The following is a 115085-nucleotide window of genomic DNA, read 5'->3' on the forward strand; positions in this document are numbered from 1 at the left end:
AAAATAATGGTTTTTACAAGAAAAAGAGTTGGTGTTGACATCAGGGTCAGATTATATTGATAAGAATTAGAAAGGGTAAAACAGTTTAAATTTTGGTGGTTGTGGATTGATGAAAGGGTGATGTGGTAGGACTTGACTTAAGCGGCCAAAGAAGTGCAGGAGGCTGATGCTGTCCAGTGTAGCAAGTGATTTATTCACCATTTTGTGACCCAAATAATATTTACAAAGAAACAAATAAGAAACTCAAATTAACTCAGTTCAAATAAACATAAGTGAACTTAAATCAACGGAAATTAAGGTCAAACTGCACACAGCTACACCTAGTGATGGCCCGCTTGAAGCTGACGCTCCGGAGCGTGTGTCGAAAAAAACAACACACTGGTTCAGAAGCACTGTGTCGAGGCTTGCTTCGTTTGGCAAAAGTCACGTGACCAGTGACGTCCGAAGCTTCATTACGCACGTAACTGCTTCGGTACCTGATTCAAACAGATATAAGGAAGTGAATCATCCACGGGATTCGTGGAGTGTGTTGATGGTGACAGATAGCGACGAGGTGATCATTCCACTGACAGATATGGAGCCAGCGAGGAAGAGAGGACGTTCTGGCGTGTGGGAATATTTTGAGTTGATTTTGCTCAATTCATTTTATCTGCCGAAGTGAAAAACTTGAAATGTCCAAAATCATGTTTTCATAATGTAAATATCATTACAGCATATGACTTTAGGAACACTTCCATGTGAATTAAAGCTAATGAAGACTACAAAAATGTATTTGACACTATACGTACATTACATTGCTACACAGTTTAGAAAATCATTTTGTTTATTGTTTTTAGGTGATAGTCTGCAGGACCCAGGAATACCTGCATATCTACCAGCTTGCAGTGTGTCGATTTGTGAATTAACGTTATTATGCCTGAAACGCCAGCATCTCAGGTTAAACCTCACAACATGTCGTCAAACACCATGCAGCTAAAACAGTAACTGGGAGCAGGTTTACGGATTCTGCATACAAACGTGAACACAGAGCGCGGACCCGACGCGTCAGAGTCAGATTTTGATGTGTCGTCAGGTCCGCGCTGTGTTTGCCTCTTTTTTTCTTCGCTGGCTTCTGCAGCTGCAGGTTTCATAACTCTCTGTTTACATCTCTAATTAAGTCTCACATGTGTCAGCTTTCTTTTAATAGATACGAAATTATGGATATATACTGTTAAATGATCAGAATTGTAATATTTCTGACTGAGGCAAAACTTTCCAGATTCCAATCAAATTGAATCGGATCCTGTATCGAATCAAAAATGATTCTACAAATCAGTAACGATGCAGCCGTACTCAGCTTCCTAAGCATTTTCCCTTTCCAGTTCACAATCAATCCCACCCCTAGGTCAAAAATATGTATAGGACAATTGGCCTTATCTAATATTTTGTATGAACCTGTCAAGCTGTCCAGTGATTAAACGACAAGTAGATGGAGGCAGGACTTCACAGCAGGGGCATACTCCATAATGTGCTGTGCATTATCATATGTATATTATATATATTGCTCACTTATTGTATTTACCAACATCAAGGAGTTATGAGCAAAGAAAGGCCACCATAGTGCATGTTTAAATAGGGAAAGTTTATTGATCAAAATGTATTACGCAAATACGCATTACATTTTTTTCAGCCCCCCAATCGAGTAAACAAAACCAATTACATGTTCAAAGCAACGGAACGGTGGCCCAATATCAGAGAGAACTCCACTCTTGAGTGAGCAGTGATAATTGAGCAGTCCGTTTTATTTTGCAGATTCAAGCTGCTCTTCAAAATTTTCACCACCAGATGTCACCGGAGAGGACTGTGTTGAAAAGCTTCGAGTAATGAACCGTTTTTCAATACAAGCTTCAGTGCTTCGGAAAGCTTCATTTGGCCATCACTAGCTACACCGATTGAACCTTTCTCCTCAAACACCTGAGTTCTGCTTAAATAGTCCACTTAACCAAACAATTTCTCCTCTCGACTATTCCATTCAGTAGGTAGGTAAGATGAACATGATTATATTCAAACCTCTACTGCCACTCTTTACTAGCAACATAAACTCTATGGTGTAATCAATACATATTACATCAATAAATGTATTTATCCATAAACCCTCTAAAATCAACTTTATTAAATTATAAGAGTTCTTCCCCTTCTGCACTTGGTCTCTTCCTGTGACCTCAGATGAACCCAGAAGCTATAAAGCAGGAAGTAAAACTACATTTCCTCCTTTTGTTTCTGGAAGACAGGTAGGTAAGGTAGGTTCTAAACAATACAAATTAACAGTTGAAGTAAATAACATGTTAACTTAACAAACTTGTATGAATTGATTTAAACCAAGATGTTATATTATATAATCTGTAAAAGTGCAAAACATAAACAAACCCGGGATATTAGATGTTTGCCTATTGCAGATTACATGCGAAATATGGTTAAATCAAAACAAGAATGTTAACTAAGAATATGGACAAATCGTACTTTCACCCACTTTGTCACAGGTGACATGGACTGTACATATTCAGAAAATAATAGACCAATGCAAGAAAGTAGTGATGGCCAAATGAAGCTTTCTGAAGCTTGTATTGAAAAACGGTTCATTACTCGAAGCTTTTCAACACAGTCCTCTCTGGTGACATCTGGTGGCCAAAAATATGAAGAGCAGCTTGAATCCACAAAATAAAACCAACTGCTTCATTAAGATTGCCCACTCACTCTACAGAGTGGAATTCTATCTGATATTGGGCTGCCGTTGTGTTGCTTTGAACGTGTATTTTTTTTTTTTTTTTTTTTTTTTGGTGGTTAAAAAAAATGGTTTATTTGTTTAATAAATAATTTTGACCAGTAAACTCTCCTTGTTTAAACATGCACCATTGTGTGGTCTTTCTTTGCTTGAGACTTCTTGATGTTGGTAAATACAATAATTGAAAAATACCACGTTACATATGATAATGTACAACACATCATGGAGTATGCTTCTGCTGTGAGGTCCTGCCTCCATGCACTTATGCAATTAACCGCTAGACGGGTGTATATATAAATAATATTATATTAGGGAAATTTTCCTATACATGTTTTTGACCTGGGGGTAGAATTGATTGTGAAAGGGAAAATGCTTATGAACTTGCAAACTAAAAGCATGATGCATTTAAGGTAACCCTTTTTCATTTTTATTTAAGAAGAGAATTTGTTCCACTGTGCGATGGCCGAAACTGTTCCTTTTCGTGGAGATAATTTCTCCTGCATTAAGGAAAATCCCTTCACATGGCCCAGAGGATGCTGGAGCGCAGAGAAACTGGTGGAGATGCAGTTATACAGTCTACCTGGGCCCCACAAACTATCAGCTAAAGAGAATAAATAGATTAAATTGCTGCACATTTGGCAGACTAACATTTTCAGATTAATTAAACAATAAAATATATCTTTTACAACATTACATGTAAAGAGTCAAGTGGAAGTTTTTCTACGGAAGCAGTTAGGTTCTAAATGAAGCTTCGGACGTCACTGATCACATGGCTCTGGCCAAACGAAGCAAGCTTCGACACAGTGCTTCTGAAGCAGTGTGCTGATTTTTTTGACACACGCACCAGAGCTTCAGCTTCAAGCGGACCATCACTACAAGAAAGTGTTGAATATAATGAGGTGCTTAGTGGGAACTGACTGGGGGGCTGATAGGAAATCTTTAAAAGCTTTATATACTGGGTTGATTAGGTCAGTATTGGATTATGGGTGTGTCGTATATAATTCTGCTGTCAGAACAAGTCTTTGTAAGTTGGATGGTATCCAATATCAAGCGTTAAGACTTTGCTCAGGCGCATTCAAAACAACATCTGCAGCAGCTGTACAGGTAGAAATGGGAGAAATGCCATTACAAATAAGAAGAGAGCAACTGGCATTGAATTACTGGGCAGGTTTACAAGGACGTGGTCAGGATCATCCGACAAAAACAGTTTTCCAACCATGTTTTCCAACCAGTTTCCCAGCAGTTTTCCAACCATGCTGGGAAAAAGAGAAACATGAATAGAAGAGTTTTGGGTGGACAGTGGGACAGAAAGCAGCTGAACTTAATCTGGACAAGATAAACATAAGTCAAACAGCACCGTTGCCTACAATACCACCATGGATGCTCCCTGATGCAGTAGCAGATTTCACATTGTTAAACAAAAAGAACAAGGAGAGGGGTTTATCTTAAATCTACATACAGCGCAGGAATATATTAATCAGTATTAGAGTTATGTCAAAATCTACACAGATGCATCAAAGAATACAGCCAACCAAAGCGGGATAGCATTTATTGTTCCTGAATTTAATATCAAGGTGGGGAAAAGGATCAGTGACGATTTATCAGTGTACACGGGTGAAATGGTTTCATTATTGTTAGCTGTCCAGTGGGTTGAAGAAACAAAACCACTAAGATCTGTGACATTTTCAGACTCGAGCTCTTCACTGGCCAGTCTGCAAGACTGTCACTCAGACTGCAGACCTGACATTCTGATAGAGATCCAGCAAACATTGTTCAGACTTGTTATGATGGGGCTTATGGGCACATTCTTATGGGTACCAGCGCATCGTGGAGGTAAAGGAAATGAAATGGCAGATAGGACAGCAAAAGTCGCAACAAGGAGACCGATGGTAGATATGGTTATTAGTGTGAGTAGGACGGAGCTCAAGAGTACAGTACGATACAAAATGAAGGAAAGGTGGCAAAAGCAATGGGAGGAAGAGAGGAAAGGGCGATGGTTTTATAAAATCTAAAGGAAAGTGGGGAAAATGAGAAGTACAGGCCGAAACATGATAGAGGATACGATTATATCTCGACTGAGATTCGGACACACTGGTTCAAATAGCACCTTGTTTTTAATAGGTAAACACTGTACAGGGGAGTGACTGCAGTAGGGAACAGGAAACAATAGAACATGTTTCTTGAATTGTCAGAGGTTTGATATTGAAAGGAGACAACTGATCAAAAAGCTGGACGGTATGGAAGTGAAGTTGGACTTGATTGATCTGTTTCGCACGACCTCTTTAAGTGAAAGTTATCAGGCTGTATTTTGGTTTTTAAGGCAGACCCATTTGTTCGAGAGGATTTTATTTTTTATTTTTTTATTTTTTTTGACATTCCGGTCCGCACGCCACACCAGTCGGTGGCGGTAATGCACCCTTTTGCTGTTTGCCAACCGCCAGTAAACCCTATACGGCAGAAGAAGAAGAAGAAGAAGAAGAAGAAGGAAAAAGAAGAAGAAGGGGGCGGAGCACAGTGTGTGTGCAGGAGAGGAGCCGAGCAGAGAGAGCTGCTTTTTCATGAAACGGGAGTAAAGTAGTGAACTTAGAGGAGAGAAACAAACTAAAGTATCGATCATATACCGCTACCAACGTCCTGATCGATATCTGCTTCGATCTGCCCACCCTTGTCTCCTGGATCGTAGCTGAGATCAGCGTGAACCACGTGGGTCTCTGCTCCCTGATCTGTTTCCTGTGTTTGGAAAGAGTTGCAGCTTCATCGCGGAGTTTGTGGGCTCATTTAAAGGTAAGCACCGAGCCACATCCAGGGTTAAAAAAGCATTATGTACAGTTCAGTGCGGGCATCGCTATTCAACAGTACCTTTCGGTGCACCTCGTAAATTCAGGAAACTGTACACCTAAACTCACAAGGTTGTTTAAATGATCCTGTAGTTTTCTTCTCCTTTACGAGGATGGCCGGAATATTAGGGGCCTGCTGCATATGTATTCCTTACAGTAGTCACAACCATAGCTAATAGTAATAATTTAATAATAGTAATAAGGTATTTTCAGTACTAGGATCAAATTTGGAGCTTATATTTTGGTCGTTTGTTTTTATTATTATTCTTTTAGTTAAAGTAAAGAAACTAAAATGTTAAATTATTCTTAGTGTTTTTATTATTTTATTATCATCATATTACTTGGTTTTATCCCAAAAGCTAATATAACAAATAAAATACTCTCAAAATTACATATTTCATTAGTTTGGGGTTGTTTTTGGGTTGGGCATAGTCTGATGAGAAGGGGAAGGATTTTGGGAGAACTACATGTGTTTTATTGAATCTATAAACAGACACACACAGTGCAGTGAGGAATTAAATCCACATTTGGCAGCACTGAAAATTATACAGAGATCTTTGACTTTTGAACTTCTCCCTTAATAGAGATGTTATGTTACCAGATGTTACGCTATGAGTAAAAAAAAAATGCTTGGACACTGCCAGCATAATGGGCAAGTTTTTGATGAGGCTCACGTGCAAACCTAAAGCAGAAGATGAAGATCGCCAAATATGCTTCCAAACCAACATCCTTCTAAGCCAAAGAGTAGAAAATATGATGACGTGTATCTTACCTTTTGCTTCACTTGCACAATTGTGGTGTTGGGTGTAATGCGTTACTATAATTAAATTATTTTTCCACTGAAAAAGTAGAGTAACTAATTACTGTTCATTTTTAGGTATTTTAATTACAGTTACTTACAATGTACTTGTGTTACATTGTAAAATAATTAAACTCGCAGAATATCATTATTTAACTTCAATAATTTATCTTCTAAAGGTAGAAGTAAACTCTGCCGCTTTAACATCGCTGTAGTGTAGCTGCGCGTCGTTCCGCGCCAGTTTGCTGCACAGTCGTATTCTAAAGCAGAAGATGTCGGACTCGGCTGAAGCGAGTGGCTGTCTTATGAAATGGACATATTCCCGTCTCTTCACTTTTCTGAAACAAGCAGACCAGAACATTACAGTAATATGTAAGCTATGATCCTTGTTCATCATCCACGGATAACACCGCGGCAACTCCTGCTAAGCAGGCAAAACCTAATTTTACTTCAGCAGCACAGAAAGCGTCTGAAGGTGAGCTTAAAAAATGATTGCAGGCTACATTGTGGAAGAGATGCTACCGCTGCGTACTGTAGAGTCTCCGTCTTTAAAAAAATTTTTTTATTATTTAAAGAGTTTAATTTCTATTGTTTGCCCACTGAAGGTTTACAGGGATTTTAAGAAGTATTTAGTTAAATTACTTATTTAGTAATTAAGTTACTTTTCTGACACAGTAATTAGATAAGTATTTTAAATACAATATTGACTAAGTAATTAGTAATTAATGACTTTTTTAAAGTAGGTTTCAATAATCAATTTTCTGATCGAGGTATTAAATCCTGAATCGATTTTAAATATAAAACGTGTATAACTGAAGACAGTAGTGACATCTTTAACCAGGTCTTCCCATTAACACCTCACCTGTCCAGAGGTTCAGTCAATGAGCTTGTCAAGGTCAAATTTATTGATATGGCACATTTCAAACAGCTGATGCTGCACAAAGTGCTTAACAATATAAAAATGGCATTAAAAAGCAACAATGTAATGCAATAATAACTGTATAAAACAATAATAGGACAGTAAGAGAATTAAAACAATAACTAAAACTAATTCAAATAAGACCAAAATGCTTGGGTCATAGTGTGTTAAAAGCCAGGGCATAGAAATGTGTCTTCAGTAATGATTTAAATTGCTCAAGTGTTTGTGCAGATCTAATATTTAAGGGGAGACTATTTCAAAGTCTGGGACCTGCCACAGAGAAGGATCTATCACCACGAGGTTAGTCCGTGGGATGGACAGCATTAGTTTTGAGCTAGACCTCGTGGTTTTTCCTGGAGCATAGGCAGAGAGGAGCTCAGACAGGTAAGAAGGGGCTCGGGCATTAAGTGACTTAAAAACAAAAGGTAAAAGTTTAAATTTGATCCTGTAGGAGACAGGAAGCCAGTGTAAAGAAGCTAAAACTTGGGTTATATGCGCTCTCCATTTGGTACCAGTTAGGAGTCGAGCAGCTGCATTTTGAACCATCTGAAGACGATGGATGGTGGCCTGATCTAGACCATAATACAATGAATTGCAGTAGTCTAATCTGCCAGTAAGGAAAAGGTGAATAACACGCTCAAAGACGTTAGAATCAGAATCAGAAAGGGTTTTATTGCCAAATGTTGAGCGGGTTTAAAACATTAGGAAATTGCTGCGGTGCTTCAGTGCAAACATACTGTTATAAATACTGTTATAAATTAAGCTTAAATAGACATGAAAATAAAAATAAGAATAAGAATTAAAAGTGCTAAGTGGATAGATATATACATGATATATACATGAGTGCAGGTGGTGATCAGTGCCAAACATGGAATGATGCAGTGAACACAGCGTAGGGTCATGTGTTAGTGGCGGGAACAGTCATACGGTTATTGTTCATGTGTCCAACAGCAGAGGGGAAGAAACTGTTCTTATGGCGAGAGGTTCTGGTGCGAATGGACCGGAGCCTCCTGCCTGAGGGGAGCAGGTCAAACAGACTGTGTCCAGGGTGAGAAGGGTCAGCTGAGATCCGAGCTGCACGCCGCAGTGTCCTGGAGGTGTACAGGTCCTGCAGAGATGGGAGTCTGCAGCCAATCACCTTCTCAGCAGAGCGCACAACACGCTGCAGTCTCTGTTTGTCCCTGATAGTGGCTCCAGCGTACCACACGGTGATGGAGGAGGTGAGGATGGACTCGATGATTGCGGTGTAGAATTGCATCATCGTCCGTGTTGGCAGGTTGAATTTCTTCAGCTGCCTCAGGAAGTACATCCTCTGCTGGGCTTTCTTAATGACGGAGGTGATGGTGGGCTCCCACTTCAGGTCCTGGGTGATGGTGGTACCCAGGAAGTGGAATGAGTCCACAGAGGTGATGGGGGTGTCAGTCAGGATGATGGGGGGGAGTGGAGCTGTGTGCTTCCTGAAGTCCACAATAATTAGCCGGGAGGTATGGCTTTACCTTGGCTAGCTGTCTTAACTGAAAAAAGCAGGACTGAACTACTGCACTCACCTGCTTATTCAATTTAAAAGAACCATCAAGGTTGACTCCGAGGTTTTTTACATGTGTTTTACAATAGAAGGAAAGGGTGCCCAGAGTGCTGTCGATATGATTAAAGTTGCCAAAAATGACAACCTCAGTTTTATTTTCATTTAGCTTTAAAAGAATTTAATGACAACCACTGTTTGACATCATCAAGGCAGCGTAATAAGAGCTGGGGATGGTCTGATCCTGCTTTTAAAGGTAGATAAATCTGGAAATCATCAGCAAAACAGTGAAATTAAATGCTGTAGCACGAGAAGATGGAGCCCAACAACAACAACAACAACAACAACAACAAATAGAGTGCGAACAGGGCAGGATCCAAAAGAGAGCCTTGAGGTACACCGTATTTAAGAGGGGCTATTTTGGAGTTGTGGGGGCCTATATTGACATAAAAAAAGACCTTTCTGACAAATAGGACCGAAACCACTGTGAGGCAGATCCTTTTAGGCCAGCATGAAATTCTAGCCGTGATAACAGGATGTCGTGGTCAACCGTGTCAAAAGCTGCTGACAAGTCCAACAATAAAAGGGCAGCACTCATTTTCGTGATTTTCCACATCATTTTCGCGAAAATGTAGTTTTGTTTTTTTTCATCAGTGTCTTGTAAGCCTATACTGGTGTTTTTAAAAGTTATGTTTGATTTTATGACTTTCTGTGTCGTTTCTGGGATTCTTAAAGTCAAATTGCACCGCTGGAAATCGTTTGTTTTGATGCATATGCTGTTTGTTTTTTTGTTTTTTTTGTTTTTTGCAAATTTGCAGTATAATATTTATTTTTGTTTTTCCTGCAGTATATAAAAATTGGTGTATTTCAAAAATAAAACTATGAAGACACTTAAAATAAATTATCTTTGGTGGGAAACTATTTTGTGCAACTTTTTTGTATTTACAGTTTTGAGGGATAAGCCTCTTAAATTTCTCTAACTAGAAATATATGTTAAAAAAACAAAACGATTTTCAACTTTTTTGTAGTTTATTGCAATTTATGTAATTACTATGCAATTAATGCATATATTCAAATTTGGGCTATAAATGGTAAATGGCCTGCATTTGTATAGCGCTTTACTCAGTCCCTAAGGACCCCAAAGCGCTTCACACTACATTCAGTCATCCACACACTGGTGATGGCAGCTACATTGTAGCCACAGCCACCCTGGGGCGCACTGACAGAGGCGAGGCTGCCGGACACTGGCGCCACCGGGCCCTCTGACCACCACCAGTAGGCAAACATGGGGTTAGAAACTTGCCCAAGGATATTTGGCATGCAGCCAGGAGGCAGCCTGGGATCAAACCACCGACCTTCTGATTAGTGGCTGACCTGCTCTGCCACCTGAGCTACAGCCACCCCGGTTGTATTGTATTGTTGTATTGATGTATAGCAACTTGAAATGCTCCAAAAATGGCACTACAACATGTAAAAATATAATATAAGCTCTGGCGGACTTGGTTCTATGGTAGGTCTTAAAGGGTTAAGGACATTAAAAAGTACCTGATGCCTGTGACTGTTTACTGACACTAAGTTTGAGACAAACCGTGTCTTTGCAGCTTTTACAGCTTCTTGGTAAGCAGAAAAACGAGTCCTTAAAATCTGTAGGGAAACGTGCAATCTGTCCTTTTTCCATCTCCTTTCGGCGCGTCTGTAGTCACGTCTAAGGGAAGCGCGTATGTTCGTTCAACAACGGCTCTGATAAATGCTTAGCGCGCACAGTCCTGAGCGGAGCAATAGAGTCCAAGATATCAGTGCAGGTAGAATGAAGAATGTCCGAAAGGTCCTCAACACCTTTACACCCCTCCGACAGCCAAACCCATCTATTCTCTGATTGGATAGTTAAATTTGTGATTGACATGACATTGGCCAATTAGATGAAAGGAAGAAAAATAGGGTCAAAATTTGTACTTGAAACTTGAGTGCAGAGTTTCACACGTATGCACTTTTTGTTACAGTACAGTATTACAACAGTGTATTTACCTGTTCCGTATTCCATATATGTATTCTGTTATTAGCTAGACAAAGAGAATCAACATATCTCACTGTCATAGACATACCTAGTTTTCTTATCAAGCTTTCTTCAAAACAAATGCTAAAAAGATAAATCCATAAATCCCAAATATTCTGAAAGAATTATGTAATCAGCACCATCTCAATATGTGTGATGAATTTAAGGAAACGCTTTATGGCAGAAAAAGCGACTAAAACAATACATGATGGAGCCGAACAGTAACATTACAGAATGTTGGGGGTGTGCGATCCAAACTAATGTGCTACCCATAGCATGCTGCTAAAGCCGTAAACAAATACTTACAAAAATCTAATGTATTATACTACGCAATGTTGTGCGCTTTCAGTTTCCGACTTTTATAACTAATCTATGAAATATATCGGGTGTGACTGCTTTTACTTTATATTTCTGGCACGATGCTGGCCGGCAAGCAGGACAAACATGATCAGACAGGGAGACGTGGCATGTCGTTCCTGAATACTCCACCATTATGAGAAAACAGTGCGGATCATAGACTTCTGACTGCTAACAACAGGCCAAACCATGGTCTCACACTGCCACCTACTGGTTCAAAAATGAATCATATGCTACAAATATCCCGGACTAGTTACCAGGTCTCCTATTAAAACTAGTTAATTTAGGGCATTTTCAAATGAAAATGTCACTTGCTTAAACATAAACGAATTCACAAAAATGTGATCACACGTTGGTGGGTATCACACAAGGTTCACAAGCAACACCAGTTTGCAAAATACAAGAAACAACCGTCAGGTGCTCAAAATGAACCTTAGACTCAAACATTAGAACCGGCTGTTCCCCACAGTATGCCATGTAATAAATGATGTCTAAAAATATCTAGTTTCATGCATTGGTCAAAACACTCAACTCCATGTACACAATGCTCAGCTGAAAACACTTCACAAAAGTCAAGTTGCCCGACATTTACAGAATTTAAAGAAAATGCACTATTTTGGATATATATTGTTATCAGGATGAGGAATGTCTTATATTGGGATATAAGATTTTGGTCTGCTTCTTTTTGTCAGGGATAAAATACATATCTATACTTTTTTTTTGTGTCCCAGCTGAGTAACGGGAGGAGAAGAGTCTGGTGGAGCAGCTAATTTCAGCCATTTGGACTCAGCTCAGCCACTACAGAGGAAACGATGACTTTAACACAAAAGGTGAGAAAAATATCTCAGTTACGCTGTTATTGAAACTGTGTGCACAGCTGGTTGTTAACAGCAGCTTTATCTTTTCCATCCTGGGCTCCTCCATAAATAGAGAATCTACGTTCACAAACAAAAACCACAGAAGTTACAAGAAAATACAAAGATCATATTTTATCAGCACACATGCACACACATGGCAGTCTGTTACACAGGGGGCAGCTCCTGTATCGAATCTTGCTAACTTGAGGTATGTAATCTGTGTAGGACCATGAATTGAAGGAGCCCATGTCTGGCACATATAGGAGTGTACCCTGTAGAGCAGTGATTCCCAAACTTTTTTGCTGGGCCCCCCTTGTTTTACAAGAAAAATGTTCGCGCCCCCCCTTCTCGCGCGTGAACAAACACCCTCCAACCACACACGCCCATATTTTGCTCCATTGTGGTTTGTTTCACACCTCAAACATTTAGTAAACAATTAAGCAAATACAAGTAATCTGCAATAAATTACAGGTAGTAATAAAATAAACTACTAACTCTTTTACGCTGCGTCCGCACCTACACGGGTATTTTGGAAAACGCAGCTGTTTCGTCCACACGTAAACGGCGTTTCGAATCACCAAAAACTGAGTTGTTTTTTTTTTTAAACGCATGCTCAGTGAGTTCCTCGGGCAGCAGAAATCCAAGGAAGAGGAGGAACCATAATGGGAGGACAGGCCCCTGCACGGTATGTACCACCAGCAGATAGAGGAAGTGGCTGACATCCAGAAGTCCTACCAGTGGCTGGACAAAGCTGGACTGAAAGACAGCACAGAGGCACTAATCATGGCAGCACAGGAGCATGCTCTATGCTCGATAGAGAATGGGGTCTATTATACCAGGCAAGACCCCAGGTGAAGAGGGTGTAAAGTTGACTCCAGCACTTAACAGCAGGGTGCACGATGCTGGCAGGACAAACATGGAACGCCATAACCAAGTTATTGCTCCAAAAGTTGATTCTGTTCATCTGCACGTAGCGTTTTGTGGGAGAAACGTTTCGTCACTCATCCAAGTGACTTCTTCAGTCTCAGCTGACTGCAGGTTTCCCCAACCTTATAAACAGTAAATTGGCATAATGAATCTTGTAGTATTGTCTTTACCTCATTTATTTTTTTTATTTCCTTAGATTATCTCTCTGTTCAACACTTTCGCTGACACTTGATGTCTTTTAAATGTTCTATACAAAGAAATCTGTCTTGACTTGACTGCAGTGTGTTTAGTGACATCTTTGACTCCACTAATGGAGGAAGTTGGAAGGTTGAGTTTGTTCCACGACTGCATTTCACTCACTGCCTCTGTTTGTATCTCTGTCACTGCAGGACCAACATGGAGCGAGAAGTCAGCGCTCTCAGGAGGACGACAAACCTCACAGAAGAAAGGGGGAGAAAAAATACAGCTGTGACGAGTGTGGGAAGGATTTTACCCGTCCTAGAGGCCTAAAAACACACCAATCCATCCACAGTGGAGTTAAATCTTACAGCTGTGAGTTGTGTGAAAAATCTTATACCCAGGCTGGACACTTAAAAACACACCAAATCATCCACAGTGGTGTTAAAGCGTACAGCTGTGATGAGTGTGGGAAAGATTTTTCTCGAAAGGATTCACTAAAAACACATCGGCTTAGACACATTGGGGAGAGACCATTCAGCTGTGACTTGTGTGGAAAATCTTTTATCCTTGCTGAGTATTTGACAAAACATCGACGCATCCACACTGGGGAGAGACCATACAACTGTGACTTGTGTGGAAAGACTTTTACCCAGGCTGGAAACCTAAAAAGACACCAGCTAATCCACAGTGGAGTTAAACCGTACACCTGTGATCAGTGTGGTAAAGATTTTCCTTACAGTAGCTATTTACGGCTTCATCAAGTTACCCACTCTGGAATTAAGGCGTACGGTTGTGGAATTTGTGGAAGACACTTCAGCGGCAAACAGAGCCGAAATAAACACCTACGCATTCACACCAAAAATGACGTGTGCTACTGTGATCAGTGTGGCAAACTGTTTATGACATACAACAGCTTAAAACAACACATGTTTACACACGCTGAGGAGAAACTTTATAAATGTGACCTGTGTGATAAGGCTTTTAAATCTCCACGATCCCTCAGAGTCCACCAACAGCTCCACACCAGAAAGAAACTCTACAAGTGCAGTTACTGTGAGGTATGTATTTATATTTTTATTTTACCCTGGACTGTTTGGATTTATCACACTTGAATTTCAGTTCAGAGGTTTGCTTCCATGATCCTTACAAAAACACTGAATAACTAATTCTCTGTAGACACAGTATCCACTTTGTACCATATACAGGCCCATGTTACATTTGCCATTTCTGCTGGAATTTGGCAAGTGTCAGTAAAGAACATAAGTCATCTATCTAAAAACAATGATCACTGTTACTTTGTATCCATAATCGGATTTAGAGTTGCAATTCATTTGAAGCATTTTTTTGAACTAATTTTAATATCAATGCAATCGCATAGCAGGATGCTATACACGGGCCAAACTTCAGTCAGGAGAACAACTGAGATCATTCATCCACAATACGAGGTTAGTTATTAATATACTGCAACAACATGGGAATAGAGCAGCTGCGAGAGAATTCAACATTAATGAATCAATGTTACGGAAGTGGAGGAAGCGCAGATGAAATAATGATAAATTGCAGATGATGATGATTGTAGCCGCTGCGATGCTTTCGACCAAAACAGGCGCAGCTTGGTGACATCATCAACATGCACTATCGCGATAGAGCGATATAGTCAAAATCTCTATCGTTGGCAAAATTTATATCATTTCTATCGTATATGAGGCATGTTGTAAAAAGCTCTTTGAGTGCTGAGGTAGAGTAGAGCCATTGCGGGTGGGTATAAATTTAAAAAAAAAGGCACTGCTAGCATAGTAGAGAACAGAAGCATCACCAAATATGTTTTCAAACCAATCTCTTTCAAGCCAAAGAGTAGAAATTTGATGAAGCCTATCTTACCTTTGTCTTCACCTTTACAATGGTGGATAATGAGGACAGTTTAAAGCCAAACAAGCTAAATGCCACTTGGAGACAAAACATCCACAGCACAAAGACAAGTCAGTTTACTTTTTTTAAACAAAAATTTGTGAATAGTTGTCCTTAACAGTGTCTTTTTAATAAAGCTGCATCCGTGCCAGCAAATGCTTACCTCTGCTCTTATAAAGTTGCCTACCAAGTGGCACAGTGTAAAAAAGCCACACGCAATTGCGGAGGAATTAATAGCATCAGCATATTTATGATATGGGGGCAGGGAAAGCTCAGTAGGTAGAGCCTAGAGCTGGGCGATATGAGATTTTTTTCATATCACGATATGTTTTTTTCATTTCAGGCGATCACGATATCTATCACGATATAAGCCAAATAACTATATTTGTAAGATTTAAATGTGCCGTTGCTCACAAGTAAAATGTGAAATAATCAGCAGCTTGGTCAAAGGAGCTTGCGTCTGGACTTCTTTAAAGAAGTCCAGACGCTCCTTTGACTACGATGACCTGGATGACTGAGAACCTTCACAGACATAATCAGCAGCTTGTTTTGATTTAAATATTTATTTCCCATAATAAGTTCAACAGGGTAGATGTACTTAAGGAACATGAGACTTTTTCAGATAAATAAAGGCAAATATTGCAAACTACACAAAAGGCAGCCGCTAAAGCGTTTAAGTTTCAAAATAGAACAAACGAAACAGACTAAATTGTCAATTCCACTTAGAAACAAAATATTAATTCTAAAAATAAATCTTAGTTTGTTTTACAGAAGAACAGACAAAACTGACTAACTTTTGTCAGTATCAAATAAACTGAGAACTAAAAGGAAATTCTCAATCTCTCCTTGTTGTATAGCTTAGCTTTTCAAACAGTTGTAACAGTTACTTTAGTCTGACAAAAGCCGAATGACGAATTAGCGCTTCCAGTCAGAGACTGAGCTGCACCGCTTTATTGTATTTCCAGACTTGCTTTCGGCACAATTTACAGTGCACGCTACTCTGTTTTTGTCAGACTTGAAATAGCCGAAATACCTTCACATTACGGAACTTCTATGGCTCTTCCGTTCGACAATCTCTCCGGCATTGGAACCATCATCTGTTTTCTCTTCGGTAACCTTCGGTCACGCTCGGTTGATTTTTCCAGTCGGCACACTCATTTCCTCCATTACCCGGGCGGCACGGCGGCTGGCTGCTTCCCAAACAAATACACGTGTGCGGCTTGGCACTTGTGCTGTACGTAATAAGTCACGTGATGTGACGCTGCAGCTGTGATTGGTTCGGCTCTGCACTACTTAATTTGGATTGGCTGACCTTTTTTTTATTTTTTATTTTTATTTATTTATTTATTTATTTATTTTATTGTTAAGAGGACAAGAGAGATGAGGTCTATCGCAATAGTTTAATTTTTCTATCGAGAAAAAGTTATTTCGCAATACATATCGTTATCGTTCTGTCGCCCAGCTCTAGTAGAACCCCATGATCAGAAGGTCCGACATTCAAATCCCCTGAACAGCTACCCTGAGGTACCCCTGAGCAAGATACCGTCCCTACACACTGCTCCCTGGTGCACCTCCTTAGTGGCTGCCCACGGCTTCACTGAGTGAATGGGTCAAATGCAGAGAGAGTAATTTCCCCACAGGGATCAATAAAGTACACATTTATTATTATTATTATTATTATTATTATTATTATATGTCAGAGGACATAGTGGAACAGCCTAATGATAAGGTGCATGATAAACACTTTTCTCTGCAGATGGATGAAGCCACTGACAGTAACAGAGACTGCTTACTGATAATGTATGTCAGAGCGTCTATTCTTTTAAAAGATTTAATTTGCTTCAGCAGTTGAAATTAAAAGTTACAGTGCTGAACATTGATGTGAAATCAGCGGTCTGTTTTCTCACAAAGGATGCCCTTAGAGGAGGGCCGCGCAGTTTTATGCTAAAAGAAAAATGTATTGTTATGACTATTTTCTTCTGGCTTCTCCTGGCTGGTTCTCCTCTTGCACCTCATTCACATTTGACCTCGTCTTGTATCATCCCTCTTCCTGGAATAAGATGGAGAACGAAAAGTCACCTCCCCAACCTATCTTTGCTGCATTTAAAATTATCTAGCAATTTTCAGCATACCGTTTCTAGTTATTATCTAAGCTCAGGACATGTTCGGTCTCCCTTGGTCAAGCAAAAGTATCTCCCTGACTTTAACCAGTGTGATGTGTAAGCATGTTTGCAGAACCCTCCGCAACTCAGTATGTCAGTCGCAATAATTCATAGTGCTGAATGAAGGTTTTGACCATCACTACATGGAGTGCCAACTCTTTAATGAGCACATAGCAATGTGTACATAAAACACAGCATTGTTTAATCATTTTATTTCTAACTTCGCCCAGTAAGCTGAGTATTATAATGTAAACAGTAAAATGTAATTAGGCTGCTCTTTATTTCAGGCGACGTTCAGAATAAAAATGTTGGAAGGATTCCCTGACTTACACTGTGTTTGTGTCTTTGTTTAGAAGCAGAGCGACACAGATGGATCCAGTTCTCAACCCTGTGAGCACTGTGGTGGTGGGAAAGAGTTTCTTTGTGACCTTTGTGGAAGAACTTTCAGTAATCGTGGGAGCCTAAGAAAACATCAACTTAGACACACTGGAGGCAAAATGAACTACTGCAACGAATGTGGGAGAGGCTTCGCTACTGCAGGTGACCTAAACCTGCATAAACGAGTCCACACAAGAGAGAAACCATACAAGTGCAGACACTGTGACAAAAGCTTCTCACAATCAGCTCATTGTAAAACACATGAACGTACACACGTTAAAGGGAACTTCAGCTGTGACCAGTGTGACAAGACCTTCAGAAATCTCAGTTCATACACCAGACACAAACGATCCCACGCTGCAAATAAACTGTTTCACTGTTACCAATGTGCAAAAACATTCACTTCATTATCTGCTCTGTGCAAACATCAGCGTGGTCATGAAATTATTCCCATCGCTGGATCACAATGAATCTGCAGAGACAGAAAGATCCTCTTCTGGTTTCAGGGTCAGACTTAAACACCTTGAGATCAGGCTCCACAGAGTTCAGGTGGAGTCTCCTGTAAAGAGTGCAGCTGATGTCACACTTGGATCTGATGAGGTAGCTCTGATTTCTGGACCTGCAGTAAACACACTGAATGTTAAATTTAGGTAGTATGTAGTGCTTTTTATCCCTGTCACATTTTAATCTTTGTTCCCTTAGTACACAGTAGTGTGTAGTAGTTGTACTTTTTATTGTATTATAAAAGTTATAGGAATGTGTTTTTTACCAAACTGATATTGCATGAAAACTGCAGATGTGGATAATAATAACTTCATAAAGCATTTTCAAACAAAATACCAAGCAGCAATTTTACATACAGTGGTCATTTATCGCAGGAGTTATGTTCTAAAAATAACCCACGATAGGTGAAATCCGCAAAGTATCCAACTTTATTTTTTACAATTATTATAGATTATAGATGTTTTAAGACTGTAAAACACCCCACTACACACTTCATACATTTTTGTCAGACAGACATGGACAATTTTCACACTTCTCTTGTGAAAGTTCAAACCTTCGTAGAAAAAGACGTCCAGTATTATAGAATGAAACCACAGGCACTCACAGATGCCTTTGATGGTGCAAAACATTTCGTCAACATTGTGTTTTTTGGGAAGAAAACTGTCACGAGGCGGGATGGACTCATGCGCAGACAAGGGAAGCTAAATGCAGTTCCTTTTATTAACACACAACACCAGGTGCAACTATATATAGGTGAGAGAGGGGGGGGGATCCAGAGGGGCACAGGGGACGTCCAGAAATAGGGGCTCTTTACACATGAGGAAATCGTCACACAGTTCCAAAACACAACACACCAGCAACTCCACTCGCCCAGGGTTTTAAGGGAAAGAGAATCCTGCGCACAGGAACAAGCGGTTAATCCAGAAAGATAAAACAAAGAGACAACTTGAAACTAGGGTACGGAAGCTTACAACCGAGGTTACTCAATAGTCCAACCATGAGATGTTTCCAGCCACTGCCTTAAGTAGTGGACGCTGGTGAAGTGATGAGCCACAGGTGCGAAGGGCAGGATCGGAAGCCTGCAATGAGCTCCGCCCAGGCGACACATGGTGAGCGTGAGGGAGAACCAGAAACATATGTAGCCAACCTGGGTCCGCCGGGCAGACATGGGGACCATGACAAAAACTTACAAACAGACAGTACAGCATCTCACAGTCGCACTACTAGCGATCGAAGATTTATGTAAATTTGACAGGAGACACGGCAGACCACTGTGACTCAAGGTCTGATTATTTAAGACCTTGAGTCACAGTGGTCTACAATCAGTACCCAGAACATAATCCGCTGTTAAAAAAAATTAAATAAATAAAAAAACATGCAAATTTGCACACAAAAAAATCAGACCAGGAAAAGTGAACCATGTTATAGCGCCAGGCAACTGTATATACATGTGTATATATTTTTTTCATTATAACTTTCTTGCTTTTTTCCAAATCTAACTTCTTTCTATGTATTTGTATGTACAGTGGAACCACAACTTACGAAATTAATTTGTTCCCAAGGGTCTTTTGTAAGTCGAAAATTTTCGTAAGTCGAAGCACCCATTGCGCATTTTGAGTGAGGCGATGCTGAACGATAGGCTATAGGCTAATTGCTAACTAGAACAACAATACGTCGTTCAAGTGGAACAGCGAAGCGCAAGTACGGAACCCAAGGGGTTGTCACATGATTCGGAAGGCATTGTGGGCATTGTAGGCTCAGCCAATCAGAGCCAGTGGATTTCGTTACCCGGGCATTTTGCCGTAACACGGGCAGAAATATTGTCGTTCAGTGCCTTCATAACTTGAATTTTTCGTTAAACGGGGTATTCGTGAGTCGGGGTTCCACTGTATTTATTTTATCTGTTACCTCAGTAAAATTTTAATTGTTTTTCTATTTAATCTTCTTATGCTGTGGTAATCTGTGCTCTTAAAAGTGTTTCTTCCCAAACTCCAAATAATGTCACACGAGTTGCTCTTAAAGCTTCCAGTATGAACTAAATCTGTCAACTGGTTTGTACCAGAAGATACAGCAGTGAGTCAGTGTAACCTTTAGTTTATTTACTGTATCTTTGACGTCCACATGTTGTTTGTTATTGGATGCATTTTGATCCACGTTCTGCAGCTGTTTTCTTGTTGATTTTAAGTTTGTATTGTCAAATCCTCATTCTGTTAAACCATTAGTTATATTTGATGAACTCTCTGTAAAGTTTGTTTTATAAAACACTTTGGTGTGAAAAATAAAGAGATGGTCTCACAACAAGTAGTTTGAGATTTGAGTTAAGATTCAGATTGATTGTTTGAAGGTTAGGGTTAGGAAAGTATGAGTAAAGATCATGTTTCTTTTAGCATTGTTAATGGCCAAAAATGTTATTCTAGTTAGAGTCCATGAACACTAAACTGTTTCAGACCAGTTGACGTTCAATTCAATTTTATTTTTATAGCACCAAATCACAACAAGAGTCGCCTCAAGGCGCTTTATATTTTATGGTAGGCCCTACAATAATACATCCAGAGAAAAACCCAACAATCATATGACCCCCTATGAGCAAGCACTTTGGCGACAGTGGGAAGGAAAAACTCCCTTTTAACAGGAAGAAACCTCTGGCAGAACCAGGCTCAGGGAGGCCATCTGCTGTGATTGGTTGGGTTGAGAGAAGGAAGACAGGACATAGACATGCTGTGGAAGAGAGACAGAGGTTAATAACAGATATGATTCAATACAGAGAGGTCTATTAATACATAGTGAGTGAGAAAGGTGACTGAAAAGGAAAAACTCAATGCATCACGGGAATCCCCAGCAGCCTACATCTATTGCACCATAACTAAGGGAGGATTCGGGGTTACCTGATCGAGCCCTAACTATATGCTTTAGCAAAAAGGAAAGTTTGAAGCCTTATCTTAAAATCCAAGCGGGAAGCTGGTTCCAGAGAAGAGGGGCCTGAAAACTGAAAGCTCTCCCCCCCCCCTTCTACTTTTAAATACTCTAGGAACAACAAGTAAGCCTGCAGTGCGAGAGCAATTATATAGGGTGATATGGTACTACGAGGTCATTAAGATAAGATGGGGCCTGATTATTTAAGACCTTGTATTTGAGAAACAGGATTTCGATGTTCAATTCTGGATTTAACAGGAAGCCAATGAAGGGAAGCCAAAACAGGAGAAATCTGCTCTCTCTTTCTAGTCCCTGTCAGGACTCTTGCTGCAGCATTTTGGATTAGCTGAAGGCTTTTCATGGAGTTTTTAGGACTTCCTGATAATAATGAATTACAGTCGTCCAGCCTGGAAGTAATAAATGCATGAACTAGTTTTTCAGCATCACTCTGAGGCAGGATGTGTATATATAGCTTTTGAGCTCGAGACATACCAAGGGCTCAGAGAAGAGCTCGAGAAGATGTGGAGGGTGAAGGTAACGGTGGTCCCCGTGGTAATCGGAGCACTAGGTGCGGTGACTCCCAAGCTAAGCGAGTGGCTCCAGCAGATCCCGGGAACAACATCGGAGATCTCTGTCCAGAAAAGCGCAGTCCTGGGAACAGCTAAGATACTGCGCAGGACCCTCAAGCTCCCAGGCCTCTGGTAGAGGACCCGAGCTTGAAGGATTGACCGCCCACAGGGGCAAGCAGGGAATTTTTATATATATATATATATATATATGCCACTGAAAACGTTACATCCAGATGAACAGACTCAACCTTTTGGGATGTATGGAACATTGTATTTGTTTTAATTACATTATTATTTGGTGCACGTGTTTTTTGCTGCCATGATGCCTGGTCTCTATTGGAAACGACATTTTTAATAAATCTCATTCCCATTCATTTTATAATAAAAGAATTAATAAAAAGTTATCCTGTGGAAAAATGGTAAATGGACTGGTTCTTATGTTGTGCTTTTCTACTCTTCTGAGCACTCAACGCACTTTATACAACTTGTACATTCACCCATTCACACCAGCACATTTCTTTCCTAGGTGCTTTCTAACTGACATTCACACACATTCATACTCCGATGGATGCATTGGAGAGCAATTTGGGGTTAGTATCTTGCCCAAGAATATTTGGCATGCAGACTAGGGGAAGCCAGGAATTGAACCACCAACCTTCTGATCAGTAGCTGACCTGCTCTACTACCTGAGCTACAACCAACCAAGGAGGGGAATTTTTGATTCCTGTGCGCATTACCTCCTGGTACCCTGCTTCCTAGCAATGTATTCCCCCTTAGACTTACCTAAAGAAGCGCTTACACCTGAGTTGATTTGTTGTTGTTGTCTTCAAACATTCTTTATTTTCAGACCACTGCACATTGTTCATTTAACCTTCTGAACTATTCCATTTGAGTCCTCCAAGTGACTGTTTTGCTAGTTTAAGTCTTCTTCCTGTTTCCACTACTTAGTCAAAACCAGCAATAACAACCTGTATAACACGTAACACTGTGGCTTAGCTGGTCAAAGTTACCTGCCTTATAAACAAAAATCTCAGTAGTGCCTATAACCTACATCCATACATGCTCTTTCTCCTTAGAGAATGTTGACTGTAGGGCAAAACGGTGTCTAACCCTGCTGCTTGATGAACACCTTCCTAAATCAGTGAGCCAATGAATAAAAGCCATTTTAGGAGAAATATACTATGTGAAATTTTGTGTAAATCACATTTGTGTGGCTCATTTAAATCTTCTTCTGAAAGTGAAACACTTAAAAATACATATGCCATAACCTTTGAGTCACAAGCTGACCCTGAGCCTCCCCAGTAAATCCAGCAGCTTTTTAACACCAGAAGTCTTTCATTTGCTGCAGACGTTAGTAAATCTGACCCTAAATTATAACAAGCTGTTCTTGTTTATTTGGTTGTGGACTTTGGGAGGTCCAGAGCAGGTCCACAGGTCCAGTTCAGATAGAGGGGGAGGAGGTGGAGGTGGTCACCACATACAAGTACCTCAGGCTGTGGGTGGACAACAAACTGGACTGGTCATGCAACACAGAGCACCTGTATAAAAAAGCCCAAAGCCGACTGTACTTCCTCAGGAGGCTGAGGTCTTTTAACATCTGCAGGAAGCTCCTGAGGATGTTTTACCAGTCGGTGGTTGCTGGAGTACTTTTCTATGCTGTGGTGTGCTGGGGGAGCAGCACAGCAAAGAAGGACTCATCCAGGCTGGAGAAACTGATCAGGAGGGCTAGCTCTGTGGTCGGCATGAAGCTGGACACTCTGGTGACAGTGGCAGAGAAAAGGACATTAAAGAAACTGCTGGACATTATGGACAATGCTGGGCATCCTCTGCACACGGCCATAAACAACCAGAAGAGTCTGTTCAGTGACAGGTTGCTTCTCCCCAAGACAAGAACTAACAGACTTAAAAACTCCTTTGTCCCACACGCCATCAGACTGTTTAACTCCTCTCTGGAGGGGAGAGGGAGGGGAAACAGGAGGACAAAGGAGGGGGGAACAACTAAGCTGTAGTGCCTCTTCACCTCACTGTGCAATACGTTTTGTTAATATACAACAGTAGACTTCAATACTTGGAATGCGCAATTCCCTTGTATTCATATTCCTATTTAATCTATTTATCCATTTTGAATACTCTGTGTATATATGTTAGATTTCTGCTCACAGTCTGTAACTTCTATTGGTGCTGTACTATTGGAAACCGAATTTCCATCTAATCTATCTAATTAAAAAAAAGCTGGGCTAGAACACATTGTGACAAAGTGAAATGTTTTTTTTTAGTGCATCTTCTGCACATTGTAGTTTCAATGTAGTTTTCAGTTCTTCTCTTTTCCTGAGTCTCTTTTCCACGACGTTTTTATAGAGGCTAAGGAAAAGAAGCTAGGAAAAGGAGATAGGAGATGGAACGCACCCCACGTGTGCGCAGTGACCGCACAGCAACGAACCACAGCAGAGAAGGAAGAGGGGGCGGAGCACACTGTGCGCGCAGGAGAGGAGTTGAGCAGAGAGAGCTGCTTTGTCGTGAAACGGAAGTAAAGTAGTGAACTTAGAGGAGAGAAACGAACTAAAGTATCGATCATAAACCACTACCAACGTCCTGATCGATATCTGCATCGATCTGCCCACCCTTGTCTCCTGGATCGTAGCTGAGATCAGCGTGAACCACGTGGGTCTCTGCTCCCTGATCTGTTTCCTGTGTTTGGAAAGAGTTGCAGCTTCATCGCGGAGTTTCTCTCGGTTTGTGGGCTCATCTAAAGGTAAGCACCGAGCTAACTTTACTGTGAGTTCAGTTCATGTTGAGTTTAGCTCCTGAATGAGGTCTTCTGCTGCTCTCCTCGGTGTCTGTTCACAGTTTATTGTGAACACGTTGAGAGAAGAGTGAGAGAGTGTTTGGAGAAAAACACCAACTAATCATTAGCTCAGCATGCTGGGAGAAGTTGGAGCAGAAAAGTCTTTTCATTGTCCCTGCAGCTGTTTTTCTGCCTGCACCAAACCTCTACAGCCTCGTTTGTGTTTACCACGGTCACCACATCCACGGTTTAAAAACGACATCCACGGTTAGTTAAAAGGCTGTTTTGTTTCGGTTCTTCTTTGCTGGGATCAGCATATCTGTAATCACGTCGTTGGTGTTTTTCATGCAGTGCTTTATATAATTCAGTCATAACTGTCTGTAGTTATTATATTAATTTCTTTCTCCTACAGTTAAAATAACCACACTACGGACGGATAAGCGTCGGTTCGTCAGCAAAGACAGTAAAACCATCGTGTGGCTCAGCCGACCGCTTATTTATTTTTCATATAACCCTTTCACAATAAAGTTAAAGATCCTGTTGAGACTTTTCAAAATAAACCAAAAATAATGACAATATACAGTATTATCAAACATCAAATTTCAGAATATGCATCAAACAAGTTACCTCACATAGAACATGAAGTCCCTGTAAATGACTCTTACACTGTATATATGAGAGGTGAAACATTTGCAGAGATTTGCACAAGATTTTCAGTCACTTTTTTCTAACCTTCTTAGACTCAGAACTAAAGATGTCCAGCTTTGTGTGTCTGTCGAAATACTTTTAATAGAACAAAAGACAGTCAGCATCCAAAGAGGACCGAAAGCAATGATCAGAGTATTTCTCCACCTGCTGTATATGTATCCCTTAAATTTGCAACATCTATAGCTAACAATAATTATGATATTATAGTATTTTCAATTATAGGATCAAATTTGAGCCTCTATTCTCAAGACTTGTGTTTTCTGAGCATTTGTTTTGATTCTTGTGCTTTTAGTTAAGGAAAATTAAAGAGACTAAAATGACACATAATTCTTAGCGTTTTTATTATAATTTATTATCATCTGTCTTCTCAGATGAGAGGTAAAACGTCTTCAAGAAGTCCAGTCGCTTTCTTTCTAAGCTCCTTCGATTACGATGACCTGAATGACTGAGAACCTTCACAGACATTGTTGATTAGCATGACACTAACATTACATTTTCCATTAGCATTGGTGTGAGCCTTGTATACTGATAAGATACATGGAGAAGAGGAGGACAAAAACAGTGATGCTGTCACATTTTGGGAGAGCTGCATGTGTTTTACTGAATCAGGAAACAGACACACACAGTGCAGTGAGGACTTACATCCAGATTTGGCAGCGCTGAAAGTACGAGAGAGACCTTTGACCCCTTAATAGAGATGCTTAACCAGATGTAAAATAATCAGAAATGTACCCAGTGACTGAGCCGAACAATACTGGTTGGGAGTGTAAAGAATATAAATGAATAAAAAAATGCCTGTCTCTACACAGGGGAATGGGCTGATACTGTGACTTTGGGAGAAAATGTCACATTTTTACAGCCATACAATTTGAAAATGATCTCAAGTGTACAAGAGAACATGTTTAAGGTTTGCAGGAAACATTTTATTTGAATTCAATTTCAATTATACAGCAACAAGTCACAACAACAGTCACCTCAAGGTGATTTTAATTATGAATCTTTGAATATATGCTGCTACAGCCGTGAATGTGGGAATTCTTGTAATTTCTGGATGTAATAATTTCACATTTCTGAAGACAGCTTTGAGAAAAATACAGGCTTAATTGTTGGTAACAGCTTGGTTATGATACTGTATTAACTAACTTATAATTTATTCCAGCAAATCAAAATTAACCCAAAATGTTCTTTTAAACAACTTTATGTCTTTAAGAGTATGGATTGCTGAAATTATGAGGTGCACCTAAAGGCACCATGAATAGCCATAGCATGTCCGTGGTTCCTGTTTGAATTGATAACAGGAAATGGATTAGAGCAATCTGCTGTAGTGTTAGAATTTTAGATAACTTCACTAATGAGCAGCAAGCTCCAATGCATTTATTTAGTTGCAAGGAAGCAATGGCATACACAATATTATCCTGGGAACAGATATGTGTGAGATGCTCTTACAGAAAGAGTTCAGTTACATGGTCTACCTGTACATGATTCTCTCCGTGCTTTGGATAATGGATGGCAGAGGAGTCACAACAAGGCCGGAGGAAAAAGACTGATTCGAGGGACATGAAGACAGAGAGATGCATTCCTTCAGTTTTCTGAAAAGAGTGTTGCCTAGCTTTACTACATTTTTCTGTCATTTCACTCCTGTTTATGCTACACTCCTTTATAATATTTACTCAAGATGCAGTGAATAGTGTTTTTCTGCTAATACATCAGTGTTACTTTAGGGAAGACAACTCCCAGTTTCTAGTTTCTATGCCCCACTCCTTTACGATTTGGGGCAACTGCTTAAAGTCTTTTAGTGTGAACAAGTTGAAAGGCATGAGCAGAGAAACTAATGCACAGGTTCCTTTCCCTTCAAAGGGTAGTCTAGCTCTCAGCTTGCCATCCCAGCATAGCTACCACACATCAACCCTTTCTGTGGTATGGTTAACAAACCAATCCTTGAGGTAAGGGCCAGGGGCTTGGGTCACATCATAGATGATGTTGCACCAGCTGAAGTCCTGCATATCCCAAACTTGAACATGCCTGTAAAAACAGGTGTAATTTTCATGTTAACTTTTAGCATTTGGAGGCAAAGATTTACAGGCCTCACTTGGAGGGTCAGTGAAGTGCTCGTAAACAACTGAAAGCCTGAAGTGGGGGAGTTGTTGGTGGAGTGGAGTCTTCAGGCTTGTGGTTGGTTCACTGTCGGAGTGTTTTCCAGACTGAAGCAGAGTCATTAGCTGAAAACAGTTTTTGGACCTGAAAGTCTTTCAAACTGTCTCTGTCCCCACTCTGAAACACTTCCTGCTGTAAACCAGAGCTCGTCATTATTCTAACTCACCCTGGTGTTTGATGCTGTGCAGCTGTCCTCACAGAAGCTGACGTCACAGGTTATCACAGCATCTCTATAATAATTATTAAATCTGGTTCTTGTCATTCTCTTACTGAATAGAGAGAACACGACTCAGTTAATCAAAATATTTATAATTTTTATTTAATTATCTCCCAGAAGAGAGAGACCTGCACAGCCCAAAAAGCCAGTTGCAAAATCTCTAGCATTAGAAGCCAAAAATGTCAATCATATAGGTGTTATTTTAGTCCTTTACACGTCACACATAGTTTCAATCAAAAAAAACCTCCTTCTGTGTTACTAGTTCCACTTTTTCTGTCTGGTTTCCTGTATTTTATTAATATGTCTGTGCAGCTCTGCACTAAACTTCCTGTTTTTTAAACTTCCACTAACTTAAGCTTCTGTTGCTAAGGCGACCTGTCACCCTCTGACCTAGTTCTCTCTCACAGCTGGCCTTGCTTTATAGAGGCCTTTATTATTAACATACATAAAAGAATATAATCAGAAAATAAGCATTAAGAATATATGTTTATTCCGTAACATAATCCAAACTGTTGGTAACAATCCTGAAAACCTGCCAGTCGGTGCAGTCCAGACACACCTGCAGATTCTCCACAGCCTCATCAGTCCACTGCTTCAGTGTCTTTACAAAAGCCTTAGAGAGTTTCAGTTTGTGCCTGTTTGCAGGCATCAAGTAAACCATGACTTAGGTCTGCATTAGGTCTGAGAATCCTATGTATTGTGAGATGATGACCCTCTTACTATCAGCTCACCTTCAGTGTTTTTGCGTTTGTTCGTAACGCAAGAACAAACGTGTGGAAAAAGCGTGAGTCGTTATCACCAGAGATTTTGAGTGAAACCATTTTCAAACCTTGATTCACCCTATCATGTGGTTAGCTGCTGTCCCTATTAAAGAGCAAAGAGCCTTTCTTTCCACTTATTCCATGTAAAGGATGGCTACAATGAGTAAAAACATGGGAGCTAATTGCATATCCCTGTTTCTGTCTGTAGAAACCGTTGTTGTATTTAAAACTCTGGTTTCATCTGGATCAAGTGTAAGTTTGTGGACCTTGTTGGTGAAGTCAGCAGAGTTTTTGATGTGATGGTGTGTGTTCTCCACAAGGGGAGCTAGGATGGTGATGAGGTGCTTGGAAATGTTGTAGGTGGCTGAGTTTATGCTGCTGCCAATCCAATCCTTTGTGTATCTATGGAAGTCCATATATACAGGGTGCAGCATCCACCGGGTAAAGGTGGTGGTATGCAGGGAGCTCAGTGGCTTTTTCCCTTTCAAGTTCTTGTAGACAGCTGATGACTTTCTTTTTGCTTCTGGGGTTTCACCTTGAAGCTTCATAGGTATTGTTGTCACTGAGTGTAGTAATGTTTATTTGCTCTGCTTCTTCTTGTCAGGGATAAAATACATATCTATACTTTTTATGTCCCAGCTGAGTAACAGGAGGAGAAGAGTCTGGTGGAGCAGCAGAGGAACAGTTTCAGCCATTTGGGCTCAGCTCAGCCACTACAGAGGAAACAATGACTTCAACACAGGAGGTGAGAAAAATATCTCAGTTACTGTTATTGAAACTGTGCACAGCTGGTTGTTTTGTTGTTTTTTGTTTTTTTAAAAGCTCTGTTTGTATCTCTGTCACTGCAGGACCAACATGGAGCGAGAAGTCAGCGCTTCCAGGAGGCCGACAAACCTCACAGAAAAAAGAGAGAGAAAAAATACAGCTGTGAGGAGTGTGGGAAGGATTTTAGCCATCCTAAAAACTTGAAACCCCACCAACTCATCCACAGAGGAATTAAATCGTACAGCTGTGCTGAGTGTGGAAAATCTTTTACCCAGGCTGGACACTTAAAAACACACCAAATCACCCACAGTGGAGTTAAACCGTACATCTGTGACTTATGTGGAAATTCTTTTACTCAGGCTGGAAGTTTAAAAACACACAAATTCATTCACAGTGGAGTTAAACCGTTCAGGTGTGATTTGTGTGGAAAGTCTTTTACCCATCTCGGAAGCTTGAAAACACACCAGCTTATCCACAGTGGCGTTAAAGCATACAGCTGTGACTTGTGTGGAAAATCTTTTAGCCAACCTGGACACTTAAAAACACACCAACTCATCCACAGTGGAGTTAAAGCACACAGCTGTGACTTGTGTGGTAAAGCTTTTACACGCAGTAGCCACTTAAGAAGCCATCAAGTTACCCACTCTGGAATCAAGCCGTACAGCTGCGACATTTGTGGAAAAAATTTTGCCCAGCCAGGGCACCGAAATATACACGTACGGATTCACACCAAAAATGATTTTTGCTTCTGTGATCAGTGTGGCAAACTGTTTGTGACACACAAAGACTTACAGCAGCACATGTTTACCCACACTGAGGAGAGACCTTATAAATGTGACCTATGTGTAAAGGCTTTTAAAGAGCCACGTTCCCTAAGAGTCCACCAACAGATTCACATCAGAAAGAAACTCTACAAGTGCAGTTACTGTGAGGTATGTATTTATATTTCTTTCTTTTTACAGTTGCAGTTATTTTGAAGTACAATGTGCATTTAGTTTAATTTCGAAACGAAATGAGACATGAAAACTCAGTGAATTCTGACACAAATCTCCTGAAACTTTACTGATGTTGGAAAAAAGTAAAGTTTTAAACCTTGTCTCATTTCTATGTATCTAACATTCAAAGTCCAATGGATCCATTAGAGAGTACCTTTGGGTTATTATCTTGTGGCATGCAGAGTAGAGCATCCAGGGGTTTAACATCCAATCTTCCCATTAAGTAGATTTCCAACGAATTAAGAGACATTTTCGGCCAGTAAGCTGAGTGTTATAATGTAAACAGTAAAATGTAATTGGACACTGGCAAAGATGCTCTTTATTTCAGGCAATGTTCAGGATAAAAATGTTGAAGGAATTCTCTGACTTACACTGTCTTTATTTAGAAGCAGAGCGACACAGATGGATCCAGTTCTCAACCCTGTCGTCAATGTGGTGGTGGGAAAGTGTGTCGTTGCGTTGTTTGTGCATAACATTTCAAACATCAAGAGAGCCTAAAACCACATCAGTGTAGACACACTGGGTACAAAATGAACTACTTCAACGAATGTGGAAGAGGCTTCCCCACATCAAGTCAATTAATAAAAAAGCAATTAACCATAAAGCACTATCTCCTTCACACTGGTATTCAAAAGCACCTTTGTGACCATTGTCAGTCATCCTTCATTACTGCACGTGACCTTAAAGTGCATAAATGAGTCCACACGAGAGAAACCATACAAGTGCAGACACTCTGACAGAAGCCTCCTACATCGGCTCATTGTAAACGTCATGAGATTACACACATTGAAGGGAACCTGCTAAGGAAGAATTTCATGGCTCTGAGTACCGTTTGGTTTTTTGTGATGTATATGAACAATAAACTTCCTGAATCTTGAATGTAGAGTCCATCAGAACACAGAATTATATTTCAAATATATTTACGACTTAATTTAAACAGAATGTGGGAGAGGCTTCCCCAAACCAAGTGAATTAAAAAAACATGATCTGATCTCAAGTGGGGTTAAAAATCGCCTCTGTTCTCTGGGCTTTACTTTCATGTAATACCAGTTTGTACCAGAAGATGGAGCAGTGAGTTAGTGTAACCTCTTATTCACAGTGGCAACAAAGTAGTGATGGGAATTCCGGCTCTTTTTAGAGAACTGGCTCTTTTGGCTCAGCTCACTAAAAAGATTGCCAGCTTACCGGCTCCCAACTGGCTCTTCAGGTTGTTTTGTTGCTTTAATTAATTTATCATTAACAATGATATAACATTATGTACAAAAGGAATTACTAATGTTTAAAATAAAACGTGGTTTTATTTATATATGTTTATATAGAAATATATACGGTGGCCTCTAGAGACAAAGCACGTACAAACTCCAAAATACATGTCTAGCATTAACTGAACTTCCAAAACAGAGCTACCTAGATCACTTAAATTACACAATTGAAAGCATATGTGTATTGTTTGTATATTTATACACAAGCACTCTTATATATTCAAATAATTATGATTAAAAATGTTCACCTGTTACTACCACACACCAAATTAGGTCATTGGTACACCCTGACTTGTGTAGCCACTAGGTAACAAAAGCTCAACACTGCGCCTAGCATCCTGGAGCACTTCTGTTTGGAGTTTGTATGTGCTTTGTCTCTAGGGGCCACTGTAAATATGCTTTTATTTATTCACTCCACATAAAATGTAATAAAATACAAAAAACAACTATTTACATTTCAACTTTTAACTATTTAAATTTTCAACCTTTTCCATTTAAACACATTTAAAGTGAAACAACACAAAACACTGCAAACCACAATACAATTAAATATAAATTAAAATATGCAAAAGAAAAGAAGATGCACATTTTCTGTCATATACGCCTGCATGAATAAACTTTCTGAATCCTTTATCATCCGCAACTGTAAATAGTTGATTTGATAATTACTATACCTTTCTAATGTGACGTTGTTGTCCCTGGCTCACTTTCTTTCTGGCTGTATCCCAATTCAGGTTCTGCAGCCTTAACCTACGCAGCCTTAACGGTCCACAAGGGCCGCGTACTCAAAGACCACTAAGACCGGAAGTGCGAGGCTTGTGAAATGGGACGGTCTAGCCTCCGTCGTGCTGCCCAGGTTGCCTAGCAACAGCTGGAAACGTTTCATACAGCTTTATTTGACAGAAATGAAGAAGAACATATTTTGTTCATTTGTTTATTTGTTGCTACAAGAGCTTTGTGTGATTTGAGGAGTATCTGAGGCTGAGACCACGGAACTGCAAAACATGATTGTTGGGCTTCATTTCTGTACTGAACAGTCATTTTAAGATTAGCTATTAAATAACAATTAGCTAACGTTGTTCTTGAGACTAAAGTCAGTGTAAATATAATATGACCAATATTATAGTTAATCATTATTAGTTATTACAGCAGTGAACTTGTTTCTGCCTTTCATAGTGTGTAACTTGAAGGCCCTGAGTACTCTGAGTACTTTCTCCCACACTGGAAACACTGGGATGATCACATTATGTGAACATTACCTAATAAGACTGATTCAGCACAGACAGTTATGTTAAACTTTCCTAGCAGTCCTTCACAAACAGGGAACAGTCTGTCTATTCTCTCCATCTGTCAGCTGCTGCTGGCTCTTCCTCCTCCTCTTCCTCACACACTGCTGAGTTTGTCCTGGTGGATCATCAGGGCTGCAAAGCCTCACAGATGATGTGCAGCAGTGGGTCCCTCAGTCTGTCCTCACTTTGGACACTTGCAGTCGTCACACATGGAAATCAAATGTGTGATAAGCTGCAGGATTCAAACACAAGTGTAACTTATAAACACATGTTCATACTTTTATTCCACAATCAGAGAGAAAGAAACAGAGAGAGAGTGCAGGACAGACAGACAGGTGACAGTCTCAGGTGTACACACTGCTACACAACAGCACCAGAGAAGCAGGATTTAGTGTTTGTGTTATTACGAAACAAGAAGAGTCCCAGATGGTACAGTGGACACATGTGTGACTCCTGTGATTAAAGCATCTTTCTTTCAGCTTAACGAGTGAACCGTCAGCTCGTTCAAACACACGTTAAAGTCCGTTTGGCTCGACACCACCGAACAGAGGCAGCAATATAACATAGCTAACATTAACAATGCAGTGAATCCTGCTTGTGCCGTGATATTCAGGACTGCAAACCGAGCAGCATCACTGACTTTCAGCTTGTTGTGTTTGTGGATATATGACTGACTTTAATTATCCATAAAATCATCACATTCTCTGTAAGATTAAGGTCAGCTATTGAACGGCGTATATTTTAAAGTAAAGGCTTTAAAACCAAGTTAGTACAAACATCACTAATGTCACATAACTTTGCCGACATGTGGCCAACAGGAATGTTTTAATGTTCTTCATTATTAAACATTCGCGCATAAATAAGTTACATAATATTCAGTACTTACTTTTAAAAGTTTACTCTTCGGCCGCTCCTCTTGCACCGTTTTTTTCGGCAAAATTATCCACACCCACCTCCGCGCTATGAAGTCTGGGATATGTTGGGCCACGAAGTCTACACCGCCACATCCTTAAAATTCAGGGAAATGAAGGACGCATTTGAGGCCTTTGAATTGGGACAGCCTTGGTCGCGTCGCTGTGACGTAATCGGCCTTAAAATGCGGCCTTTAAGGCTGCAGACCCTGAATTGGGATACGGCCTCTCTCTCCCTTCCGCTCTGTTCCTGTGCTACTGCGAGTGTAACTACTGCCCCTCCCCCCTCTGCCCTGTGCAAGCACAAGGCTTACATGCGGAGTGAAGCAGAAAACAAGTGCGAGAGAGAGGGTGAGAGAAAGAAAGAAAAAAAAAACACGAGCCGGCTCTCAACTCAAAGAGTCGGCTCTAAGAGCCGTTTCGTTCGCGACCGTCACATCACTACAGCAGCACACATCAGGACCATTTTAAACATCACATTTTAGGTAATTAAAATTCCATCAAACCTCTACTTTTGGCTCCTCCTTTCACTTTAGTGTGTTTACCGTATCCACAAATTGGCCACATTTTGTTATTTTTAGTGAATGCGTTTTGATCCAGATGTTCTGAAGCTGTTTTCTTGTTGATTTGATGTTTGTATTATGAAATCCTTATGCTGTTAAAGCATTAGTTGTATTTGATTAACTCTGTGTAAAGTGTGTCTAAATAAGCAGTTTAGTGTGTAAAATTAAGAAATTGTCTCACAACAAATAGCTTGAGCCAGGATTTCAGATTCAAACTAATTTAACTGTTTTCAGTGGCACATGTGGAGGTTTATCAAAGGAGGAGACTTGGCTGTTCTCCACTCACAGTGAACAGGGTTTTTTGCAAAAACCTGCTGTGGGTATGAAGTTTGCAGAGGGCGTGTTTGAGATGCTAAAAAGATGATTTTTCCTTCCAAAGTCCAAACACAAAACTGTGTGATTGTTAATACCTGAAGTGAGATTACAGGAAGATAAGCTGAAAAAAAATATTAGTGCAGTGTGCACTCCTGTGTTTCTAAAGAGCAGCTTTTACAGTGACTAATGAAATAAAGGCTAACCATTCCAAAACCACCTTTGCGCATGTTACCATTAGTGGAGGTCCAGTTTGTGTGCACTGGCATGGATCTCATCGGGTTGTTTTCAGTGTTGGGCAAGTTATTTTGAAGAAGTAATTAGTTATAGTTACTTCTTCAAAAAAGTAACTGAGTTAACAATTGATTTACACTATTATAAAAGTAACTAAATACTACAAAATATTTTTTTAAGTAATAATGTTTATAATGTTACAGTTTGATACTCTGATGATTTCTTGTGAGCATTCCTTTAGTTTGAACCCGGTGACAGTATGAAGTTATTATGAAGTTCACTGCTCTGTCACAATCACCATGGTTCATCAACATTTCATGATGTGTGTGAATTTTTCTTTCCACTGTTGGTGTGTTTTGTTGTGTTGATTAAAACAACCAAATGCAGCTTTCATAGTTTATCATGTGTTGTGAAACTGTGATCTTTGGAGACATGGAATGTGAATGTGTTGTCTGAAAAACACTTTAGGTTAACTTCTGCTGTTTTTAAATGTGCTACATAAATAAGAATGATTTGACTCGAAAAATAAAAACTGTTTTTATGTTCAGACGTCTTTATTCTTGAAGTTTAAAGTTGGATTGTTAAATTCTAATAAAAGTGGTAATTTAACACATTCTAATAATAGTAATAATGATGATTATGATAATAATAATAATACATTTTATATATAGGCGCCTTTAAGACCCTCAAGGTCACCTTACAATGGCACAGAAGGAAGAACAGCACCTTAGCATGACGTTATACTATAACCATAACCTTAAGAAGTATTCCGGATGGGTGAGAGAAAAAAGTTAATTCGTTGTTGGATTTGTGCGCATGCGCCACGTCTGCGCGGAAACATTGGGTAGGATGTTTTTCCAGGTAGGATCGATTCCCAGAACACCAGCTATCCGAAAACAGCCCAGTGGCTAACAGCTGGTGCTAATATCTGACAGTAAATATGTCCAAAAGTACTTTTTTTTGCCTTTTCGTCAAGTCTGTCTTTGTACAGACCTGCCGTGTTCGCCGTCGTTTTGTACATCACTGTTTTTGGGGCAAATAAAATGCAAGTAGGGATTAAAACCGCAGAATTAATTATTACCGGTGCTGGAAATACTAGCGCTTGATGCAGTGTTTTGATTTTTTTGCCACTTGTACCCACAATGCAATGCGCGAAAGTCACGTGGTCTGTCAGCAGCGGCAGCATCCACTCCCCCTTCTACCCTGTGAAAGGGTAGATTTGATTGGGATTAATATAATATATAAAAAATATATTATTTTTAATGTCAGCTTTTAGTTTACAGGTATGACTGAAACTTCATTTCAGCACTAAATGAGCGACCTGGATATTCTTTCCCTCTCTGACTGCGTTGCTGTTTGCAAGATTAATAACGGGAAAGCAGGAAGAAGGGGGCGGAGCAAAGTGTGTGCGCAGGAGAGGAGCAGAGAGAGCTGCTTTTTCACGAAACGGAAGTAAAGTAGTGAAGTTAGAGGAGAGAAACAAACTAAAGCATCGATCATAAACCACTACCAACGTCCTGATATCTGCATCGATCTGCCCACCCTTGTCTCCTGGATCGTAGCTGAGATCAGCGTGAACCACGTGGGTCTCTGCTCCCTGATCTGTTTCCTGTGTTTGGAAAGAGTTGCAGCTTCATCGCGGAGTTTCTCTCGGTTTGTGGGCTCATCTAAAGGTAAGCACCGAGCTAACTTTACTGTGAGTTCAGTTCATGTTGAGTTTAGCTCCTGAATGAGGTCTTCTGCTGCTCTCCTCGGTGTCTGTTCACAGTTTATTGTGAACACGTTGAGAGAAGAGTGAGAGAGTGTTTGGAGAAAAACACCAACTAATCATTAGCTCAGCATGCTGGGAGAAGTTGGAGCAGAAAAGTCTTTTCATTGTCCCTGCAGCTGTTTTTCTGCCTGCACCAAACCTCTACAGCCTCGTTTCTATTTGAAGTGATAATCAATTTTGAATTGATTTTCTAAACCCACCCCAACTCACCCTGGTGTGTGAGGTGGGGTGGGTTTAGAAAATCGATTCAAAACTGATTCAAATTGATTTTAGCATGAACAATGCGATATCTATTTATTAAATCGTAAATGGATTTTGAAATATAAATATATTTTGCCAGAAATGCCAGAATCTCAGGTTAAAACTCACAAAACTACTTCAACAACCACAAAACAGCTAAAACGGGTTATCTGCTGTAAAAAGCCAGGCCAGGGAAATGTCCTTCATGTTTTCCTGTGTTTTATCCTCAAATACTTTGACTGCCATAATGCTTACACCTCTGATGAAGTCTGACAAATGTCGATACTGATAAATTACTAGAATTATAATATTTCTGACTGTGTGAGTCAAAATTGAATTGAATCAAGTCCAGACCTGCTGAATCAGAATCAAATGGATTATAGAAATCTAGGCCGAGGCTCGAAAGAACGGGATGTAGCTGTGGGTGATGAGGAAAGATGAAAAGAACAATTGATAACTTTTTCATTAAGTTAAGGCCTGATCTGTCTGAAATTCATAGCCAGTGCTCTGACACGGAGCCATCAACCTTTCAGCTTATTTTTAACACTGGTTCAGAGACCGCATCAAATAATGAGCCACATATGATTGACTCCGAGCCACAGCCCACTGACAGTAAAAGGGGGAACGTGAATACATTTCGAATAGAGTAGCTTGACCAATTTCCCTGGCTGTGATACAGTAAAGCTGACAACATAATGCACTGCGTTTACTAGTGGTGCAACAGATCAAAAATCTCACGGTACGGATCGGATCACGGTTTTAAATCACGGATCAGATCGATTTTTGGATCATCAAAAATAGAAAAAAAGACAAAAATTCGACTCGCCATTTACTTATTTAATCAACTGAAGACTCATTCCACGCACTTATATAAAAACAAATTAAGGTGCAATATGGACATTATGGACCAGGCTGGGCAGCCTCTGCAGCCTCTGCACACGGCCATAAACAACCAGAGGAGTCTGTTCAGTGACAGGTTGCTTCTCCCAAAGGCAAGGACCAGCAGACTTAAAAAGTCCCACACGCCATCAAACTGTTTAACTCCTCGCTGGAGGGGAGAGGGAGGGGAAACGGGGACAAAGAAGGGGGGAACAAGTAGCTGTAGTGCCTTTTCACTGTGCAATAGTTTTTGTTAATATCCAACGGTGTAATAGACTCACAATACTTGAAATGTGCCGTTCCCTTGTATTCTTATTCCTATTTATTCTATTTATCCCTTTTGTATTCTCTGTATTTATATATGTGTAAATATGGTATATTTCTGCTCACATTCTGCGACTTCTGTCGGTGCTGTGCTACTGGAAACTGAATTTCCCGGAGGAACCCACCCGAGGGATAAATAAAGTTCCATCTAATCTAATGTAATCTATAGGGCAGTGCAGGGCTTTGTATCTACCACTCCGCTGTGATATAACGAGCGGTCACGGTCACGTGGCTTTCCGTTGCCCTGGAGCTTCACCCATTTGTAGTTAGAGCAACAGAAGATGCCTGGGACAGTTCAGCCATGACTTTAAACTTCTCCTGCTCATACATGCTTGGAACCATCTTGTCACACTGAAGTGGACGCACAACGAGATATCATAGCGTGGCTCAAGCACGTTCATCACAGTTTAAACCACTTGTTTTGCACAACGGAATATGGCCTCCCGTCTGCAGCTAAACACCCCAATAGCTTTAGTAATAGCTTTAGCTCGGTCGGATCGGGCAGCAAAAGGCTGCTTAAATGCCGCAAACTCCTCTGCTCCTTCACTTGGACCGCTAGCGCTGACCATAACTACTGCTTGACAGACTGATCAAGCGCACCAAACACATACTTTTTTTTCTTTTCTTTTTCGAATCTTCGGATCACGTGCGTACCGAACCGTGGAGAGGGATCGGTTTGGATTTCGGATCAACCGTGATCCGTTGCACCACTAGCGTTTACTGTCGTGAGTGTGGAAAGACCATGCCCGGCAATTCTGTATTCATGACTCTTAATTGAAACGCTGAAAAAGCACAGTGTATCCAGAAAACAATTACCGTATATGTTGTGATAAATGCATTGTCCAAGTGCCCCAACTCCCCACTGCTTTCAGTGGCAGGCAGCAGCAAACAGGTCGACGGAGGAGGCCGATGTGATGACTAAGTTTAACATTGTCTACAATATTACCTAAAACTGCCAAAGCACTTTAAGCACAAGCACTTTTTCAGTAACATATCTTTCTTGTAGAGCAGTGTTCCAAATAAAGAACTTTGTGTTGACAAGATTGTTAGTTAATCATTTACAAATCAATATTGTCTGTAAGCACAGCAATTTAAAGAAAAAGTCACAGTTAAAACTGCGGTGTTCAACGATGTGGTTGAAAAATTGTGGTGCACCTAAGAAAAAAAGTTAGGCACACCAGGGCAATCTTGGCAAAAAGTTAGTCTAGAGTCTTCCTGTTAAAGAGCCAAGAGCCTTTCTTTCCACTTCCTCCATGTAAATATGTCTGTGAAGGTTCTCAGTCATCCAGGTCATCGTAGTCTAAGGAGCTTGCAAAGAAAAGCGTCTGGACTTCTTTAAGTTACTTGAAGACGTTTCACCTCTCATCCGAGAAGCTTCTTCAGTTCTAAGGTCAAATGGTGGAGAGTCCCAGATATAAACCTAGTGGGAGTTTCCCCCCACAGAGGGACAAAAGGACCCCCTGATGATCCTCTAATCGCCTGAGCCAAGGTGGGAAACTGGGCGTGGGTCCCAATCAGCCAGAGTTTCGGGTGTGTTCATTGTGAAACCTGGCCCCACCTTATCATGCGAATTCCTGAGGTCAGATGGCCCAGGATGTGAGTGGGCGTTAAGGCGTCTGGGAAGGGATCTCAAAACTGGATTATAGATGGCAGAGAGTTGGTGTCGTAAACCCCCGCCTCTGTTCAAAGATGGTCACTCACAGTGGACATAGATGACTTCTTTCATCTATAATCTTTAATCATCTATAATCTTTCATCTATAATCCAGTTTTGAGATCCCTTCCCAGACGCCTTAACGTCTGGGAAGGGATCCCTCTGTGGGGGGAAACTGCCACTAGGTTTATATCTGGGACTCTCCACCATTTGACCTTAGAACTGAAGAAGCTTCTCGGATGAGAGGTGAAACGTCTTCAAGCAACTTAAAGAAGTCCAGACGCTTTTCTTTGCAAGCTCCTTTGACTCCTCCATGTAAAGTTTGGCTACAATGGGACACACTGGGGAGCTCACAGCACATCCATGTTTGTGTCTGTAGAAACCCTCGTTGTATTTAAAATATGTGGTGGTAAGGCAGAGGTCTAACAGTGTGCAGACCTGATCAGGGTGAAGCTGGTTCTGGTTTTAAGGAGCTGTCTTGATGTAGTTGTTTCCTGACAGTCTCCACTGCCTCGGTTGGAGGTGTACAAGTGAAAAGTGAGACCACATCAAAGGACACTCTGGTTTCATCTGGATCAAGTGTAAGTTTGTGGACCTTGTTGGTGAAGTCAGCAGAGTTTTTGATGTGATGGGCTGTGTTCCCCACAAGGGGAGCTAGGATGGTGATGAGGTGCTTGGAAATGTTGTAGGTGGCTCAGTTTATGCTGCTACCAATGAGCCTGAGTGGGACTCCTTCTTTGTGTATATATGGAAGTTCATATATACAGGGTGCAGCATCCACCGGGTAAAGGTGGTGGTATGCAGGGAGCTCAGTGGCTTTTTCCCTTTCAAGTTCTTGTAGACAGCTGATGACTTTCTTTTTGCTTCTGGGGTTTCACCTTGAAGCTTCATAGGTATTGTTGTCACTGAGTGTAGTAATGTTTATTTGCTCTGCTTCTTCTTGTCAGGGATAAAATACATATCTATACTTTTTGTGTCCCAGCTGAGTAACAGGAGGAGAAGAGTCTGGTGGAGCAGCAGAGGAACAGTTTCAGCCATTTGGACTCAGCTCAGCCACTACAGAGGAAACAATGACTTCAACACAGGAGGTGAGAAAAATATGACAGTTACACTGTTATTGAAACTGTGTGCACAGCTGGTGTTTGTTGACATCTTTGATTCCACTAATGGAGTTTCAGTTTGTTCCACGACTGCATTTCACTCACTGCCTCTGTTTGTATCTCTGTCACTGCAGGACCAACATGGAGCGAGAAGTCAGCGCTCTCAGGAGGCCGACAAACCTCACAGAAGAACGGGAGAGAAAATATACAGCTGTGAAGAGTGTGGGAAGGATTTTACCCAGTCTGGGAGCTTAAAAACACACCAAAACATCCACAGTGGAGTTAAACCGTACAGGTGTGACTTGTGTGGAAAATGTTTTACCCAGAAAGGACACTTAAAAGCACACCAACTCATCCACAGCGGAGTTAAACCATATAGCTGTGAGTTGTGTGAAAAGTCTTTTAACCAGCCTGGAAGCCTAAAAAGACACCAACTCATGCACCGTGGAGTTAAAGCATACAATTGTGAGTTGTGTGGAAAATATTTTAGTCAGAAAGGATATCTAAAAACACACAAACTAATTCACAGTGGAGTTAAAGCGTACAACTGTGAGTTGTGTGGAAAGTCTTTTACCTATCCTAGAAGCTTAAAAACACACAAACTAATTCACAGTGGAGTTAAACCATACAGCTGTGAGTTGTGTGGAAAGTCTTTTACCCAAGCTGAAAGCTTAAAAACACACAAACTCATCCACAGTGGAATTAAAGCATACAGCTGTGAGTTGTGTGGAAAGTCTTTTACCCAAGCTGGAAGCTTAAAAACACACCGAATCATCCACAGTGCAGTTAAAGCACACAGATGTGACTTGTGTGGAAAGTCTTTTACCCATTCTCAAAGCTTAAAAACACACAAACTCATCCACAGTGGAGTTAAAGCATACAGCTGTGAGTTGTGTGGAAAGTCTTTTACGTATCCTAGAAGCTTAAAAACACACAAAAACATCCACAGTGGAGTTAAACCATACAGCTGTAATCAGTGTGGTAAAACTTTTGCTCAAATTAGTAACTTACAATGTCATCTAGTTACCCACTCTGGAGTTAAGGCGTACAGCTGTGACATTTGTGGGAAATCCTTCAGCACGCCAGGGTACCGCAATGTTCACTTACGGATTCATACCGGACAGGATGGTTTCTGCTGTGATCAGTGTGGGAAACTGTTTACAACAGCCACACACTTACAAAGCCACATGCTTACCCACACTGAGGAGAGACCTTATAAATGTGACCTGTGCAATAAGGCTTTTAAATCTCCACGTCACCTGAAACTCCACCAAGAGATCCACACCAGAAAGAAACTCTACAAGTGCAGTTACTGTGAGGTATGTATTTATTAGGGGTGCAACGATACACAAAATTCACGGTTCGATATTTTTTCGATACAAAAAAAAATGTTCATGCCTTTTTAATTTGTCATTTATTAAAATTATAAATATATATTTTAACTCAAAAGTACAGTTTTTAAATTTAACCCTAACCCTTGTGCGTGTTTTTTATTTTGACAGCGAATGCGCACCTGCGGACCACTTATGTGCAGCCCTGGTTATTTAGCTCGTCATATTGCAGCCACAGAAATTCTTTTGTCCATGAAACCATAAAGCTGCACTTTCTTTTTGCCTTATAGTCTGATTTGTCATAATTTCTCCGTTTTGCGGTAAGCTTTTCTTTGGCTGTCACTTCTTCACCCTGACCTGTCTTATTTGGCTCAGCAGAACTATAATATATCTGTGTCTGTGAAGGTTCTCAGTCATCCAGGTCATCGTAGTCAAATATATATCCTGCTGCTTTTACACACGCACTCACATAAGCTCAGCGATTCTCTGCGCGATCAACCTCTCACATGTTTAAGCTGCGGGAGATTTCACTCGTCATGTTTGCGTAGTAAGCTAACAATTAATAAGACGATGTCAGAGGAATTGGTGCACAAATTATCATCACTCACAGATCAGTGCTGTCGCTCTCTATACACAGTTCGCACGATTGCAAAGTGAAAGCAAAAAAACAAGCGCAAATTCAAACGCGACTTCAATATGTCACATATTGACAGTGGCTCACCAATGCCAATGACATAATTACCCAGCTACATTTCCGAAAGAATGCAAAAGCATTGACATATATTTTTCCTTCCTACAATAGCCCGACGGGCAGGGCAGAGATAGATTTTGGTAGCCCGACTGAAAAAAATCGCTAGCCCCGGGACGTCGGGCTAGCGATATTGCGAGCCCTTTATCTGATTGAGGAATCACTCATCTTTGGAAAAGAGAGTTTATTACAGAGAAATGTCTCTTTCCAAAATAAAAGCTATACTATCCGCTTCTTCCGGGCTATATTCTCAGCAGCATAAGGAGAATCATGTGCTAACAGCTGTCTAAATGACTCGGCTAAAGTTAGTAGCATGCTTGCTTGTTTTTTTTTCTGCTTCCACTTGTCTTTGCACTAGGATGATGTCGGCGTAAATGTGCAGTCATATTCGTTGTGTTCCCACTAGTGCTTTCAGGTTAATCTCGTTGAAATGACCTTAACGCCACAACACGGCAAATCTCCGTTAACGAGCTACCGCCGATCGCCCGTTCATGGGGCTAGACGGCCAACACGTTAACGAGCTAACTGCGCTAACACACTAGTTCCCACCCATGTAATTGAGCATTGCATGGCACATCCAACATACTGTTTTACTTTAGTTCATGACTGCTTACCTTCAGGGTCATACGTCACATGAAAACCAAAATAATTCCAAACGCCAGATCTGAATGAGGGTGGGGGAGGTCCATGTTGTAAGGAGAGCTTAACTTCTGTCTCGCTAGCTTGCCCTGCGCTCTTCCTTCTGACGATGGTGTCTGTGTTGAGCGCTCAGTGAATCTGCGTTCGACTACTCCGCCTAGGCTGCACTGTCGAGCCTAGGCGGAGTAGTCGAACGCAGATTCACTGAGCGCTCAACACAGACAGCATCGTCAGAAGGAAAGTTGATAAAATAAATTACAAATGTTGTATTGTTCGATACATATGCGTACCGAACCGAAAGCACTGTATCGAACGGTTCAATATCGATACGAATATCGTTGCACCCCTAGTATTTATCTTTTAATTTTAGCCTGACTGTTTGGAACTACTCTGCTCATTCAATTTGTTAACTTTCTGTAATAACTCCTTAGTAATTCTACTGCATATAAAAGCAGTGCTTATTGTATTTTAGTCTCAGCTATTATTTATTTCTTCCATAGTCATAAAACCAGTAAGTAATAACTCTTCTGTAGTCACAATCTCCCCATTCTCCCATAGTTAAGACTGCTACAATTTGGCCAGTGTTAGATGACTTATTATCTTCTTTACTAACTAAAATCAGTTATTGTTGCTTTAAATTGGGAGCGAGACCGATTTGGTTGCAACTTTTCATGTGTATTTATGAAGAACATGATATAACTTTTTGCTTAGATACAGTTGTTTTTGTTTTAAATAAACTGGATGCAAAAATGAAGAATTATTTTAACCTGCATGTCCTGAACCAGAAGCTGGTATTGAGTCTCTCTGTTCTTGACAGGATGGCGTGGAGCAACGGTTTGTTGTTGGGATGGACTGGGTCCTTCAGTGTCTGAGCTGCTCTGGACCAGCATCTCCTGGTGTAAATGTCCTGTAGGGAGAGGAGAGGAGTCCTTCAGCAGCAATCTAATATATAAATCTGCCATCCTTAGTACAGCCGTTCCCATACCAGGATGAGATGTTCTGTGTGAGGATGCTCTCCACAGGGGCTGAATCGAAAGTTCTGAGGATCCCTGGACAGACACCGAACTTCCTCAGTTGTCAGAAGTTGTACAGGTGCTGGCTAGCCTTTTTGTATGTGGGCAGACCATGTCATACCTGAGGAGATGTGGACACTGGGATACTTACACCAACCTCCTTGGTGTTGCAGACGTTCAGCTGGAGGTGGTTATCCTGGCACCACAATGACAGATTCTTCATTTCCTCCATGTAGGCCGCCTCATCGTTGTTGGAGATGGCACCCAACACCACTGTGTCGTCAGTAGATCACAATGGTATTAGAGCTATGAGAGGCCACGCAGTCTGAAGTATAGACAGAGTAGAGCAGTGGCGAGAGAACACACCCCTGTGTTCTCTCGCCACTGCTCTACTCACATAGTTACCCTGTTTCCTGTCCACATGGCTGAGAGTGGTGTGCAGGATATGGACGATGACGTCCTCTGTGGATCTGTTGGGTTGGTAAGCAAAGTGGAGTGGATCTGTGGTATTTGTGGTGGAGAAGGAGATGATGTTTTTCCACAGCCTCTCAAACACCTTCATTACCACCAAAGTCAGTGCAACTGGCCGGTAGTCATTCAGGCATGAGGGCTTGTTGTTCTTGGGCGCAGGGATGATTGTGGATCTCTTGAAGCATGTGGGGGCCACAGACTTTGCCAGATACTCACTGAAAATGGAAGTGAGCTTACTTGCTAGCTGGTCCACAGAACAGACGCAGCAGATGGCCGGTGATGCTATCTGGCTTAGCCGCTTTCCTTGTGTTCACTCTCAGCGACGCATGGACGGCGTGCTTTACGATACGGATCACCGGTCCCTTGCCGTTGACATCACCGTCCTCTGTTGTAAGGCAGTAGTTAGCATTAGCCACCTGGCTAACCTCGAAACTGGTGTAGAACGCGTTCAGCTCATTGGTAAATGCAGAGTCTGCATTGATCGGCGCAGTGTCTCTGGCTTTGTAATCTGTGATGGTGCTTAATCCCTTCCACATGCTACCCAATTTCGCTGTGCAAGAAACTGCACAATGACAATAAAAGTTCTAAAAATGTTGAAGGAATTCCCTGACTTACACTGTCTTTGTGTCTTTGTTTAGAAGCAGAGCGACACAGATGGATCCAGTAGTCAACCCTGTCGTCACTGTGGTGGTGGGAAAGACTTTCGTTGTGACCTTTGTGGAAAAACTTTCACTCGGCAACAAAGCCTAAAATTACATCAGCGTAGACACACTGGAGACAAAATGAACTACTGCAAAGAATGTGGGAGAGGCTTCCCCACATCAAGTGCATTAAAAAAGCATGTACTCATTCACAGTGGAGTCAAAAAGTACGTGTGTGACCAGTGTGGGTCATCCTTCACCACTGCAGGTGAGCTTAAAGTGCATAAACGAGTCCACACAGGAGAGAAACCATACAAGTGCAGACACTGTGACAAAAGCTTTTCACGATCGAGCAGTCATAACCTTCATGAACGTACACACATGGAAGAGAACTTCAGCTGTGACCAAAGGCATCAGCGTGATCATGCAGGACTGAAATCACTGGATCACAATGATTCTGCAGAGACAGAAAGATCCTCTTCTGGTTTCAGGGTCAGACTTAAAAACTTTGAGATCAGGCTCCACAGAGTTCATCTTGAGTCTCCTGTAAAGAGTGCAGCTGATGTCACACTTGGATGTTATGAGGTAGCTCTGATTTCTGAACCGGCAGTGAATAATCCTGGATCTTAAATTTGGGAATCTGCAAGCATAGACCTGAAAATCAAGGTTTTCTCCCCTGAGGGATTTAATGCTCTAAATTTCTATCCCTGTTAAATGTTAATCTTTGTTCAATTAGAACACAATAGTGTTTAGTAGTTGTACTTTTTAAAGTAATATAAACGCTATGTGAATATGTTTTTTTTTTTTTTTTTTTTTAACCAAACTTATATTGTACCAAATATCAGTGTATGGCTATATGCATCAATTTCTTTCATTTCAACTTTCTTTTTTTTTCTTTTTTTTTTAATAAACTTGTTTTTCATCTATTTATCTTGTGTTACCTCAGTTAAATTTGAATGTTTTTTTTATATTTAAACTTGTGCTTTGGTAATCCCTGTTCTTAAATCCATTTCTTTCAAAACTCCAAATCATTTCACACTAGTTTTTGCAGTAACTGGTACAGGATTTTACATTTAAAAGCTGCAAAGTATTTTCTCCCTTCCTGATTTTTATGTGTGTTACAATTAAGTGCTTTAGTTCATTAAACAGACTTTGAAAAACAAAATGTTTGTATGTATTAAGGGAAATAAATAAAGCCAAGCAGTCTGAATAAATCATAAATGCCAAAGCCTATCTTAGGGGTAGTATTAGTTCATATACCACAATGCAGAAAAAGGCATCAACTTGATTATGAAGCAGTTCTAAGTGAATGTGTACTCATCAGAGTGTAGTAATACAGATAGGAAGATGGCAGGATTTTTAGATAAGCACTTTTTGTATCGTTATCAGAGAATCCAAGGGAAGCATTAAATACCCCAGTGACTGAGGAGGAAGTGCCACTTGCTATCAGTTCTTTTAAAGGAGGAAAAGCATCAGCACTTGTTGGTTTCTGCTCAGAATTTTATTAAAAAACTACATCATCTTCTTGCCAGATCATTGACGGATATTTTTTTAGACTCTTTTAAGAATGAATGTCTTTCCCCAACACTTAGACAGGCTAATATTTCGTTAATTTTAAATAAAAATTAATCACCAGATAGGTTTGGATCATATAGGCGGATCAGCCTCATCAATGTCGATTCTAAATTACTCTCTAAGCTATTAGCGATGAGACTGGGGGGCATTCTCCCATTGCTTATAAACCCTGATCAAACAGCTTTGTCCACAATCATTTCTCATTTATAAATATTAGACGATTGTTAAATATTATACAATATTCGAATCAGACAAATTATATGGCTTATGTTATATCTTTAGATTCTGAAAAGGCATTTGCCAGAATCGAGTGGACATGCTTTTTTTTACCGTATTACAAAGATTTGGCTTAGGCAAGGGTTTTATTGGATGGATTAAAACTATCTACAAACCTCAACAAGCCTATGTTATAACAAATGGTGTACAATCATCAGTCTTCCCGATCGTTGGGGCGATCGGGAAGGTGAACTCCCAACTCTCGTGGCTCAAGAGTTGGGAGTTCGCCTTGTAATCGGAAGGTTGCTGGTTCGAGCCCCGGCTTGGACAGTCTCGGTCGTTGTGTCCTTGGGCAAGACACTTCACCCGTTGCCTACTGGTGGTGGTCAGAGGGCCAGTGTCCGGCAGCCTCGCCTCTGTCGGTGCGCTGTGGCTGTGGCTACAATGTAGCTGCCATCACCAGTGTGTTAATGGGTGGATGACTGAATGAATGAAATAAAGCGCTTTGGGGTCCTTAGGAACTAGTAAAGCTCTATACAAATACAGGCCATTTACCATTTCACACTACAAAAGAGATATGAGGCATCTTTGCATTAGCACTTGAACCTCTCCTGAGGCCATCTGCCAAGATATGCATGGCATATGTTGTCGATATTTTGTTCTTATTAAAACCAGAACTATCAATATCAGACATTATGTCTATTATATGTAAGTTCAGCTGGTTCTCTGATTCCAGAATTCATTTAGGGAATTCAGAGGTTATGCCGCTGGGTGATCAGGTTAACTCTCTGACAGATATTTGCAATTTTCAATGGTCCTCTTGCGGTCTCACATACCTTGGGCTAAAAATTCTTAAAGACCGATGGAAACTGAACTTGTCCCCAGTTCTCATTGGAAAAACAAAAAAGAGAGAAAAGATTTGGACAGATGGCAAAGTTTGCTGCTTTCTCTTTAGGAGCCATGTGAGCCTAATTAAAATCAATATTCTCCCTTGTTTGTTATAACCAGTACAAATGTATGGGCTCAAATTGTGGTCACAAGTATTTTGTACTTGTAAATCAGTTTTGTACTTGTAAAAAGAATTTGTGTGTGTGTAAAAAAGATTTTTGTGTGGACTGGCAGTTCCAAAGAGCGCCCCTCCGACAGCCAAACCCATCCATTCTCTGATTGGATAGTTACATTTGTGATTGACATGACATTGGCCAATCAGATGAACGGAAGAAAATTAGGGTCAAAATTTGTACTTTTAACTTGAAACTTGAGTGCAGAGTTTCACACGTATTTTTTTTGGCTAAGTCGACACTATTAAACCCGGTTCTTTGATCCCCATGATAGAACGGAGAAAACCCGACTCAGGAGTGGTCAAAACATTTATGATCCTTTATTCAATCATCTTCCGGAAGAGAGAGCCCTGCACAGCCCAAAGCCAGCTCTAGCATTTAGAAGCTAAAATGTGTCTCATATAGGTGTTATTTTGGTCCTTTACACGCCACACATAGTTTCGATAAAAACAACTGCTTGTATGTTACTAGTTCCGCTTTGTCTGGTTTCCTGTATTTTATTAATATGCCTCTGCAGCTCCACACTAAACTTCCTGTTTTTCAGTCTGGCTGAGCACTTGGTTTATGAGTCAAAACTGGCCTTGCTTTACAAGCCTTTATTATTAAAATGCATAAAACAATATAATCATAAAATAAGTGCTAAAAATATATATTTAACAACACACAAATATCTTTTTTACACACAAATTCCTTTTACACATACAAATCCTGATTTACAAGTACAAAATATTTCTGACCACAATTTGAGCCCATACAAATGCTACCTCTATGGATAACCCCGAATGTTTCTCGGGATATAGAAAAGGTTTTTTCAAAATATATCTGACATGGAAGAAACCTGGATTAGAAATTAGACTCTTACAATTGCCTACACATAGGAGAGGCATAGGTTGTCAAATTTAATTTTCTATAAATGGTCAGGCCATACCCGTTTTTTTTTATGGAAGTGGTTACATGGTTATCTCAATTTTGATTCCCTCCTAGACTCTTGGTCTGCTTCACCTTTTTAACTTTGGAGCCTAGTTGTAACAAAAAGAAACTTTTTCCAGCTAATCAATCTAATCTTGTTCATTCCAAAGTTTCACAATCTGCAGAAACAGCTACGTATGATGATTTGGAGACATTTCTTATAAAGCAAAAAGACAACTAATTTTATTTCTGCCTTTTATTCTTTACTATATGCTCATAGTAGCAGCACACTGAGTGTTATGGGAGGGGGATCTTAATAATGAGTATACAGAGGAGGCTTGGAAAGGAGCCATTCCCATAGCTACATCTACTTTTACTTGCAACCGCTTACGAGAAACCCAATACAAAAATTTACACCGCCTATATATAGCTCCTAATGTTTTGCATAAGATTACACCTCAGGTTTCCCCCTTCAGTATCAAATGTCAAAATGAAACTTGCATCCTTGTCCATTACCTTTGGGAATGCAAATTAATCGAACAATTTGGAGTTCTATATCTCAAGTACTGAGTAATATTTTTAAGAATGTGATCCAAAAGGACCGTGGATATTTTCTTCTTGGTTCACTTTCAAAAGAATGAACATTAACTTACTTGCAGCATAAACTATGTGATAAACTGTTACTGTTAGCTGTTTTCAGGTGCATCCAGGTAATTAGGAAGTGAGCACCAAGGATGAGAGTTCACTCTTGTAGTTTGTTTTTTAAATCTGTGGGTGAATAGGTAGTTTTTTCTTTTTCCTCATAGTTTCTTTTTCTCCTCTTTTCCCCATATGTGTAATTGTAAATGTAAGGACTTTAACTGTATGCGATTCCCTTTCTTTTGCTTCTTTGTTATGTTTTTGTGTTTGTTCGGATGATAAATAAAAACTGTTGAATCACAAACTCACCTGAACTGGATCCTATCATTTTTATTTTTGTGTCATTTCTTGTAGATTGGTTTACCCGAATGTAGAATCTCTCTGTCATGGTTTGATCAGTAAACCTCATCCAGCTGGCTGCACTGAGAGGGAACCTGCTATACTGTGCATGTATTGAATTTTCCATTTGATGTTGTTGAATTCTTCCTTATTTTGTTGTATCCCTTTATGGACATGTAAAGAAAATCATTGTTGAGCTAATGCACGGTTTACTTCTGATCTATCTAAACTTCTCCATGAGCAGAACATGGCGTGGGCCAAAGCCCGGAGAACTAACCTCCACACTGATCGGCTGTTTTTCAAGCAGCTGTGTGACACGTGCACAGTTGTCATTAGAAAAGTCAAAGGTGATCATTTTCTTACAGAGACAACAATCTCAATCACACAATCTCTATAACCGCTTAAAGATTCGGGAGACATTAAAATGATCTGGTAATAAAACTGTTGGTCGGCTTAATGAACATTTTATGATGTTATAAGAAATAAATGTAAAATTACATAAAAGGTTCTGACTGTATAGTTTCTTTGTTTTTTACTGTAGTTGTAAAAATTTAAGTTTTTATATTGGAAACTTTTGTGTCATCTAATTGTTTACGACATTTAGCCTGATCACTAGTGATGTGTCCTGTGTGTCGAAGCTTTGAAGAGTGTCGGGTAATCTTGGGGGAGTTTATGTGAAGCGCGTATCGAGGCTCGCTTTGATTACGTATGTAGTGACGTTCGAGGCCTCGTGGGCAGTCAGTAACATGTGATGGAACCAGCAAGGAAGAGATTTTTTAAAATCTCATCTCTCCTAATAAAGTATGCACACAGTAATAAATATAACAAATGATAAGCACCATAATATAAATAAACAACACCACAGATCCTATAATCTGATTTCTGTCTTTTAGTTTACTAAAACGTGAAGCGCCACACGCTAGTTTGTGTCATTATCCAGATGTACATAAGCATGATGGCACAGTTACACAATCACACTAAAACTCGGTGCTGATAGTTTCCACTTTCTCTTTTGTATTAGACATATGGAGACAATATTTGGGATAAATAACCATGAAAACTATTTATTTATTCAGTTTAGAGGTTTACAAATCACATTATTATGATTAAAGAGCCTGTTTCACTTGAATCGTCCACTTGATGGCGCAGTAGAGTCGACCAGTTGGATGGAAAGCTTCAGTTCATCACTTCCCCAATACTTGCATTACCTATGTGACCAAACATCTGACATTTATAGCGCCTGAGTGGAGGAGGCACATAAACACAGACACTAAAACTCACGTATCCCACCATGACTTTATCTAGCAAAGTATTACCTTGAATCTCAAGCAGTACTGACAGACTATCCACATTTTCTCCATTTCTAACAGCTTTTAGTCTTTTTTATTCCAGTGATCTCTCCTCCTTTGATCATTTTCCTCAATGGAGAATAACTGAAATCCCTCCTCCTTTCTACTCACCCACTATTTTCCTTTCCATGACTTCCTTTTAACAAACCATTTGCAATTTAAGTGTTTTATTCTTTTGTTCTGCATTTTTAAATTTTATACACAAACTCCCGTCTCGGAGCACCTTAGCTAGCTCCACATCAGATTATGCCAAAACACCCACCTAAATTCAAACTGCTTGTCTCACAAAAACTCCACCTATTGTCCCGCTCAAACCATCTATCCTCCCTAGAGCAGCCCAACAAGTCTTCACAGGTCCCAGTTTATAGCCAGCCCAATTCAGTCTCGAGTATATGTTGAAAATACGTCATAACTTTGAGTCACAAACTGACACTGAGCCTCTTCAGTAAATCCAGCAGCTTTTTAACATCATTAGAAGTGTTTGAGCTGCTGCAGATGTTTGTAAATCTGACCCTAAATGTTCCTTCTTCTTTAAAATTCAAACTAATGAATTGATATTCATTAGTTTGAATTAAGGGATTTAACAGGTTGTTATTGTTTATATGAGCTCCATAAAACAACAGGGTTAGAACACATTGTGAAGAAGTAAGATGTTTGTTTTGTAGTCCATCTTCTGCACATTGTAGTTTCACCAGGCGGACATGCGGCGTCACATTAAAGAGAGATGAGTGTAAAGCTGTTCATATTCTCAGCACCGCTCTTCCCTCTGAGTCATTAGCAATTCTCCTTTCCACAATGACGTTTTCATCGAGGCCAAGGAAGAGGAGTTAGGAAAAGGAGATAGGAAGTACTTTTGAATAGCACCTCACGTAGTTACATGTGTACAGCTGTGTCACGTGACCGCACAGCAACAAACAACGTCAAAGCAGGAAGAAGGGGGCGGAGCAAAGTGTGTGTGCGGGAGAGGAGTCGAGCAGAGAGAGCTGCTTTTTCACGAAACGGGAGTAAAGCAGTGAACTTAGAGGAGAGAAACAAAATGAAGTATCGATCATAAACCACTACCAACGTCCTGATCGATATCTGCATCGATCTGCCCACCCTTGTCTCCTGGATCGTAGCTGAGATCAGCGTGAACCACGTGGGTCTCTGCTCCCTGATCTGTTTCCTGTGTTTGGAAAGAGTTGCAGCTTCATCGCGGAGTTTCTCTCGGTTTGTGGGCTCATCTAAAGGTAAGCACCGAGCTAACTTTACTGTGAGTTCAGTTCATGTTGAGTTTAGCTCCTGAATGAGGTCTTCTGCTGCTCTCCTCGGTGTCTGTTCACAGTTTATTGTGAACACGTTGAGAGAAGAGTGAGAGAGTGTTTGGAGAAAAACACCTGCTAACCATTAGCTCAGCATGCTGGGAGAAGTTGAGCGTTTGCTGGCAGAAAGTTGGAACCTTTAGCTGCACTGCGTAAATTCTTTACGCTCAACGAGATAGGGTTGTTTAAAGGCTGCTTTGCTTTATTTTTAATTTGTTAGGTTAGGTTAATCATATCTGTAACCACCTTGTTGTTCTTTGTTTTTAAAGTGTTCCTGCAACTGCAGCATACATGCTAAGCTAGCGGTACCACGTTACTTCCGCGCATTGCATTGTGGGTACGAGTGGCAACAAAATTAAAACATCAACAAATCATTAATTCCGCGGTTTTAATCCCTACTTGCATTTTATTTGCCCCAAAAACAGTTATGTACAAAGTCCGTACGAAGATAGTTTCCAAAAAGGCAAAAAATCAAGTATGAGGAAAAATCAAAGGAGTGAAAGGGTCAGACCCATACAAGCATACAGAGTGGAGTAAGGGCGTTAGCCTGCTGCCCGACTTTTATCACGCACATATTTACTATTATATGGTCCTAAGTGTGAGTTCATACACTCACAAAATGTTTAGTAACTTCAGATCCCTGCAACAAGCCCAGGTCCAGTTTACTTTGGTGATTTGGACTATTCCATTTCACAGCTGTTGTTAAAATGTTTTCTTTATCTCCTGTACAGGCCAACGCAATCTAATTTTTGTTTCAGGTTGTAGTGTTACACAACTTTTTCAGATCCAATAAAAATAAAATAGGTGTTTCGTAATTCGGTCAATTTATTGTCTTTATATGTAACTGGCATTATTGTTTCATTCTATTATAGAATCGTATAAGAAAGATGCAAAATTGTAAAAATCCATTGTGCTTTATTAGCTGCTTCGGTGAAGAACAAATCAACAATGCAACAAAAAAAACATATCAAAACAACTTACTGGAAAACGGTTATTCATCACTTGATTGCTTCAATACAACACTTGGGCACATATATGCAGGACTTTTCGTGGCTGTATTGATATCGCTCTCTCTCTTAACCGATCAAATCTGGCTGTGGTAGCAGCTTTAACCTGTATGACCAGGTTGATAGAGGGCGCCAGTCTGGATCACATTCCAGCATTTTGTAGGCTGGTTTTCCTACAAAATACAACAAACATTAGCCCGCAAAGCTATAGTGAACAAAGCAGCATAGCGCAACGAATTCAATTCCAAATAAATATAAGACTTAACCTAGACGTAACCTACATCAACGATTATGTTATGATAAATTACGTAATAACTACAACTAGAGCTGGGCGATATGAGATTTTTTCATATCACGATATGTTTTTTTCATTTCAGGCGATAACGATATCTATCACGATATAAGCCAAATAACTATATTTGTAAGATTTAAATGTGCCGTTGCTCACAAGTAAAATGTGAAATAATCAGCAGCTTGTTTTTATTTAAATATTTATTTCCCATAATAAGTTCAACAGGGTAGATGTACTTAAGGAACATGAGACTTTTTCAGATAAATAAAGGCAAATATTGCAAACTACACAAAAGGCAGCCGCTAAAGCGTTTAAGTTTCAAAATAGAACAAACGAAACAGACTAAATTGTCAATTCCACTTAGAAACAAAATATTAATTCTAAAAATAAATCTTAGTTTGTTTTACAGAAGAACAGACAAAACTGACTAACTTTTGTCAATATCAAATAAACTGAGAACTAAAAGGAAATTCTCAATCTCTCCTTGTTGTATAGCTGAGCTTTTCAAACAGTTTTAACAGTTACTTTAGTCTGACAAAAGCCGAATGACGAATTAGCGCTTCCAGCCAGAGACTGAGGCTACGTCCACACGTACACGGGTATTTTTGAAAACGGAGATTTTCCGTTTTCGTTTTAAAAAATAATCTCGTCCACACATAAAGGCAGAAATGAAGGAAAACGCTGCTATGAACATGCCAAAGCAGCAGGTGGCGCTAGATTCCTAACCGTGCAGAAATGTTGGCCAATCAGAAGTCTAGAAGCCTCGGTGGGAAAAAGTAAACAAAGCTGGGGCATAGAAGCAGAACCGAGTCGTATGTGTGGAGGGACAGTAACTGTGTGTATATGTAAGCATTTAAACACTGCAGAGAGTAGAATTAACAGTAACAGTATTGTAGAAATTCATTTCACCGAAACAATAACGTGGCGCACAGTGTGACGCATGCACCAGTTTATTGTATTTCCAGACTTGCTTTCGGCACAATTTACAGTGCGCGCTACTCTGTTTTTTGTCAGACTTGAAATAGCCGAAATACCTTCACACTACGGAACTTCTATGGCTCTTCCGTTCGACAATCTCTCCGGCATTGGAACCATCATCTGTTTTCTCTTCGGTCACGCTCGGTTGATTTTTCTAGTCGGCACACTCATTTCCTCCATTACGCGCTGGCTGCTTCCCAAACAAACACATGTGCGGCTTGGCACGTGTGCTGTACGTAACAAGTCACGCGACGTGACGCTGCGGCTGTGATTGGTTCGGCTCTGCGCTACTTAATTTGGATTGGCTGACCTTTTTTTTTTTATTTTTTTAAGAGGACAAGAGCGGCAAGGTCTATTGCGATAGCTTAATTTCTCTATCGAGTAAAAGTTATATCGCGATACATATCGTTATCGTTCTATCGCCCAGCTCTAACTACAACAGAAGACTGACCTTTGTGGAAATTCTTGGAGCAGACTAACACGTGAGCTTGAGTGTTCTGAAAAGTTATATTTGGTCTTCGAGTGGCTGCAATCCAGGCCATCCGTCGCCTCTTTGTTACTTCGGAAACATGGCTTGAACAATTTCTCTTCCACGACGTAATCCGATAAAAACCAATCACTTTACCCGTCGGCTTCCTGTGGCTGTCATGCGACCGGCTATTGCAGTTAATAATACAACAGCTTCTTGTCATTATTTGTTTCTTTTTATCGCTGTGTGACTGTTTTCATATGAAAAATTTAAATCTCTATTAGATTATGATAGAAAAAATGGTGATTTGGCCTAGCACATGCACACCCCACATACCTTGAAACATTAGTTTTAGAGGCCCAAAACACCCAACCGAACCATTTAATTTTTGTTAAATTAAAGACTAATTATGTCTTGGGTTTTAACTATTTAATAATAAAGAAGGAAACATCACAAAAAGCACTTAAGGTCATGAAAATTATTTTAAATCTTTGACACATCCACCTTATTTATTGAAAGTATCGGTATCAGCGATACTGGCCCATATCTACTTGTTATCGAATCGATACCAAAATATGCATCTTATTGCTAGCCGTGGGGATTAGTCAGGGCTCTAGAAACTAATTGGTTGGATATTCGATCTAATTTCTCAATGGTGTGACTAATCCTAGGTCGTCCAAGTAAAAAGGTCGCCTGTGGTCAATGACAGACAACGTACTGCCCATATATTGTGATCTAAACCAATCAGAGATAGTCAAGGGCGGAACCTCTAAGATGTCCATGCCCAAGGTATGGATATTGAGATGATCAATTCCAAGCCTTTATGGCATTTTTAATTTATTCTTCCTTTTTATTTTATATATCTTGAGATGTTTAAATTTCAGCTCAGTGAAGCACTTTAAGCACAAGAACTTCTTCAATGGTGTATTTTTTGGACTATAAGGCAGACTTAAAATCCTTTAATTTTCTCAAAAGTGTGCCTTATGTATGAATTCTGGTTGATAAGTGAAACTTTTTTCAACTTATTCTTCTTGCTTCCTCCACTTCCATACCATTGATTCATTAATGTTCAATTCTCTTGCAGCTGCTCTATTTCCATGTTCTCCTGGGTGACTGATAGAGTTTGCTTCATAAATTCAAATTCAAATTCAAATTTTATTTGTCACGTACACAGTCATACACAGTACGATATGTAGTGAAATGCTTGGACAACTGCTCGTGACCTAAAGAAAACAAAAAAGGAAAAGGCTATGAATAAGATAGGAAATAAATATGAAAAATTAAAAAGGGTAAATTTAACTAGGAAGGAATAAAATATAAATTAAGGTTAAAAATGAAATAACTGTACAACACAAATTAGAATGAAGGGTAAATTTAACTGGGAGAATAAGATAAAATATATAAATTAAAGTTGAAAATAAAATAACTGTACAACAAAATACACAATATAGAACTATAAAAGAATGTATGAGAGTCATAAGCAGAGTCTCTTAAAAGATGCCATTTTGGGGGCCTTACACACACAACAGAGTATTATTATGTTGAAGCACAATACGTATCACTCCGCGAGGATCCTGACTGTGGTAGCCTTAATGCTCTGACAATCCATCAAGCGGTGCAGCTTTGTGGACACTGTTTTTCAACAGTGTCCACTGCCTCACTGTGGTTTGATCTGAATCAAGTGTAAGTTTGTGGACCTTGTTGTTAAAGTCAGTGGAGCTTTTTATGTGGGTGTGGGGTGTGTTCCCCACAAAGGGTACTAGGATGGTAGTAATGTGCTGGACAATGTTGTAGGTGGCTGAGTTTATGCTGCTACCAATGAGCCTGAGTGGGACTCCTTCTTTGTGTATCTATGGAAGTTCATATATACAGGGTGCAGCATCCACCGGGTAAAGGTGGTGGTATGCAGGGAGCTCAGTGGCTTTTTCCCTTTCAACTTCTTGTAGGCAGCTGATGACTTTCTTTTTGTAGCTGCTTCTGGGGTTTCACCTTGAAGCTTCATAGGTATTGTTGTCACTGAGTGTAGTAATGTTTATTTGCTCTGCTTCTTCTTGTCAGGGATAAAATACATATCTATACGTTTTGTGTCCCAGCTGAGTAACAGGAGGAGAAGAGTCTGGTGGAGCAGCAGAGGAACAGTTTCAGCCATTTGGGCTCAGCTCAGCCACTACAGAGGAAACAATGACTTCAACACAAAAGGTGAGAAAAATATCTCAGTTACTGTTATTGAAACTGTGTGCACAGTAGAGCAGGGCGATATGGCCAAAAAAATATGTCACACTATGTATTTGAAAATTTGAGATAACGATATAACTGACGATATAATTTTTGCGAGACAAAATACAACTCCACAACTTTACTAGCGCAAAAAAAACCCCATCCATTTATTTTCACTTAAACAAGCGGCTGTTTTTTTTATGTGCATTAAAGCTTTATAAATATTTAACAGTGCAAATGCAAATTTCTTGCTGAAAGCTTAACCAAAGTGCATTTCCAGTAGAAATGTGCTGACATATCCTGAGCATAACCATGTATAATATCCACTGAAGTTAAAAAGAGGTGCTTTGCTACATTAAACTGCAGTGTGGCAAATAAAAAAAGTCAAATTTGTATTTTTCGGATCATAAGGTGCATGGGATTATAAGGCACATTAAGCGAAACAAAGCAGTCAGATAAATTAAACTTTATTAAACTCATTCTTCTTGCTTCCTCCACTTCTGTACCATTGATTCATTAATGTTGAATTCTCTGGCAGCTGCTCTATTCCTATGTTGTTGCAGTATATTAATGACTAACCTCGTATTGTGGATGGATTATCTCAGTTGTTCTCCTGACTGAAGTTTGGTCCGTTTACAGCATCCTGCCATGCGATTGCATTTGTCTCTAACCATGAAGAACCTTCACGTTAACTTTTATCGAGTGGAAAAGTGTTAGTGTTCGTCCTCCAGCTTCACTGTTTATGTTATGCTAACATAGCTGTGTCGCTAGCGATCAACTATCCCAACTTCAGTAACCCTACAAACGTCACTGCTGTTTAGTTTCCTGTCTTCATTTATGTTGGAAGTGATAGCAGAGCTGTACGTTTGAATTTTTTCAGAAATCTCTCAGTCAGAACATGCTATATCATGCTGAGGTAACTAGCGAAACTAGCGAGCTAACTTCCGCTAGCTTCCTGCTAACTTCTAACTCCGTTAAATGTAATAAATTTTGTTTTCATGGATGCCTGGAAGTTAAACATCATAGTTACACCTGGTAAAGCAGCAATGCTGATCGTTTTATTAAAGATGAAAGAATTTGGACAGTTTTTAACTCTCAGTGATGCTGCAGTGTTCGTTTGACTTTGGGATCTTACAGGACAGAGTTTAGGACCCAGATTACTCCCAGATTTACGAGCACCTTAGTCCGACAAATACGGCAATGACGACGGCCCGCTTGTATGTTCTACAATAAATGTGCTTTGTTGTATATCTGACGGACAAACACCAAACCAGTGAAGTTGCACCATTTTTAAAAACCAATTCTGGTTCATCCGTTTCACTCAACAATCCGCTTTCTCCCCTCTCATTCTCCGTTGCCGCCGTGGTTTTTCGGCTATGTGCGTATGAAAACAAAGGCACTGCGCATGCGCGCTTTACCCATATTCTGTCGGGTTTTTTATTTTCTTATCGTTGCCCAACATTTTACCGGTATTACCTTGAACGGTATAATATGGCCCAGCCCTAGTGCACAGCTGGTTGTTTTTTCAAGTTAAAGTCAGCTTTATTGTCAAAGACCATACATACAGGCCCTAAGTGTACACTAAAATAATATAAAGATAAAAAATAAAATAGGAGCGTTATGTACAATAAAATACTGTACAATTATTTATTTATTTATTTATTTTTGTCCCGTTTGGATCTTTAGCCATCAGAATTGTTGTCTTAAGGCCAAGAAAGATGCCAAGCGGATTTATTTTACCAAGTGGATCATCATGGCCTTGCCATATTGGTCCATTTGATTGACCTTTATTATAATTATGAATTTATTTTATTTTCAGTTGCTACAAACGGGACAGACTGTACAATTATTTAAACAGCAGTGTCCAACACAATCATGGTGCAGGAGCCATACCACACAGTGATGCAGCTGGTGAGGATACTCTCGGCGGTGCCTCTGTAGAAGGTGCTCATAATTGGGGTTGAGGCTCTTGCTCTCCTCACTTTTGCAGAGGCTGTAGAGTCGTTATTAAGCTTTGCTGACATGTGACGCAGTGTTTTTTGACCAGGAGAGATCTGAGATTTGCACACCCAGGAACTTGGTGCTGCTTACCTCTATAATGGGGCGATATGGCCAAAAATATTTATCACGATATACATTTGAAAATGTGCGATAACGATATAACTGACGATATAATTAACACGAGACAAAATACTTTACAACCAATGTTCCCTCTAATTTTTCATGTGTCTGAGCGAACACACAAACTCCCTGAGCGGACACTTGGACCACTGTGAGCAACAGCAGACGTGTGCACTGTGGTCGCGCTAGTCCATTGAAGTCACATGGTTTATTAAAATAATAAAATTACAGCATTTACATTTATGTTAGACTACTTTTAATTAACTGCTTTAGCCCACTTACAATGAAAATTTAAAAAAAATCTTGTTCATGACCTGTGTAGCATGTTAACACTATTGAAAGTAAAAATAAGAGAGTCCTGTAACTCTCTCTCTGCAAAATACAGTATATAATGACCAATGTTGGGCAATTAATTATGCAGTTACAAAAAAGTAACTGCGTTTTGCAAACAACAAAGCTTTTTGCAGCTATTTACATAAAAATGCAGCCAAGGTGATTTTAAATAAAAATTTCAAACTATTTACAGAACAATCAGCTGTTCTGCATCAAATCTGATGCCACACAAATTATTTGTGTCACTCCAAAAATATTTCTGTCAACTATGAGATAAAGGAGAACAACAGCCTGATACCTGCAGGCCTGACAGCAGCAGATGTATCACTGCTGTAACACCTGTAACATTCAGCAGTCGCCTCATTGTTCTGACACACACAACAACACTATTGGCTACACTACAAACTAACTACACACTAACTACACAAGATTATCTCTCACATCTCAACCCACCGCCGTCACTCCTAAAACTTCCTAAACCACTAAATGCCATGTTGCCATCATTTTTTTGATTGGTCGACATGGTACATTTTCCGAGCAATAGGAAAGGGTGGGGGTGTTTTTGGTTTTGTCTTTGCTCACAGGCGGAGAGCGTTTTCCTTATAAAACGCCGTTATGACCATTTTTTCCCCCCCGCAGTAAACAACGACAGTATTCAGGAAGAAAACCAAACATTGCAGATATTTTTATCATAACTCTGGTTTTACGTGGCCGATCAACACAATTTAAAAACTGGTATAAAGTCCACACTTTTTCAATCAACTGTTCCGTCTGTCCTGCTCACATCTCCAATGGTTGTACATGTTGTCATTTACTTGACTTCACTGCACATCAGCTGCTTTGCCAGCTAAAACACTGGTGTCGGCACATAAGGACGCTGTGATAGTGTCCTTATGTGCAGGCAGGCTATAGACAGGCTATATATGAATGTGAATCGCATTATTGGCTGGACTATGGGATAATGTGGCATTGTTCTAATCCCATACGGGAGCAGCCAGTCACTTACTGACTAACACTGCACAGGGCTTGCAAAATCGCTAGCCCGACGTCCCGGAGCTAGCGGTATCTCCGGTCGGGCGACCAAAATCTATCTCAGCCCCGCCCGCTGGGTTATCATATAGCCCGACGGGGCTCCTCCATACATAAAGAATCCACATTCACAAACAAAAACCACAAAGTTATAAGAAAACACAACGATCATATTTTCAGCACACATTGAAACAACAACATCATCAGTTGGACTCCCCATTTTTCATGAAATGAAAGATTTTCTCCAGCGATCAATATTTCTTCAGTTATGTTATTTTCATTCCAATTCTCATTGTAGCACGTCATTGTAATGTGAAACTACCAACAAAATGTGGTGGCAACACACCTAGAACTTGTTCGTTGACATCTTTGATTCCACTAATGGAGTTTCAGTTTGTTCCACGACTGCATTTCACTCACTGCCTCTGTTTGTATCTCTGTCACTGCAGGACCAACATGGAGCGAGAAGTCAGCGCTCTCAGGAGGCCGACAAACCTCACAGAAGAAAGGGAGAGAAAACATACAGCTGTGATGAGTGTGGGAAGAATTTTAGTGGGGCTGGACACTTAAAAGCACACAAACTCATCCACAGTGGAATTAAAGCATACAGCTGTGAGCTGTGTGGAAAGTCTTTTACTCAGGCTGGAAGTTTAAAAACACACAAACTCCTCCACAGTGGAATTAAAGCATACAGCTGTGAGCTGTGTGGAAAGTCTTTTACCCAACCTCAAGGCTTAAAATCACATCAGCTCAGCCACAGTGGAATTAAAGCACACAGCTGTGAGCTGTGTGGAAAGTCTTTTAAGACGGTTGGACACTTATATAGACACCAACGCATCCACAGTGGCTTTAAACCATACAGCTGTGATCAGTGTGGCAAAACTTTTTCTTGCAGTGAAAACTTACAACTTCATCAAGCTGTCCACACTGGAATTAAGCCGTACAGCTGCGACATTTGTGGAAAAACCTTCCGCTGGCTACTCAGCCGAAATAATCACGTACGCATTCACACCAAAAATGATGTTTACTGCTGTGATCAGTGTGGCAAACTGTTTGTGAGATATAAAGACTTAGAACGCCACATGTTTACCCACACTGAGGAGAGACCTTATAAATGTGACCTCTGTGATAAGGCTTTTAAAGATCCACATTCCCTGAAATCACACCAACAGCTCCACACCAGAAAGAAACTCTACAAGTGCAGTTACTGTGAGGTATGTATTTATATTTTTACAGTTGCAGTTATTTTGAAGTATTATGTGAATTAAGTTTAATTTCAAAGCTAAATGAGACATGAAAACGTCATGTACAGAATATTCAATCAAGTTTGAGACAAATCAGAATCTTTCCTGATGTTGGAAAAACGTAAAGTTTTAAAAGCTTCTCCCCTTGCTGTCTATCTAACATTCACACTTGGGAAAGCTTGGGGTTAGTATCTTGTGACATGCAGAGTAGAGCATCCATCGATTTAACCAACAATCTTCACATGAAGTCGTTTACCTACAAATGAAGAGTCATTTTCGCCCAGTACGCTGAGTGTTACAATATGTAATTGGATGTTGGCAGAGCTGATCTTTATTTCAAGCGAGATTCAGGATAAAAATGTTGAAGGAATTCCCTGACTTCCACTGTCTTTGTGTCTTTGTTTAGAAGCAGAGCGACACAGATGGATCCAGTTCTCAACCCTGCCGTCACTGTGGTGATGGGAAAGCGTTTCACTGTGACCTTTGTGGAAAAACTTTCAGTCAGCAGTGGTGCCTAACATTACATCAACGTAGACACACTGGAAACAAAATGAACTACTGCAAAGAATGTGGTAGAGGCTTCCCCACACCAAGTACATTAAAAATACATGAGCTTATTCACAGTGGGGTTAAAAAGCACGTCTGTGATCAGTGCGGGTCATCCTTCACCACTGCAGGTCACCTCAAACAGCATAAACGCGTGCACACAGGAGAGAAACCATACAAGTGCAGACACTGTGACAGAAGCTTCTCACAATCAAGTAATCGTAACCTTCATGAACGTAGACACATGGAAGAGAACATCAGCTGTGACCAGTGTGACAAGACCTTCAAGAGTCTCAGTTCATACTCCGAACACAAACAATCCCACACTGTCCCCACAGTTTTACAGTTACCAATGTGCCAAAACATTCACTTCATTATTTGCTCTGTGCAAACATCAACATCAAGCGGACCTGAAGTCACTGGATCACAATGAATCTGAAGAGACAGAAAGATCCTCTTCTGGTTTCAGGATCAGACTTTAAAAACCTTGAGATCAGGCTCCACAGAGTTCAGGTGGAGTCTCCTGTAAAGAGTGTCAGCTGATGTCACACTTGGATCTGATGAGGTAGCTCTGATTTCTGGATTTACAGTGAATAATCCTGAATGGTACATTCAGGAAGATAGAAGTATAGATATCTACATCTAATTCTTGTTTTTCTTTGGCTACCTTTGATATTCCATTTCAAAATGAATGTGTTTTTTCATGTATTTAGTTTTACTTTAGTTTATTTCCTGTCCTGTTGATCCACATGTTCTGTAGCTGTTTTCTGTTTGTCGTTTGTGTTGTGAAATCCTGATACTACTAAAGATTTGGTTATATTTGATTAACTCTAACGTTTGTTTTATTAAACACTTATTAAATAGTTTGGTGTAAAAAAATAAAATAAAGAAATTGTCTCACAACAAGTATTTTGAGCCATGATTTCAGGTTCAGATTAACTGTTTTTAATGGCACATGTGGAGTGCCATCAGGGGACACTTGGTTGTTCTCCACTCACACTGAACAGGGTTCCTGCAACTCAGTAAAAAATTATCTTCAATGAAAATAAATTCGTAATTTTCATCCCAGAACTTTGCTGTGGATAGGTAGTTTGCAGAGGGTGTGTTTAAGATACTGAAAGGATGAGTTTACCCTTCCAAACTGTAAACAAACTGTGTGCTTATTAATAACTGAAGTTAGATTACAGGAGGGTAAATTGAGTTTAAGAGTTTTTAGTGTCATTAAGATGGCTCTTCTTTTACCTGACTTATATCCCCATGAAAGCTTTCCATGTAGGGGATGTTGACTGAGGTAATGCAGTCGGACAAGGGAGGATCCACACAGATACATGACCTCAACCTCTTTAAAGCTTGGTGAGAGGTTCTAGTGAGCCTGGTTAAGGGAACAGATGAGTTGGGGCCGGAGGTGCCAAGTTCTACCATTCCCGCCTCCCTCCTTTTTGATAACCATCTCACACAGGACCAGAGGACGAATTGCAACAGTGTTTTGCAGATGTGTTCTCCCCCCTGCCTAACTGTATGACTCATCATCGAGCACCATGTAGTCTGGCGTGATGGTGCATTCACAGCCCTATGTGATGCCTGAACATAAAAGGCAATTGTTCAGAGAGAATTTTCCAAAATGCTGAAAATGGGAGTAATAGAAGAATCGCAACCCCATAGTTGTAGTTGTAGCCTCAGTTGGGCGGCGGGGGGTGTGTGGCAGAGGTGTGGTCTGGCCTGCTGCATTGGTTAGTTAGTTAGTTAGTTAGTTAGTTTTGACCTGGACCTCACGGTTCTTTCTGGAGCATAAAGAAATAGGAGTTCAGACAGGTAAGAATGGGCTTGGCATTTAAGGGATTAAAAAAAAAGTAAAATTTTAAATTGGATCCTGTAAGTAAAAGGAAGCAAGAGGGGCCAAAACTGGCCTAATATGCTTTTTCCATTTTGTGCCAGTTAGCAGATGAGCAGCTGCATTTTGGACCAACTGAAGATGATAAAGAGAGCAATGGTTCGAACCAAACTACAGTGAGCTGCAGTAGTCGAGTCTGCAAATAATTGCTGTATGAATAACACGTTCAAAGACATTACAGTTTTTCTGAATTGCTAAAACACTAACTCCCATTGCAAAAACTAAACTGTCAACTAAGAAAACTCTTTCATCAAATCAATCCCACAGTTGCCAAAATCTTAAACACTATTCATCTGGCTAAGACACCATTTGCAAATCTGAATCTCCAATTTACCAAAACTCTAAACACATTCTCAAACACAAAACACATTTAGAAATGTGGTGCACTTGTACCCAGAATGGTGCACACAGGCTACTAACACACTTTCTTCATCATTAACACACTACCACTCAAAATTGAAAAGACATGTTGAAACCTCTTCTTCTGCTTTTGCTAGACTGAATCCACAGGGATGTATTCATGAGGTCTAACCATTGAGTCAAGCTCAAAGATTCTCTGTACACAACAAACTAATTTTAGTTCTGTAAATGAAATAGAATCATGTATAAATGTGCTATGTATACAAGTATACTTATAACTAAATCTAATGTAAATAAATGGGGGCGATCGCTGCTCAAGAGTTGGGAGTTTACCTTGTAATCGGAAGGTTGCTGGTTCGAGCCCCGGCTCGGACAGTCTCGGTCGTTGCGATGGAGTTCTCCACAGTCATCTTACTGTTGGGCCACACAACAACGAACCTCTAGCAACATTCCGTTGTGTTTTGTGTGCTTTTGCAGCATTTTTCTTTTTGCAGCATTTTTCTTTTTGCAGGCGTTTTTCTTTTTGCAGGTGTTTTTCTTTTTGCAGGCGTTTTTCTTTTTGCAGGTGTTTTTCTTTTTGCAGGCGTTTTTCTTTTTGCAAGTGTTTTCTGAAGTTGCAGTCCATTTGGCCTCTCAGCGCCACCGTATATGTCTGGAGGCTCACATCCGCCAAGGACTGGGTACAAGACTTGGCTATTTTAAAGCCTCCACGTTGTCAATTCTCCATCATTATAACAAAGGTAAGTCAGCTTGAGTACTGCAAGTAAAATGCCTTTGATTTTGCCCGGAACATTCAGATTAGTGCAAACATAAATTCATTCATGAGGGGGAAATTACAGTGAGAACATTTGGAGGCTCTGTTAGATGGATAAAATAGTGAGTTCAGTGCATTGATGTGACATTGGCCTAAAGGATTTAGTCATTCTTTGTGGTTAAAGAAATTGCACTAATTAATTTATATGTATTATGAATAATCCTAATTATACATCTTGCTTCTGTGTTTATGTCCTGTGTAACTTAAAATACATTCTATTTTGGTTTTATACATTGATTAATGACCTGCAGAATCTCTTTATCATGTTAAGTGATTTATAATTCTCACTTAAAGTCGATATTCTCCCTCTCCCTCTTGAAAGTGATTACATCCTTGCATTACATAGTTTAGTTTCATTTTTTGCAGTTGGGTTTCTGAAAAAAACAAACAGGCAGACTTAGAATATAACATGCAGCATTCTATAGATAGATACATTAAAAAAAAATTTTTTATTACATGCATGTGCTAACTTTCTAAACACTTTGTTACATTTGTTATAAATGGATTTGAAAGTAGATAAAAATTGTGTCAGCCTTGGCTCATTAAATTTCTTGTCTTTAAATTAACTTTGTCTGTGTGTTTCAGGTACTGCACTCTCAAAGACTGAATGAACTACCATAAATAATAATAATAATAATGTGTATGTGTTAGTCCATATTGGGAAATTACTCCTCTGCATTTAACCCATTCACCCAGTGAAGCAGTTGGCAGCCACCAATGCAGCGCCCGGGGAGCAGTGTGTAGGGACGGTACCTTGCTCAGGGGTACCTCAGGGAAAATGCAGATAAGAATGGACCATCTCTAGTGGAAAGTTACTGAGTCACTGATGTTTAGACTAGAATGAGAGAGCTTCTGTAATATAACTGTTAGGGACACTCCACCATTTTGAGATCCGTGTCAACGTGTCTTGCAGGACGCATCTCCCTTCTAGAAGTATTGTGAAATTAAGTGTTAAATGGTTTACTGAGTAGTGTTTTGTCTTTTATTGGATGCCTCTGAGGAATCAGAAGAACTCGGTGAAGTGTTGATATTTAATAATAGATACATAAAAAGATAAATAAAAAAATTACATGTATGTGCTAACGTTCTAAACACTTTATTTGTTACATTTGTGATAAATGAATTTGAAAGTAGATAAAAAACATTTGTGTCAGCCTTGGCTCTATGATTGCCATAATGAATGAATTAAATACACCATTAAATAATTAATTAAATGTGGCAATAATTAATTACATAAATATTTACGACACTTGTAATTAATTATTGACATATTTAATTAATTAATGACACGTTTAATTAATTATTGACACATTTAAATAATTATTGACACATTTAAATAATTATTGACATATTTAATTAATTATTGACATATTTAATTAATTATTGACACATTTAATTAATTATTGACACATTTAAATAATTATTTAATGGTGTATTTAATTCATTCATTTTGGCACAGTTGACTCCTTCAGGTCTCACCATGAAATAAATGTATCTGTCAGCCTCACCCATTAAACTCAGGGGGCGGGGTTAACGCTGATCGAGTCAAAACCATTGCTTTGGCCTGGTGGCCATTGTTTTTAGCACACAACAACCGGCACGTGGAAGCTAACAGAACTGCACTTTGAAAAACCCAGTTTGTGTGTCTCCAAATACCATTGTAATATTTTTTTAGCTGACAATGTAGTGGTTTAATCTTCATATGTCTGGTCGGTTTGTCAAGATACAGCCTCTTTACAAAAGTGCTTCGATGATTTCGGAGATGTCTGCCCAGTCTCACGGCAAAGCGTGGGATAGACCCGCTCGCCTCGCAAGCATTCGAGCTTTTATTACCACCGACAAAGCGCAGGCACAGCCGACACAGCTGTAGTAGCCCCCGCTGACTTCTTTTACTGAGGTTATATTTATCGGGGTTTTATTTCCTGATGTTCTTATGTGTCCTACGTGTTTCAGTCGCCAATTCTGAATTAGAATCAGAATCAGAATCAGAATGGGGTTTATTGCCAAATGTTGAGCAGGTTTACAACATTAGGAAATTGCTGCGGTGCTTCAGTGCAAACATGGTGTCATAAATAACACTTAAATAGACATGGAAAAAATAAAAGTAGGGATAAGAATTAAAAGTGCTACGTGGAAAGATATGTGCATGAGATATACATGAGATATATACATGAGAGTAAGAATTAAGAGTGCTACGTTGAAAGATATATACATGAGTGCAGGTGGTGATCAGTGCCAAACATGGAATGATACAGTGAACACAGCGTAGGGTCATGTGTTAGTGGTGGGAACAGTCATATGGTTATTGTTCATGTGTCCAACAGCAGAGGGGAAGAAACTGTTCTTATGGCGAGAGGTTCTGGTGCGGATGGACCGGAGCCTCCTGCCTGAGGGGAGCAGGTCAAACAGACTGTGTCCAGGGTGAGAAGGGTCAGCTGAGATCCGAGCTGCACGCCGCAATGTCCTGGAGGTGTACAGGTCCTGCAAAGATGGGAGTCTGCAGCCAATCACCTTCTCAGCAGAGCGCACAACACGCTGCAGTCTCTGTTTGTCCCTGATAGTGGCTCCAGCGTACCACACGGTGATGGAGGAGGTGAGGATGGACTCGATGATTGCAGTGTAGAACTGCATCATCGTCCGTGTTGGCAGGTTGAATTTCTTCAGCTGCCTCAGGAAGTACATCCTCTGCTGGGCTTTCTTGATGACGGAGGTGATGGTGGGCTCCCACTTCAGGTCCTGGGTGATGGTGGTACCCAGGAAGCGGAATGAGTCCACAGAGGTGATGGGGGTGTCAGTCAGGATGATGGGGGGGAGTGGGGCTGTGTGCTTCCTGAAGTCCACAATAATCTCCACTGTCTTCTGGGCATTCAGCACCAGGTTGTTGTGGCTGCACCAGGACACCAGACGTTCAACCTCCCTCCTGTAGGCAGACTCGTCCCCGTCCGAGATGAGTCCAATAACGGTGGTGTCATCTGCAAACTTGATTAGCTTGACAGACTGGTGGGTGGAGGTGCAGCAGTTGGTGTACAGGGAGAAGAGCAGAGGAGAAAGAACACAGCCCTGAGGGGAGCCGGTGCTGATGGTCCGGGAGTCCGAGACATTCTTTCCCAGCCTCACATGCTGCTTCCTGTCCGTCAGGAAGTCAGTGATCCACCGGCAGATGGGATCAGGCACATTCATCTGGGAAAGCTTGTCTCGGAGATGGTCTGGAAGGATGGTGTTGAAGGCAGAGCTGAAGTCCACAAACAGGATCCTGGCGTAGGTTCCTGGGGAGTCCAGATGCTGCAGGATGAAGTGTAGGGCCATGTTGATGGCGTCGTCTACAGACCTGTTGGCTCTATATGCAAACTGCAGGGGGTCCAGGAGGGGGGCCGTGAGGGTCCTGAGATGGGAGAGAACTAGGCGCTCAAATGACTTCATGACCACAGATGTCAGAGCCACGGGTCTGTAGTCATTTAGTCCAGTGATCCTAGGTTTCTTGGGGACAGGGATTATGGTGGAGGACTTGAAGCAGGCAGGCACATGACATGCCTGCAGTGAGGAGTTGAAAATGCCAGAAAACACTGGGGCCAGCTCGTTTGCACAGTGTCTGAGGGTGGCAGGAGACACGCCGTCTGGGCCGGGAGCTTTCCGAGCATTCAGGTTCTTAAACTGCTTCCTCACATCTGCTTCATGAATATGAAGAGTTGTGGTGGGAGGAGGTGGTGTGAAATCCTCTTTTGTGTGGGGTGAGGAGGGGGGTGTTGTAGGTGAACGGTTTGAAGGTGGTGATGGCTCTATGGAGGGGGGAGAGGTGGGGGAATGAGTGTCCAAAGTGCCTCTATTGTTGGGGTCGTTGGAGGTGTGAAGGCTGCCTGATGGCTCGTCAAAACGGCAGTAGAAGTCGTTGAGGGTGTTGGCCAAGAGGAAGTCGTCAGTGGAGTGGGGGGTTTTAGGCTTGTAGTTTGTGATATTCCTAAAACCTTTCCACACAGAGGCCGAGTCATTCTCTGAGATCTGCTGCTGCATCTTCTCAGAGTGCTGATGTTTGGCAATGTCCACTTCTTTAGTGAACCTGTACTTGGCCTCTCTGTAGCAGTCCCTGTCTCCGCTTCTGAACGCCTTTCTCTTTTCCAGCCACAGCTTTTTGAGTTTAGGAGTAAACCAGGGTTTGTCATTGTTATAACTCACCCTGGTGCGTGATGGCACAATGCTGTCCTCACAGAAGTGGATATAGGAGGTGACAGTGTCCGTAAACTCGTCCAAGCTGTTAGAAGCAGCCTTCATTGTGTCCCAGTCTGTGGTCTCCAAACACGTGCGAAGCTCCTCCACAGCCTCGTTGCTCCACAGTTTTTTAGTCCTCACGACAGGTTTGGAGAGCTTCAGCCTCGGTCTGTACGCGGGGATTAGGTGGATCATGACGTGGTCAGAAAGTCCGAGTGAAGCGCGGGGCACCGCGCGATAGGCCCCGCTGATCGTGCTGTAACAGTGGTCCAATGTCCTCTCCTCTCTGGTCGGGCATTTAATATACTGCTTGTATTTTGGAAGCTCATGGCTCAGATTGGCTTTGTTAAAGTCCCCAAGAGCAATGATGAGAGAGTCCGGGAATGTCCGCTCCATGTGCAGTATCTGCTCCGCGAGTGCGCACTGAGCTGCCTGCGCATCTGCGTCTGGCGGGATGTAAACAGCGGCCAGGATGAATGAAGCAAACTCCCGCGGAGAATAAAACGGTTTGCAGTGAATAAAAAGGTATTCCAGAGAGGAAGAGCAGTGCTGAGCAATCACTGTCACATCTGTGCACCAGCCACTATTGATGTAGAAGCAGAGACCTCCACCTTTGGACTTACCGGAGAGAGCGGCCTGCCGGTCCGCGCGCAGCAGATGGAAGCCCTCCAGTTTGAGCGCGCAGTCTGGGATGTTCTCACTGAGCCACGACTCCGTAAAACATAAGACACAGGAGGAGGCAAAGTCTCTGTTCATGCTTCTCATCAGGGCCAGTTCGTCAATCTTATTCCCGAGTGAGCGAACATTAGAAAGGAAGATCCCAGGAAGAGCGGTTCGCAGTCCGCGTCTCCTCAAACACACGAGTGCGCCGGCTCGCTTCCCTCTCTTTCGGCGTCTCGCTTTCCTGGTCAGAGTCAGCAGTAAATCTGCCGCAGATGCGACAAATATTGGAAATAAATCCACAGGCGTTGTAGTCCTGTAGTTAAGGAGCTCTTCTCTGGTGTACGAATATCCAGAGGAGTGCCCAGACACAGAAGAAATGCACAAAAACAAAACAAAAGTAACGCACTGAAGCACCAGGGCGACCATCCGCGGCGCCATCTTGGTTATATATATCTAACTATCTAACGAATTATAACTAACATTAAAAACATGTTTAAGGAGGAGAGAGAGAAAATAAATTCGATTAACATCTGATGTTTGGGTTTTTGTTCAGTAATCAGCGTGACCTGTGTATAAACGCATAAAAGAGATAACGTTGGTGTTTCCGTCATGTAGTAACTGCTGGCTTTAACTGTACAAAGGTTGTTCGACACTATGAAACACATACAGACTTCATGATGTTCGGCTAATATTTTTATTGTGAATATTAATCATGAGGGTAAACGGACCTGTACACCACAGAGTGAAGTCAGCATATCCACGATATCTTCAGCTCTATGAGTTAACACAGTTTCCCAGCTGACTAATCTAACGGCCATCTACGAATATGTCACGGGTCATATCAATATGATTTTACAGAAAATCATCCTTATTACTGCCAACTATTCCAGAGACGTGAAAATCTACACCATAAAGAACAAAAAAATATAGCAGTCTAACGCAACACTGTAACAAAGATGAACCGTCAGTTTGTCACAGATCAAAGTGTGAATGAAAGTGATTGGTTGAACAGGTGTCCGTGATGTGTGTTTTCTGCATTTTCATCAGCATAAGAGACTCAGCAGCAGATTAGAATAACATTTATACATTTAATAAATCACCAAATGAATACACGATCTAACCTGTTCCGACAATTTGAGTTTGTGTTCTCTCAGCTGCAGACTCGCTGCTGTTTAAATGTTTGAGAGGAAGATTAGATATAATGCAAACATCAAGCTGTGTGCCGGTGATTGAACATGAGCACTTTTGCAAACATGTTCTATGTTGACAACCTGACCAGACATGTGAAGATTACGTTGCGACATTCGCAGCTAAAACACTATTAAAAGTGTAGTTGGTGACAGAAAAACGGGGTATTTTAAAACTACACCACCACCATTGCTGCCTGTGATTTGAAATGCATTCTGGGATACCTGGCTGCCCCAAGTCTACACAAGCAATCGATTATCTAGGATCGACCTGTCTTGACTTACTTTGCACGGCAACCAATCAAATGTTAGAGAAGCTGCATGGCAGCGTTAACCCCGCCCACTTGGTTTGATGGGTGAGGCTGACAGATAAAATTATTTCAAGGAGCGAGATAAAGGGGACTAAAGTGCCAAAATGAATTAAATAAATAAATCATTAAATAATTAATTAATTAAAACTGTCAATAATTATTAATTAATTAACTACATGTGTCGTAAATATTTATGTAATTAATTATTGCCACATTTAAATATTATTTAATGGTGTATTAAATTAATTCATTTTGGCAGTCCTGGCGTTCCATATTGGCTCATTAAAGTTCTTGTCTTTAGATTAACTTTGTCTGCGTGTAATCGTGATACAGCCAGCGACGCTGTGCAACTAAGTCACGTGACCAGAAACCAACAAGTCACGACAGAGCAGGAAGAAGGGGGCGGAGCAAAGTGTGCGTGCAGGAGAGGAGTCGAGCAGAGAGAGCTGCTTTTTCATGAAACGGGAGTAAAGTAGTGAACTTAGAGGAGAGAAACGAACTAAAGTATCGATCATAAACCACTACCAACGTCCTGATCGATATCTGCATCGATCTGCCCACCCTTGTCTCCTGGATCGTAGCTGAGATCAGCGTGAACCACGTGGGTCTCTGCTCCCTGATCTGTTTCCTGTGTTTGGAAAGAGTTGCAGCTTCATCGCGGAGTTTCTCTCGGTTTGTGGGCTCATCTAAAGGTAAGCACCGAGCTAACTTTACTGTGAGTTCAGTTCATGTTGAGTTTAGCTCCTGAATGAGGTCTTCTGCTGCTCTCCTCGGTGTCTGTTCACAGTTTATTGTGAACACGTTGAGAGAAGAGTGAGAGAGTGTTTGGAGAAAAACACCAACTAACCATTAGCTCAGCATGCTGGGAGAAGTTGGAGCAGAAAAGTCTTTTCATTGTCCCTGCAGCTGTTTTTCTGCCTGCACCAAACCTCTACAGCCTCGTTTCTATTTGAAGTGATAACAGGAAGTCAGAGCGATCTGCTGCAGTATCAGGGTCACTATAACTTTATTGTCCAGCTGCTGTGGATGAACACATGAGAGGAAGTGAACTCCTACAAAGTCTCATTTCAATGACTGTGGCTGCTGTAAAGTGATGCACAGGAAGATGTTAACAAAAACTAATGAAACAGATGAAAGTAAACAGTGTTCATATTTGAAAGCACAGAGAATAAAATATATTGTGGTGGTTAATGTGCAGCTCTTTTTGATTTGGGAGAAGAAGAATGTTTTTATCGTGTTGTGGATTGAATGTTGGATTTTATTTTTATTTGTTGTTTACAGAAAACAGAAGTTTTGTCCACTTGTGGTTTACGATGGAGACTTTGAGTCTGGTCCAGCTGCCTTTTGGGGGTTCTGTCTCTTAAAGAATATTTACATCTCTCATGTAGGGAGGGAGGACCCATGGAGGGTGCAGACACTGTGAAGTAGTGATGAGGTCCAGGACATGTTTTATAATCACGGGGGTTGCTGAAGGTGTTGAAAGTCTTGGGTGGGGGGTAACAGGTCATTGTTGGTAGAATCCACAGCAGGAGCTGTTCAGGCTGTTGGTGTGCATTGTTGGTGCGGTGGGGTCTTTAGGTTTGTGGTTGGTTCACGTTCTGAGTGTTTTTCAGACAGAAGCAGAGTCGTTAGATGAAAACAGGTTTGGGAAAGTCTGAGGAACTTGGAAAGAAAAGCGTCTGGACTTCTTTAAGTTGCTTGAAGACATTTCACCTCTCACCCGAGAAGCTTCTTCAGTTCTAAGGTCAGATGGCGGAGATTCTCAGATTTAAACCCTAAAAGGACCCCCTGATGATCCTCTACCTAATCACATGAGCCAAGGTGTGAAAATGGGTGTGGGTCACAATCAGCCAGGTCATTGTGAAACCTGGCCCCACCCTATCATGTGATTTCCTGAGGTCAGATGGCCCAGGATGTGAGTGGGCGTTAAGGCGTCTTATAAAGAAAGTGACTGGACTTCTTGTGTGGCTCGGTGCTGTCCCTGTTAAAGAGCCAAGAGCCTTTCTTTCCACTTCCTCCGTGTAAAGTTTGGCTACAATGGGACACACTGGGGAGCTCACAGCACATCCATGTTTGTGTCTGTAGAAACCTTCGTTGTATTTAAAATATGTGGTGGTAAGGCAGAGGTCTAACAGTGTGCAGACCTGATCAGGGTGAAGCTGGTTCTGGTTTTAAGGAGCTGTCTTGATGTAGTTGTTTCCTGACAGTCTCCACTGCCTCGGTTGGAGGTGTACAAGTGAAAAGTGAGACCACATCAAAGGACACTCTGGTTTCATCTGGATCAAGTGTAAGTTTGTGGACCCACAAGTGGAGCTAGGATGGTGATATGTTTTTGCTGCTACCAATGAGTCTGAGTGGGACTCCATCTTTGTGTATCTATGGAAGTCCATATATACAGGGTGCAGCATCCACCGGGTAAAGGTGGTGGTATGCAGGGAGCTCAGTGGCTTTTTTCAAGTTCTTGTAGGCAGCTGATGACTTTCTTTTTGCTTCTGGGGTTTCACCTTGAAGCTTCATAGGTATTGTTGTCACTGAGTGTAGTAATGTTTATTTGCTCTGCTTCTTCTTGTCAGGGATAAAATACATATCTATACTTTTGTGTCCCAGCTGAGTAACAGGAGGAGAAGAGTCTGGTGGAGCAGCAGAGGAACAGTTTCAGCCATTTGGACTCAGCTCAGCCACTACAGAGGAAACAATGACTTCAACACAGGAGGTGAGAAAAATATGACAGTTACACTGTTATTGAAACTGTGCACAGCTGGTTGTTAACAGCAGCTTTATCTTTTCCATCCTGGGCTCCTCCACACATACAGAATGTACGTCACAAACAGAAACCACAGAATCCCCAAAAGTTGACTCTGTTCATTTTGATGTAGCGTTTCCAGTTGCAGATGATCCGTCACCACCAAGTCATTGGTTCAGGTATGTGGATGACACCTGGGTGAAAATCAAACTCAGCACGTACCACATTTCAGGCATCACATTAACTCGGTGCACCGACACATCAAATTCACCAGGGAGGATATGAAAAGTGGCAGGTTAGCCTTCTTAGCCTGTGAGATTTCTATCAGTAATGGGGGACATCTAAAAGCTGATGTTTACCCTAAACCTACGCATACAGATCAGTATTTAAGGTTTGACTCTCATCATCCACTGGAGCATGAACACAGAGCAAACACCATCCCTACTGACACAACGGCCAGGAAGTAGAAGAATATGCCATCAAGAAGCCCCTGAGTAAATGTGGTTATTCTAGCTGGACATTTGTCAAAACTGGGAAGGCACCTAAAGAAAGTTCCAGCTGATCCAGGTGAGAAGGACAACCGCTGCCTATGTAAAAACTCGATGTGATCCCATTTGTGTCAGGAGTATTGGAACCGCAGAGACTCGTTTTTTCAAAACATCTTGGTGGCTTTTAAACCCCAAAACACGCTGCTCCAAAAATTGGTCCACCCCAAGGATCGGGTCCCCAGACACAAACAGAGTAAAACAACCTCTGGCTAAGAGGATGGCACAACACAGAAGAGCTGCTTCGTCAGGTCAGGACTCTGAAGTCTATTTAAACCTACAGGCAGGACAGGGAGGAACTCTGGTTTGAGTCAAGGAGGCCATTTACGTGAAAAGGGAAAGACCATCTCTGAATCGAGGAGGGGACCTAAGTATTACGCTGAAAAAAACCACAGAAGTTACAAGAAAATATAAAGATCATATTTAATCAGCACACATTGAAACAATAGCATCAGTTGAACTCACAATTTTTCATCAAGTAAAAGATTTTTTTCCCGTGATCAATATTTCTTCAATAATGTCATTTTAATTCCAACTCTCATTGTAGCACATCATTGTAATGTGATAGTATTACCAGAAGGTGGTGGCAACACACCTACGACGTGTTTGTTGACATCTTTGATTCCACTAATGGAGTTTCAGTTTGTTCCACGACTGCGTTTCACTCACTGCCTCTGTTTGTATCTCTGTCACTGCAGGACCAACATGGAGCGAGAAGTCAGCGCTCTCAGGAGGCCGACAAACCTCACAGAATAAAGGGAGAGAAAAAATACAGCTGTGATGACTGTGGGAAGGGTTTTATCCGGGCCGACAGCTTAAAAAGACACAAACTCATCCACAGTGGAGTAAAAGCACACAGCTGTGACTTGTGTGGAACATCTTTTGCCCTGCCTGAAAATTTAAAAACACACCAAGTCATCCACAGTGGAGTTAAAGCACACAGCTGTGACTTGTGTGGAAAATCTTTTAACCTAGCTGGAAACTTAAAAACACATCAACTTACCCACAGTGGAGTTAAAGCACACAGCTGTGAGTTGTGTGGAAAATCTTTTAACCTAGCTGCAAACTTAAAAAGACACCAACTCATCCACAGTGGAGTTAAAGCACACAGCTGTGACTTGTGTGGAAAGTCTTTTAGCCTGGCTGAAAGCTTAAAAACACATCAACTCATCCACAGTGAATTTAAAGCATACTGCTGTGACTTGTGTGGAAAGTCTTTTACCCTGGCTATAAGCTTAAAAAGACACCAACTCACCCACTCTGGAATTAAGGCATACAGCTGTGACATTTGTGGAAAAAATTTCAGCCAGCCAGGCAGCCGAAATATTCACCTACGGATTCACACTGGAAATGATGTTTACTGCTGTGATCAGTGTGGGAAACACTTTACAACAGCCACACAGTTACAGCGCCACATGTTTACCCACACTGAAGAAAGACCTTATAAATGTGACCTGTGTGATAAGACTTTTAAGTCTCCACGTCACCTGGAAAAACACCAACACGTCCACACCAGAAAATAACTCTACAAGTGCAGTTACTGTGAGGTATGTATTTATATTTTATTCCTGAATTTTAGCCTGAGTGTAACAAGTCTGATTAGGCGACGTTCAGGATCAAAATGTTGAAGGACTGACTTACACTGTCTTTGTGTCTTTGTTTTGAAGCAGAGCGACACAGATGGATCCAGTTCTCAACCCTGTCGTCACTGTGGTGGTGGGAAAGAGTTTCACTGTGACCTTTGTGGAAAAACCCTCAGTGATCAAGAGAGACTAATAAGACATCAACGTAGACACACTGGAGACAAAATGAACTACTGCAAAGAATGTGGGAGAGGTTTCACCACATCAAGTGCATTAAAAAACATGAACTCTGTCATAGTGGGGTCAAAAAGCACGTGTGTGACCAGTGTGGGTCAACCTTCATTACTGCAGTGCAGATAACATTAAAGTGCATAAACGCGTCCACACAGGAGACACCATACAAGTGCAGACACTGTGACATAAGCTTCTCGTGTTCAGGTAATCGTAACGTTCATGAACGTACACACATTGAACTTCAGCTGTGACCAGTGTGACAAGAACTTCAGACTCCACACACAAATGATCCCAAGCTGTAAATAAATGTGCAAAAACATTCACTTCATTATCTGCTCTGTGCAAACATCATCTGAACTTTACTGTTTTGGAGGGGGCAAACACAGTGTACAGATGACTGTTAACATGTGCTTGTCAGGCACTCTTTTTGGCTGTCGTGGTTTACACTTTACACTCTTTCATCTTCCTTCGTTTCTCACCTGTACCAACCATTGACTCTCATGGTCATTTTCCCCTCTCTCACGCTCACACACAACAGGAGGGGCAGCCCCACACATTCTCCCTGCAACACGGACTGTACGACCCACGAGGCTACATTGTTAAAGGTCTGTGCCTGTAACACTCTGCTCATATTGTCTTCATATTACTTTTTTTTTTTTTAAATAATAATTAAAAAAAAAAATTCTTCACGTCGATATGCGGGCCCTGAGTTTGAGACCCGTTTTAATCTTTGTTCCCTTAGAACATTAGTAGTTGTACTTTTTACTGTATTATAAAAGTTATAGGAATGTGTTTTTACCAAACTAATATTGTATCAAAACTGTCGAGATGTGTGTGTGTGTGTGTGTGTATATATATATATATATATATATATATATATATATATATATATATATATATATATATATATATATATTAATTAATATTAATTAATTAATATATATATATATATATATATTAATTAATATTAATTAATTAATATTAGGGGTGCAACGATATTCGTATCGATATTGAACCGTTCGATACAGTGCTTTCGGTTCGGTACGCATATGTATCGAACAATACAACATTTGTAATTTATTTTATCAACTTTACTTCTGACGATGCTGTCTGTGTTGAGCGCTCAGTGAATCTGTGTTCGACTACTCCGCCTAGGCTGCACTGTCCAGTGCAGATCCACTGAGCGCTCAACACAGACAGCATAGTCAGAAGGAAGAGCGCAGGGCAAGCTAGCGAGACAGAAGTGGACCTCCCCACCCTCATTCAGATCTGGCGTTTGGAATTATTTTGGTTTTCATGTGACGTATGACCCTGAAGGTAAGCGAGTCATGGACTAAAGTAAAACAGTATGTTGGATGTGCCACGCAATGCTCAATTACATGGGTGGGAACTAGTGTGTTAGCGCAGTTAGCTCGTTAACGTGTTGGCCGTCTAGCCCCTCTGTATAGGGTAGCTCGTTAACGGAGATTTGCCGTGTTGTGGTGTTAAGGTTATTTCAACGAGATTAACCTGAAAGCACTAGTGGGAACACAACGAATATGACTGCACATTTACACCGACATCATCCTAGTGCAAAGACAAAAACAACAAGCATGCTACTAACTTTAGCCGAGTCATTTAGACAGCTGTTAGCACATGATTCTCCTTATGGAGACCTGATATGTTTAATATGCTGCTGAGAATATAGCCCAGAAGAAGCGGATAGTATAGCTTTTATTTTGGAAAGAGACATTTCTCTGTAATAAACTCTCTTTTCCAAAGATGAGTGATTCCTCAATCAGATACAGGGCTTGCAATATCGCTAGCCCGACGTCCCGGAGCTAGCGATTTTTTCAGTCGGGCTACCAAAATCTATCTCTGCCCTGCCCGTCGGGCTATTGTAGGAAGGAAAAATATATGTCAATGCTTTTGCATTCTTTCAGAAATGTAGCTGGGTAATTATGTCATTGGCATCGGTGAGCCACTGTCAATATGTGACATATTGAAATCGCGTTTGAATTTGCGCTTGTTTTTTTGCTTTCACTTTGCAATCGTGCGAACTGTGTATAGAGAGCGACAGCACTGATCTGTGAGTGATGATAATTTGTGCACCAATTCCTCTGACGTCGTCTTATTAATCGTTAGCTTACTATGCAAACATGACAAGTGAAATCTCCCGCAGCTTAAACATGTGAGAGGTTGATCGCGCAGAGAATCACTGAGCTTATGTGAGTGCGGCAGGATATATATTTCACTACGATGACCTGGATGACTGAGAACCTTCACAGACAGATATATATTTTAGTTCTGCTGAGCCAAATAAGACAGGTCAGGGTGAAGAAGTGACAGCCAAAGAAAAGCTTACCACAAAACGGAGAAGTTATGACAAATCAGACTATAAGGCAAAAAGAAAGTGCAGCTTTATGGTTTCATGGACAAAAGAATTTCTGTGGCTGCAATATGACGAGCTAAATAACCAGGGCTGCACATAAGTGGTCCGCAGGTGCGCATTCGCTGTCAAAATAAAAAACACGCACAAGGGTTAGGGTTAAATTTAAAAACTGTACTTTTGAGTTAAAATATATATTTATAATTTTAATAAATGACAAATTAAAAATGCATGAACATTTTTTTGTATCGAAAAAATATCGAACCGTGAATTTTGTGTATCGTTGCACCCCTAATATATATATATATACACATACACACACATCAATGTCTTTCATTTGACGTTTCTCAGTTTTTAAACTGTACTTGTTTTTCATGTATTCATTTTATGTGTTACCTCAGTTACACTTTAATCCTTTTTCATATTTAATATTCTACTGTGGTAATCCTTGTTCTTAGATTCCTTCCTCCCAGAACTCCAAATAATTTCACACCAGTTGCCCTTAAAGCTTCCAATATGAATTAAATCCGTCAGCTGTCTTTGAAACAACAACTGCTGTGACTTTATGTCCAGAAAAAAGAATCTCAAGCTAAACTGGTGTTGGGCTGTACTTCCATGTAATACCAGGTTGTACCAGAAGGTGGAGCAGTGCTCCAAGAGCACGTTCTTATTCACAATGGCAGCAAAGAAATGTTAAAAGCAGCACACATCAGGGTCGTTTTAAAGATAGCAGATGACTCCTTTTAGTTCATTCAAATTCTATCAAACCTCTACTTTTGGCTGCTCCTTTCACTTTAGTGTATTTACAATATCCTTGAAGTCTACGTGTTGTTTTTTAATGAATTCATTTTGATCCACATGTTCTGTAGCTGTTTTCTTGTTGATTTGAAGTTTGGATTATGAAATCCTGATACTGTTAAATCATTAGTTATATCTGATGAACTGTGCAAAGTTTGTAGGGTGTGAAAAATAAAGAAATGGTCTCACAACAAGTAGTTTGAGCCATGATTTCAGATTCAAACTAATTTAACTGTTCTCAGTATCACAGATGGAGGTTTATCAGAGGAGGAGACTTAGCTGTTTTCCACTCACACTGACCAGGCAGCTCATTAAAAACTCTGGATCGATCTTCCAGGACAAAAAGGTCATAAAATGTTACATTTTTCTCAAACACTTGCTGTGAGTATGAAGTTCGCTGGGGGTGTGTTTAAGATGCTTAAAGGATGAGTTTTCCTTCCAAAGTGCAAACAAACTGTGTGCTTGTTAAAACCTGAAGTGAGATTACAGGAGAGTAAGTTGAGAAACAAAAGTATCTGGGGTGCGGTGTGGCAAGAAGATACTCTGAAACAGAAAATCAAAGTATTGGAGCAGGTTTTACCGTGACCAATCAAAGAAAGCCCGGCAATTCCAAAAGCATCTTTGCCCCTTTTACCATTAATAGATGTAAAGTTTGAGTGCATATGCATGAACCTCATCCAGCTATTACACAGAGGGCACATGGATATCGCTTTGTATTAGTTCTGGTCAATTATGCACCACAATATCCCAAAGCAGTGCCACTGTGCAGGATTTCTGCAAAAAGTGTGGCATAGGCTTTCATTTCATGCCCAGAGTTGGTATCCCCAAAGAGATACTTACTGAGAGTGATGGGTTGGTGGAGCAGCTGAATAAGACTTTAAATTCCATGATTCACAAGAGGAATAGACTCTAATACAGACAGCACTCAGAGACACAGGGACTGAGAGCAAAAAAGACTTTTATTACAGAGTGCGTGCAAGGGGCACTCAGCAAGTTAACCATAAACTGAAGTAGAGTAACAAAGCAAACTATGAATCTACACTAAAAATACTCTTATGGAACACTATGAACTTATAGTATACTGTGAGTAATCGAGCTGGATGAGACAAGGGAAGCAAAACTAGAAACACTGACATGAGACACGGACCTTCAAAATAAAGCCGGAAACACACTGACTGAACTCTAGACATGTAAACTTAACAGCAACTGGGGAGACAGAACATGGGAACATGAAACATGGTACAAAAAGTCACAGTAGACACAACATGGAACACAGGGAAGCCATATTACAAAACCTAAGAACTAAACCAGAATCGTGACACACGGTAACTTCCAGTGCAGGACCCCTGAGGAGTGGGGCGGAATTTTTACGATCACTGTAAATGAGGGGAACGGGTGTAAGCTGTGATTTTGGAAGCTGATCCAAAGTGTATGTAGCAAATTGCAAACAGTCTTACTTTTATTCAGGTGGAGGCAAAGCACAGAGGAGTAGGTGGTCCGGGTGTGGAGAAGAGGTAATCCTGAGGAGTGAGTTTGTTAAAGTCAGAGTGTTGGGCAGGGAGGCAGGCGAACATGAGTGGGAAGCTGCAAGTAGACCAGCAATTGAACCAAAGAAGGTTATGACAGTGACTCAGCAACATCCAGAGGTTTTCTGTGAGCAGAAAGTACAGAGGTCAAACACACGAAAAACTGTTGTTTGCAGTGCAGGAGGCCTCCACGGGATTTTGTGCCTTTGCGTTGCATCATCTGGCCATCAGCGGCAGCAGCACCTGCACAACAGTGGGGCTAGACTCAGATTATTTTCACTGGGAGACAAAGTTCTTGTAGTTTACTCCCTTCTGCTAACTTGAAAGAGGTGAGGCAGTTCTTGGAACTGACTGGTTACAACCACCAGTTCGTGGCCGGCTTTCTAGAGCTGACCAGTCCCTTAATTTAATTAATTCTTATGGAGATTTACTGCAATTGGCTATAAGTGCTATCAGATTCATTTACAGCTTACTGTAACTCACTAAATTTCTTTGAGATTGTTGACAGTCCCATCAGATTGAATTCAAAATTTCCAGAAATCCATCTTTGTTTGATTTCAATATCACAGACATCCTGCATAAACAAACAGCTGCTTCAGTGTTTGCAGATGACATTAGTGACCATTGCAACAGTCAAAAGCAGAATTCATGATCCATTTCATCTTGATTGGAAAAGAATTTATCTCATACCAGATATGGAATCTGCCTGGAAATTATTTTATGAAGAACAGGATATTTTAGTGATATTACACAAATGGAAGAAAGCAGTCTTACATATTTGTTTAATATGTGCATTGAAGGACATGTCCTGGTCAGAATTACTGAAGGAAGATATGTGAGGAACCTCACAGTGTTGCTGGAGGCCAAGGTAATGCCATCCAGAAAACAAGTAAATCCTTATTTGGTTCAGTGGAAAGACAAGCTGTTCCAATTGCTTTCCAATGGTGAAAGTCTTGATGGATGGCTGCTCTGAGGAAAGGCAGCTCAGAAACTTTACCAGCGGGACACATTATTGTGTGCCTCAACTTCACTGGGTTTTTCAGTCTTTTATCACAAGCTACTCTGCCTTTTTTTTACTTTCATTGGTTAGGTTTATGGATTAGAGATCTGATGTAGATTATGATATTAACATTTTGGGACACATCGTCAGCAGTGGACCTTGGATTAATTGGGTGTTTCGGCCATTATGACTAGACACCCTCATCCAGGGAGGCCCTGCCAGGGTTGATCAGGCCAAGGAGTGTCTCACATATTAAATTGTTATTTCTCTTCTACTTTCTTCTGTTTAGTTTTCTACAATTTTTCTATCAATTCACTGCAAAATGAGAAGTAATACTTACCTTATTGATATTTAGGAGCCTCACTTCTTTGAAGGGATAGAAAAGGTGATAGAGAGAAGTAAGACAAAAGAGACAAGATAGGAGAGAGCAGACCCAGATCTGGCATCCCACATCTCCGTGCCAGATCGGGCTGTACGCTTTATCTCCCCGCTGCTTCATTCAGCAGGGCAACTTGCACGTGAGAAATAAATAAAATAAAGTTGAGCCACAGCCAGTGAGTGGTCCTCTCAGCAGTGTTAGCTAATTCTCTTATAGCCTGCTGTTGCACCTGTCCTCTGATTCCAATCTCTCTAAGCAGTTTTGCTGTTGTACTGCTGATAAAACTGGCACAGAGCTTCCTCCAAGCATTACAAAAGATTCACATCAAACTTATTACAAAGTGCTCGTGAGCACTCCTTTAGTTTGAACCCAGTGACAGTATGAAGTTATTATGAAGTTTGCTGCCCTGTCACAATCACCATGCTTCATCAACATTGTATGATGTTTGTGAATTTTGCTTTCCACCGTTGTTTTGTTTGTTTTGTTGATTAAATCAACCAAATGCAGCTTTCACAGTTTTTCACGTGTTGTGAAACTGTGATCTTTGGAGATGTGGAACGTAAATGTGTTTGTCTGAAAAAAACACTTTGGGTCAACTTCTGCTGTTTTAAATGTGCTACATAAATAAGAATAATTTGACTAGAAAAACAAAAAGTGTTTTTATGTTCAGACATCTTTATTCTTAACGTATTTGTAACGTTAAAAGTTTGATTTATTCCATTCCATTAAAATAATTCATTTCACATCTTTTATTGGGATTAATATAGTTTTAATATGAGCTTTCAGTTTATAGGTAATCAGCCTACTGAAGTAACAACTATGATGACCAGTAACATTTTGAAATGAACATGAACTAATGCTGAAGATCCAACTCAAGTCGTGACTGAAACTTTAGTTTCAGCACTAAATGAGTGACTTAGATTGAAAATGTGACGTCATTTCCGGGGTAAAACTGCAAAAGATTGTGGGCACGAGTGGCAAGGGGTACTGGCGCATGCAGGCTTTCACATGAAAACAGTCACACAGCGATAAAAAGAAACACAAAGAATGGCAAGAAGCTGTTGTATTATTAACTGCAATAGCCGGTCGCATGACAGCCACGGGAAGCTGACGGGTAAAGTGATCGGTTTTTTATCGTTTACATCGTGGAAGAGAAATTGTTTAAGCCACGTTTCCGAAGTAACAAAGAGCCGACGGATGGGCTGGATTGCAGACCAAATATAACTTCCCAGAACACTCCAGCTCACAGGTTACTCTGCTCCAAGCATTTCCACAAAGGTCAGTCTGCTGTTGTAGTTATCATAACATAATTGTTGATGTGGTTACAAATAAGTCTTTATTTGAATTGAATTTGTTGGGCTATGCTGCTTTGTTCACGGTGGCTTTGCGGCCTAATGTTTGTTGTGTTTTGTAAGAAAACCAGCCTACAAAATGCAGGAATGTGATCCAGACTGGCGCCCTCTATCAACCTGGTCATGCACAGTTTAAAGCTGCTACTACAGCCAGATTTGATCAGTTAAGAGAGAGAGCAAGATCAAAACAGCCACGAAAAGTCCCGCATATATGTGCCCAAGTGTTGCTCTGACATCACCAGGGTGGCGTCCTTCATAGGCTTGAGTGCCCTGACAACTTCTTTTGCACATGTGATGTCAGACTCACTTAATGTGAAGATTTCTTTTTCACTCTTCCTAACTTCTGCAGAAAGCAGAGCTGCACAGATGGCTGGTTGCTGTTCTAAAAATCGTTCTATCATATCATAGGAGCTGTTCCATCTTGTTATTACATCCGAGATCAATCTGTGAGCAGGTAGCTGAAGGAGGCGCTGTTTCTGCTTCAACTGATTGCTGGCTGTGGTGCTGCGCCAAAAAAAAGGCTGTTACACGTCGGATCCTCCCGAGAAGTCGCACCACGGATTGTATTTTCAGTGCTTTCTGTGAGGCGAGATTCAGACTGTGTGCAAAACATTGTATGTGCGTTATGCCTGCAAGTCTAGCCGCGAGAACCATGTTTGGTGCATTATCGGTAACAACAACAAGGTCCTTTGCGTTCAATCCCCATTCAGCCACAGCATCAGTTAGTAACGCTGCAATGTGCTCACCTGTGTGACTGTCATGCATGGCTCGGGTTTGTAGTACATGAGACTGAAGGTTCCACTGGTCCGTTATGTGATGTGCTGTAACAGTTACGTACGATTCAGTGGCTCTCGAAGTCCAAGCGTCGCATGTCAAAGCAACTGTCTCTGCCGAGCTGAGAGAGTCCAGCACTGTCGCTTTGACTTCTTGGTACAACTTTAATAGAGCGATGTCCGTGATGTGTTGTCGGGAAGGAACGGTGTAACGGGGCTCCAGCGTTTTAATCATATTACAAAATCCTTTATTCTCCACAACACTCAGAGGGCGCATGTCTTTGCAAATAAAAACAAGTACTGACTGCGTTATTTTTGTTGCACGAGTTGAAGTTGCTGGTAGTTTCGAAAAGTTAACTTCTTCAATTGTCCGTTGAGCGGGATCACCTCGTTTCATTTTAAAATTAGCATTTGGCGCTACATCTACACACGTGTGTTCGTAAATTCGTGGTGTTACCCGAATATTTGACTCTGGCGGTGCAGATTTTACAGACTGCATAGCTCTTGTCATAGTCTTTACTGCCTTCTTTTGTCCTAAATCCAAAATAAGTCCACACATCAGCTTTGAAAGCTGCTGGGGCCGGCTGTATCCTCTCCTCTTCGGTCATCAGTTAGCTAGCACAATTGGCCACACATCCACTGTTCTACTTCGTTGGTTTTTGGCAAACTAGACGCTTCTACAGTTATCGCGAGACCTCGTTTTTCCGTAACGTAAAGGCGGTAAAAACTGCCATCTCCAAACTCCCAGACCCACTCGGCGAAGTTGTCATGCTCCCAAACACTCCCCTGTCCACCAGTCTCTCCACCAAACATTGTTTAATTTCCACCTTCTTAGAATGCAACGGAACATCCACATTGAATAAATTAGCCACTACTAACAAATCTGCTTTATTGCACCGCTCCAACTTTTCAATGGAGGGCTGTTGCGTAAAATCATCCATGTCAAACGACATCATGAGCAAAGCAAAAAAGAAAAACACAACTCTGCAGACAACTAACCACATCCAATCACTCTAGGTCCGCAAAACTCGCGCCCAATGCATAGATGGATGACACTCTCCCATTTTCCTCAACTCCCACATTGACGGTCCACCCACCGTAAACATCAAAAGGAAACAAATTACACGAACAAAAAAGGGACGAGCCCCTAGGTTAGTATCTTGTAGCATCCAGAGGTTTAAACATCAATCTTCCCATTAAGTAGATTACCTAGAAATGAAGAGTTGTTTTCGCCCAGTAAGCTGAGCGTTATAATGTAAACAGTAAAATGTAATTGGACGTTGGCAGAGATGCTCTTTATTTAAGGCAATGTTCAGGATTAAAATGTTGAAGCAATTCCCTGACTCTCCCTGTCTTTGTGTCTTTGTTTAGAAACACAGCGACACAGATGGATCCAGTTCTCGACCCTGTCATCACTGTGGTGGTGGGAAAGACTTTCGCTGTGACCTTTGTGGAAAAACCTTTAATCGGCAGTGGAACCTAAAATGGCACCAACGTAGACACACTGGAGACAAAATGAACTACTGCAAAGAATGTGGGAGAGGCTTCCCCACATGGAGTCAATTAAAAATACATGAACTCATTCACAGTGGAGTCAAAAAGCACGTGTGTGACCAGTGTGGGTCATCCTTCACCACTGCAAGTGAGATTAAAGTGCATAAACGAGTCCACACAGGAGAGAAACCATAAAAGTGCAGACACTGTGACGGAAGCTTTTCACGGTCAGGTAGTCGTAACCTTCATGAACTTACACACATTGAAGGGAACTTCAGCTGTGACCAGTGTGACAAGAGCTTCAGGAATCTCAGTTCATACTCCGAACATAAACGATCCCACGCTGTAAATAAACAGTTTCACTGTTACCAATGTGCAAAAACATTCACTTCATTATCTGCTCTGTGCAAACATCAGCGTGATCATGCAGGACTGAAATCACTGGATCACAATGAATCTGATGGGACAGAAAGATCCTCTTCTGGTTTCAGGGTCGGACTTAAAAACCTTGAGATCAGGCTCCACAGAGTTCAGATGGAGTCTCCTGTAGAGAGTGTCAGCTGATGTCACACTTGGATCTGATGAGGTAGCTCTGCTTTCTGGACCTGCAATTAATAATCCTGCCTCTTAAATTTATGAAGTTGCAAAGTATTGTCCTCCTTCCTTTTTCTTTTAGTTTTCTGTCATTTCTTAAAGATTGTTTTGCCTGAATGTTGAATCTCTCTCTCGTGGTTTGATCAGTAAATCTCATGTGGCTGGCTGCACTTAGAGGGAACCTGCTATACTGCACATGAATTCAATTTTGCATTAGATATTGTTGAATTCTTCTTTATTTTGTTGTATCCCTTTATGGATGTGTAAAGGAAATAAATGCAGACATAATGGTTTACTACTGATCTAGCTAACCTATTCCACGAGCACAACATGGCATGGGCCAAAGTCAGGAGAACTAAGCTACACACTGATTGGTTGCTTTTCAAGCAGCTGTGTGATGCATACACAGTTGTCATTAGAAAGGTCAAAGCTGATCATTTTGTTGTGGAGACTTATAGGGGCTATTTCAAACAAATAGCCCCTATAAGATTTGGGTGACGATAAAATTACCTTGTAATGAAACTGTTGTTTGGCTTAATGAACATTTTATGATGTCCCTGAAACTCTAAATCAGGGGAGTCAAACTCATTTTACATCACAGCTTCTGTGACCTTTAGTGGGCCAGCCCAGTGAAACTCCCCTTTCTGTCAGTAATGAAATTACATATTTAACAAATGAGAAAGAAAGAAATCTGTCAGCATAATTGTTTGGACTTGAATTGTGAGAAATAAATTTAGAATTCCAGAAAAAGTTCTGACTGTACAGTTGTTGTTTTTTTTAACCCTATAAGATAAGATAAGATGACCTTTATTAGTCTCACAGGTGGGAAATTTGTGTTGTTACAGCAAAAGTGCAAAGTTATGTAGCAGAAATTAGAAAACACTGGAATGCAATAAAATAAAACAGAAATACAAATACTATATACAACTGAGTAGGAAAATACAACTTCGTCAGAAGAAGAATTGCACATATAGCAGTCTTATTGCACATGTGTGTGTTTGATCAGCTGCAAAAGTCTTTGTTGTGGAGTCTGACAGCAGTGGGGAGGAAAGACCTGCGAAATCTCTCCGTCCCACACCGTGGGTGCCGCAGTCTCCCACTGAAGGAGCTGCTCAGTGCTGTCACAGTCTGCTGCATGGGGTGGGAGATGTTGTCCAGGGATGACAGCTTAGCCACCGTTCTCCTGTCACTCACCACCTCCACTGGGTCCAGAGGGCAGAACAGAGCTGGCCCTTCGGATCAGCCTGTTCAGTCTCTTCCTGTCCCCGGCAGAGATGTTGCCGCCCCAGCAGACCACACCATAGAAGATGGCTGAGGCCACCACAGAGTCATAGGTCGTTTGGAGTGGGCCCTCCACTCCAAACGACCTGAGTCTCCGCAGCAGGGAGATCCTCTATTACTCCCATTGTAGGCAATCCATCTTTTAAACCATCTATTCTACACAGTACATTTAGACTTTGGAAACCGGTAGGACTTTGCACAATCGGTAATCTATACTAGGAGGATGTTTTTGCCTCTTTCAAGCAGTTACAAGAGCTATACAAGCTACAAGGGAGCAACTTTTTTCTCAGATACCTCCAGATAGGAGACTATGTCAGGAAATGCATTTCGAGTCATTGTGAGTTTAGTTTAGTGTAGTTTTCTCTGGTCCCCTCCCCAATCAGACCAGGAGGGACATGTTTACCTGCATATTCTCCTTAACTTGCTGGTTGTCTGTGTGGTTTCCAAAAAATGATGTGGGCTTCATAGATAACTGGGAAGCTTTCTGGAGGAAACCTGGTCTTGTTATGAGAGACAGCATCCATCCCACTTTGGATGGAGCAGCTCTCATTTCTGGAAATTGATCAAATTGATCAAACCCCCCAAAATGTGACTATCCAGAGTTGGGACCAGGAAGCAGAGTTGCAGTCTTACACGCCTCTCTGTAGTTTCTCTCCTGTCACCCCCACAAAACCCCATCTCCATAGAGACTGTCAGCTCCCAAACTGTCACGTCTGGCGTGGCAGGCGTGTGGAGTAGGAGAATAGGACTCAAGATGCAACTTTTGATGTAAGTGAGCTTTATTTTATAAGGTGGGTGAAAACAAACAGAAACAGCAAAAGCGAAGATGAAAACTAAGCAAAACCTAAACTGGGAAAAACTAACGAAACAAACCTGAAACCAAAAACAGAGATGCTGCTTCAGAACATGCCCAGAAATTGCAAGTTGGTAGAGATGCAGGTATAAGGCCTTCCTTGGTCCCACAGACTATCGCCTAAAAAGAATAAACCAATTAAATTGCTGCACATTTTAGAATAACATTTTAAGTTTACATTTTTTATAATATTAAATTCAAGTCAAATGGAAGTGTTTCTAAAGTTATATACTGTAATAATATTTACATTATGAAAAGCTGTTTTCTGACATTTTCAAGTTTTTCACGTTTTCAGATAAAACACTCCCACACATGACAAAAAACCAGAAGAAGGACAAAGGGGAAAGCAAGTCTTCCCAGAACGATAAAATACAAGATTTGGCTTCAGCTGCGGATGATCACAACTACTGCCTCTCAGACATGGAGTTTGAAAGTGGCGACGGGAAAAAAAGAAATCTGGAGGAAATTAATGACTTGCTTCTCTCGACTCTGTCTAAAGGTGACCATCCGAGAAAGATTGCTAATCCCAGTCCCACAGCGAGCGACATACTGGCAGCTATTCAAGCTCTCCACATGCGATTTGATAAACAAGATGACAAAATGGCGGACATTAACAACAAATTATCGGAGAATGCCTCGTTGATTGCCAGTCGTGCTGAGTCCATTGAATTCAATGCAACTGAAGTCCGTGAAGTCCGTCCCTAAACAGGAAAGTAAACTAAGTTTTTATTTTTTTATATATATTCAAGTTTGATATTTTTAATATTTTGAACTCTATTTTTATTTATCTTTAATGCTACGCACGTGTTTATCCTTTGTGTCGTTGAATGTTAGAGGTTTCAGGGAAAAGGTTAAAAGAAAAGCAATGTTTATGTTTATCAAAGGGCTAAAAGCAAATTGCGCCTTACTACAAGAAACTCATTCAAGTGACGCTGATGCCACCTTCTGGTCAAAACAGTGGGGTGAAAAAATCCTCTTCAGCCACGATCCAACCACTCTGCTGGAGTAGCCTCATGTTGTCCAGGTGTGAGAGGACAGAGTGCAGTGCGATGGAGACTGCATCCTCTGTGCTCCTGTTCTGGCGGTATGCGAATTGGTGGGGGTCCAGGGTGGGGGGGAGACAGGATTTGTGAAGTGGTGTTGGAATCTCCAAGTAAGAAATGCATTCCTGCCCATGCACTGCTGGCTCTGTTCTGCTGGCTCCGGGTCCATTACGCTTGCATTAGAGCCTCTTATTGTGTGTTTTGTTTGGGTTTCCAGCAATGCGTGGAATTACCAAAACTGGAGAGGGGATAGCCTAACACAGTGGTTCCCAAACTTTTTTTGCTAGACCCCCCCTTTGTTTTACAAGAAAATCTTTGTGCTCCTCCCCTGACGTACACATCACTCATTTTTCAAACTCCATTGCAGTTTATTTTACACCTCAGACCTTTTGTAAACAATGAAACAAAAGTTAACTAAAATAAATTACAGGTTGCAATAAAATAAACCACTAAACAAACCATCTTTATGGTGTAATTATTTCATGTATAGTTGTTTGTTTGTTTGTTTGTTTGTTTGTTTTACTGTGTAATAATATTCAACACTGCTATCAATACATTTTTCAAAAAACATCTGTGCAAAATGGGTTTAAAAACAAAAACAACTGTGGGATACTGTTCTTCCGTGATTTGAACCAGGGAAACAAATTGTGGCAGGATCAGCCTGATATTATTTGTATCCCACTGTAACTTAACTGTATAAAGAGCTAATATCACCAAAATGTCATTATAAGAAGTGTTTGTGAAATAAAAATCAAGAATGTGGGATACTGTTTGTCCCACAATTGGACAGCCAGTGCGTGCTCCCTACACAGGGGAAATAAATTCTGTTAGTGATACATACTATGGCACCACCATGGTATGTATAACTTATAGTCAGACTAAAGCCAGACTTTCAGATCCTCCCTGTCTGGAGGTAACGCTCCCTGATTCCTAAATGTACTCTTTTTCCAGTGGATTAAGGTTTGTTGCAGGTTACACAGGGATAAGGGTATCCAGGTTTTTCTTTCAGCAACTTCAACTGGGTGACCATGGCTCAGGGGGTTTGGGAAGCGTATCTGTAACCAGAAGGTCGCCAGTTTGAACCCGGGCTCTCTGTCCTGGTACTTTACCCTACCGCCTACTGGTGTTGGCCAGAGGGGCTGATGGCGCGATATGGCAGCCTCGCTTCTGTCAGTCTGCCCCAGGCTACAACCGATGTTTTTCTGGGTTTGGCGCATGTTGCTGTATGCCTCACAAAATCTCTAAGTCTAAGTCTTGTGTGTGATTGTTCTAACATAAACAGCTCCATCAGTTTCCCTGACTCTGTGGTTGCCTTCGGTGTGCAGCACTGCTACAAATTGCTAACTGTTTTGGCAACTACAGGTTGTCCACTGTTGCCGAGTATTATATGGCCATGGAGGTAGCTACAACTGCTTGGAGGTTGAGGTTGCTCTAGAAATTGTATCGATACAGTGGCATTTATAAATGCACACTAGCTCCTACTATGCTTCCATCAGTCTGAAAGAATATTTGTCATTTAGAACAACTCAAGAGTCAACCTGCTCCCCAGTTGGTTGTATTCTGGTTATAAATCTATAGAACAGGAAGGTTACTGAGTGCAAATGTAATAGTTAATTAGTTAAGGAATTTCTTTTAAGTATGACTTTCTCTCTATGTAGACAGCAACAGATATGTGATTTGAATAATTAGAAACATATTGCATGTAATTACCAACCTGAAGGAATGAGGATGAGGATATAGATGTATTGGCAAGACAGTCATTCAAATCATAATCTCTTGATTTGCAGATACATTAAACAAAGCTGAAGTTAAGTATTATAATTATACAGAGTCCCAAGAATGTGGCAGGATAACTGGAATATCAGCATTCATAAAACATTCAGAAATATGGTCACTGGAAGAGAGTGGGTAGGTACCAGAGAGAAGAAACAGACAAGTACCAAACGGCAATGTGTGCTAACTAGAGGTCAGCGATCTGTCGGCTTCAGCCCCGACGGCGGGTCCGTGTCCATGTGAGAAAGGGGACATTTTACTGATTCTGATGCATCGGCGGGTCCGCGCTTTATGTTTACGTCTTTGTGCAGAATCCGTGTTCCTGCTCTCATTTACTGTTTTAGCTGTTTGGTGGTTGTTGAAATTTTGTGAGGTTTAAACTGAGATTCTGGCTTTTCGGGCAAAATAAATTTATATTTAAAAAATCAATTCAGGATTTTAATGAATCGATATGACATTATCCAAGCAAGAATCGATTTCAATCGATAAATCGATAATCAAAACCTACCCTTAGTGCTTACTGCAAAGAAATTGAATCTGTTAAGCATGCACTGTTAGAATGCCAGGCACATGTCCAGGAGAGGAAGACGTTAATGGCAAATTTTGAGAAGCTAAAGATATTTTACATTAGAAAAACAGCCAGAAAAACTGTCTCAGGTCTGTGGTCAGCTGTTGAAATTTGTGATTAGAATGGATGCGTTTTTTTCCAGTTCCTGATCCACATTCCAGTCCAGTAGGTGGCGGTAATGCACTTTTGCAAAATGCCATTACACTTAAAAGAAGACTAAGAAGAAGAGTAAGGCTATCCCACTAGCATTGTTTTTATCGATAGTTGTGTCAGTCTGCTGACTTCGGCTCCATCACGGAGGTTCTCTCTGTTTGTGGGCTCATCTAAAGGTAAGTGTTTAGTAGGGATGGAAACTGAGATCATTTAGTCTAATTCCTTGGAATTGTTAGTCTGCCCGTCTACCCCCTGTCTTTTCTTACACTCGCGCTGTATTCAGCTGTTTTCAGTTCGTGTGTTGAAAAATGGTGGCGCAGTCTACAGCGTGGACATTGGCATTACTAGTTGTTATTGAACTAAAGAACGAGAGCGCGATGGTAGACGGGAAACGTCCTCCAGGATAGAAACAACACATAACGCTGCTAACACAACTTTAGCTCTTTGCAAGCATTTGCACAGACGGCATGCTAACGCTCAGCTAGCATAGAACTCACAGCGAAAGCTGAGTGAATAGAGATTGACAGACCACGTGACTTTCGTGCATTGCATTGTAGTTACGAGTGGTATTGCATTTCCAGCACCAGTAATCATTAATTCTGCGGTTTTAATGTCTACTTGGATTTTATTTGCCCCAAAATCAGTCATCTACAACACGACGGAGAACACGGCAGGTCCGTACAAAGGCAGACTTGACGAAAAGGCAAAACAAAGAACGAGGAAAAATCAAAGGAGTGAAAGGGTCAGACCCATACAAGCATACAGAGTGGAGTAAGGACGTTAGCGTGCTGCCCAGCTTTCATCACGCACATATTTATTATTATATGGTCCTAAGTGTGAGTGCATACACTCACAAAATGTTTAGTGACTTCAGATCCCTGCAACAAGCCCAGGTCCAGTTTACTTTGGTGATTTGGACTATTCCATTTCACAGCTGTTGTTACATTTTTGTCCTTTATCTCCTGTACAGGCCAACGCAATCTAATTGTTGTTTCAGGTTGTAGTGTTACACAACATTTTCAGATCTAATAGAAATAAAATTTAATCGTAATTCATTCAGTTATTATCTTTGTTTATAACTGGCATTATTGTTTCATTCTATTATAGAATCTTATAAGAAAGAGGCAAAATTGTATTCAATGGTGCTTTATTAGCTGCTTCGGTGAAAAACAAATCAACAATGCAACAAAAAAAACAACTTACTGGAAAACAGTTATTCATCACTTGCTTGCTTCAGTACAACACTTGGGCACATATATGCAGGACTTTTCATGGCTGTTTTGATATCGCTCTCTCTCTTAACCGATCAAATCTGGCTATGGTAGCAGCTTTAAACTCGGTCTGACCCAGGTTGATAGAGGGCGCCAGTCTGGATCGCATTCCTGCATTTTGTAGGCTGGTTTTCCTACAAAACACAACAAACATTAGCCCGCAAAGCCACAGTGAAAGCAGCATAGCCCAACAAATTCAATTCAAATGAAGACTTATTTGTAACCTACATCAACAATTATGTTATGATAAATTACGTAATAACTACAACAGAAGACTTACCTTTGTGGAAATGCTTGGAGTGTTCTGGGACGTTATATTTGGTCTTCGAATGGCTGCAATCCAGGCCATCCGTCGGCTCTTTGTTACTTCGGAAACATGGCTTGAACAATCTCTTCCACGACCGAATCCGATAAAAAACGATCACTTTACCCGTTTCTACCTGTTCATATTTCTACAGTATAATCTATGTAACTTTGAAGTCTCCTTGAGCGGATTTTCATCTTTGCTATCTGCCTATCGCCTTTGTGTTCATACCTAAATACTAGGAGAAATATCAAATGTGTCTTCAGCAGTGTTGGGGAGTAACGGAATACATGTACTGCCGTTATGTATTTAAAATACAAAATATGAGTAACTGTATTCCGTTACAGTTACCGTTTAAAAAGGTGGTATTTAGAATACAGTTACTTTGTTGAAATAAATGGATTACACGGCGGTACTTTCCTGTTTCATATTGTCGCGGGTCAGGCCTGTTTGGGTTTTGTTTGACAGCTACGTGCTGTTGTTCCAGGCGGCAGCGTTACGGTTGCCATGGTTACAGGGCGACGCTCTCTCTCTCTCTGCGACTGTGTGTTTCCTGGGTGAGAGAGCGCCTTTTTGTTGTTGTTGTTATGCTAAGCTAATAGGCAGAATGCTACAGGCAGAGGCAAAGGATGTAGCATCATAGGCAGTGTAGTCCGTGCTGCAGGGAGAATGGACTGCCATACACGTTATGGGTCTGTGAGCAAGAGGAGGGAGAAAAAGGAAAGTCATAAAGTACAAGCTGTCATCGAGCAGAAACGGGAGCTGGAAGCATGTAAATATAATAATAACCACTGCAGCCAAAAAGAGAGTCTGATGAGCCCAGTTGTAAGTAAGCTATTAAGACTCGACTGTACGCTGTGTTCGTGTTTTCCTCTGAAAACAATAAGTTCCATTGGAGCCTTTCAACGCCTCTCTCTGTCTCTCGCAAGAAAAGTTGACCCACACAACAAAGTAAAGCTATTTTTCGGCTACGAGCCCGACACGAACCCGACGTATTAGCCAGAGGTCCCTTTACTACAGTTCGGAGCCGCGGACCTTCAGTAACAGTAATAAATCACACAGCAATAGTACATTCACCTAGTTGTAAAAAGCATGATAATATATTAAGCAATCCAAAGTATTCAGAATATGTTTCTGTCATTGAGTAACGTAATGGAATACATTTTAAGAGTAACCTTCCCAACACTGGTCTTCACACACAGTTAACACACACAGTTTTTTGACAAGTAATGTGTTGCGTGGCATATTCACATATATGTATGACTGCTGAAAATGCTCACCATTGAAAATAGATATAACTTAAATAAATGTAATTATTAATCCCTGAGGAAACACATAATATCCTTAGAATAGGGCACTGGAGGTCGTGACCTAATTTCTCAATGGTGCAACCAAAAAAAATCTTGCGTCACGCTGGTGCGATTAGCCGTTCAAGAAAGAAAAAAAACCCAGTCTGAAAGTCTCTGTGTGGTTAACAACAGACACACATTATGCCCATATCATGGTCTAAACCAATCAGAGATAGTCAAGGGTGGGACCTCTTTTATTGACTGTGTTCCAGATATTCCTGTAGGTGCAGGCGGAGAGAGGGAGGTGAGTGGCCTAGGCCTGATAGAAGTAGATGTAGCTGTGGGTAATGAGAAAATCTTTTAAGAAAGATTAATAAATTTGTCATGAAGTTGAGGCCTGATCCATCCGAAATTCATAGCCAGTGCTCTGACAGTGAGCCATCAACCTCTGAGGTTATGTTTAACACTGTTTCGGAGACAGCATTAGATAATGAGCCACATATGATCGACTCCGAGCCAGAGCCCGCTGACAGTAAAAGTGGGGCAAGTGTATACAATTCAAAGAGAGTGGCTTGACCAGTTTCACTGGCTAAGATACAGTAAAGCCAGTCAGTCTGCCCCAGGGCAGCTGTGGCTACAACTGTAGCTCGCCTTCACCAGTGTATGAATGTGGGAGTAAATGAATAGTGGTATTGTAAAGCGCTTTGAGGGGTCCCGAAATGCGCTATATAAATGCAATCCATTATTATTATTATTATTATTATTATTATTATTAAAGCTGACAACATGATGCGCAGCATTTACTGTGGTGCAATGGTGGTTTTTGATACGGGAGACATGGGCCATACCACAGAGTGGCATCGTGGGCATCAGCAGAAAAAGATGCTTGCACCCATGCTGCCCCGACATCATAACAGCTCAAATGTGCAGTTGATGTGATAGTGACGGGCTGCTGAACCAATCAACTGGAATTCTTTTGGAACACCAAAAATACTTTGGCTCACGTGGTTTCATGGAATTATGTAAAATAGTGTCGTGGAGTGTCATAATGCTATTAAAATCCTCACATATTTGAAACTGTAAAAGACAGACATAGCTTTGATTCAAGAGATACATCTTGATGAGGTGGAATCATTAAAGTTGAAAAGAGACTGGGTGTCCCAAGTTTACCTTAGTGCATTTTCCAGTAGGAAAAGAGGCGTGGTTATATTGATTAGAAGAAATTTGGATTTTCAAGTACTCAATCATTATACGGATCTGGAGAGTAGATGGGTGGTCTTGGATGCATGTCTACAGGGGCAGAAAGTGACATTGGTCAACATATATGCCCCCAATTCTCCTCAACCACAATTTTTTCATGAAGTGTGTAGCACAGTGCGGAATATTGGAAATATAAATATTGTAATTGGTGGGGATTTTAACCAGGTCAGGGATGTGTTTTTTGATTAATCCTCTCGTCTTAGACCAAATAAGCACCCTGTAGATGCTGCTTTGGACGTTGTGTCAGAGGAGCTGAGCCTGGCGGATATACGAAGACTTCTGTATCCTCAAGAAAGAGACTATACTTTCTTTTCCCATCCTCACTTTACTTTCTGGTGTCTCGCTCTCTGGTGAGTCAAATTGTCGGGTCCTCCATTGGTAATATTTCAGTAACTGATCATGCTCCCATTGAAAGTTTTGTCCTTGGGATAAACTAGTCTGTTTTGTTTCGCTTAATGCATCTTATTCCCGAAAAGTAGGATAGTTGTTTCTGGGGTTTCACCTTAAAGCTTCATAATTATTGTTGTCACTGAGCAGTGTACTGTTTATTTGCTCTGCTTTTATTTGTCAGGGATAAATTACATATCTATACATTTTATGTCCCAGCTAAATAACAAGTCTGGTGGAGAAGCAGAGGAACAATTTCAGCCCTTTGGATTCAGCTCAGCCACTAGAGAGGAAACAATGACTTCAACACAAAAGGTGAGAAAAATGATCACAGTTACACTGTTGCTGAAGTTGTGTGCACAGCTGGTTGTTAACAGCAGCTTTATCTTTTCCATCCTGGGCTCCTCTATACACACAGAATCTACATTCACAAACAAAAACCTTAGAAGTTACAAGAAAATACAAAGACCATATTTTATCAGCACTTGCTTACTTAGCACTTAGGCCGAGCAATAAGGCGGTAGACGATGAATAAGGCCCCCAAAGTGGAAGCGCCTTTCACCAACAACATCAGCTAGAGGGTGGGTGCCTGCTCTTTGTGAGACCTCTTCGTTCATCTTCTGGTCCCAATAGGAAATTCTCATGATTCACCGCAGACCACGTTGTTGAAGCATATTCAGGCTTCGAGTGATCGCATTTGTTGAGTGCCAGTCGGAAGATGATAGAGTTAAATAGTTTGATCTTGAGCCTAGCATTCAGGGAGGTCAATTTCCAAATAGGTTGGAGACATCAGAGAACACCGGCCGCCTTCTCTGCTTTGATGTTGACATCTCGATCAGAGATCCCGTCATTTGAGATGATGCTGACCAGATACATGAAATTCTCCACCTCTTCAGCACGTTGTTGGTTGATCATGACAGGAACTAGTGCATGTGCATAGCCAACTCGGAGTACCTTGGTCTTCTTGGCACTGATTCTTAAACCTACTTTCATGGTCTCCCTCTGCAGAGCTGCAGTTGACTCTTGGAGGTCTTACTGAGCCGAGCCCAACAGGGTGATGTTGCCTGGAAAAAAGTCCAAGTCGATGAGATTACGCCCTTTTTTCCAGGGGACACCGATACTAGCTTGGTCAGCTGATCGTCGCATGATGAAGTCACTTGATAAAAGGAAGAGGAAAGGTGATAGTACGCATGCCAGTATTAATAATAATAATAATAATGGATTGGATTTATATAGCGCTTTTCAAGGCACCCAAAGCACTTTACCATGCCACTATTCATCTCAAAGAAATCTTCTCAGCCATCAGCCGTCTGGATGCAGCAGCGGGAGTTGGCATAGAGACCATGAAGGGCATATACAAACTGCTGGGGGACTCCATAGTGACGTAGGATAGCCTTCTTGAAATCGATGGAATTGATAGAACTCTTCCTTTGGTATTCCAATGTTTGTTCAATGATCGTGCGGAGAGTGAAGATTTGCTCGACACAGGACCGGCCACTCCAGCCTGCTCATCGTCCACTGCGCATCATGAAATTTCCCCTTGTGGGACTACTAAAGGTATATCAATCCCAATTCGAAAGAACGAGGCAAAGCAACTTCCCGGGTACTGACAGTAGCGTGATGCCCCACCAGTTGTTACATTCTCCCAAATCGCCTTTCTTCGGAAGTTTGATGACGCCTTTGGTTTCATCAGGTACACGCGATGTTGACCAGCTGGCGTTTAGGAGTCATGTAAGAGCGAATTCCAGCTGGGGTCCACCGTGCTTCAACATTTTGGGGAGGGCCTCATCCAAGCCAGGGGCCTTTCCACTCTTGAGGACTCAGATCATTGTCTTGACTTCGGTAACACAGATTTGTCCGATATCGACTGGAAAAAGCTCCATGGAGGGTGCCAGGTCTTCGTCCACCTGGTCCTGAACCGACTTCGCCAAACTACATTCATCAATGGGGTCCCATGAATGGTGGGAGGTACGAGTCGTATTCATGTTAAAGCTGGGCCAATTTACCAGTTTGTAACGGAGTCTGTACATTCCATATTCCATAACGGGTAGTTTCTTCTGGGTCGAAATTTGATCGACCATCGAGCAGGTAACGACCTGAGGGCTTTCCTCCACTGCTGTCATCAAGGGTTGCCGATCATCTTCGCCCTGGTTCAATCGATGATGAGATTTGTTTGCTCTTTCCGTAGCAATCGAGGTTTTAAAAGGCGGGGTTGCTAACCCCATGCCCAACCCTCCTCCTTTCTCATATGGCCTTGGGACCGGCAATGGCAGAGTTTTTATCAGCACACAATATCATCAGCTAACTCACAATTTTTCATACAGTCATTTTCTCCAGTGATCAGTACTTCTTTTATTATGTCATTTTCCTTACAACTCCCATTGTAGCACTTCTTTGTAATGTGATATTATCTCCAGAATGTGGTGATAACAGACCTACAACGTGTTTGTTGACGTCTTTGATTCCACTAATGGAGTCAGTTTCAGTTTGTTCCACGACTGCATTTTAATCACTGCCTCTGTTTGTATCTCTGTCACTGCAGGACCAACATGGAGCGAGAAGTCAGCGCTCTCAGGAGGCTGACAAACCTCACCGAAAAAAGGGGCAGAAAAAATACACCTGTGATGAGTGTGGGAAGTATTTTACCCGTCTTGGAAACTTTAAAACACACCAACTCGTCCACAGTGGAGTTAAAGCATACAGCTGTGACTTGTGTGGAAAGTCTTTTGCCCAGGCTGGAACCTTGAAAAAACACAAAGTCATCCACAGTGGAGTTAAAGCATACTGCTGTGATGAGTGTGGAAAGTCTTTTACCCAGCCTAGTCACTTAAATGCACACCAACTCATCCACAGTGGAGTTAAAGCACACAGATGTAACTTGTGTGGAAAGTATTTTACCCGGGCTGGAACCTTAAGAATACACCAACTCATCCACAGTGGAGTTAAAGCACACAGATGTAACTTGTGTGGAAAATCTTTTACCGAAGCTGGAAGCTTAAAAACACACCAACTCGTCCACAGTGGATTTAAAGCACACTACTGTGACTTGTGTGGAAAATCTTTTTCTCGGGCTGACAACTTAAAAACACACCAACTGATCCACAGTGGAGTTAAACCATACATTTGTGACTTGTGTGGAAAATCTTTTGCCCATCCTAGAAGCTTAAAAATGCATCAACTGATCCACACTGGAGTTAAAGCACACAGCTGTGATCAGTGTGGTAAAACGTTTGCTCGCAGTTGCAACTTACGATGTCATCAAGATACCCACTCTGGAATTAAGGCGAATAGCTGTGACAAGTGTGGTAAAACCTTTAGTAGTATAAGTTACCTAAAAAGACACCTGCGGATTCACACTGGACAGGATGTTTACTGCTGTGATCAGTGTGAGAAAGTCTTTACAACAGCCACACAGTTACATCACCACACATTTACCCACACTGAAGAGAGACCTTATAAATGTGACCTGTGTGAGAAGACTTTTAAAGCACCACATTCTCTGAAAGGGCACCAGCAGATCCACACCAGAAGGAAACTCTATAAGTGCAGTTACTGTGAGGTATGTATTTATATTTTTATCTTGTATTTTAAGCCTGACTGTTTGGAACAACTCTGCTCTTTAAATTTGTTTTAGCATGTTAGTTATTCTACTGCAGTTAAAGTTAGTGTTGTGAGGTTCATCAGATTTTAGTTTCAGTTATTATTTTTTTCTTCCATGATCATAAAAACACTAAATAATTACTTTTCTACCCTTTCTTCCAAATTTATGACTGCTACAATCTGGTCAGTGTTAGATGACTTATTATGTTCTTTACTAACTAAAAACAATTATTTTTGCTTCAAATTGGGAGTGAGACCGATTGGATTGGAACTTTTCATATGTACTTGTGAAGAATATGATGTAACTTGTTGTTTAGATATGATTGTTTGTATATTAAATGAACTACCGTATTTTCACGACCATAAGACGCACTGTACTAAAAGGCGCAGTCTCAGTTATGTGTGCCATTACTGTATTTAACACACACATAAGGCGCACTGGATCATAGGGCGCATACAGTGGGGCAAAAAAGTATTTAGTCAGCCACTGATTGTGCAAGTTCCCCCACCTAAAATGATGACAGAGGTCAGTAATTTGCACCAGAGGTACACTTCAACTGTGACAGACGGAATGTGAAAAAAAAATCCATGAATCCACATGGTAGGATTTGTAAAGAATTTATTCGTAAATCAGGGTGGAAAATAAGTATTTGGTCAATAACAAAAATACAACTCAATACTTTGTAACATAACCTTTGTTGGCAATAACAGAGGTCAAACGTTTACTATAGGTCTTTACCAGGTTTGCACACACAGTAGCTGGTATTTTGGCCCATTCCTCCATGCAGATCTTCTCGAGAGCAGTGATGTTTTGGGGCTGTCGCCGAGCAACACGGACTTTCAACTCCCGCCACAGATTTTCTATGGGGTTGAGGTCTGGAGACTGGCTAGGCCACTCCAGGACTTTCAAATGCTTCTTACGGAGCCACTCCTTTGTTGCCCGGGCGGTGTGTTTTGGATCATTGTCATGTTGGAAGACCCAGCCTCGTTTCATCTTCAAAGTTCTCACTGATGGAAGGAGGTTTTGGCTCAAAATCTCACGATACATGGCCCCATTCATTCTGTCCTTAACACGGATCAGTCGTCCTGTCCCCTTGGCAGAAAAACAGCCCCATAGCATGATGTTTCCACCCCCATGCTTCACAGTAGGTATGGTGTTCTTGGGATGCAACTCAGTATTCTTCTTCCTCCAAACACGACGAGTTGAGTTTATACCAAAAAGTTCTACTTTGGTTTCATCTGACCACATGACATTCTCCCAATCCTCTGCTGTATCATCCATGTGCTCTCTGGCAAACTTCAGACGGGCCTGGACATGCACTGGCTTCAGCAGCGGAACACGTCTGGCACTGCGGGATTTGATTCCCTGCCGTTGTAGTGTGTTACTGATGGTGACCTTTGTTACTTTGGTCCCAGCTCTCTGCAGGTCATTCACCAGGTCCCCCCGTGTGGTTCTGGGATCTTTGCTCACCGTTCTCATGATCATTTTGACCCCACGGGATGAGATCTTGCGTGGAGCCCCAGATCGAGGGAGATTATCGGTGGTCTTGTATGTCTTCCAGTTTCTGATGATTGCTCCCACAGTTGATTTTTTTTCACACCAAGCTGCTTGCCTATTGTAGATTCACTCTTCCCAGTCTGGTGCAGGTCTACAATACTTTTCCTGGTGTCCTTCGAAAGCTCTTTGGTCTTGGCCATGGCGGAGTTTGGAGTCTGACTGTTTGAGGCTGTGGACAGGTGTCTTTTATACAGATGATGAGTTCAAACAGGTGCCATTCATACAGGTAACGAGTGGGGGACAGAAAAGCTTCTTACAGAAGACGTTACAGGTCTGTGAGAGCCAGAGATTTTCCTTGTTTGAGGTGACCAAATACTTATTTTCCACCCTAATTTACAAATAAATTCTTTACAAATCCTACCATGTGAATTCATGGATTTTTTTTTTTCACATTCTGTCTCTCACAGTTGAAGTGTACCTCTGGTGCAAATTAAATTACTGACCTCTGTCATCATTTTAGGTGGGGGACTTGCACAATCGGTGGCTGACTAAATACTTTTTTGCCCCACTGTACAAGTACCGTATGCGTATTTAAAAATAAAGCAGGAGCAAACCTGAGTTCGGTACCTTACTCACATTTCTATTACCGGTAATCGTCATCATCAACAACACACAAGCATACAAGTGTGCGTATTTAAAATAAAGCGGGAGCAAAACTGAGTTTGGTACTCACATTTTTATCATCAATCAAACCCATCGAAGTCCTCATCTGTGTCTGAATTGAACAGCTGCGCTAAATCTACATCAAACATGCCAGGTTCACTTTCTTCACTGTCAGAGTCACTTTCCGTGCCGTGCGGCTCCTCGGAAATGATGCGAAAGCTCGAACAACAGTGCCAGCAGACATGTTAGCCCAAGCATCTACAATCCATTGGCAAATTGTGGCGTAACTCGCCTGGCGCTGCCTTCCACTCTTGGTGAAACTGTGGTCTCCATCGGTCATCCATCGCTCCCAGGCCGCTCGCAGCCTTACTTTGAACGGGCGATTCACACCGATGCCCAGCGGTTGGAGTTCCTTTGTCAGGCCTCCCGGAATGACAGCAAGCTCACAGTTCATTTGTTTCACTAGTTTTTTCACATCGGCTGTGAGATGGGTACGCATGGAGTCACAGATTAAGAGCGATGGTGATGCGTGGAAAAAACCACCTGGTCTCCTTACATACACCTCCCTCAGCCAGTCTTTCATCATTTCCTCATCCATCCAGCCCTTTTCATTTGCCTTAATGATGATTCCTGCTGGAAACTTCTCTTTAGGCAAAGTCTTTCTCTTAAAAATCACCATAGGCGGCAGTTTCTGTCCATTAGCATGGCAGCCAAGCACAACAGTAAAAGAAGACTTTTCATACCCCGTTGTGCGTATCGCTACCGTGCTGGTCCCCTTCTTCTCCACAGTGTGACTCACCGGGATGTCAAAAGTGAGCGGGACCTCGTCCATGTTTGTGATGTGGCTGGGCTGGATGTTTTTGTCGCCGATGTGTTTGCTGCAGTAGGAGCGGAAGATGGCCAGCTTTTCCTTATAATCTGCTGGAAGTTGCTGCGCTACCGTAGTCCCGGTCCTGATGGAAAAATGGCACAGTTTCATAAAAAGTGAAAGTGAAACTGCTTTTAGCCGAATGGTGACCGTCGAAACGCTTCTCCCGCTCGTTCTTTGCTCAATGATCCAACTCGGCCACACTTCACCCTTTAGCGTTCTCATGGTGTTCTCTACTACGTCCTCATTACAACACACAGGGCGCACTGCGCTATAGGGCGCGCCGTACTTTTTGAAGAAAATCTAAGACTTTTAAGTGCGCCTTATGGTTGTGAAAATACGGTAGATGGAAAAATGGAGAGTCATTTTCGCCTATTAAGTTGAGTGTTATAATGTAAACAGTAAAATGTAACTGGATGTTGGCAGAGATGCTCTTTATTTCAGGCAATGTTCAGGATAAAAATGTTAAAGGAGTTCCCCGACTTACACTGTGTTTGTGTCTTTGTTTAGAAGCAGAGCGGCACAGATGGATCCAGTTCTCAACCCTGTCGTCACTGTGGTGGTGGGAAAGACTTTCGCTGTGACCTTTGTGGAAATACTTTCAGTAATCGACAGAATCTAAATCGACATCGACGTAGACACACTGGAGACAAAATGAACTACTGCAAAGAATGCGGGAGAGGCTTCACCACATTAAGTGATTTAAAATGCCATGAACTCTTCCATAGTGGGGTTAAAAAGCATGTCTGTGACCAGTGTGGGTCATCCTTCACCACTGCAAGTGACCTTAAAAAGCATAAACGAATCCACACAGGAGAGACACCATACAAGTGCAGACACTGTGACAGAAGCTTTTCATATTCAGCTAGTCGTAACCAACATGAACGTACACACATGAAAGAGATATTTAGCTGTGACCAGTGTGACAAGAGCTTCAAGAATTTCACTTCATACTCCAAACACAAACGATCCCACGCTGCAAATAAACTGTTTCACTGTTACCAATGTGCAAAATCATTCACTTCATTATCTGCTCTGCGCAAACATCAGCGTGATCATGCAGGACTGAAATCACTGGATCACAATGAATCTGACGAGACAGAAAGATTCTCTTCTGGTTTCAGGGTCAGACTTAAACACCTTGAGATCAGGCTCCACAGAGTTCAGCTGGAGTCTCCTGTAGAGAGTGTCAGCTGATGTCACACTTGGATCTGATGAGGTAGCTCTGCTTTCTGGACCTGCAATTAATAATCCTGCCTCTTAAATTTATGAAGTTGCAAAGTATTGTCCTCCTTCCTTTTTCTTTTAGTTTTCTGTCATTTCTTAAAGATTGTTTTGCCTGAATGTTGAATCTCTCTCTCGTGGTTTGATCAGTAAATCTCATGTGGCTGGCTGCACTTAGAGGGAACCTGCTATACTGCACATGAATTCAATTTTGCATTAGATATTGTTGAATTCTTCTTTATTTTGTTGTATCCCTTTATGGATGTGTAAAGGAAATAAATGCAGACATAATGCATGGTTTACTACTGATCTAGCTAACCTATTCCACGAGCACAACATGGCATGGGCCAAAGTCAGGAGAACTAAGCTACACACTGATTGGTTGCTTTTCAAGCAGCTGTGTGATGCATACACAGTTGTCATTAGAAAGGTCAAAGCTGATCATTTTGTTGTGGAGACTTATAGGGGCTATTTCAAACAAATAGCCCCTATAAGATTTGGGTGACGATAAAATTACCTTGTACATTGTGAATGGGTTAAATGCAGAGGAACTATTTCCCTATGGGGACTAACACGCACACTTGTAATGAAACTGTTGTTTGGCTTAATGAACATTTTATGATGTCCCTGAAACTCTAAATCAGGGGAGTCAAACTCATTTTACATCACAGCTTCTGTGACCTTTAGTGGGCCAGCCCAGTGAAACTCCCCTTTCTGTCAGTAATGAAATTACATATTTAACAAATGAGAAAGAAAGAAATCTGTAAGCATGATTGTTTGGACTTGAATTGTGAGAAATAAATTTAGAATTGCAGAAAAAGTTCTGACTGTACAGTTGTTGTTGTATTTTTAACCCTATAAGATAAGATAAGATGACCTTTATTAGTCTCACAGGTGGGAAATTTGTGTTGTTACAGCAAAAGTGCAAAGTTATGTAGCAGAAATTAGAAAACACTGGAATGCAATAAAATAAAACAGAAATACAAATACTATATACAACTGAGTAGGAAAATACAACTTCGTCAGAAGAAGAATTGCACATATAGCAGTCTTATTGCACATGTGTGTGTTTGATCAGCTGCAAAAGTCTTTGTTGTGGAGTCTGACAGCAGTGGGGAGGAAAGACCTGCGAAATCTCTCCGTCCCACACCGTGGGTGCCGCAGTCTCCCACTGAAGGAGCTGCTCAGTGCTGTCAGAGTCTCCTGCATGGGGTGGGAGATGTTGTCCAGGGATGACAGCTTAGCCACCGTTCTCCTGTCACTCACCACCTCCACTGGGTCCAGAGGGCAGAACAGAGCTGGCCCTTCGGATCAGCCTGTTCAGTCTCTTCCTGTCCCCAGCAGAGATGTTGCCGCCCCAGCAGACCACACCATAGAAGATGGCTGAGGCCACCACAGAGTCATAGGTCTTCAGGAGTGGGCCCTCCACTCCAAACGACCTGAGTCTCCGCAGCAGGGAGATCCTCTATTACTCCCATTGTAGGCAATCCATCTTTTAAACCATCTATTCTACACAGTACATTTAGACTTTGGAAACCGGTAGGACTTTGCACAATCGGTAATCTATACTAGGAGGATGTTTTTGCCTCTTTCAAGCAGTTACAAGAGCTATACAAGCTACAAGGGAGCAACTTTTTTCTCAGATACCTCCAGATAGGAGACTATGTCAGGAAATGCATTTCGAGTCATTGTGAGTTTAGTTTAGTGTAGTTTTCTCTGGTCCCCTCCCCAATCAGACCAGGAGGGACATGTTTACCTGCATATTCTCCTTAACTTGCTGGTTGTCTGTGTGGTTTCCAAAAAATGATGTGGGCTTCATAGATAACTGGGAAGCTTTCTGGAGGAAACCTGGTCTTGTTATGAGAGACAGCATCCATCCCACTTTGGATGGAGCAGCTCTCATTTCTGGAAATTGATCAAATTGATCAAACCCCCCAAAATGTGACTATCCAGAGTTGGGACCAGGAAGCAGAGTTGCAGTCTTACACGCCTCTCTGTAGTTTCTCTCCTGTCACCCCCACAAAACCCATCTCCATAGAGACTGTCAGCTCCCAAACTGTCACGTCTGGCGTGGCAGGCGTGTGGAGTAGGAGAATAGGACTCAAGATGCAACTTTTGATGTAAGTGAGCTTTATTTTATAAGGTGGGTGAAAACAAACAGAAACAGCAAAAGCGAGGATGAAAACTAAGCAAAACCTAAACTGGGAAAAACTAACGAAACAAACCTGAAACCAAAAACAGAGATGCTGCTTCAGAACATGCCCAGAAATTGCAAGTTGGTAGAGATGCAGGTATAAGGCCTTCCTTGGTCCCACAGACTATCGCCTAAAAAGAATAAACCAATTAAATTGCTGCACATTTTAGAATAACATTTTAAGTTTACATTTTTTATAATATTAAATTCAAGTCAAATGGAAGTGTTTCTAAAGTTATATACTGTAATAATATTTACATTATGAAAAGCTGTTTTCTGACATTTTCAAGTTTTTCACGTTTTCAGATAAAACACTCCCACACATGACAAAAAACCAGAAGAAGGACAAAGGGGAAAGCAAGTCTTCCCAGAACGATAAAATACAAGATTTGGCTTCAGCTGCGGATGATCACAACTACTGCCTCTCAGACATGGAGTTTGAAAGTGGCGACGGGAAAAAAAGAAATCTGGAGGAAATTAATGACTTGCTTCTCTCGACTCTGTCTAAAGGTGACCATCCGAGAAAGATTGCTAATCCCAGTCCCACAGCGAGCGACATACTGGCAGCTATTCAAGCTCTCCACATGCGATTTGATAAACAAGATGACAAAATGGCGGACATTAACAACAAATTATCGGAGAATGCCTCGTTGATTGCCAGTCGTGCTGAGTCCATTGAATTCAATGCAACTGAAGTCCGTGAAGTCCGTCCCTAAACAGGAAAGTAAACTAAGTTTTTATTTTTTTATATATATTCAAGTTTGATATTTTTAATATTTTGAACTCTATTTTTATTTATCTTTAATGCTACGCACGTGTTTATCCTTTGTGTCGTTGAATGTTAGAGGTTTCAGGGAAAAGGTTAAAAGAAAAGCAATGTTTATGTTTATCAAAGGGCTAAAAGCAAATTGCGCCTTACTACAAGAAACTCATTCAAGTGACGCTGATGCCACCTTCTGGTCAAAACAGTGGGGTGAAAAAATCCTCTTCAGCCACGGATCCAACCACTCTGCTGGAGTAGCCTCATCGTTGTCACTGATGAGGCCAATCACCGTGGTGTCATCTGCAAACTTAATGATGGTGTTGGAACCATCAGCAGGTCTGCAGTCGTGGGTGAAGAGGGAGTAGAGGAAAGGGCTCATCACACAGCCTTGTGGTACATCGGTGTTCATTGTGATGGTAGATGAGCAGCGGTTATCCAGCCGGACATGTTGGGGGCGGTTGGTCAGGAAGTCCAGTAACCATTTGCAGATGAGGGAGCTGATGCCCAGGTCTGTCAGTTTCCTGATGAGTTGTGAGGGGTGGATTGTATTGAATGCTGAACTGAAGTCTATAAACAGCATTCTGGCGTAGGTGTTGTTGTTGTCCAGGTGTGAGAGGACAGAGTGCAGTGCGATGGAGACTGCATCCTCTGTGCTCCTGTTCTGGCGGTATGCGAATTGGTGGGGGTCCAGGGTGGGGGGGAGACAGGATTTGTGAAGTGGTGTTGGAATCTCCAAGTAAGAAATGCATTCCTGCCCATGCACTGCTGGCTCTGTTCTGCTGGCTCCGGGTCCATTACGCTTGCATTAGAGCCTCTTATTGTGTGTTTTGTTTGGGTTTCCAGCAATGCGTGGAATTACCAAAACTGGAGAGGGGATAGCCTAACACAGTGGTTCCCAAACTTTTTTTGCTAGACCCCCCCTTTGTTTTACAAGAAAATCTTTGTGCTCCTCCCCTGACGTACACATCACTCATTTTTCAAACTCCATTGCAGTTTATTTTACACCTCAGACCTTTTGTAAACAATGAAACAAAAGTTAACTAAAATAAATTACAGGTTGCAATAAAATAAACCACTAAACAAACCATCTTTATGGTGTAATTATTTCATGTATAGTTGTTTGTTTGTTTGTTTGTTTGTTTGTTTTACTGTGTAATAATATTCAACACTGCTATCAATAAATTTTTCAAAAAACATCTGTGCAAAATGGGTTTAAAAACAAAAACAACTGTGGGATACTGTTCTTCCGTGATTTGAACCAGGGAAACAAATTGTGGCAGGATCAGCCTGATATTATTTGTATCCCACTGTAACTTAACTGTATAAAGAGCTAATATCACCAAAATGTCATTATAAGAAGTGTTTGTGAAATAAAAATAAAGAATGTGGGATACTGTTTGTCCCAGATTTGGACAGCCAGTGCGTGCTCCCTACACAGGGGAAATAAATTCTGTTAGTGATACATACTATGGCACCACCATGGTATGTATAACTTATAGTCAGACTAAAGCCAGACTTTCAGATCCTCCCTGTCTGGAGGTAACGCTCCCTGATTCCTAAATGTACTCTTTTTCCAGTGGATTAAGGTTTGTTGCAGGTTACACAGGGATAAGGGTATCCAGGTTTTCCTTTCAGCAACTTCAACTGGGCGACCGTGGCTCAGGGGGTTTGGGAAGCGTATCTGTAACCGGAAGGTCGCCAGTTCGAACCCGGGCTCTCTGTCCTGGTACTTTACCCTACCGCCTACTGGTGTTGGCCAGAGGGGCTGATGGCGCGATATGGCAGCCTCGCTTCCCACTCTGCCTGAAGTCCTCCACCATAGTCCCCTAAGAAGCCCCACATCACCGGCCTGAATGACTACAGACCGGTGGCACTCACCCCAGTGGTAATGAAATGCTTTGAGAAGCTGGTCCGCAGACACATCACAGCAGCCCTGCCCCGCAGCCTGGATCCACACCAGTTTGCCTACAGAGCAAACCGATCCACGGAAGACGCTGTAGCCACAGCACTCCATGCTGCATTAACACACCTGGAAGAGCATGGTAGCTATGTGCGGATGCTCTTCGTGGATTACTGCTCAGCTTTTAACACCATCCTTCCACACAAACTGGTGGCCAAGCTACAAGACCTGGGGCTTCCATACAGCACCTGCATGTGGATCAACAGCTTCCTCTCGGGCCGTAGACAGAGAGTCAGAGTTGGCCATCACACATCCTCAGCCCTGAGTCTCAGCACTGGCTCACCCCAGGGCTGTGTGCTCAGTCCACTGCTCTACTCTCTCTACACACACGACTGCACTCCTCGCCACCACAGCAACATCTTTGTGAAATTTGCAGATGACACCACAGTGGTGGGGCTCATTTCCAAGGGAGACGAGTCTACGTACAGAGACGAGGTGGAGCAGCTGACGTCATGGTGTAAGGCCAATAACCTCCTCCTCAACACTTCAAAAACCAAAGAACTCATAATAGACTTCAGAAGGAAAAAGGCAGAGATCCAACCACTATTCATAAATGGGGACTGTGTAGAAAGGGTGGCAAGCTTCCGCTTCCTGGGAGTCAATATAGAGGAGAACCTTTCCTGGAGTGCGAACACCTCCGAGCTGCTGGAAAAGGCCCAACAGAGACTGTACTTCCTGAGAATTCTCAGGAGGAATAACATCACACAGAGACTGCTGGTGTCCTTCTACAGAGCCACCATTGAGAGTGTTCTAACTTACTGCATATGCATCTGGTACACTAGCTGCACAGGGGCTCAGAGGAAAGCACTCCAAGGGATCATTAACACCGCCCAAAAGATCACTGGCTGCCCTCTCCCCACACTGGAAGTTCTACACAATGCCCACTGTTTTGAAAAGGCCCAAAACATCATAAAAGACACCTCACATCCTGGCCACTCCCTGTTCGAACTGTTGCCCTCAGGCAAACGGTACAGGGCAATCAGAGCAAGGACTAATAGACTCAAACACAGCTGTTATCCAACTGCAATAACACATCTGAATACTACAAAAAAATGTCCATCACGCCACTCTTGTGTTAATCTATGCACGGTCTGAAGCATGTGTGTGGGAACGTATGTGAATGTTTTACTGTTACATCTTATCAGAATCAGAAAGGGTTTATTGCCAAATGTTGAGCAGGTTTACAACATTAGGAAATTGCTGCGGTGCTTCAGTGCAAACATAATGTCATAAAAATATAAAAATAAGAATAAGAATTAAAAGTGCTAAGTGGATAGATATATACATGATATATACATGAGGTGCAGGTGGTGATCAGTGCCAAACATGGAATGATGCAGTGAACACAGCGTAGGGTCATGTGTTAGTGGCGGGAACAGTCATATGGTTATTGTTCATGTGTCCAACAGCAGAGGGGAAGAAACTGTTCTTATGGCGAGAGGTTCTGGTGCGAGTGGACCGGAGCCTCCTGCCTGAGGGGAGCAGGTCAAACAGACTGTGTCCAGGGTGAGAAGGGTCAGCTGAGATCCGAGCTGCACGCCGCAGTGTCCTGGAGGTGTACAGGTCCTGCAGAGATGGGAGTCTGCAGCCAATCACCTTCTCAGCAGAGCGCACAACACGCTGCAGTCTCTGTTTGTCCCTGATAGTGGCTCCAGCGTACCACACGGTGATGGAGGAGGTGAGGATGGACTCGATGATTGCAGTGTAGAATTGCATCATCGTCCGTGTTGGCAGGTTGAATTTCTTCAGCTGCCTCAGGAAGTACATCCTCTGCTGGGCTTTCTTAATGACGGAGGTGATGGTGGGCTCCCACTTCAGGTCCTGGGTGATGGTGGTACCCAGGAAGCGGAATGAGTCCACAGAGGTGATGGGGGTGTCAGTCAGGATGATGGGGGGGAGTGGAGCTGTGTGCTTCCTGAAGTCCACAATAATCTCCACTGTCTTCTGGGCATTCAGCACCAGGTTGTTGTGGCTGCACCAGGTCACCAGACGTTCAACCTCCCTCCTGTAGGCAGACTCATCCCCGTCCGAGATGAGTCCGATAACGGTGGTGTCATCTGCAAACTTGATTAGCTTGACAGACTGGTGGGTGGAGGTGCAGCAGTTGGTGTACAATTATTAGTATTTTAAGTATTCTATCTATTTTATTTATTGAATTTTATTGTTTTATTTATATTTTGATATTGCTAGGGATGATGCAATGATCGGGGACCATTCTTCATTTCGTTGTTCTCGTGACAATGACAATAAAGTTTCTGATTCTGATTCTGATTCTGTCAGTCTGCCCCAGGCTACAACCGTAGCTTGCCTCCACCAGTGAGTGAATGAATAGTGGCATTGTAAAGCGGTTTGGGTGCCTTGAAAAGCGCTATATAAATCCAATCCATTATTATAACTGCTTTGGGTTTTGTCTTTTTTTGTTGTTGTTTTGTTGTTTGTGTTTAGCAATACCTGATACGGTCCCTACCACCTGGGGCTCGACCATGTCTTGCTTTTTATGGCCTTGATGCTTACCCAATCTTCAGGCTTCACTGGATTAGTGGAGTCCCCTAGGTCCTGTAGGGGGATTACATGAGATAATTACAGATATCTTTAACTACATCTTTTTTTAAACTGGACTAAATTTGCTTCTTCATCCTCGCCATCCCTAGAGAATGGTCTCAGTTTAGTTCAGGTAGTCTATATGGTCAACTATACACAATCTCAAATGTAGTTATTCTCATGTAAAAGTAGGCACTCAAACCAGTTCCTTCCTGTCTCCAAATGATTTTGTCCTATACTTGGATTTTAAACCTATTCCATACCGTCACTGTCATTATATTATGCTGCTATTCATACTGTCATCATATTAATGCTGCTATCCTGTATATATTGTACATACTATTGTTTGAGTACTTACGATTGTTTTTTTTTGTACTTTTTATATTTTACATTTATATTTATTATTGAAACTTGCACCAAGGGAGTGGCACTCCAATTTCGTTGTACTCTGTACAATGACAATAAAGGCTATTCTATTCTATTCTAAAGTGCCATTGTGTCTTTCTACTATGCCTGCTGATTGTAGGTTATAAGAACAGCTGCGTTTCACATTTATTCCCAGATGTTTTGTTAGGTGTTAGATGACCTGATTCATAAATAGACCCCCATTTATGTGTACTTTTTACAAAAATCCATGTTTAAATGTTTGAACGGTTCTTTTGATCGGGGTATCGTTCCCCTTTTGGGTCTGTCCTGACTCTGAGGGTTGTTCTTTATGTACATTTCACATCTAGCACATTTTTTTAGTAGTTAATAAATCCATAGGTGTTAAATGTGTTGTTTATCATAGATGCATCCCTCCTGTTGAGAGTCGTGTAGGAGAATTGCTCAAAATTGCATATTTATATACACTCTTAGGTAAGATGCACTTGCTTTCTGCTAAGTAGGTCCTAAACATTTCAAATTGCACTTTTTTTAATCCAGAGATGTTTTTCTGGGTTTGGCGCATGTTGCTGTATGCCTCACAAAATCTCTAAGTCTAAGTCTTGTGTGTGATTGTTCTAACATAAACAGCTCCATCAGTTTCCCTGACTCTGTGGTTGCCTTCGGTGTGCAGCACTGCTACAAATTGCTAACTGTTTTGGCAACTACAGGTTGTCCACTGTTGCCGAGTATTATATGGCCATGGAGGTAGCTACAACTGCTTGGAGGTTGAGGTTGCTCTAGAAATTGTATCGATACAGTGGCATTTATAAATGCACACTAGCTCCTACTATGCTTCCATCAGTCTGAAAGAATATTTGTCATTTAGAACAACTCAAGAGTCAACCTGCTCCCCAGTTGGTTGTATTCTGGTTATAAATCTATAGAACAGGAAGGTTACTGAGTGCAAATGTAATAGTTAATTAGTTAAGGAATTTCTTTTAAGTATGACTTTCTCTCTATGTAGACAGCAACAGATATGTGATTTGAATAATTAGAAACATATTGCATGTAATTACCAACCTGAAGGAATGAGGATGAGGATATAGATGTATTGGCAAGACAGTCATTCAAATCATAATCTCTTGATTTGCAGATACATTAAACAAAGCTGAAGTTAAGTATTATAATTATACAGAGTCCCAAGAATGTGGCAGGATAACTGGAATATCAGCATTCATAAAACATTCAGAAATATGGTCACTGGAAGAGAGTGGGTAGGTACCAGAGAGAAGAAACAGACAAGTACCAAACGGCAATGTGTGCTAACTAGAGGTCAGCGATCTGTCGGCTTCAGCCCCGACGGCGGGTCCG

The 115085-nt window shown here is 41.2% G+C and overlaps 4 protein-coding genes and 2 pseudogenes across 8 annotated transcripts; 5 read left to right on the forward strand and 1 right to left on the reverse strand.

The window, feature by feature from the left end:
• Positions 1-4780: 4780 nt before the first annotated feature.
• On the forward strand, positions 4781-18945 carry LOC146567731 (uncharacterized). Its single transcript, XM_085287732.1, has 4 exons — positions 4781-5545; positions 11980-12078; positions 13422-14270; positions 17636-18945. Exons 2-4 carry the CDS (start codon positions 12061-12063, stop codon positions 18128-18130), a joined length of 1362 nt encoding a protein of 453 aa, XP_085143858.1. The 5' UTR covers positions 4781-5545; positions 11980-12060; the 3' UTR covers positions 18131-18945.
• Positions 18946-24101: 5156 nt separating this feature from the next.
• On the forward strand, positions 24102-35147 carry LOC146567732 (uncharacterized). The gene is made up of 4 exons (XM_085287741.1): positions 24102-24398; positions 28911-29016; positions 29120-29968; positions 32028-35147. Exons 2-4 carry the CDS (start codon positions 28999-29001, stop codon positions 32040-32042), a joined length of 882 nt encoding a protein of 293 aa, XP_085143867.1. The 5' UTR covers positions 24102-24398; positions 28911-28998; the 3' UTR covers positions 32043-35147.
• A 607-nt stretch (positions 35148-35754) lies between these two features.
• Positions 35755-63932, forward strand: LOC146567733 (uncharacterized; annotated as a pseudogene). The gene is made up of 7 exons (XR_014893725.1): positions 35755-36275; positions 40452-40557; positions 40704-41888; positions 45410-46039; positions 57645-57746; positions 61697-62461; positions 62898-63932. The product of XR_014893725.1 is annotated as an uncharacterized LOC146567733 (transcript).
• An 8968-nt stretch (positions 63933-72900) lies between these two features.
• On the forward strand, positions 72901-88543 carry LOC146567734 (uncharacterized; annotated as a pseudogene). Its single transcript, XR_014893969.1, has 5 exons — positions 72901-73158; positions 75074-75179; positions 76453-76783; positions 76943-77301; positions 87139-88543. The product of XR_014893969.1 is annotated as an uncharacterized LOC146567734 (transcript).
• LOC146567735 (E3 SUMO-protein ligase ZBED1-like) lies at positions 85397-86266 on the reverse strand. Its single transcript, XM_085287828.1, has one exon. It carries the CDS (start codon positions 86264-86266, stop codon positions 85397-85399), a length of 870 nt encoding a protein of 289 aa, XP_085143954.1.
• Positions 88544-93589: 5046 nt separating the features above from the next.
• On the forward strand, positions 93590-107541 carry LOC146567736 (uncharacterized). 3 transcript variants are annotated; one of them, XM_085287727.1, is made up of 5 exons: positions 93590-93702; positions 97854-98000; positions 98257-98352; positions 100580-101596; positions 105177-107540. In XM_085287727.1, the coding sequence occupies exons 3-5, from the start codon at positions 98335-98337 to the stop codon at positions 105861-105863; spliced, it is 1722 nt and encodes a 573-aa protein (XP_085143853.1). In that variant the 5' UTR covers positions 93590-93702; positions 97854-98000; positions 98257-98334; the 3' UTR covers positions 105864-107540. The 3 variants fall into 3 exon arrangements, with proteins under 3 accessions (XP_085143853.1, XP_085143854.1, XP_085143856.1); XM_085287728.1 differs by lacking the exon at positions 97854-98000 and having other exon boundaries at positions 93591-93702; positions 105177-107541; XM_085287730.1 differs by lacking the exon at positions 93590-93702 and having other exon boundaries at positions 97887-98000; positions 105177-107541.
• Positions 107542-115085: the final 7544 nt, after the last annotated feature.

This window comes from Mchenga conophoros, linkage group LG9 (genome assembly GCF_057382185.1).
Source record: "Mchenga conophoros isolate Kocher_MC1m ecotype Shallow Benthic linkage group LG9, M_conophoros_male_GT1.1, whole genome shotgun sequence".
NCBI lineage: Eukaryota > Metazoa > Chordata > Actinopteri > Cichliformes > Cichlidae > Mchenga > Mchenga conophoros.

Bases quoted from the DNA above. Each gene is read 5' to 3' on its own strand.
- LOC146567735 (XM_085287828.1), bottom strand. From the start codon at position 86,266: ATGCAGTCTGTAAAATCTGCACCGCCAGAGTCAAATATTCGGGTAACA.
- LOC146567731 (XM_085287732.1), top strand. The intron at 14,271-17,635 runs GTATGTATTTAT...GTCTTTGTTTAG, and splicing joins ACAAGTGCAGTTACTGTGAG to AAGCAGAGCGACACAGATGG.
- LOC146567736 (XM_085287727.1), top strand. The intron at 101,597-105,176 runs GTATGTATTTAT...GTCTTTGTTTAG, and splicing joins ATAAGTGCAGTTACTGTGAG to AAGCAGAGCGGCACAGATGG.